The 115,942-nt window shown below is 45.7% G+C and overlaps 9 protein-coding genes and 1 long non-coding RNA gene across 24 annotated transcripts in view; 5 read left to right on the top strand and 5 right to left on the bottom strand.

Annotated features, from left to right (window-relative positions):
- Positions 1-7,643: 7,643 nt before the first annotated feature.
- LOC146276467 (putative violet-sensitive opsin) lies at positions 7,644-9,661 on the top strand. Its single transcript, XM_084701099.1, has 5 exons — positions 7,644-7,983; positions 8,105-8,273; positions 8,726-8,891; positions 9,186-9,425; positions 9,563-9,661. The coding sequence occupies exons 1-5, from the start codon at positions 7,644-7,646 to the stop codon at positions 9,659-9,661; spliced, it is 1,014 nt and encodes a 337-aa protein (XP_084557225.1).
- Positions 9,662-11,126: 1,465 nt separating this feature from the next.
- LOC146276466 (putative violet-sensitive opsin) lies at positions 11,127-13,038 on the top strand. Its single transcript, XM_084701101.1, has 5 exons — positions 11,127-11,466; positions 11,593-11,761; positions 12,000-12,165; positions 12,603-12,842; positions 12,940-13,038. The coding sequence occupies exons 1-5, from the start codon at positions 11,127-11,129 to the stop codon at positions 13,036-13,038; spliced, it is 1,014 nt and encodes a 337-aa protein (XP_084557227.1).
- Positions 13,039-16,093: 3,055 nt separating this feature from the next.
- On the top strand, positions 16,094-17,841 carry LOC146276465 (ultraviolet-sensitive opsin-like). Its single transcript, XM_084701100.1, has 5 exons — positions 16,094-16,433; positions 16,544-16,712; positions 16,975-17,140; positions 17,415-17,654; positions 17,743-17,841. Exons 1-5 carry the CDS (start codon positions 16,094-16,096, stop codon positions 17,839-17,841), a joined length of 1,014 nt encoding a protein of 337 aa, XP_084557226.1.
- Positions 17,842-18,269: 428 nt separating this feature from the next.
- Positions 18,270-25,066, bottom strand: calua (calumenin a). 2 transcript variants are annotated; one of them, XM_084701231.1, is made up of 7 exons: positions 25,048-25,066; positions 20,919-21,139; positions 20,603-20,796; positions 20,330-20,496; positions 20,170-20,230; positions 19,806-20,005; positions 18,270-19,714 (listed from the first exon to the last, which is right to left on the bottom strand). In XM_084701231.1, exons 2-7 carry the CDS (start codon positions 21,134-21,136, stop codon positions 19,610-19,612), a joined length of 945 nt encoding a protein of 314 aa, XP_084557357.1. In that variant the 5' UTR covers positions 21,137-21,139; positions 25,048-25,066; the 3' UTR covers positions 18,270-19,609. The 2 variants fall into 2 exon arrangements, with proteins under 2 accessions (XP_084557357.1, XP_084557356.1); XM_084701230.1 differs by lacking the exon at positions 25,048-25,066 and adding an exon at positions 21,744-21,871.
- Positions 24,293-39,204, top strand: upf2 (UPF2 regulator of nonsense mediated mRNA decay). 8 transcript variants are annotated; one of them, XM_084701227.1, is made up of 24 exons: positions 24,293-24,432; positions 25,504-25,878; positions 26,042-26,821; positions 26,910-27,070; positions 27,199-27,390; positions 27,489-27,629; positions 27,861-27,914; positions 28,119-28,222; positions 28,322-28,407; positions 28,526-28,634; positions 28,754-28,867; positions 28,961-29,077; positions 29,779-29,964; positions 30,167-30,370; positions 30,762-31,037; positions 31,153-31,336; positions 31,744-31,896; positions 32,522-32,673; positions 33,521-33,625; positions 33,704-33,802; positions 33,899-34,069; positions 36,383-36,524; positions 36,884-37,004; positions 37,969-39,204. In XM_084701227.1, exons 2-24 carry the CDS (start codon positions 25,505-25,507, stop codon positions 37,973-37,975), a joined length of 4,032 nt encoding a protein of 1,343 aa, XP_084557353.1. In that variant the 5' UTR covers positions 24,293-24,432; position 25,504; the 3' UTR covers positions 37,976-39,204. The 8 variants fall into 8 exon arrangements, 7 of the variants coding, with proteins under 7 accessions (XP_084557353.1, XP_084557351.1, XP_084557352.1 ...); XM_084701225.1 differs by having other exon boundaries at positions 37,966-39,204; XM_084701226.1 differs by having other exon boundaries at positions 37,879-39,204.
- Positions 39,205-40,473: 1,269 nt separating this feature from the next.
- proser2 (proline and serine rich 2) lies at positions 40,474-46,582 on the bottom strand. 2 transcript variants are annotated; one of them, XM_084701242.1, is made up of 4 exons: positions 45,855-46,582; positions 44,997-45,226; positions 43,394-43,712; positions 40,474-43,277 (listed from the first exon to the last, which is right to left on the bottom strand). In XM_084701242.1, the coding sequence occupies exons 2-4, from the start codon at positions 45,126-45,128 to the stop codon at positions 41,902-41,904; spliced, it is 1,827 nt and encodes a 608-aa protein (XP_084557368.1). In that variant the 5' UTR covers positions 45,129-45,226; positions 45,855-46,582; the 3' UTR covers positions 40,474-41,901. The 2 variants fall into 2 exon arrangements, with proteins under 2 accessions (XP_084557368.1, XP_084557369.1); XM_084701243.1 differs by lacking the exon at positions 45,855-46,582 and adding an exon at positions 45,496-45,588.
- Positions 46,583-46,632: 50 nt separating this feature from the next.
- echdc3 (enoyl CoA hydratase domain containing 3) lies at positions 46,633-48,960 on the top strand. 2 transcript variants are annotated; one of them, XM_084701244.1, is made up of 6 exons: positions 46,633-46,805; positions 47,038-47,159; positions 47,299-47,396; positions 47,482-47,682; positions 47,810-47,988; positions 48,403-48,960. In XM_084701244.1, exons 1-6 carry the CDS (start codon positions 46,669-46,671, stop codon positions 48,554-48,556), a joined length of 891 nt encoding a protein of 296 aa, XP_084557370.1. In that variant the 5' UTR covers positions 46,633-46,668; the 3' UTR covers positions 48,557-48,960. The 2 variants fall into 2 exon arrangements, with proteins under 2 accessions (XP_084557370.1, XP_084557371.1); XM_084701245.1 differs by having other exon boundaries at positions 46,635-46,714.
- A 1,105-nt stretch (positions 48,961-50,065) lies between these two features.
- Positions 50,066-90,230, bottom strand: usp6nl (USP6 N-terminal like). 3 transcript variants are annotated; one of them, XM_084701241.1, is made up of 15 exons: positions 90,106-90,230; positions 85,781-85,882; positions 65,664-65,737; positions 63,502-63,584; positions 61,793-61,832; positions 61,390-61,473; positions 58,436-58,543; positions 57,764-57,873; positions 57,291-57,339; positions 56,942-57,062; positions 56,264-56,358; positions 55,833-55,898; positions 55,597-55,696; positions 55,284-55,436; positions 50,066-52,974 (listed from the first exon to the last, which is right to left on the bottom strand). In XM_084701241.1, exons 2-15 carry the CDS (start codon positions 85,782-85,784, stop codon positions 51,365-51,367), a joined length of 2,697 nt encoding a protein of 898 aa, XP_084557367.1. In that variant the 5' UTR covers positions 85,785-85,882; positions 90,106-90,230; the 3' UTR covers positions 50,066-51,364. The 3 variants fall into 3 exon arrangements, with proteins under 3 accessions (XP_084557367.1, XP_084557365.1, XP_084557366.1); XM_084701239.1 differs by lacking the exons at positions 85,781-85,882; positions 90,106-90,230 and adding an exon at positions 75,404-75,767; XM_084701240.1 differs by lacking the exons at positions 85,781-85,882; positions 90,106-90,230 and adding an exon at positions 69,333-69,614.
- On the bottom strand, positions 71,070-71,556 carry LOC146276460 (uncharacterized). The gene is made up of 2 exons (XR_014762409.1): positions 71,398-71,556; positions 71,070-71,191 (listed from the first exon to the last, which is right to left on the bottom strand). It is a non-coding gene; the product is annotated as an uncharacterized LOC146276460 (long non-coding RNA).
- A 9,463-nt stretch (positions 90,231-99,693) lies between the features above and the next one.
- Positions 99,694-115,942, bottom strand: part of celf2 (cugbp, Elav-like family member 2) — a 106,454-nt gene continuing 90,205 nt past the window's right edge. Inside the window, exons 7-15 of one of the 3 annotated variants that reach the window (XM_084701222.1) lie at positions 115,886-115,942; positions 111,536-111,697; positions 110,136-110,199; positions 106,751-106,885; positions 104,737-104,850; positions 102,447-102,626; positions 101,962-102,105; positions 101,660-101,833; positions 99,694-99,953 (exon numbers count right to left, since the gene is read on the bottom strand). The exon at positions 115,886-115,942 is cut by the window's right edge and continues 23 nt beyond it. In XM_084701222.1, coding sequence (XP_084557348.1) covers positions 101,706-101,833; positions 101,962-102,105; positions 102,447-102,626; positions 104,737-104,850; positions 106,751-106,885; positions 110,136-110,199; positions 111,536-111,697; positions 115,886-115,942 — 984 coding nt within the window. In that variant the 3' untranslated portion in view covers positions 99,694-99,953; positions 101,660-101,705. Of the gene's footprint in view, positions 99,954-101,659; positions 101,834-101,961; positions 102,106-102,434; positions 102,627-104,736; positions 104,851-106,750; positions 106,886-110,135; positions 110,200-111,466; positions 111,698-115,885 lie in introns of all 3 variants that reach the window. The other 2 variants (XM_084701220.1, XM_084701221.1) reach the window with 2 other exon arrangements.

Genomic DNA, 115,942 nt, shown 5'->3' with positions numbered 1-115,942 from the left:
AACTTTCTTAGTAACCTACTCGTTCACTTATTTACTCATAATGCGTGTGTAACGTTGGAATGACCAGACAACATCTTTAATTGTATGTTATACAATTACTGTAGATTTCTGAGTGTTAATACTCTCTCAAGGTCACCTTTGACTATCTGAGTGAAGGGGTTCCAGTGACTAAGAGGCAGTTGAATCCCAGGTAGCAAACACGTTTTTTTAGAGCTACATACATGTTTTAAATGCTATGGAGTCTTGGGGAATACTCTTACAGTAAGTCATTGGGTAACATTGTGAAGCCTTTTTTTTTTTTTTTAAGATACCACAAATGCCAGCTAAGAAAGCACATTTTATTTATTTTGTTTACATGGTACAACATGCAATTAGCTTTCATCAACACACTCAAGTTACAAATAAATAATTTCAAAATTTCAGAAATTTGTCTTCAACTCTTTATTTTCCATCTGCTGTTCAAAGTCATATATGTACCATAATGGCAGATAGGTGCAAATGTTGTTTGGTTGAGGCGCTGTTGCAGACCACCCCCAAATCCAGGTCGTAACATACCCATGCATTTGAAACATACAGCTTGGTTATGATACAACCCCGGGTCTGGGGATGACATCTCTTATAGCTGTTCACTCGCTTTCCTTGCGTTATTACCTAGATTCAAGCAAAGTAGAGCAAGCAGAATGTAACAAGATACACATACATATGCAATTTTGGTTAGATTAATGTTTTTTGTAACCGCAAAAACACTTGAAAGTTTGATGTTTCCCTTCCAATAAATATAAACAACTGATGTTTTGTAAATGTTATACCATTGCGCAAATCAAAGAAATTAACCAGAGTGACCATTGACGGGTAGAAGAACAGTCCTAAAATAATATTCAATTTTTTATTTCAATATAAACAGTCAGTTTGAAAATAAAAGATATCCCTCAATATTATTTAAATCAAAAAGGTTTTTACAGTACACAATTAAAGACAACTACACTTGGAACGTTCCATTTACAAATGGTGAAATAAAAAAATGAAACATACCTGTGTGTTAGAAGAGCCTTTGCCTCATGTGACATATGATTCATCAAAGCAACTGAACCAGCACCTTACCTGACACACCTTTTACTCTGTACTGACCTAACAACACAGAGGCAGAGAAAGAGATAGGGAAAGGGAGAGAGAGATAGAGACAAAAGTAGACAGAAAGTGAAGAGTTACCAAAGAAAAGAGAAGGGACAGAGGGGAGGTATATAAAAGGAGGGTGTTATGGTAAGTAGTAGAGGAGGAGATTTAACTCTTTGTCCCATCCTGAGATTAGCTAACCTGACACAGAATCTAAATTTACAGTAATGGGATAAACCTGTAGTTTGGTGCTTATCCCAGGATTTGTAGGGATTAGGAGGATTGGCCAGGTATACTTCAGGTTAAACCATATTAAAGGCTGATCCCTGAGCTTGTGGCATCCTAAGACTCTAGTGTCCTGTTTGTGACATGGCCTGATAGACATGGTGTCCAGGTGGAGGGCTTCACATGGCAGGACACTAAGAGGGAAGAGAATGATGACAAACCTAGGCCACTTACCTGGAGAACACCTGTCATAACTACTGTCCTATGAATTTCAGGGAGTAATTCCACTATGTAATGCCATGATGTATTAAATACCCTGATGCTGGTGAAATATTTTATTGGGAGCAGGCATGCTTTCAAGGATTGTTTCCAAAATATTCTTTCTTTGTTTTCTATATCTGTTATATATCATTTTTAGTGCCTGTAGGGGAAGCATCTGGACAGAAACACTGTTAATTTTATGAAAAGGGGAACATGTTATCAGTGACATGGCTTTACAGAGTGCATATGTTGCCATGAGTGTTTGCATATTTCAAACATAAACTATGAAAACATTTACCTTTCCATATTGTTTGCTTTCCATACCTATTAATATCCTTAGAATGTATAGTGTACCACACTACACGTATACAGACAGCGAGATACAGTATTTTCAGAAAGGAAACAATGGTTTCAGCAAGCGTTTCATCACCTGAAATTAAAACCCTTATGTCACCCAGATGAGGAGCACCTAAAAACATTTTTTGTATAGCACTGAACATCATATACAGATAATGCTAAATAACTTTATTGGTTTTAGAAATTACAGGTAGATGCATGTGCCACTTCAGCATAGGCTTTGTCGTACATTTCATGCCGTACCAAAAGCTATCTTGCTCCTTTCAGTCACACAACGCAATCCATGTGTCCAATCTCAAAAGAAGATCATTCTCATTTCACAAAAAAGACAGAAAGCAGCCCATCAACATTCCCCTCATACTATATATACGTTCATATTTCTCTAAAAGTGATCTCAAGCATGCCGTGTATTCCAAATGATCCACAATCGATACTTCACACACTGTACCCCCGCTCTACATCCAGGTCATGGTCTCAGGTGGAGCTTAACTGCTGTGTGATGCTGTACGTTTTATCCGGACAATCCGTTTTTTTTTCTTTGTCCGTCATGATCTTTAAGAGGTTTATGAAAGCTTTAAGACACTTTATAAAGCAGTAGCCACTGTAACATCATTTGTTTTACAGTCGAGAGTAGCAGAGCTGACAGACAGGAGAGAAGATGTAGGAGAACATCTCTAAAGTGGATCCATTTGAGCAATACCAACACTTGGTTATGGGTCTTCTAAATGGAAGCTGTCATTATGGGTTTTGTTGTAGTGGCTACTGGGTTTATTCTGGTTATGAGTGCAAACAAGTCTCTCTGAGATTAAAGGGAATTGTAGAAGGGGATGAATTTACCTACTTATGAGAACACTGAGCACTGTGTGCTGAGCTCATAGTGCTTCTGTGGTATTGATTACACATTGAACAAGGGTAATACCGCATGTAAACTCCCCTCAACCAACCAATTCAATTCAGGGTATGAAAAGCATCATCCTACAGGTTTATATTTATTTGGAACAACCAAGGCCAAGGTTTTGAAACCACAGAGCTCCCTGGGTAGTGTCTAACATGGTGGGGTATCTTCTAAGGTATTGTCTAAATTCAATTCAATATATTTATTTGTCATTGTCATAGAAAACAACACAATTATGTTTACAGCATTCAAACACTGCATAGTTTGACATAAAAAAGTGCAATACAAAGTGCAATATTCCTCCAATACAGTTCCCCTTTGTAAACCTTAGCACAATCAAGACACGTAACAGTACAATAACAATATTCAGTATCAGCAGCATCGTGAAGGGCTTTAAAAACACGGATGACCTAACAGAAGCATAACAAGGGCGGAACAGTCAAGATATGTGGAGTATTTTGTTATTTGTGCAACAATGCAAAGTCCAGTTCTTTGTTATTGTAATTTGTGGGTGTGGTTACTGTCCATAAGAGGGTGGCAGAAAAGGGGGGGGGGGCACTGTTCAGAACCCTCACAGCCTGTGGGTACAGACTGTTGGTCAGTCTTGATGTTCTGGCCCGTATGGACCTGTACCTTCTACCTGAGGGCAGCAGGAGGAACAGATGGTGAGCTGGGTGGTGACGGTCCTGCAGGATGTTATGCACTCTCCTCAGACAGCGGGTGGCGTAGATGGTGCTGATCTCGGGGGGCGTCGTCCCAATGATTCTCCCCGCAGTTTTTACCATCCGTTGGAGTGTCTGCTGTTCAGCCTTAGTGCAGCTGGAAAACCACACTAAGGAACCATACGTTAAAACGCTGCTGATGGCACAGTTGTAAAAGTTTGCCATCAGTGGTTTTGGGATGTTGGCGCTCCTCAGTTTCCTTAGATAGTAGAGGTGTTGTTGGGCCTTTCCCACAGCTAAGGCAGTGTGAGTACCCCAGGACAAGTCTTCAGTCATGGTCACCCCCAGGAACTTAAAGTTGGGCACCCTCTCTACCTCCTCTGCGCCAATGGAGAGTGTCTGATGGTTATTTTGTCTGCATTTGCAGAAATCAACAATGATCTCTTTGGTCTTCTTGATGTTCAAGACCAGGTTATTGCAGTGGCACCATGACTCCAGGTGTTGCACCTCATCCCTGTCAGCAGTCTCATTGTTGCTGTTAATGAGACCGAGCACTGTGGTGTCGTCGGCAAATTTGACAATGAGATTGGAGGAGGAAGAGGCAAGGCAGTCATGCGTCTACAAAGTATAGAGCAGGGGGCTCAGCACACACCCTTGGGGGGGCCCCGGTGATAATGAAAAAGGTGGAGGAGGTGTTCTTGTCCACTCTGACCCTCTGCGTGCGATTAGTTAGCAATCCAGTTGCACGGTATGGTGTCTAATCCAAGATCATTTAACTTGGCCCGGAGTTTGAATGGCCGGATGGTGTTTAAAGTTGAACAGTAGTCCACAAAGAGGAGCCGTGCATAGGTGTTCCAGTAGTGTGTGGAGCACAATGGCAATTGCATCCTCAGTTGATCTGTTATATTTACATTTACATTTATGCATTTAGTATACGCTTTTATCCAAAGCGACTTACAAGAGAGAGCTTTACAAAAGAGCATAGGTCACTGATCATAACAACGAGGTAGTCCCAAACATTGCAAGCAGCCAAAACATGAAGCATACATTGTGAAAAAACTAAACAAGTGCCAAAGGGAAGAACCATAAGAGCATGCAGTTATACACATTATAAATTAAAACAACATGAACCACCAAAGGTGCAAGACTGTACCTGTAGAAGAACAATCAACAGTAAAATATTTCACAGCGAGTACAAGAGTTAACTTTGTAATAACTAACCTACAAGAGCAACAAGTCACTCAATAAGAGTCATTGTGATCCTGGAGGAAACTAACATCAGGTCCAATCAAGCATTCCTAAGTGCCGTTGTACTCCCGTTCTCCCTGAATGCAAATTGATATGGATCAAGTGATGGTTGAGATATCTGCTTTAATATGTTTGATGACTAGTCTCTCCAGGCATTTTGCTGGAATGCAGGTGAGTGCCACCGGTCTGTAGTCATTTAGACATGTGACCTTAGACTGTTTGGGTATGGGGACTATTAAAGCGGCCTTGAAGCAGGCAGGGACCCATGATGGAGCCAGCGACATTGTCACGGCCACAGCCGTGCCCCCCCTATTGTTTTTGGTTTTGCCCTGTCCTAGTGTTTCCCTGTCATTGTCGTCACCTGTGTCTCGTTCAGTTCTCGTCAGTTTCATTGTGTTCACTTGTGTCTTGTTTGTTTCTGTGTATTTAGGTTCCTGTTTGGTGTCCAGTCTTTGTCTTAGCGTACCCTTTGTCATGTGAGTACCTTTCTGTGTCCCGTTTCTGAGAATAAACCTGTGTTCCTCGCAATGCCTCGGTACTCTCGTGCATTTGGGTCTTACCCCACCTCACTACCTGACAGACATGTTATATATGCCGGAAAAGACGTCCACCAGCTCCGCTGCACAGTCTCTTAGGACCCGGCCCAGCGCTTCGTCTAGTCCGGGTGCTTTCCTGATGTTGATTCTGCGGAAGACACATCTCACCTCATGCGTGCTCAGGACCGGGGCGGAGTCAATGGGGAGTAGGGTGGGCAGGACAGGGTCGGTGTTTTCCCTGTTAAAACGGGCATAAAAGAGATTTAGGTCCTCAGCTAAGGTGGGACAGTCAGCTGAGTGAGGTGGAGTTTTCCTCATGGCCCTGATACCCTCCCAGAACTGCCTAGGATTTGTGGCAGTGTGGAATCTGGCTCCAATACGCCTTCAATACAAAAATATAGTCTAAAACTAACTAAATTGATAGAATTTGGTATCTTGCTCATACCATACACCACTGAGACAAGCTGCACTATGTGGGTGGAATAATTGCATGATTGGATAGTTTGTCTGGTTCCTACATTCAATTGAGGTTGTGTGATAAGAAGACAGTTCAACTCGTATGCCTATGACTTACAAGAAAACTCAGCTGAGTTAAGCGCAGAGAGCCTAATCGAGTTCCAGAAGCCGAAAGTGTGTTAAAGGAACAACTTGTCCTGGGAGCACAGTGACATCTTTTACACATCTTTTTTTGACACATCTTTTGACAGTGTACATCTTTTACACTAGCACAGTGTAAAAGATGTACCCCTGCAAAGGATGTCTTTCCAAGAATCCAAGCTCCGATGACTTGCAGCAATGTCACTGCTCCTTTAGAAGTGCTGGCAATAGACGATACCCAGCTGGAGATGTTTGGGAGGGATGCGTGCATTCCATTAGATGTCTTGGGTGGATATGTGTCGGAGGAAAGTGATGCAGAAAACTTGGATGATTGGGTGAAGAGTCATCATAGCCAACTAAAGACTCCCGTCAAAGTCGCAAATAGGGTCGCAGAGGAAGCCTCTAAGAGATGGAAAAGAGTCCCGCAAGTCCTCTGGAGCGCTTGTAAGGCTTGGTGACCGTGTGTTGCTACGTAATCAAAAACATAGAGGCAGAAATAAGATTCAAGATAAGTGGGAACACACACCTTACAATGTAGTAAAGCAGAAAACTATTCAGATATACCTGTAGTTAGTGTCAAACTCAAGGGAGGGTTTAATACAGGAACTGGAGACTGTAGTACAAGATGTGATCGTGGAAATAGAGTGGGGAGTACAGGAAGCTTTTGATGATGCTGACATTTCAGATGTTCACAGTGAAATTCTCAGCAACATTCTCACTCAAATTTCAAGACTTTTGTGACCCAAATCAAAATTCTGATGTGACAGATCAATTGGGAATCGCTTTCTCTCTTAAAGGCTGTCCTCCTTGACCTTTAAAAAAAAAAAAGTGACAATTTGTATTATCCGTGTGGTCCTTTTGCCATTATAAATGCCATCCTTTCCTGGTTTTCTGCAACCACATTGCGGGCATCCCGAATGTTTACAAACAGAGTGCACAGGACTTCCGACTGAGGCAAAGATTCACCTTTAAGCATGACGACCCAAAGCTCACAACCCCAAGGGAAAATCAGTAGACAGGCACACTTGTTTTCTATTTATTCTGATTTAATAAAACATCTGCAAGAAATAATTGGGAAACATGTACAATGCAGGTAGAAGTATGTCGGAAATGATACAACAATGTACTGGCTGCCAAAGAGCTTCTACAAAGCATGACTCTGTCTAGTCATGTAAATCTTTTAGACAAAAAGTATTACATTTTCTCCCCTAACTAGAGGAGCAGAAAACACCTTAACTTTAGTTTGTTTCAAACAAGATCTAAGAAATCCAATTAATTTAATCTGTAATTCCTTAACAACGTAAAACAGCTAATGACCGTCCCCAAAACACTACGTCAGTTGATTAATTGAGATAATGCTGAAAGGCAATTTCATGGTGTATAGACTAGCTTACTTTCACAATTTATTATTAATTCACCATATTGATATACTAGACCGAGATAAGTGAAATATCAATACAACCTCAATGCCTACTGCATAGTCACATATTAACCAAATGTCCTCTTCATGAATCCCTCATTCTGACTAAATGGAACAAACAGGGTTAAAACAGGGGTAAAGTTGGCTGACTTTTTGTCAGCGCACCACCATGTCAGATGTATCTTAAGCCGATTACTTTTAGGAAATTTAATACATTAGGGTAATTCATCTTATAATTTGTGATTGTTTTGTGACAGTATAAAACCAACCTCTCCAGATTCACACACAGCATCTCAGTCAGAGGGTCTTGTCAGACAGGAGGACTCAAAATGGGGAAGGTTTTCTATTTGTATGAGAACATTTCCAAGATCAGCCCTTTTGAGGGGCCACAGTACCACTTGGCACCTGTGTGGGTTTTCTATCTGCAAGCTGCCTTCATGGGCACTGTCTTCTTTGTTGGAACACCTCTAAACTTTGTTGTTCTACTGGTGACAGTGAAATACAAGAAACTGAGGCAGCCCTTAAACTACATCCTGGTCAATATTTCTTTTGCTGGTTTCTTAGCTTTGTTAATCTCAGTGTTTCAAGTGTTCCTTGCCAGTTGCAAAGGATACTTTTTTATGGGCCACATGGCCTGTTCATTAGAAACATGGATGGGATCCGTAGCAGGTAAAAAGAGTATACAATGAGAATAACTTTTGAATCAAATGCACAAATCTCAGGATCATTAGATCTAAATGTATGTGAACTTCTGTTATTACTTTATGTTCCTTCAATTCCTTTTCATCAGGATTGGTGACAGGATGGTCCTTGGCTGTCCTTGCCTTTGAAAGATATGTGGTCATATGCAAACCCTTTGGCCAGTTCAAGTTTGGGAGCAGCCAGGCTGCGGCAGCTGTGGCCTTCACCTGGTTCATGGGCCTGGGGTGTTCCTCCCCACCATTCTTTGGCTGGAGCAGGTAACTGAGCTTGATTTGCCATCTGACTTACATTTACATTTTACATTTAGGCATTTAGCAGACGCTCTTATCCACAGCGACTTACAGTAAGTACAGGGACATTCCCCCGAGGCAAGTAAAGTGAAGTGCCTTCCCCAAAGACACAACATAATTTGGCATGGCTGGGAATCGAATGGCAACCTTCTGATCGGTAAACCGATTCCCTAACCGCTCAGCCATCTGACCCCCTTGTACCTTAGAATATCACCATTTGCTGCACCACAAGAGCTGGATAATGGTAACCACACAGTTGATCTTGTTCAGGATATTGTTCAGAAAACAACTGTGATCACGCATTCTGAAAAATGCAATGGGGGGGGGGTGGCAAGTTCTCAAAACTGTACACCTCTCAATATGTCAATGCATATGTCAATGTGTCAATATATGTACATTGCTGTTCTTTGGTTTTCCAGGTTCATTCCTGAAGGTCTGGGTTGCTCCTGTGGACCTGACTGGTACACTCACAATGAAGAGTTCCACTGCACAAGCTACACCTGGTTCCTGATGGTGACCTGCTTTGTCATGCCCATTACCATCATTATCTTCTCTTATGCCCAACTTCTGGGTGCACTGCGAGCTGTAAGTTCAACGCTTTAATACATCCATAAAAAACACTATTGAATTTATTGCATTATCGAACTGGTGTGATGAAATGACATAACAAAGTTTGACTTTTCACTGAAACGTGATTTGTATGAACATTTTAATGAAGGAATAACAGTTGCACAATGAGGATGAAGACAGTCACTCTGTGATTGTTGGTGTATAATCAAGCCATACTGTTTGACAGAGACTGTGCTTTGTGTCACTTTGCAGACTCTGAACTACCTATTTCTTGATGCACAGTGTTGGCTTTGTCATGTGTTTCTGTAGGTGGCAGCTCAGCAGGCTGAATCAGCCTCCACTCAGAAGGCTGAGAAGGAAGTCTCCAGGATGATTATTGTGATGGTGGGCTCATTTGTAGTGTGCTACTTCCCCTATGCCCTAGCAGCCCTTTACTTTGCATTCTCAACCAGCGAAGACAAAGACTACCGCTTGGTCACCATCCCAGCATTCTTTACTAAGAGCTCCTGTGTTTACAATCCCCTCATCTATGCTTTCATGAACAAACAGGTAGGAAAGACTGGCATGCACACACACACACACACACATGCACTCTTGTATGCATATGCAGGTGTGCACACTCAAACACACACACACACACACATATACGTGTTCTACAACAGTGCCTCCGTTCCTCCACTCCTCAGTTCAATGCGTGCATCATGGAGACAGTGTTTGGGAAGAAGATGGAGGAGTCATCTGAGGTGTCCTCCAAGACTGAGACCTCCACAGTCTCCACTGCATAAGGCCTGCCAGCTGAGTTACTGTGTACTAGGTTTGATCAGGCAGCAGACATGCTCATTCCCATCATATACTTCTTCTACATACCTTTTTTTTGGATAGGTATGACGAGTACTGCATATCCTTGTAAATACCTCTATTTTACCAGAAATGCTATAATCAGGGGGATAATATTCCCTGGTTTTCTCAGTTACTTTTACGGCATTGTCTGTATTGCAAATGTGCAAAGCAAAATAAAGAACAAACACAATAGAAACAATTATTTTGATAGCATTTTTACTAATAAGCAGTCCCAAAGAAAGACCAAAAAACTGTTATTTTATGTTTCTAAAAAGTTCAGCAGGTGTACAACTGACTTTCTCTGCTTGTAAATTATATACTAATTTAAACCATCCTCCAGGACCTCAGAATGTTGTGAAAACATCTTATTTTAAACAACTTATCTTCACCTTATGCTAAAACCTTGTGTTGGATATATCTTCAACAATACAGTATTTTTTTACAGGCTGAAAACCATATGATACCCAGCCTAAACCAGGTCAACATACCCAGTCCCAGTCCCATCTTGAAGTTATACATCTGTATGTGAGTCCCCTAACCCTGTGACTGCTAGGCTTTGAACGCTTGATGGAAATGGCAGGTCATGTTTCCAAGGCAACTTTGTCGTAGACATGACATAAAAAAACAAATGACGCAATGAATGACATGACTGATCATATCATCCAGTGTTCAAATTTAAAATGGATTTCAGTCAGCCGTATCATAGGTAACATTGTACCAAAACTGTTCCATGTAATGTATTGTATAATATTTAACCAGAATAAATAGCTTCATTGCACTTTGTCCATGTGTGGATTTTCCTTCTATATAGAATTGAATTTAAGAGAGTTGTTCAGTTTTTTGACAAAACACTGCCCCACCAACTTTTACTCTGCCCCCCCCCCCCCCCCAATACTACACAAGCAGGTGCACCTTAAGGTCAAGGTATATTTCTAACAAGATTTACTAATTATTTTAGTTTGTAATTGGTTCATGGGTAAGACAATTAATTCCTTGTGAAAGAAGCCAAAAGATTGCGTACACTGAGTCATTCACATGGAACGTGAACTCCCTTCTACATTTACAACTTTAATAAGTTTTCATCCATCCAGGACATGGATGTGTTTAAGAATAATATATATGCAATAATACCAACAAACCTTATATACCTACCGCATAGGCTCAAATGAAAACATCCATTGTTTTGAAAAACACCAATTCACCAATTACAATTAATGAGATTACACAGTTGGACAGGGTGCAGGTGCTTGCGTCATGGTACCTTTATCCATTGTCTAGGAAATTGGGCAAATTAATCTTGTTGGTCATGCTTTTAGTGGTAATTGGTATGTGAAAGTATAAAAACATCCTCTCTAGATTCAAAAGCACACCGTCTTAGTCAGAGAATCTTGTCAGACAGGAGGATTCAAGATGGGGAAGTACTTCCACTTGTATGAGAACATCTCCAACATCAGCCCTTTCGAGGGACCACAGTACTACTTGGCACCTTTGTGGGCTTTCTATCTGCAAGCTGCCTTCATGGGCACTGTCTTCTTTGTTGGAACACCTCTAAACTTTGTTGTTCTACTGGTGACAGTGAAATACAAGAAACTGAGACAGCCTTTGAACTACATCCTGGTCAATATTTCTTTTGCTGGCTTCTTGGCCTTGATATTCTCCGTTTTTCAAGTGTTCATTGCCAGTTGCAGAGGATACTTTTTTCAGGGCCCTTTTGCCTGTGGTATAGAAACATGGATTGGATCTGTAGCAGGTAAAACCAAAAACGTTTTTTAAATTATTATTTACTGCTCAGATTATTTTAAGGACCATGAAATCTAAGTTCATGTGAACTTCTGTTATTTCTTAATTTTATGTTTTAAAACTTCCTTTTCATCAGGATTAGTGACAGGATGGTCCTTGGCTGTCCTTGCCTTGGAGAGATATGTGGTCATCTGCAAACCCTTTGGCCAGTTCAAGTTTGGGAGCAGCCAGGCTGCGGCAGCAGTGGCTTTCACCTGGTTCATGGGAATTTCATGTTCCACCCCACCATTCTTTGGCTGGAGCAGGTAACCAAGCTTCATTTGCCATCTGACCTTGTTCCTTAGTCTGGATACATTTAGGATGTAATTCAGTTGAACTGTGGTGTAGGTGTAGTCCAGGCTGTACAAGAGCTATGATGATAGCCTTAAACCATACAACTGACTATCTTTATTATGATAACAATTATTTACACAAATTATTTTCAATAGCCTGAACTATGCGGTGTGTGTCAATTTCTATAAGTTGTACCTATTGGTTTTCCAGGTTTATTCCTGAGGGTCTGGGTTGCTCCTGTGGACCTGACTGGTACACTCATAATGAAGAGTACCACTGTACAAGCTACACTTACTTCCTGATTGTGACCTGCTTCATAATGCCTATGGTCATCATTATCTTCTCTTATGCCCAACTTCTGGGTGCACTGCGAGCTGTAAGTACAATCACTATCCATGTATGATACTACCATACTGGTGTGATGACATGACATTGATTTAAATTAAACTAAAATGTGATGTAACTATTTATTAGTATTACTATGCATGCAACATGCTTATTCTAGTACTTTGATAAAATACTGTGGACAGAAACTATTTTTTATAATTGTATTTTTAAAGACATTATGTTGTCAGGTAGCTTAATTATTTGGTTTTCCTGTAGTGTATCCAATATCAGACAATAAAAGTCTTAAATAAATGTTCAATCTCTTTAGCATTTTCCTTCATTCAACTTTTGTGCAAGTGAGGAATATGGGTCGCTAGTCTAAATCTGATGATTGACTGTAATTTGCAGTCAAGTGCAATCCCTTTGCAGGCTCTGAACTACCTATTTCTTGATGCACAGTGTTGGTTTTGTCATGTGTTTCTGTAGGTGGCAGCTCAGCAGGCTGAATCAGCCTCCACTCAGAAGGCTGAGAAGGAAGTCTCCAGGATGGTCATTGTGATGGTGGGCTCATTTGTAGTGTGCTATGCCCCCTATGCCATTACAGCAATGTGGTTTGGCATTGCTGATGATAAAAACAAAGATTATCGCATGGTCACCATCCCAGCATTCTTTACGAAGAGCTCCTGTGTATATAATCCTCTAATCTATGCCTTCATGAACAAACAGGTATGTATTACTGTCACACACATACACACACATTTGCACTCATGATTGCATGCACCAACACACATGCACATAAGGCGTGTATTTCCGCCCCCTTCAGTTCAATGCGTGCATCATGGAGACAGTATTTGGGAAGAAGATGGAGGAGTCATCTGAGGTGTCCTCCAAGACTGAGACCTCCACAGTCTCCACTGCATAAGGCCTGCCAGCTGAGTTACTGTGTAAAACAGGCAACAGGCAGATCCTTCCCAGCATGCAGTTCTCCCACACACTCAATGTCTGATATGAGTCTACAGTATATCCTTATACATGCCTCGTTTTCCCACAAATGCTGCATTCAAGATGATAATATTGCTTGATATTTTCTGTTACTTTCAAAGCTTAGTATACATTGCAAATGTTAATAAGGTCAAAAAGCAAAAGGTCAAAATTAAATAAATGAAAAGAAGAATTATGTTTCAATAACTTTTACTTTCACAGAACAGAGCAGTCCATGAGAAACACCAAGAAAAATCATATTGTGGAAACTTAGTCTGTGAAACCTTTTGTCATCGCCTTATGCAAAAATAAATGTTGTCTGTGTATGTACATTGTCGGTCCATTTGAAACTGAAGGCCAATATCTTTAAAAAAAGTTTTTCTTTACAGGTTAAAAACTGATAAGCTTTGTGATACATAGCATACGCCAGGTCAGTTTACCCAGTTCCATCATTAAGATGTAAATCCCTTGTGAGTCTCTAAAACGTTTATCTGCCAGGCTTTAAATACATGGCACTTAATGGGAAATGGTAGGTCATCCAATGTTCATATTTAATGAATGATTGAATCATTAATGAATAAATAGTTTCATTGCACTTTCTCCATTTGTGGACATCTCCTTTGTAACCTACATATCTTTCATAATTCAATATTTCTTTAATTTATAGTATCATCATGAACTTCAAATGTCAAATGAAACTATGAAAAAGTGAACACAAGACATATGCAGATTTCATTCATCAGACTGGATTATAAAAAACCCTGATTTATTATCTAGTATAGTAGATAACAGAATAGAGTAGAGTGCAGTGGACTAGAGTTTAGCGAAAAGTTTTGGATCGCAGGAGGGAATGCCGGACACAATCCTGTTAAGTGCAAAACATGCCCAGCTGTGTGCAACACGATGGTATCTGTAAAGTGTCCACAATAGATAACAGATTTTAGTCCATGGTATCTGTAAAGTGTCCACAATAGAAAACAGATTTGAGTCCATGGTATCTTTAAAGTGTCCACAGTAGATAAAAGATTTGAGTCCATGGTATCTGTAAAGTGTCCACAGTAGATAACAGATTTGAGTCCATGGTATCTTTAAAGTGTCCACAGTAGATAACAGTTTTGAGTCCATAGTATCTGTAAAGTGTCCACAATAGATTACAGATTTGAGTCCATGGTATCTTTAAAGTGTCCACAGTAGATAACAGATTTGAGTCCATGGTATCTGTAAAGTGTCCACAATAAATAACAGATTTGAGTCCATGGTATCTGTAAAGTGTCCACAGTAGATAACAGATTTAAGTCCATGGTACCCAGACAGTCATGGGATGGATGAGGAATGTTTTTGTCCGACTATTCATTAACGGAGCGACTAAATCCAGTTAAAAGTTCTGGATTATTTTCCATCTGCCGATTTGGAGAGAAAACAAGACCTAAATTACAACACGACACCCGTCTTAGGTCTCAATCATGTCTCTCTCAGCTCTGAATGTCATAGGGGGGTGATTATAGTGAATGAGGGAAAACAAAGATAACACACAGCCCATAGCTGTTTTTTATCATAGGCAGGTGGATACTACATCATAGAACTGTGACTGTCATCAGAACACAGTACATTACAGTAGGAACACACATGAATGGATAATGAGACAGAATATTAAACAGATGATAAATGACTAGCTGATTGTGATTAACATAAGCACATAAGAAATTAAATTTCTTCCACAGGATGCGTTGAATAGTTTGATAGCAAACTGGTAAGAACCTCCGGAACAACTCAGTTAAGCCCAGCCACACATGAAGGTTGTAGCTGCAGTGCTCTATACCCTGCCTAGGGTGACAGGAGAGATGCTGTCCATGATGACCACCACCTCTTGCACTGTGTCCAAACTGAACCCCAGATAAGACAATAACACAATATATGTATTAAACAAACCCTGTTACTATGTGAAGAGTCAGTAATGATGACCACCTTATGTATTACGTCTAAACAAGTGTAAGTCCCTGTAAGATTAGGCAGGAATTAGACTGGTCAATGGTAAGACCATAAGCCCTAAATTAAGCATGTTATACTTAGAAGATTATTTTCACCATAACTGTTAAACCTCTCATACAATACTTTTCAATACATGGCACTTTTGCATTTGCAACAATAAATTCCACATAATTGATTTATAATTATGAAATAATGTTTTAATATGAATATGTGGAATAGACAAAGTCTGAAATTATTACACTGAATTTAAATTAGTATTATTAGCATAATAATAGTAAATAATAACCTTCTTGTCTGTTAAATATTCAAGCACTGATTTTCCTTTGAAACTAAACAGCACAACCTTAGGATATAGCACAGGAGTGAAATAAACACAACTTTGCCTGCTGGTTCAACTACAGTACTATTCTGTAGTCAGTACATTGAGTACATTCAGTTTTATTTTTTATTCTATATTATTTCATTTGTATTCTATATTATTTTATTCTATTTCATTTTATTTTATATTGTATAGCTCTGCCAGTATTTCTTTGTACATTTGATCTTGATTATTATGTTTACTGTATGCACCTGCCCACCAAAGTAAATTCCTTGTTTGTGACCACTTACTTGGCGATTAAACACTATTCTGTTTCAGATTCAGATTCGGTAATCTTTCCCAAACCGATCTTGACTGCTCCCCCTCTCCATATTCTGTATGTCACCAATTAGCAAAACGTCATTAAAACCTAGATACAATATAGCTCCTTAATCATACAAAAAGTGAAACTTTGTTTTACTCTGCTCTTCCCGTCATGGCTCCTCTAAATGCGGATTACACGTGGTGGAGTAATGTGCACCTTAATCCTCCGATTTACTCTCAGCCAGATCAAGAAAATCGTCTCCGGAGGCTCCGGAGGCTTGATCTTTATCATATGTAATTGGTTTATGATCTTATAAAAAGGATTGTCCCAGTATCCCAGACATGGCACTCTCAGACGGACACTCTGTGGAGACAAAGAGTAAAGATGGGGAAGCACTTCCATTTGTATGAGAACATCTCCAAGATCGACCCCTTTGAGGGACCACAGTACTACTTGGCGCCGCCGTGGGTTTTCTATCTGCAAGCTGCCTTCATGGGCTTTGTGTTCTTTGTTGGAACACCTTTAAACTTTGTTATTCTATTGGTGACAGCGAAATACAAGAAACTAAGGCAGCCTCTGAATTACATTCTGGTCAACATCTCAGTAGGAGGCTTTATTTTTGCTACGTTTTCTGTGAGTCAAGTGTTTCTCGCAAGTCTAAAAGGATACTTTTTCCTGGGCCATACATTATGTGCATTGGAATCATGTATGGGATCAATAGCAGGTAAAATACACAGTAGATCCAGCTAGATTATCAAACATTTCATTTTGAAAATCTTGTTTATGCTTTTAATTTGTTTCCTGATGTTTCTAAACAATGTCTTTCCTTCTTAGGGTTGGTGACAGGTTGGTCGCTGGCTGTCCTTGCCTTTGAGAGATACGTGGTCATCTGTAAACCCTTTGGCTCGTTCAAGTTTGGGAGCACTCAGGCTCTGGCAGCAGTGGGCTTCACCTGGTTTATGGGAATTGGATGTGCCACCCCACCATTCTTTGGCTGGAGCAGGTAACTAAGAATCAGATTCTATCATTGTACCACAGTTTGGAACCATTCCTTACACAATTAAATCATTACATTTCCAGAAATTACACCTGGATATATTTTAAGGTTTTAAATCAGGCTCAGATATATGGTATAATAAGATTGCCTAGAACAACTTTTGAAACCTTTTTAAGATAATTGTTGTTAAACTTTCTTGTTTAAGTTTGAACATTTGAACCCCCCCCCCCCCAATCCCAGCATGAGTCAACCAGTCTTGGTTTTCCAGGTACATTCCTGAAGGTCTGGGTTGCTCCTGTGGACCTGACTGGTACACTCACAATGAAGAGTACAACTGCACAAGCTACACCTACTTCCTGATGGTGACCTGCTTTGTCATGCCCATTACCATCATTATCTTCTCTTATTCACAACTTCTGGGTGCACTGCGAGCTGTAAGTGAAATTACTCACATACAATATTGCATTCATGATATTATCATACTGGTGCAAGGACATGACATGAAACTAGTTTAAATTAAACTGAAATGTCATTAAACTATTTATTAGGGTTACCGTGCAAATCCAATGTGTTTGTTCTAGTACAAATAAAACTGTCAGCGTGAACATTTGTAAAGGTGCAAATTGGGGATTTTAGGCAATTACTTTGCAGGCTCTGAACTACCTATTTCTTGATGCACAGTGTTGGTTTTGTCATGTGTTTCTGTAGGTGGCAGCTCAGCAGGCTGAATCAGCCTCCACTCAGAAGGCTGAGAAGGAAGTCTCCAGGATGGTCATTGTGATGGTGGGCTCCTTTATAGTGTGCTATGCCCCCTATGCCCTAGCAGCCCTTTACTTTGCATTCTCAACCAACGAGAACAAAGACTACCGCTTGGTCACCATCCCAGCATTTTTCTCTAAGAGCTCTTGTGTCTACAACCCTCTCATCTACGCGTTCATGAACAAACAGGTGAATACATCCATCAATCAATTCATCTCTCAATCTGACTATTGACGGAACCACCATTAGAATAATCAATGTTGTCTCTTTTTCTCAGTTCAATGCGTGCATCATGGAGACAGTGTTTGGGAAGAAGATTGATGAGTCATCTGAGGTGTCCTCCAAGACTGAGACCTCCTCAGTCTCCACTGCATAAGGCCTACGAACAATGGGGTATACAGGCATTTGAAAACCATGCGACTGGGCTCTCCGTTTCCAGTATTGGCCATCAATTGGCCATCAATCTCCAGTTGTTTATGACTCCCAAAACATGTAATTTTCCCAAAATATGTAATTTTGCTATCTTTCTGAATGTACATTTTCAATGATATTTTGATCTGATTGGGATCAATTAATGAATCACTTAGATTATTTGTTAAGTGTGACTTGAGTGTGAGAATTTGAATAGGTTTATTGACTCTACTTCTTTATGTATTCTGAGGAATCACTACATATCAAATTAAATAAAGGTGTATATATTGAAGCAGCATGCACATTGTGGTGGACATTCATGATTTGAACATTTAATGCACATATTCACAAGGATGTATGCACAAGATGTACAGTACAATTGCAGCCACAAAGTAAATTTGCCAATTTAATTTTTTATTAAGAAACAGGCTGTGTACTCAGATAATACAGCATTTTGACAAAAACATAAACTGTACATTCTGTGCATGGAAAAATGATGTGCTGTTTATGTGAAATAACAGTTTTAAATGACAGCGCAAGAAACATAACATGTAGTGGCAGTTCTGCAAGGCATTGATAGATGAGAAATAATTTACTTGAGAAAACTGAATTAAAACAAAACTAGTCTAATTAGGGTTTATGCTTAACTCGTGAAGTAATAGCCCATATATTTTCAAAATTCTTATGTAAGACAAACATGTTTTGGTCTGAAAGGGGTTACACCATTTTAATTGTGAAAAGAAATAGTGGCTGTAAGGCGGTAGCAGTCTTCATTGACCCTTGCACAAGGCTCTCCTGGCTGGTGGTTTTGTGCATATTGTGGGTGGCCTGATGGAACTCATGGTTGTATAAATGCTGGTTGTGTATGTAGTTTTACTTTTCCATATGGATGTTGCTAATCAGCTAATGCCCTAGTAAAAGGAGATGGACAAACTCATAATGTGCCATGAACACAATATGTTTCACCATCCATTTATTTTAAACATTTTGCTATCAATAATATCCTAACTATTTATTTAAGGTTGCGATAACACTATGATAGGAACTGAACATTAATGTGTGTATAAATAGGATTTGCTTCTATTTTAGGGCAGCCTCTTTGTGCCAATAGGTGTAGCCAGAGAGCCATGGAGAGAAATGTATTTCCATGGCTCTGGACATCACATACTAGCATGCTTAGGCCAACACACGACTCCCATTGACAACGTATGTGGGTGTAATATCACCAGCCAAATTTTGCTTCTGAAAAAGGCCAGTGGATACCACCCTAAAGGAATTCTGAGGTGATCTGATGTTTCAGTCACATGTATATGTTGAAAGGCACACAATGGGTTGTTCTTTACTAAATAGGGGTCAAATGTAAACCTGTAAAAACAACACATGCTTTCCTCAAACATATTAATAGTTTCAGGGGGAAAACAGTCCAAGATACTTCTAAAATGAATATTCAGTGTTTCTGAGTGTATTATGTCAAATCTCAAAGTCAACAATAAAGAACATCAAGACTTTTACCAATATGTAATCTCATAAAACTAGAAAATGTAACACATTCCCAATTAGAAAAGGCATAAATGGAAGCCATACAATGTAAACACACCAGACTATGGTATCAAATGCCATCATGGACAGACAATCTATAGAAATTGTAGTGTTAAGATAGGTTTCATACAAAATAAATTATATTACTTATCAAATTAAGTTTAAAATTGGTTTGTCTAACTACACAAAATGACCTAAAACTCATCATGCCGTACTAGCGCCTCTCCAAAGTCAGTTGCTTGACTACCGACAAACAGGTCATACTTGTTCAGGATTTCCTCCTTGGTTAGCTTTCCATCCTAAAGAATGAAGGAAGTCAAACGACTCTGATTACACTGTTAACAGAGACGCATGCAACACATACTGTAATGGGTGAGAGAGCAAACTCACCTTGTCGGAGTCTGACTCGTAAACTAGGTGTTTGGCCTCGGCTTCTGCGTGGTCGTAGTCTGATGGTAGGATCCAGTCCATGGTCTCCTCCCTATCCATCTTTCCATCTTTGTTCTTGTCCCGGAACTCTGAGAACTGCTCGCGCTCAGTTGCCACCCACTCCGGCTCCTCCATTTCATCCTCATGGTTGTACATGTCACCTAGGAGAGGAGGAGGATGGAAAATGGACATGGAAACGTGTTGTATGCGCCAGACATGAATAATGTGTGTTGTGTTATTACAGGCTTACTGTATGCTCGTTTTCAATGTTGTGTATTGCTTTTTCACAGTGCTACAGTTGTAAATTCAACTGTTCTGGTCTTACCAATGTACTCATCCAGGTCAATAAAGCCGTCACCATTCTTATCAATATCCTCCATGGTTTCCTTTCATTGAAGCAGGAAGGAGAGAAATTATTTAGAACAAGGTGGTCTAGTTTTACTGCATTTTAAAAACTTTTCTGCAAGTAGGATGTTCAAACTTACCAGCACCACAATATCTTTCATATGGTCATAGTCCTCAGGGTGAAGGAAAGCTGTAAACTCCTCTTTGTCAGCTATCTGGTCTTCATTTTTGTCTGCCATTTTGAACCGCCTTTCATCTCTAGCCATCATCCTCTGATAGTCGTAGCTATCGTCTGGCTCCGGGTCATCTGGTTGACAGGAAGTTGTCAAGTCAGTCAATCATTGGAAGAAAAACATATAATGCACCAATGAGTTCATCTACTGGGCCAGTATTTGTGTAGTGGCGCTGCTTACCCAGATAGGTGCCATAAGTGACATTCCTGTACTCCTCCCATGAGATCATCCCATCGTTGTTCATGTCAAAGTCCTTCCACTGACGGTCCACATTGTCATATATATACTTCTTTTGAGCTTTCTTGATCCAAGCTTTCAACTCAGCCTCAGTCACAAAACCATCCCCATCACCATCAATCTTACCCACAATTATCCTGGAGGAAGTGATCATGTCAATATCATTAATGTACAAAATACACAGCGCTGGTACAATCCCTGGTGCCCTTTGGTTCAAACAGAATTGTGCATTTTAACTGAGTGCATTTTCTTTCCTCACCCCAGTCTGCGTTTGCTCTCCTCCGGAGTGAGGTCATCAAAGGTCTTGGCCTGCTCCTTGCCCAGGAAAGCTTCATGGTCGTACTCGAAGCCTTCAGCGTCGACATGCTCCCGGCTGCTCAGCGGAGCCTCATGGTGAGTGCGCTCCTTCTTCTCTGTGGGCTTGCTGGTGGCGTAGACCACACAGAGGGCAAAGCACATCAGCAGTGGCCTGATCATTTTCTTAACAAGAGAGAGGAGAAGATTGTTAAGAGAGACAACAAACCTACAACAGTACTGTTTACCATACAACACTGTTTGAGGGTCTAACAGGATGTAAACAGAAGCCTCTCATCTGAACTCATCTAAATGAGGACCCAAAGTGCATACTAAGAAGTTCGTTTTGGAGACTAACATTGCTGGGATGTTATCCACACATACTTGAGATTTTGAAATATGCATGATGACGAAATATTAATCAACATGAGTTGGTCATTTGAATTGCCTCAATGTTACAAGCATTTAACTTCCCACAAGGACAGTCAGTAACCGAACATGGAAAGAAATATATATGAATATAACTCAACTATTGCGTTTGCTGCATTTTGCATGATTCCATAATAGAAAATGTAACGTTTTAGGTTCGGTAAAACAAACAAATTGTATTCACATTTTAAACTATATTTAAAGTAGCTATCCTTGACACCAATGTCTGCCCGCAAGCTCACAGATCAGCTGGTGTCAAGGAATGCGACAAGTAGCGCACCAAGGGAAAAATAGTTAAGCTAAAAATATAACACAGGCTGTCAAAGTGCTGTTCATACATCATTATAACAGATCTACCTACCTTACTGATTATTCCACAATAATGATAAGACCACTTTTTAAGCCTTTACACGTTTGATGTCCACCGACTCCAGAACCAAGCATCAATCCGTTTCCTACAGTCAGTTTCCAGATATAAACCAATGAGGTTGCTCATGCAGACCACCTCGAACATTGATTGGTCCACTTCAGCAGAAAATTTTTTGGCAGATGAGTTTATGGTACATAGCTCATCGCACTCGCAAGTGGTTGGCTAACAACAACAAATAGTAGTATTTGCCCCAATCTAAAATTTGAAACAGAATTTGTGGTGAAAACGCAACAGCTCATCATGGTTATCCGATTGGCTGCTACTTGCCACGTAGACAGCTGATAGTTAAGGCCATTTTAGCTTGATGGACACGAGTGCGTTTGTTTATTAGCCTATAGAACTAAATTGAACAAATAATTGATCACAATCCTTCAACTGAATATTAAATATTCTCAGCAGAATTTGTTTTGATTTCCATTAGAATTGAGAATAAAGCGAGCATTATGGCAAGCTAAATTAGCTTCACATTTAGGGTGTGTTTTGCTGTTTCATTAATGGCATCTTACCTCATCCATATAAAACACGTTTTACTTAAGCGATTTGTTATAACATCTTTCATTCAAAGAAACTAACCCTATAATCCTGTTCATAGGCGATTTTACCGCGGGTACAGGGAGTACCTTAACACATTTTAAAATCTACTATAAATTTTGGGCATGTTTTTTTGTAAGCAAATTTGCACTATAATGCAACTGGGGATGCAAAACCTGGAATCGCCATGATCTCCCAGGACTTTAAATGGGAATCTAAATAGCCCATTTTTAGTCCGTGTGGTTATCTAAACTAAAGCTACAAGATGTGTGGACTGACATATCCATCATGATTACCTCTGCCCTCTATGCTTGCGTGTAAAAAGGGCTATGCAAATACATTTGATTTGATAATCTTCACGATAAGACAGACGTTTTTAGTTGTTGTTGATAAGACAGACATATTTACAGAAATATAATCATTACGTTTTCCCAAGGCACCACATTCGCAATGAACAATTTTTTTTCTTCCCGCAGTGACATACACAGGCTATAGATAGCCTACATACTGTGAAGGAATGATAATTATACTGCTAATCGATGCTGCTATACCAATCACTACCTCAAGTATATACAATGTGTAATGCGTTATACTAAAACATATATCCAATTGTGATCAATTGATTTATTAAGGAACAGATGGGATCAGACAACAGGATGTGTCTGTGTAAACTAAGGTCCTGCTGAAATGTATCAGTATAGTAAGATCGTGCTAGAATGTAACTTTGGTGTATGGGCAAGAATGCCGATGTCAGGCAAACTGTCAGGGGAGGCAAGTTTGTGATGCTCAGAGACCACCGTGAGCACAATACGGGGCCACTCAGTTCATGGGAAGAATGTCAACTTGGGAGAAAAGGTAATGCTGGGACTATAACTCTGCTTCAGGATGAATTAGACCCGCCGGTCTGACTACCTTTGGATGTACAACCCCTGTTCTATGCCCCCCCCCCCCCCTTGGAGACCCTGCCCCCACCTGCCCCGATACATCACCAAACCCCTGGTCTGACCCCCCTTTTCCTTGGAGACCCTGTCCTCACCTGCTCCTATGCATCATCAGACCATGGACTGGTCTGCCCCCACTTTCTCTTGGAGACACAGCCCCCTTTCCTTGGAGACACAGCCCCCTTTCCCTGGAAACACAGCTCCCACCACCCTGCACATCATCTGGACCTTGGGATGATCTACTCCCTACCCTGGAGAACCCCCCCCCCCTCTCTCTCTGCCCCCCTCTCTCTCTGAACGTCACCAGATCCTTGGACTGCCCACCATGTGCCACCACGAACGCCCTGGACATTTAATTGGATAACCACATTCCCACCCCATGGTCTTCTGACCAATCAACTATCAAAGTTCTCCCTCTCTGGGGGGTACAAGACCTGTCTCAGGGAGACAGAACTTGGACTGGGCAGAACTCTGATCTTTGTCAGGACCACTTTCTCAACAAAGGCCTTCGTTTGATCTATTCTGTGACTCTGTTTCTGTGAAGCTGCATTGTCATCGATTGATTCATTGTAATAGACTAAGAACATCCTGATGTGTTGTTTTCATTGTGTATTCTTGTGATTGCATCATTTCTTCTTATTAAACTACAAATAACTTGGTCCGGTATTTAACCTTGTATCATTCTCCACTACCCAGTTAAAAAATACATACATAATATCTAATGATGGATATATTTATAGTAAAACAGTGACATTGATATAAACATACGTATATTTGTTTGCTACAACCAATAAAAGCCCAAAACTATCAGCGCAAGTTCACACACCTCCATTTTCGCCTGGCTAGTTCTGATCCTGAAGACACACTCCCTCGTGTCAATTGTAACTTTGCCTGTTCAAATGTCTATGACCCGTATTTTTATACATTCAAATTTTCTTAAATGCATTAGTAGTATATCACAGTGCAGATTTTAGAACATTAAACAACGTTTAATTCGCACGAGCAGACTAGAACCGAAAATAATTACATAAACTTGTATCAGGCAAAATTCTCGAGACCTAATTGTTATGGTCCTTTAGTCCAAATGATCACAGGGGGATATTTTACCCGTCGCTCAAGCCCTATGTTTATGTTGTCAGAAATCGAAGGTAACAACACTATTGTAGTATATTTTTGTCATTGAACACTTGTATAATTCACAGAAATATTGCAGATGCTGTTTTGTCAATGTGTGGCGTATCAGCGCCACTGTGATAAAAGCTCGTGCGCTGTTCAGTTATTTGTTTACCTCAACTGCTTCATGAAGAGGCCTACTAGCGTTTACCTAGCATAACAGCTTCTGTATTTTCATCAACCCAATGCTAAATTTCATATCTGATGTAGTCAGCCGAAATCATTGCAAAAGAACAATATCAGAGTTTCACTGTCATCATTCGCAATTTAATTTATATGTATGGAAACCAGTGTCGAGCTCAGTAGGGACGGGTTAGCTGTAGCCACCTAGTTAGCTGCAGTACTAGTTAGATAGAGCTACCTCGACGTCGTTAGCACACAGAACCAAAGCTACACAGCTCTACAGTATCCAACTTTTGACTTTAAGGGTGCGGTGAGATGACAATCCCTGGGCGGCTATATAATCACATCAATATTGCAGTTGCGTTTACTTAGCTAATCAGCCAAGTATGTTTTTAAAAATAAATATTAACGTATCCATATTTAATAAATACATTTTTAAAGCTAGCCTAGCTATCAAGCTAACAAACCTTACGTTGGCTATCTTCCTTAGCCACATTGCTAAGTTACAATGGTGAACGCGCCAACTCATTTGACATAGATAGCTAGCTAAGCTAATTCCTTGTTTCTTCTCTGGAATGTTGGTTAACATCTCTCGAGACCTTTTCTCATCAACGGCTAATCACTGTATATACATATTCATATGCATTGTTCATAATGCTTAGATAATTGGTGCTATTTGAACATGACAAGTTGCTTATGCGTTTCTTAACAGCGAGCAGACTTTCCGTAATTATACGAGCGTATACAAGATTGCACAAAAGTAGCTAAAGGAGTAGTCTATAGCTAGGCTATTAGCTAGAGCTAGAGCTAGATAACTGTCATCCGTAAATGGATGATAGCTTGGCTACAGATAGCACAGTAACTGTGATCATAGTTGCCTTTTAGGTGAAATGTATATGAACTAAGAATCTATTCCCGTCTAGGATGCCTGCTGAACGCAAGCGATCGGTAAACATGGATGAGAAAGAAGTTTGCTCATTCACTAATAAGGAGAAGGAAAAAGAGAGAGAAGGTGAAAGGCGGCCTCCTTCTTCCCGGGATAAATCAAAAGATGAAACCAAAATGAGTGGTAAGAAGGACAGCAGTAAAGCTGTTGAAGAGAAGAGGAGGCGGTTGGAAGAAGAAAAGAAAAAGAAAGAGGAGAAGGAGCGGAAAAAGAAAGAGGAGGAGAAACTTAAGGCAGAAGAAGAGCAAAAGAAGAAAGAGGAAGAAGAAAAACAACAGCAGGAAGAAGAAGAGAAGAAGCTTCAGGAGGAAGAAGCCCGAAAGCAACGAGAAGAGGAGGCTGCACAACTCAAGTAAGAGATCATACACAGAGTTCACGAGTGTGAGAAAAAGTTTAGCTGATGTTCACAAACGTGCATAGGTCAATTGTGGTTCATTTTCATGATACACGCAACACCTCACAGTAGCAGACCCTTGTGAATAAACCTTCATGCTATGACTTTTTTCCCCACACAGAGAGAAAGAGGAGAGCCACCAGCTGCATCAGGAGGCCTGGAAAAGTCACCAGTCCAGGAAGGAGCTGCGCGGTAAGAACCAGAATGTTCACGAGGGTCGACCTGAAGAGTCCTTTTTCAGCCGGCTGGACTCCAGCCTGAAAAAGAACACGGCCTTCGTCAAGAAGCTGCGTACCCTCACCGAGCAACAGCGGGACTCTCTTTCCAACGACTTTGGCTCACTCAACCTCAGCAAGTACATCGGCGAGGCTGTGAGTTCTGTGGTGGAGGCCAAGTTGAAGATCTCGGACGTGGGCTGTGCTGTGCACCTGTGCTCTCTCTTCCACCAGCGCTATGCGGAGTTCGCCCCACTGCTTCTGCAGGCCTGGAAGAAGCACTTTGAGGCACGGAAAGAGGAGAAGGCCCCCAACGTGAGCAAGCTGCGCACAGACCTCCGGTTCATTGCTGAGCTCACCATTGTGGGCCTCTTCACCGACAAAGAGGGCCTATCTCTCATCTACGAGCAGCTGAAGAATATTATCGGAACAGACCGGGAGACACACACACATGTGTCAGTGGTCATCAGCTTTTGTAAGCACTGCGGGGATGACATCGCTGGCCTGGTACCTCGCAAGATGAAGCTGGCAGCAGAGAAATTTGGTCTGGCTTTCCCTCCCAGTGAGATCATCAACACGGAGAAGCAGCAACCTTTCCAGAACCTTCTGAGGGAGTACTTCACCTCGCTTACCAAGCACCTGAAGAAGGACCACCGGGAGCTCCAGAACATCGAGCGGCAGAACAGGTGAGGGGAGCAGAATGAGATGTTTTTTGAGTCTGAATGTGTCTCTCCACGCGCTGACTGGGACGACCTCTGTGTGTCTCTCCTCCAGACGTATTCTCCACTCCAAAGGAGAGCTGAGTGAGGACAGACACAAGCAATATGAGGAGTTTGCTACCTCCTACCAGAAGCTTCTGGCAAATACCCAGTCACTGGCGGACCTGCTTGATGAGAACATGCCAGAACTCCCCCAGGATAAAACTGTGCAGGAGGGTAAGGGCTTTCATATAGACAAAGTAACAACATTTCTATAAGGCACTGTTGGGTCAGTGTCTTAGTGGGTGTCTGTGGGTGAGAGTGAGTGTCACGTGACACTTTCCCCCCCCCCCTCTGGATGGTAGAGCATGGTCCCGGCATTGACATCTTCACCCCTGGGAAGCCTGGGGAGTATGACCTGGAGGGGGGCATCTGGGAGGACGAAGACGCCCGCAACTTCTACGAGAACATGGTGGACCTCAAGGCTTTCGTCCCCGCCATCTTGTTCAAGGACAACGAAAAGAGCAACCAGGCTAAAGACAAAGAGGAGGCCAAAGGTACGTGGTCCAACAGGCACACACGCTCATTTCCCCCGTCGCGCTGTGTCCGCGATCGATGCCCGTGGACTAACTCCCACACGGCGTCCTGTCCTCAGATGCTGGGAAGGAGGCGGCCAGCACAGAGGAGCTGGAGCTGGAGCTGGAGGCCCTGGACATCGCTGACGACCCTCTGGAGCTGGAGGGAACCGACGAGGCGGAGAACGAAGAGCTGGCCAAGAAGCTGCTGGACGATCAAGGTAGAGACGGATCCACGCGGACCAGCGTGGTTCAAACTACTCCCAGTGAGCTATCAACGTGTGAGGATAAAGATGATAGAGTGAGAGAGTGAGAGAGTGAGAGAGTGAGAGAGTGAGAGAGTGAGAGAGAGAGAGAGAGAGAGAGAGAGAGAGAGAGAGAGAGAGAGAGAGAGAGAGAGAGAGTCGAATGGCTGTTCTTGAAGTGTGTGATGCGCGTGCTGTCTTTTGCAGGGTTCAGGTTAGGGTCAGGGAAAGGTCAGGGAAAGACGGCAATGGGCCGCTCAGGTATGTTTGAAAGGTGGACACACGTGTTTCATTGAGAACGCCATACAATAATCCACACGGGATGTCTTTTAAATCATTTTTTATTCCATGTCTATGTACCATGTCAACTAAATATTGAATCCGCAGGCTTCTTTTTGTGCTCTTCACCAGGTTTTTGGACTTGCACATGCAGCAGCTAACTGTTTGTCATGTCTGTATTTGCAGAACAAGAGGATGAGGAAGCCAGCACCGGCTCCCATCTTAAGCTTATAGTTGACGCATTCATCCAGCAACTCCCTAACTGTGTCAACAGAGACCTCATAGACAAGGCAAGACAACTCTTCCATACTGAAGGAGTATGGCCTTCCATTAGCGCCATATTGACATATTCTTATCTTCTAACAACATTGACTGTATGTGTGTGACAGGCTGCCATGGACTTCTGCATGAACATGAACACCAAGTCCAACAGGAGGAAGCTGGTCCGAGCGCTCTTCACAGTCCCCAGACAGAGGTCTGTCTCCCCCTGGCTGATGATCATTGTATTGTGTGTGTGTCTCCAGCAGAGGGCGCTCCTGTCCCTCATTTGAAGAGTGTTGTCCGTGGCTCTCACTGTGCCTGTTCTGTTGCAGGTTGGATCTTCTGCCCTTTTACTCCCGCCTGGTGGCCACCCTCCACCCCTGCATGTCAGACGTGGCTGAGGACCTGTGCTCCATGCTTAAAGGGGACTTCAGGTTCCATGTAGGTTCCTTTTGTTATTGCACCTAGCAATGCTAACTCTCTCTGTCACTTCTAAACCGATTCATTTGATACCAGGTCTGTGCTTAGCCTTCAAAATACATTCCTTTTGTGTCCCATAGATTCGGAAGAAAGACCAGATCAATATTGAGACGAAAAATAAAACCGTTAGGTTCATTGGAGAGCTGGCCAAATTCAAGATGTTTACCAAAACAGACACGCTTCATTGTCTGAAGGTAAGTGGTGTATGACGTGGAGGTCGTGGAGGTGTGGGCTGCTGCCCTGACTTCACGTCAGTGTGTGTTTGACCCGTCTGAGCGTCCCTGCAGATGCTGCTCTCTGACTTCTCCCACCACCACATCGAGATGGCCTGCACCCTGCTGGAGACCTGTGGACGCTTCCTGTTCAGATCCCCCGACTCCCATCTACGCACCAGCGTCCTCCTGGTACACACACACACTCACACACACTCAAGTTCAAGTCTTTTATTTGTCAGGTACACAGAACAACACAAGGTCAGACTGGGCACTGAAATTCTTAAGACAAGACAACGCAAGCACCTGGCATAACATAACATAAAAGTACACACACACACACAGGCACGCGCACACACTAAAACACACCCATGCACCCCTACAAGCATATGCGCATCCAGCCATGAAATTCCCTAAATTAGATGTCATCGTGTAACTCCCCCAGAACTCCCTGTGCCCAGAATCGTGCAGAGATGTCTGGTTTTAGAACTTCCGGAGGCCAATCCTGCTCTAATCTGGCTATTAATCTGGAATTAATGGTCCTAAACGGCTTTGGGACTAGGCTATTCAGGTCTTCAGAGCCACTGACTCAGGAGCTATTCATGGCTAAGTGTCTAACTGGGAGAAGCGAGACGTCACCATTTGTCTTGAATCTAGGTTTTAAGGCTCAGACAAAAGGTGAAGAGTATTATCTTCCACAGCCACCACTCACAGATCGAATATTTCTAGGCCTAAAATAAACTCAACCCACACTGATCAAAGGGATTTTCCATAAATGTTTTTCACACCTGATTTATCATTTAAATTCCACAGATAGTGTGTCGCCATATTTGGTTCAACCGTTATCGTGAGTGAGGACTCACAAAGTGTCATATCTCATGTGCGTGTTTCAGGAACAAATGATGCGTAAGAAGCAGGCTCAGCACCTGGACGCCCGCTACGTGACCATGGTGGAGAACGCCTACTACTACTGCAACCCCCCGCCCATGGAGAAGACCGTGCGCAAGAAGAGACCCCCCCTGCAGGAGTACATCCGCAAGCTGCTCTACAAGGACCTGTCCAAGGTCACCACGGAGAAGGTTAGACACGCATTACACGTGAGACCATCACCCAGCATCCTGGCCTGGACGAGAGCCAGCCTTTTAAACATGTGTCAATCCGCTCCCGGTGAGGAGTGTCTGCAGCGTGTTTGCTGTAGAAGCTTGTCCACGTGATCAGTCCCATGATCTGTGGTTCCTCTTGGTTACACCCTGGATGTGTTCTTCCTCCTCCTCCCTCCAGGTGTTGAGGCAGATGAGGAAGCTGCCCTGGCAGGACCCCGAGAGCAAAAGCTACCTGATCTGCTGCATGGTCAACATCTGGAACGTCAAGTACAACAGCATCCACTGTGTGGCTAACCTGCTGGCCGGCCTGGTGGCCTACCAGGAGGATGTGGGCATCCATGTGGTGGATGGTGTTCTGGAGGACATCCGCCTGGGCATGGAGGTAGGCAGGACACTGGGGAAAACAAGCCCGGAATGGGGAGCTATCCCTAGGCATGGAGGTAGGCAGGACACTGGGGAAAACAAGCCCGGAATGGGGAGCTATCCCTAGGCATGGAGGTAGGCAGGACACTGGGGAAAACAAGCCCGGAATGGGGAGCTATCCCTAGGCATGGAGGTAGGCAGGACACTGGGGAAAACAAGCCCGGAATGGGGAGCTATCCCTGGGCATGGAGGTAGGCAGGACACTGGGGAAAACAAGCCCAGGATTAGGAAAGACGGCTGTGGAATGAGGATGGATGAGGGTGGGCCAGCATGACATCAAGGTAGATAAATGGGACACTTTAGAGGACAGCTCCCCCTCACCTCTGCACATCCCTCTCTCCACCTTGCAGGTGAACCAGCCCAAGTTCAACCAGCGCAGGATCAGCAGTGCCAAGTTCCTGGGGGAGCTCTACAACTACCGCATGGTGGAGTCTGCCGTTGTCTTCCGCACCCTGTTCTCCTTCATCTCGTTCGGGGTGAACCCCGACGGCATCCCCAGCCCCCTGGACCCCCCCGAGCACCTGTTCCGCATCCGCATGGTGTGCACCCTGCTGGACACCTGCGGCCAGTACTTTGACCGAGGCTCCAGCAAGAGGAAGCTGGACTGCTTCCTGATCTACTTTCAGGTATGGCTGCTCAAATAACTTGCTCTTATAAGCTTAGCTCTGTCAGGTTCACTGGCACTCTCCTTCCCACAGTTATAATGTGAACAGCTCGTCAAGGTGTGTGTGTGTTCTCCAGCGGTACATCTGGTGGAAGAAGAGTGTAGAGTTGTGGAGTGCCGACCATCCCTTCCCCATAGACATTGACTACATGATCAGTGACACCCTGGAGATGCTCCGGCCCAAGATGAGGCTCAGCTGCTCCCTGGAAGAGGCCATCAAACAGGTGGCTGAGCTGGAGAGGGAAGTCCTGGTCAAACTAGGTACGACGCGTGCACAGCCACACAGCCGCATGCAGAGAGGGTGGAGCAGCTCCTCTGGTTGGCCCACTCCTGCTCTCTGTTGTCCCTGATGAGCGGCATTCCTCCGTGTGTGGGAGGATTCACCTTTGTTGCCCTTTGTCTCTCTGTCAGACGAGTTTCTTCACTCTCTACACACACACACACACACACACACATAGAGTAGCCAAACCAGCTCACAGCCATAAACTGGTACTGAAACCCGCATGCCTAAAATACTTCTGTCATTTTTGGCAGCGGTGTAGTGTGGCTTGAGCAATCGGGTTTCAGCCTGCACCACAATCTACACTTTGTGAAACATTGCCAGCATACGCTATCTCAGCATGTACACTGATTCCCCTCGACTAACGCCAGTGAGTTTGCTGCAGTAGAATTGGAAATCAAAGTGCTGGAGAGGCAGATGAGGACAGGGAGACAGAGCAGGGAGAAAGCAGAGGAAGAAAAGAGGGGAACTGCCTGCGCTAGGGAAGAGAAAGAGGCGGAAGAGGAGAACCAGGAGATAAAGACGGGGATTCCTGTGGCAGGTGTAATGAGTCACTGTGTAAATATACAGGCCCTTGTAAATGCACAGACACAAAGCATTGTTCTGGGTTTCAAGGTGTTGATCGGAAACATGCGGGACTGCTCCTAATAGCCCTACCTTGTGTGTGCGTGTCGGATCTCTGTGTGTGTGTGTGTGTGTGTATCTGATGAAGAAGAGGGAAGAGTGATTGATGAGGGTGACTGTGGGCCCTGGCTGAACACTGGCCCGTTGTTGTACCTTTCATCCGATCACCGGGATAAGGCATTCCTCAGTCCTCTGCTGAACCGAGGCCTGCTGTTTCCAGCCAGGGCCTCGTCCCCTCTCCTGAGCCCTACCCCAGCACTGTCAGACCAGCCGGAAGGCCAGAGAGACCTGCTCTCTAGGTTCTGTGTACAAACCACCCCAACTGTTCCAGTTAGGCTCAATTAGGCCCCTGTAGCTTAAGCTTGAAGAACATAAAAGTTTTTTTTTTGTCTGGGATATAATCTGTCATTATATTCCTGGCCTGCTTGTAATCATACTATTCAGAATCTGGGAGCAGCAAAGCCAGCTCAGTCTGTGTGTGTGTGTGTGTGTGTGTAACTGTGTGTGTGTGTGTAACTGTGTGTGTCCCCGCCCCCCCGCAGGTCTGGCCATGGAGAAGGACGGCCGGTGCTCCAGCGCCTTGGGAGAAGGAGAGGCTCTGGATGAGGAGGACGACGATGATGATGAGGAGGGAGGGGCGGAGACCGAGGAACAGTCCGGCAACGAGAGCGAGATGAACGAGCCAGAGGAGGAGGTGAGTCCATCGCTCCCCTCCAGACACAGCCTCCAGTGCTGCCTGCCTGCCTGCTTCAGCTGAACCAGGCACAGCCTCCAGTGCTGCCTGCCTGCCTGCTTCAGCTGAACCAGGCACAGCCTCCAGTGCTGCCTGCCTGCCTGCTTCAGCTGAACCAGGCACAGCCTCCAGTGCTGCCTGCCTGCCTGCTTCAGCTGAACCAGGCACAGCCTCCAGTGCTGCCTGCCTGCCTGCTTCAGCTGAACCAGGCACAGCCTCCAGTGCTGCCTGCCTGCCTGCTTCAGCTGAACCAGGCACAGCCTCCAGTGCTGCCTGCCTGCCTGCTTCAGCTGAACCAGGCACAGCCTCCAGTGCTGCCTGCCTGCCTGCTTCAGCTGAACCAGGCACAGCCTCCAGTGCTGCCTGCCTGCCTGCTTCAGCTGAACCAGGCACAGCCTCCAGTGCTGCCTGCCTGCCTGCTTCAGCTGAACCAGGCACAGCCTCCAGTGCTGCCTGCCTGCCTGCTTCAGCTGAACCAGGCACAGCCTCCAGTGCTGCCTGCCTGCCTGCTTCAGCTGAACCAGGCACAGCCTCCAGTGCTGCCTGCCTGCCTGCTTCAGCTGAACCAGGCACAGCCTCCAGTGCTGCCTGCCTGCCTGCTTCAGCTGAACCAGGCACAGCCTCCAGTGCTGCCTGCCTGCCTGCCTGCTTCAGCTGAACCAGGCACAGCCTCCAGTGCTGCCTGCCTGCCTGCCTGCTTCAGCTGAACCAGGCACAGCCTCCAGTGCTGCCTGCCTGCCTGCTTCAGCTGACACGTCTGTTTGGTAAAGACATGAACCACAACACACAAATCCCCTGTGTGTTCCAGGAAGGGTCAGAGAACGAGGAGGAAGAGAGGGAGGAAGAGGAGGAGGAGAACACGGACTACCTGACCGACTCCAACAAGGAGAACGAAACTGACGACGACAGCAATGTAAGACGCTGGGTTTATCTGTCTGTAGCGTGTGTGTGTGTGCTATGTTCCTAAACACCCGGTGCTGACCCCTGGCAGGAGGTGACCATCCGCGGTGGGGGGCTGAAGCACGTGGCCTGTGCTGAGGACGAGGACTTCATCCAGGCTCTGGATAAGATGATGCTGGAGAACCTTCAGGTAACCCACTCCTGCTCCTCCCGCCCCTGGCTTCTGCCCAGGCCGTCCCCCCCCCCACCCTCAGGAGGTCTCACCGTGTGTGTGTCCATTGTTTAGCAGCGCAGCGGCGAGGCGGTCAAGGTGCACCAGCTGGACGTAGCCATCCCCCTGCAGCTGAAGAGCCAGCTGAAGAAGGGGCCCGGACCAGCATGCACTGGGGAGGGCGACGCAGACGGCTCCGACACCATGCAGTTTGTCATGCTCACGCGCAAGGGCAACAAGCAGCAGGTACACACACACACACACACGTATATGCCCTATTTTCCTCCACACTGGGTCAGTTAGCTCTCTCCACAGATTGGGCAGTGTTAGACAGCCTCTGCAATAATATTGACTCATGTGTTGCAGCCGTGTGTGTGTTTAGGCACCCTCCACGGTGGAATGTGTGGTTTGGGGGCAGAGACCAGCTCACGGACTGTAGGGTGTGTCCAGTTTTTATCCAGAGAGTTTTGGAAAAGTAGTCGACACTCGACACACAAGTTTTAGACAGAACATTACTGAATGAGGACCTCTATGCAAACAGCATTATTGTTATTTCCTCAGAGACGGACTCCGTCAAGGACTGGGACACATCCCGTCATTGTTAATATTTCGAGGCATTTATGAAGGAGGGATGACGTTTTAGTTGTAAGCACAGCTTGGAAGCCTGCAGTGGGCTGAGTGAATCCTGGGGTGGGCCCTGGAGAAAGGGCTCCTGTCTGAGTTCAGGAACACGTCTGTTACATGATGTACCTGGATCCCAGCTAGAATGAACCCACCCATCTCTCACACTCTCACTCTCTCACACACACGCACATTCCGATGGGAGTGCCCTGCTTTCTCCAGAGGGCTCCTCAGAAAAACACACTTCAAAGCCTAGAATGGAATCATTAAATGAATGGAATGGTTTTTGCGAAATAGTGTTTGGCCCTCTACATTTATGTGGCTTCGACTCCCAGCTGTCGTACTGGCAACTCTGAACGTTCCTCCCTCTCTCCCCCTCCTGCAGTATAAGATCTTGAATGTTCTTCTCTCCCTCCCCCTTCTGCTGTATAAAATCTGGAACATTCCTCTCTCTCTCCCCCTTCTGCTGTATAAGATCTTGAACGTTCCTCCCTCTCTCCCCCTCCTGTATTATAAGATATTGAACATTCCTCCCTCTCTCCCCCTCCTGCAGTATAAGATCTTGAACGTTCCTCCCTCTGTCCCCCTCCTGCAGTATAAGATATTGAACGTTCCTTCCTCTGTCCCCCTCCTGCAGTATTAGATCTAGAACGTTCCTCCCTCTGTCCCCCTCCTGCAGTATAAGATCTTGAACATTCCTCCCTCTGTCCCCCTCCTGCAGTATAAGATCTTGAACGTTCCTTCCTCTGTCCCCCTCCTGCAGTATAAGATCTTGAACGTTCCTTCCTCTGTCCCCCTCCTGCAGTATAAGATCTTGAACATTCCTCCCTCTGTCCCCCTCCTGCAGTATAAGATCTTGAACATTCCTCCCTCTGTCCCCCTCCTGCAGTATAAGATCTTGAACATTCCTCCCTCTGTCCCCCTCCTGCAGTATAAGATCTTGAACGTTCCTCCCTCTGTCCCCCTCCTGCAGTATAAGATCTAGAACGTTCCTCCCTCTGTCCCCTCCTGCAGTATAAAATCTTGAACGTTCCTCCCTCTGTCCCCCTCCTGCAGTATAAGATCTTGAACGTTCCTCCCTCTGTCCCCCTCGTGCAGTATAAGATCTTGAACATTCCTCCCTCTGTCCCCCTCCTGCAGTATAAGATCTTGAACGTTCCTCCCTCTGTCCCCCTCCTGCAGTATAAGATCTAGAACGTTCCTCCCTCTGTCCCCCTCCTGCAGTATAAGATCTTGAACGTTCCTCCCTCTGTCCCCCTCCTGCAGTATAAGATCTTGAACGTTCCTCCCTCTGTCCCCCTCCTGCAGTATAAGATCTTGAACATTCCTCCCTCTGTCCCCCTCCTGCAGTATAAGATCTTGAACGTTCCTCCCTCTGTCCCCCTCCTGCAGTATAAGATCTTGAACATTCCTCCCTCTGTCCCCCTCCTGCAGTATAAGATCTTGAACGTTCCTCCCTCTGTCCCCCTCCTGCAGTATAAGATCTTGAACATTCCTCCCTCTGTCCCCCTCCTGCAGTATAAGATCTTGAACGTTCCTCCCTCTGTCCCCCTCCTGCAGTATAAGATCTTGAACATTCCTCCCTCTGTCCCCCTCCTGCAGTATAAGATCTTGAACATTCCTCCCTCTGTCCCCCTCCTGCAGTATAAGATCTTGAACATTCCTCCCTCTGTCCCCCTCCTGCAGTATAAGATCTAGAACGTTCCTCCCTCTGTCCCCCTCCTGCAGTATAAGATCTTGAACATTCCTCCCTCTGTCCCCCTCCTGCAGTATAAGATCTTGAACATTCCTCCCTCTGTCCCCCTCCTGCAGTATAAGATCTAGAACGTTCCTCCCTCTGTCCCCCTCCTGCAGTATAAGATCTTGAACATTCCTCCCTCTGTCCCCCTCCTGCAGTATAAGATCTTGAACGTTCCTCCCTCTGTCCCCCTCCTGCAGTATAAGATCTTGAACGTGCCGCTGTCTTCTCACCTGGCGGCCAATCACTTCAACCAGCAGCAGGCTGAGCAGGAGGAGCGCATGCGCATGAAGAAGCTCACCCTGGACATCAACGAGAGACAGGAGCAGGAGGACTACCAGGGTAGGACACACACCACAGAGACGCACACCACAGGGACACACACCACGGAGACACACACACATTTACATTTAGTCATTTAGCAGATGCTCTTTTCCAGAGCGATTTACAGTAAATACAGGGACATTCCCCCCCGAGGCAAGTAGGGTGAAGTTGCCCAAGGACACAACGTCATTTGGCACGACGGGGAATTGATCCGGCACCCTTCTGATTACGAGCCCAACTCCCTCACCGCTCAGCCATCTGACTCCCCCGCGTGTGTGTCCCCACACCACGGGGACACACACGGAGTGAGGACATGAGGGGCTTTTGTGTGGTTGTGTTAACCCTGTGTGTGTGTGTGTGTGTGTGTGTGCGTGCAGAGATGATGCAGTCCCTGGCCCAGCGTCCGGCTCCGGCCAACACCAACCGAGAGCGTCGGCCACGCTACCAGCACCCTAAAGGTGCTCCCAACGCCGACCTCATCTTCAAGACTGGAGGAAGGTGAGACTCCATCCTAACTGGAGAACACACACACACACACTAGCTCTAGAACACACACACCATACAGTGTTAACAGCTGGGGGTTTAAAGTGGACATTAGAGTGGATCTCGTGTAATGTGCCGGTCACTTAACTGATCTCTACACCTGAACAGAAGGCTTGAGAAATGAGGGAGACAAGAAAGGCAAGACAGACAGAAGGAGCAAGAGAGCAGCGAGATATGAGGTCCAGGAGCAAGAGAGCAGCGAGATATGAGGTCCAGGAGCAAGAGAGCAGCGTGATATGAGGTCCAGGAGTCTAGAGGCAGCCAGATAAGCCGGCTGTGCCTCCGAGAGCTGCTCCCACCAGTTGATATGAGGACCTTAGGTTGTTTAGTTAAGTTGTCTGAAGCAGATGTCCCTCCTGAACTCTGCCCTTTGTGTTTAATTCCAAATGCTGTGTTTCTCACGCATTTATTCTCTTATTTATTCTTGTGTAAAAATGAGGAAAAAGTTTAAAATAAAGATTGCTTTAAAAAAATAAATTTCACAACTACATCAGCTTGTTTCTTGTGTGTCCTTTGATGAAGGAATTAGTGTGACAAAAGCAGAGTGGATATTTAAACGCCATACTCTCACATTAGCCTCACCGGAATGTATGCATAATACCAAGCAGGCAGGCTCAGAACTGTGGTTTGAGAAATCTGTATGTAACAATTCTTTTTGATCATGGTTGGGGTTAATCTGTTCATTACGATATCCTGTTCAATAGCAACACATGGTTTTTAAGTCTGGGGCAGAGAGGTGGGAGGGCTGGAGGGATGAACAAGTAACTGAAAGTTTAAGACAGGACAGTGAATTAAAAAAAAATGGTGAACAAGTTGTGTTGTTGTCTAGGAGGTGATGGAGAGATGGAGGCGTAGAGGAGGCTGCTGTGGAAGGCAGCTGCTACAGTAACCTGCCGCTCTCCGCTCTCTCCTCCAGGAGACGCTGATGGAGTCTGGCCAAGGGAGCAAACAAGCGAGTGAGAGAGCGAGCGCAAACGAGAGAAAGAGAGAGAGAGAGAGACGTGTGGAGGACCGGTCTTGCTTGACCAGGGAGCAAGGCCGCCAGCCGCCCCCACTGACGCAAGCGCCTGACACCCAACCCTGCCGCTGCAGGAGGAAGAGGGAGGGAGGATGGGTGGGCAGGGTTCACCCCTTTCACCCAGTCTAGGGGGCCCAGGCCACCCCTTCCTTTCTGTCTGCCACCGGGCACGTCACCAGCACACAACCAACCACTTGTCTGAAGGAAGAAGCTCAAACAGTGGGGGAAAAAGACCTTGAAACGAATGACCAGCTGACTGGACGGATGGACAGACATGATCCCAGATAGACAGCCAGTCAGGCATCCAGACAGGGCCGCAGGCTTCCCTCAAAGACATGGATAGGGCTCTCACACACGCGCCAGAGAAGCGGAGAGAATATTCTGAATGTGTGTGTGTGTGTGAGAGAGAGAGAGGGAGAAAATGAAATGCTGGGTGGGTGGGGAGGGGGATTTTGAGATTGACTGTGCTTCTCTTTCTGGAAACATCTGTTATTCAGTGTTTTTTTCCTCCCCTCTGTCTACCTACATCACACACTGTATGTCACAAGACTGAGAGAAATAAGGGAGTGGGGAGGGAAGAGGGGATGGAGTCACCAAGCTACTGATGAGATGCTGTAACAGGCAGTCGAGGGAGGAGCCCAGAGGTGTACAGAGGGAGGACAGTGTGTGTGTTCCTGAGGACGACTGTGTTTCCCCCTGTTTAACGCTATCCCCGTTGGAATAACTTGTTGCGTTATGTTGCCGTGGTGATGACCCAGACAGGGGGTCTTAGCAAGAGACCAGCGATGACTGACCAGCGTTTCATCATCAGAAATAAGAATATATAAATGAGTATATATAGTCTTTATTTTTCCAGCATTTTGCATTCTAGGTGTTCCATTTTAGTTTCCCATGGAGTTATTTTTGATGATATTTGACTTTGTGTTGATTTGGGTTTCTGTGCTGTATTGTGGTAAAGCTTTTGGACAAATAGATAAGATACTATAAGCTGCCTCTGGAGTGTGAAACTCACTTACTATATCTTGTTTGATTCTTACTGTCTGTAGGTAATCTGTATTATACTGCATGGGCCATTCTGCACCAGCTTTGTACGCCATTCTGCCTAGTGTTATTAATAAAACGTTTGTTAATGATTAATTTTTGCCTTGCTTCCTTTTACTGTGTTGAGGATTTGTCTGACCTACGGCCTAATAGGAATTCTATTGTGTGTTAGTTTGATAGGGAGATGGGACTCTTGAGTGGGTGTGTCTGTCTGTTTCTAATTATGTGGCCCCAAACATGCTCATTTCCTCACTTCCTGTCTGCAGAACAACCTCTTACACATGCTCATATAAGCACAAATAATACACACCCTGAAAACTCCAGCGTCAGTTGCCTTCATTCACACTCCCAAAGTATAGATTCCAGAAGCTCTCTCTTTTTGCTGAAACACACACACACACACACACACATTACTTCACACACTCTTCGGGAGAGAGGTTCTCTGAGGAATCTGGGTGAAATGCTATGCAGCCAGAAAGCTCTCCCACTATGAACCGTCCAAGAAGTGTTACACCCACAGCTGTCTCAGCAGAATGGATTGAGGTTGAAACTACCAAATATAGCCTACAACTGCAGATACCAGTCTAAGATGAGATATAGTACTCAAAGGCAGCTTGTTTGCATCCTGTGTTCTTTCTCTAATCTCATCCATCTACTAGCTGATCCACTGGAGGTGAGAGCCATGGTGAATAATTCTCCACATGGTCAATCATTATAAGCCATCTAATGGTGCTATACATTCCATTGTAAAAGACCTCTGACGTATAACTCAAATATCTCATTAGACTGAGTTCATGTATATTAGTCTCTTTATTTAGTTAAAAATGTGCATTAAGTGTGCATGTGTGCATATCATACTGAACAAAACAACAGACATTTCAGAGTTAAGAAAGAAGTATAGAAAGGAAAGCTGTTGCATCTACCATGATAGCAGCAACATTGGATGATAAAGCACTCAAAAGACAATATAGAACTGTTCATTTGGACTCGTAGCCTATGCACCTTGAATTTTCAGAGCCTGCAAACTGTCTCCTGCACATCCCCTGTGTGTGTGTTTGTGTTTTTGTGTGTATGCAAAAACAATGTAAGTAGCACAATGTGCTACATCGGATCCTTCGATAATTATTGTAGATTATACTACAAAACCGGAGTCTTGAAAACAATAAAACATACAAACGTCCTTGTAACTCTGTTACTCAGGATACTTCAAAATGACTGTAGATTAACTACAAAAACCGGAGTCTTATGAGAAATATAGACAGCATGGAAATGGGCAGCTTTCACTCCCATATACATCAACAAAACCATACATCTATCTTTCTGTCTCTTTCACACCAACACATGCACGCCAACAAACACACAGGCTTTAACACACACACACACACACACACACACACACACACACACACACACACACACACACACACACACACACACACACACACACACACACACAGGGGAACATCATCAACAACAAAGCAGCAAAACAACAAGCAAGTATTATTCTCTAAGTATTTATGGATTTTATGGCTAAAGAATATTATTTTTCTTTCCCAACAACTAAGTAGTAAAAGTCAGCCCACATTTCATGGTCTGGTTTGGTGTGGGATGCAAGAGGGAATCAAAATACCCCTCAGCCAACTGGGGAGCTACCACAGTCATGTCCTTCACTGCTCAAAGAAACTCAAGTATTGTGTCTTCTCAGTGACATACTGTCACTAAAATGGCATTTGAGTTAATTTAATACATTTCTGTAAAAATGTCCAATATTTCATTATCCCCTCTATATAACCCAGCACAATAGGATTACTTCATATGAGATGTATTTGGTACACCAAAAGCATAATTGCAACATGATAAAATCATCATTCTTATTACTGATTACCTGTCTCTGAAACTCTCAATTACAGCACAGGAAGTATGATATTACATGTAGTCATTTCACATGTAGTCATTTAGCAGACGCTCTTATGCAGAGCGATGATCTGGGTGAGTAAATTACTTGGATCTATTCACCACAGAAATAGTTATCATATACTGTCCTGATAGTTATAGTAAACCTTCAAACACTAGCAAAGTGCTTGAAAGTCCATTCTTGCTCGTGTTCTTATATGTTGCAAAGCGGCAAACTGCCCAAGTCAGTAAGCAAACCAATGCAAACATGGCCCTCAGTTATGAGGAGACAAACAAGGGCTAAGACACTGCCAACCTTAACTGCACAGCATGATGTCACTTTCATACAGAGCAAACCTCTTCATATCATGCTTTCTTTGGAGAGTGAGAGTACTGTAAGCATTCCTAGACATCCAGGTGATAATATGTTCTTGCCAAATGTGCCCACACACTTTAGGTAAGCCCTCTATTGCTTGATGAACTTGAATGCTCCACCATCAAGAGTCAGTTTGGTTCAAATGATCTTAGAGGCATTCAGTGTGTTATGAATAAAAGGAAAAGGAAATGTCAAGAACAATAAAGACCTGTATGACAGCCAAGACCAGGTGAATAGAGTGATTTGTGTAAGCTTGTGTGTTTGCTGTGTGTGTGTGTGTGTGTGTGAGCATGTGTCTGGAACCGCACCATGTGAGACTGTTAAACTTGTTTGTCAGCATTCCCAATGGCCAGGAACTGAAAGCCAGCTGTTCAGGTTACAGTACATACAAGATCCTGTTTCATTCACTCTATGGATAAAGTAGGTCTCATGCCACGTGTCACAAGACAGAAACCTTTCGAAAACTCCAGTCCATCAAACAGTGGGACTCCAAGAAGGACTAACATGGAGGTGAAGGTCCAGAGTTAGGAAGTTTCCTTCAGCAGTCCTAGTTTCCGGAGGGCTTCCCTGCGTGACTCGTCCGTCGCTCCCCGTCCAGAGAACTGCACGGTGATCCCTTGGGAACGGAACGAGGGGGGCTTGGAGATGGACCTCCTCCGGGGCTCTGGAGAGGAGGGAAGCGACAGCTTTCTCTGAGGGCAAGGGGGAGCTTGGCTGCGGGTAGGCCTGGGGGCCGGGGAAGGGGCTGGTGCTCTGGAGGTCTTCACGGGATGTGTGGACACATCTGGGGTGGAGTGTGCTGCAGAGGATGGGGTCATGGTTCTACTCTTGCCCCCGTAGCTGTTGAGCTCATAAGGCAGGGCTTCTGGCTTGGCTGGGGCTAGGGCTGGAGCTGAGGCTGGGGCTGGGGCTAGCACAGCGTTGTGGGAACTCAAGATATCTGGGAGGTCACTCCTGACCTCAGGCCCAGGGGTCATGACCTTGCTCTTCCCACCATAGCTGTTGAAGTCACTAGGTGTGGCCAGCAACGCTGGCTGGATCTTAGTATCATGGCTGTTGGACACAGTAACATCACTCCTAGGGGCTGTAGAAGGGTGGACCACAATGCTTTTCCCGCCATAGCTGTTAAAGTCCAGCGAGATGATTTCAGATGGAGGGGAGACAGACTTGGGCTCATGGTGGACTGGCTCAGAGCTGAATGTTGCAGGAGGCGAGGGGTTTGCAGGTGCTGGGGAAGGCGAAGGGTGGGAGGTGAGGACAGGGACTTTGGTTCTGGCCTCAGTGCTGCGGTCTCCAGACATAGCTCTGTTTCGGGTCAGGCCCAGCTTGGACAGTGCCTCCATCCTGGACTTATCTGGGGTGGGGTCCCTGAAGGAGACACTACGGGTGGGAACATTGCGGGCAGTCGGCTGGGACGTCAAATGGTGCTGCTCCGTCTCCAGAGGGTGCGCCGTCCCTGATAGGTTAGCCAGCATCTGGGCCCTCCTGTCATGGAGGTTCAAGCTGGTCAGTGATTGGCCATGGTGCTCTTTGCTGCCCATTATAATGCTAATGTTGCCAGGAAAGCGGCTGGGCTTGGCGGATGTGGGCGGACCATGTTTGACATGGTGGTCGGGGGAGGTGGGCATTCTCTCGGAGTCCAGACTTCTACGACGGAGAAGGGAGGGGTCAATATTAGTGGCTCCGCCTCCTTGATTCTCTGCGATCTTCTGAGCAATAAGGACAGGGGTGGGGATGGAGCCCACAGGGTGGTACTGGGAGTGGCCATAGTTATCTGCAGACCCTGATTGGCTGCCGCTGGGCAGGGGAGGGTTGTACTCTGCAAGGAAGTTGTCTATTGGCTCACGTCGTGGCTTCATCTCAATATGGCTCTGAGGATTCACAGCCATGCTCTGGAAATCTGGAAGGCAGAAAGATGGATAAGTTAACATAAATAAATTTGCTCTGTAAATTCCAAAATGGGTGGTTCAATACCTTTTCTGAGGATTATCTCTAGATTGAGGCAGACTAGTGTACCTGGCATAGCTGGGTTGAACATCTTCTCTTTGGGCTGGGCTGGCCCTGGTTCTGGCCGGACCAGGTCTATAATGTCCTGGTCTTTGGGGTTGGAGTACATGGTGTCGTGGCTGAAGAGGGGCAAGCTGCTGGGGTGGGACCTGGGGGTGGATGCTAAAGTGGGGGGTCCATCACACCTGTCCACAGGGCTACCTGCCTCCTCTAGCCTCTTGTGGGCTTCCCCCTCCTCAAACTCCTCCTCCAGTGAGTCAATGGTCTCCTCAAAGAATAGGATGCACTCCTGCTCCTCCTGGCTCAAGAACTGCAGTGCCTGGTCCTTCTGTGTGTGTGTGTGGGGGGGGGGGATACAGTACAGGTCAACAACTATCAGTGAATGACAAAGTCTCTTTGCCAATGTCTGCTGTCTATGTAATATCTACTGCAATGACAAACATATTCTCATACCATGCCACATAGACCAGAAGACCCTGCTTTGTGTAGCCCTGGCCTCTCTCTTCATTATAAATTCACCCTCCTGGCTGCTGTCTTTCACAGGTGTGTCCGTGTGTCTGTGTGTGTGTATGTTAGAGCCACGCACGTCAGTGAAAACACAGGGCTTCTTGTTCCCTCTCTCCCCTCTTCCACTTGGCTCAAAGACCCCCGCCCATAGGGAGGGGACTGAGCACCCCCCACTCCCCCTCCCGACCAAATCCCCTGTCCCACCCCCTTTCAACCTACATCTCTACCTGGCCCACTTAACAGAGCACAGCCCCTGAACACAACACAATGGGGTATCCAGTAACAGTACTGCCTTAGCTGCTGGGTGACTATTGATTTTTCCACTGCACCCTGGGGTCTGTTTCAGTCAAGATAATACGCAGTCAAAAGGCCCAAAATGTTGCAGCAGTCAGTTTAAATTCAGACCTGATGGTTTCAGGAAATAGGCATTTACCCTCACAGCATACACAACGAGGCCCCAGATAGTTGGATGATAGCTTTATATAGATCCCAGGACTGCCATTGTGAACAGGGTTGCCTTGGTAGCTGGAAGCTTTACCACTAGTGTAGTGACGTAGTGACAAAAAAAACCTGTTTTTCTCAATACCTATCAGCACACACAAAAATCAACCCACCCATCCAGATATTCAAACACAGACCCACCCACATACTCACTGTTGCGAAAACACCCTATGGAAACCAAACTGACTTGGAGATCTCTGTGCAATGAGTGATGACTTTCAGGTAGAAAACTGCAGCTTAACCGGTTTGACTCTTAAGACTATGAGAATGTCACCCCTGAGGCATGCGACTGGATTCAGCACTTAACCCAGTGTCAAATATGAAGCAGGAAGACATTAGTTTGTTGTATAAACAGAACCTAGTATACCTGTCAGGGCTTGTGTACAGCGACAGAAATACAGTGCAAAAAGATTCAGTTCTGAACTTGATACACAAGGAAAGTGAACGCTTCATTGTCAGGTCTTACATGGGTTAGGGTTTAACTAACAGCTGTCAACCACACACAACCTGAGAGCACAATTCAAGGGAAAAAAACAAGGTGCAAAGTTACACTACAGTAATTGCATCGAGTACGTTTTCTACTAACATGATCTCCTATACTCACACTCCTAGTCCGGCTCTGAGACTTTCTACGGTCACCATCATGACCTCCGTTGACCTCGAATTGGAGATGAGGATTGGCTTTAAGGTGGAAGTCCATGGTTACTGGCTGAGACTTGGTGCCACTTGTGGGCATCTCATGGAGGGTCTGGCTTTCTCCAAAGGTCCGGAAATGTTTCCGGTCTCTATCTGAAGAATCATCTACTCATCCCCTACTGTGTCTGTCAACAAGGTCTGGGAAGAGAGGAAGAAAAATGCTCAGAACGCTCTGATAAAAATCACCCTATTTCACGAGACTACATTCACAATCTGTCCTAGATCTGAATGAAAAGCAAATAATAAGTAAATAACTTCAACTAGTCTAAATTTAAAGAAGGTGATAAAATAGAACACTAGGAAACTAAGCAAAATGACAGCTCTATAACATACCCTTTCAATCAACCAATATGCCTAATGTCAATTCCAACAAATTCACCAAAGTCATATGGTACCAAGTTACATACCTCTCTCCAAAACTGAGCAGCACCTACCAGTAAAGACTGCTTGTTCTTCGAGTAAGCTACACCTGTACTAAACTATCACTGTCACAACCCTACACTCTAATGACAAGGCTTTGCGAGATGTCGCTGCGGGTAGTCAATGGCACAGCATCACGACAGCTCCTAAGCTGATAGACGAGTTATTCTGGATCAGGTCTGGTACTAAACAAGCTCCGTTAGACAATCCCTCCTTGTTGAAGAGTGGCCTTTAAATATATCAGCGTAATTTGTCCAATGATTTACGGACTATCTGAAGACTTAAATGTAACTTTGTAATAAAGTTACTGTTTTAAAACAATAAATGTCTTAAAAAAATAACTTACCTGTAGCGTAAACAACCGCATTATGCACACGTAGGCCTACACAAAAAGTTCTTCATCAAATTGCCCACACCAAAAATGACAGAAATACAGTCAAAATTAAGTTGTTGACAAAAAAACGTTATGGACTAAAAATCTGAAGAAAAAAAATCCCAGTAGGCTACAAGCAGCGTGAGCACAGCCTACTTGGCAAACCCCTTGTGCGTAATGTGGCACGTACATCTACTCCAGGCGAGATGAGCGTACAGAACTCCACCCATACATAAACTATAGTATATGCGTTATGGAGGTATATTGAGGCTTCCCTCTGCCCCAGTTTATAAATTCAAAATCATAATACAAGCAGCTGAATTAACAAAGTTAGCTCTCAAGAGAGGTTAGTACAGGTATATTGAGGCTTCCCTTTGCCCCAGTTTATAAATTAAAAATCATAATACAAGCAGCTGAATTAACAAAGTTAGCTCTCAAGAGAGGTTAGTACAAGTATATTGAGGCTTCCCTCTGCCCCAGTTTATATGTAAAAATCATAGTACAAGCAGCTGAATTAACAAAGTTAGCTCTCAATAGAGGTTAGTACAACTAGACTACCACTCACGTAATCCCATGCCATACATTTTGCACGAGATACCCTTACTTTAGATAAGTCAGTACCTTGCACGCCTCCTGCAATTATCGGTCTGTAAGAAATATGGTGTCTTTAAAGGGCAGAATTGTGTGCACACAGACCTGTGCAAAACCTTTATTGTGAAAGCCGCAGCTAGGAAGTCAATGCTGTCCATAACAATTTCTGGTATGACAGTGGACCGTCCGTCTAAACATGGCTAGAAACCTCTTATACCGAGCTGCTGATGTCGTCCAGCTCTGTAGGTTGACACTTCTGACTGGGGCACGTCCCTTAAGCACACAAACCCAAATGGATCCGCTTACTGTCAGGCTCCAAACAAATGGAATAAGGTTAGGAGGAAGATTTAATTGCGCTGACCGAAAGTTAAGTCATGCCATGTTGGTAGCTATAGTTTGCCAGTTCGTTAATGATTTACTCGTGAGTTTGCCTGCTCGAGTCGTATGTAAACTAGCTTAACCATTGCATTGCATTATCGGGAATCATAGTTTTGGATACTGGCCATTCTATGATCCACTAATGATGGGATCAGTCAAGTTTCACTAAAGAGTCTATTTTCTCTAGGAATATTACGTTGAACAATCCCAGAAAGCGGAACGCTTTATCTCTTGCCATGTTGGAATCCCTGCGAGAGGACATTCTAGCTGACATCGACAGCGAAGACCTCAGAGTCATCATCATTTCTGGTATGACCGCATATAAAGCCGTTCCATTAGGAGCAGGGTAGTATGAACGTTGCAGAAAAAACTTTATCCCTCAGCTGGTTCTCTTTACTGGACGGGCTTTATTGGAAGTGAGTGTTGTGGGTCTATGTTCCTCTTGCAGCAAAGGGCCCTGTGTTTTCTTCTGGACATGACCTGAAGGAACTGACGTCAGCACAGGGAAGAGAATACCACAACAACGTGTTCCAGACCTGCTCAGAGGTGAGGCCTAGTCTCTCTCTGTGTGTGTGTGTGTGTCACAAGACTACAAACGCTACAAACACACCGTCTCCCTTTGTGGTTTCAGGTTATGACTTTAATTCAGGAGATCCCTGTACCTGTTATTGCGATGGTAAATGGGGTTGCCACAGCAGCAGGTTGCCAACTTGTTGCAAGTTGTGACATTGCCGTGGTAACAGATAAGTCCACCTTTGCTACTCCAGGAGTCAACGTGGGTCTGTTCTGCTCTACACCAGCTGTGGCCATAGGGAGGGCTGTACCCCGGAAGGTAAACTAGAGAGTACACTTACACACGCTAAGACTCACAACAATGTTACACTTTCATTTCCTTTGGAATCAAGGAAATTAATTTCTCATTGGTCTCTAAAGACACTGTACATTTGTGTCTGCTTCAGGTCGCAATGGAGATGCTGTTCACAGGAAGTCCAATCTCGGCCCAGGATGCTTTGCTGCATGGGCTGGTCAGTAAGGTGGTTCCCGAGGAGCGTCTGGAGGAGGTGACAATGGAGATGGCCAGACGTGTGTGTCAGACCAGCCGTCCTGTCGTAGCGCTTGGCAAGGCTACTTTCTATAGGTGTGTTGATGTATGCCTTTCAGTCTTCTAATGTTCTCTCTTAAATCTTATCAAACCTTGCTAACAACAGAGATGGCAAAAGTACACTCATCCTTCACTCAAGTAGAAGTACAGATACTGTACTTAAAAATGTCCTGGTACTTGAAGTACTGACACACTTTTTTACTTAAGTTAAAGTAATGAAGTGCGCTGACCAAAAAGTAGTCATTACTACTACCTGTTTTAGTCTTTTGGTAAAAAGTTGTCAGAACGTTTTTGTTTAAAAAGTACTGATACCAGAACAATCTACTGAAGTACAATAACAAAGTATTTGTATTTTTTTCCAAAATATTTTTTAACACACACACAACATGACACATGCCCATGCTCCATACACTATGGTCGTTCATGATCTTGCTTGTGTTGCTGGAACAGACAGATGGCCCAGGGTCGAAAGGCTGCCTATGCCACCGCCTCCAGGGTCATGGTGGATAACCTGTCTCTGAGAGACGGGCAGGAGGGCATACGCGCCTTCTTCGAGAAACGCAAACCCGTGTGGACGAACAGCATGGAGAAGGCTCACGAGTGATGGTGTCGGAGCGGGTTCTAGAATTCTCCATCATTGGGTCCACCAACAGAGGGAGACTGCCAGGTGCAGCATGGTAGCCATGGATACACCACATTTCTGTTTGAAGGGTTTGGTTTTGACAGACAGGACATGGGGACAGATGATGTCAACACTCAGTTGTACATATGTAAAAGGTTTTGTTCCTGTGGTCTTATTGAATCATCATTTACTGTTGTGGAGTAAACCATCAGTTCACTGGCTCAAGATGTTTTAAGATGGGATCTGTTTTGATTCAATTGCTGCTGATTACTGTTGTACCAAGGGTGTTGCTGCATTTTCTGTAATGTGTGAGTAGAAGGAAGGGAATACATCTTTGAGAAGGTAACGGAGTGCATCATTAAATCATTCAAAGGAAAACAAATCTGCATTTGAGTAAGAGTTGCATTCTATTACATTTCATTGAAATAGGAAACATAGCAATGGCCTACTTGTTAGGGGTGGGGGAAAAAATCAATTCACATGAATTACATTTCAGTCTTCTAGCGATTCACAACTACAAAATAAATACAAAATATGTAAGCATATATTGAATCGAAATGTCATAAGGGCAATTACAGTGTCTTGTATATAGTAACTTTGCAGGAACCCTCTGGCTCAGTGGGTAAGTATGTGTACCATCAAGTCTACAGACAAATACAGTAACCTTGGTTCAAATCTCGCTCAAACCAATTGATAATTAATTTAACTGATATCAGTTTAGTAATTAAATATATATATATATATATATATGTTTATTTTACATACCTGTCCCCTTAGTATATGTTAGTATTAGTTCATTAGACTGAACCTTTTATATAGTATAGTTAGACTTGTTTAAACTTACACCATTTATTTAAGATTTACTTCTATATGTTGAATGTATGCACCTTCCTGCCAAAGTAAATTCCTTGTCTGTGCAAACTTTAATGGCGCTAAAAACCCTTTCTGAAAAGATTCCCACCCCTACTACTGGTACTGCCAAAGATAAATGAACAGTGTTTAGTGCCTGTTTATTTAAAGGTTGTTACCTAAACCATAGTTTCATGGTTAAGTGAACTTATACCATATTGCTTATTAGATGTTGTGCATGGAATGATTGCCTAGAGGTCGTGGGAACCCGGTCACTACGCCGCAAGTTTCACTTAACCGCCACGTGGTGGCAATATTATAATAAATACTATATGACAAGGGTGAAGAAACGCAAGCACAGTGTTCTTCGGGAAACATGACTTCCGAATCCTTCCAGATTTCAAAATAAAAGAACAAATCCTCTCTGCGACTTTCGATGAGAGAGTAGACTCACCCCTAGAGGGAGGACTGTCCTAAAAGATGGAGAATGGAAGGCTACACAGCAATGTGAGAGAAAGGGACTACTACTAAATAACCATAATACATGTGTTGGCATCAAAAGACCAAAAATTGAACATTCAGTATGTAAAATAACCACCACAGCCCTGCTACCACACATACATTGACACACAGACAATCAGAAGCTCTCACCCCATACGTTTTATTAAGTAAAGTTTCTGAAGAATGACCTGACAATCATCTTGCAATTAGATCTTTAACAAAAAAAGGAATGCCTCAGGGAATGCATGTTTAAATAATAAAACAGTATCACTACTGTTTCTGTATGGAGTGTATCAAAAAAGTACAGCCAAACAGGTAGTAGCTGTTTAAGAATTGAATTATGTGACTACACACAAATGCGCAAAGGTATGTATATATGGAATGACTTTATATAAGAGTGAAAGTGCCACTGACCTGTTGTGAATGATAAAAGTATGTCAATCTGATAAGTACAAGTCATAGTAGTGCTTTAATATCAGCACAAACCCCATCTATCCAATAATGCTGGCTGCCACTTCCAATGGGCTGAAAGATTGGAAAATACTGTCAACTACCGAAATATTTAAATCAATGTTTTTGTAAACCTTTACAGAAGAGAACTAGATTGAAAAGGGAACAATGGTGGAATTCAGGAGCAACAAACAAGGTCACTGTTGTTGGGACTTTATCCCTTAACATAGGATTTAGACAAGCCTAAACTGACCACTAGGACTCAAACATATGTTTTTCACGAGGGACACAGAAACAAGTTGCAGTGATCTGTAATTTCTGTCATCGTCATAGTTCTGTCATCGACTGCAAAATAATCTCAACAAAAATATAAATTCCAAAATTTAAAAACTCACTGTTGTACAGTTGAGCGGCTTCAAAATTGAATTGAAGTGAACATTATTTTTTATATATTACAGTGATTTAATTTTCACTGTCACATAATTCCATTATTTGACATAGCTTTGTTTCTTCTCTTTGAAAAATAAGATATTCACAAGCATATAGAGTAAATTGATCTCTAAAGTAGATATTTAGATCTAATGCATAAAAAAATAAAGGTGGATCAAAGAAAATTACATTACTGAGTATATCTCGCCAGGAGAAGAGTCCCCCGCTAATGATAGTTTAAATAACTCAGAATATAAACAAAAACATATTTAACTGTACATTTTAGACTCTAAGAAGATATATTCTGCAATGCCTGTTGTTAATCATTTAACATTCAAAACAAATAATAATCAGTTTTTAAAAGTGATCAGTAAAAATGTCAGAAGCTGGTGTCCTGCAACTTGGATGCAGTATGACTGTTAGTCAATACGTACGTCACACAGAAAGCACAAACAAAAACAAAACAAATACCTTATAACGCTAGGACTGCTGCTTGTCTTTGCCACAGTGTCAGTGACTACACTTTCAGTGTCTCTCTCCCCCTCTTCCTCTGCCTTTCTCTCACAGCAACATAGATTCCTGCATGGCAAACGCCTCCTGTGCGTGCCTGTAGTGTGGTCCTCCGAACCTCGGGGGGAGCTGCTGCCTTATGGCGGGCTGCTGCTCCTGGAACTGTGTCCTGTAGTGAAGCAGGCCATCGGGGCCAGTCGGGAAGGTGAACTCCTGGACGGGCGACATCTGGGCTCTCTGGAAGCTGGGTGAGCGGGGCATACCTCCAGGGGAACGAGTGGGTGAGTCAACCTGTTGCCCCCAGGATGGCCCCTCTACAGCCCTGCCTGGTCCCTCTGGCAGGTAGGGTTGGGTGTGCTCTCCTCTCCTTCGCCCCTCGTACCGGTAGTCAACTGGGGGGTACACCGGGGAGGCGAGGTGGGTGGGCTGGCGCAGGTAGAGGGGGGCAGTGCTCCCGGGGCTATCCTGTTGGAAGCTGTGCTCCAGGGGGACGGTGGTCCGGGGAGGCTGGGCGGAGCCTGGGGCCTGTCGGCGGTACGTGGCATAAGAGTTGTTCATGAGGACCTTTTCTGGGGAGAGGTTGGGGGGGGCCCGTCCGGTGGTGCCATAGGGCCGTTCCCCATACACCAGGCCCTGGGCCGGGGGGCCTCTGGAGGGGGGTCTGTAGAGCCTCTCCTCCCCCCGGGGCTCCAGGTTGAGGCTGTAGGGGGGGTGGAAGAGGGGCATCATGGCAGACCGGCTGGGGGAGTACTGCTGGGGGGGGGTGTGGTACTGGCCCTGGCCGTAGTTAGTCTTGACCCCAGCGGGGCTGTCGATGGACAAGGGTGGGGGTAGGGGATGCTTGACCATCCTGGGTCCTGTTGCCATGGAGACAACGCTGCCTGCCAGGCTTGGAGTGCGTGTGGGGCTGCCCTGGCGGAGGGGCGGAAGGCTGAAGGGAGTCTCGCTGCGCGGGCCCCTCATCCTCGACGGCGGCCGCTCCAACTCCAGCACCTCTACAAAGTCCTGCTCGGCCACCCCGGGAACGTTGTCGTACTGGGAGGCATTGGAGCCGCGGTCCGAGCCCGGGACCAAGCCCCTGGAGCGGGGCCGTCGTTGAGCCAGCAGGGCCTCCTCTGGGCTGGAGGGGGCCGGGGAAGCCCCCCTGCTCAACTGGACCTCCCGCGCCGCCGCTGCCTTGGCCGCCTCCAGCTTGGTCTCCGAGGGCTTCACCCAGCGCGGGGCAATGTCCCTGCGCGAGCTGGACGCGGCGTTGGAGTTGTGGTTTGCCGTGGCATGGCTCTGGGGCTTCCCTCCATCCACCACCGAGGGGTGCGGGTGCGGCGACGGCGTGGGTGCGGGGGAGGGCGCGGCCCCTCTCTCGGGGGTGGCGAGGTTGGAGGCGGAGGGAGGCTTGCGGGGGTCGGAGGGGATCTCTCCCGACCCTCGGGAACGAGCCTCCCTCTTGTCAGACTTGTGCTGCCGGGCCTGTTTCTCCAGGGAGTCCCTGCGCGAGCGGCTGGGGGGCCGACTGTCCTTCTGGCGTTCCTGGGTGGGACTCGATGGCCTGGCCGGCTCGGCGGGTTGGGCGTGGCTCTGACCGTTTGCCATGTGGCTCACCACCCCTGCTGGCTCAGGCGGAAGCTGGCCCAGGGGCTTCTTAGGAAGCTCATCCTCTTTACCTGCCAAGGTCAAATACAAAAGGAGAAACATCTGAGTGGAAGACAGAGACTTCGAAAACAACGTGTGTCTGGAAACGCTTTGTTCTTCAAAACAGACGGACATTAAAAGGGGTAACACTGACTCATGCAACACCACTGCCATAGGGGGGGGGGGGAAATTAAAGAGAGAATAACATTCATGACAACACCCAACCACATTTCCACAGGCGAGACAACCAAGGACAGAAAAAAAAAAAAAAAAACATCTGAAATTGTGTTTGATATTATGTCCCAGAGTGCTTGAGGCATCCAATTAGGAAATGCCACTCAAAAGAGTACAATTTGAAATTCTGAGTTCCCCTTGCTTTCATTAAAGTGTACTTATCTGCTGTGGACTCAGACTTTAAAAGGTCATCCAGAAATACTACTTGACTAATGAATTTGATTTAAAAAAAATCTCCATCACCTACAGTACAACCAGCATGTAAGAGTTAAAAGTTGAAAATGAGTTGATGTTAAAGACATGGGTCATAGTTACATTATACCATAGTAAAATCTATAATATATCTTAAATCATTAAAGGAAATGAAGAGTACAGGTGACACATATACAGACAGTGAAGGTGATGTAAGGGGGTCTGGAGGAGATGTGTATCCACGACCACCATAGACCACAAGGAGAGACCAGCTGGAGAGGAGGAAGTGGGGTTGACTCAAGAAGTACTTTACAAAGGAACCAGGAAGTGTGGACACTGGTACTGAACCCACAAACTGAAGTGTCTTTTCACAAAGAACGTCTGTTTCTCCACAGCGTTTCTCTGTCCTCAGACTGAACGAGTGAGAGCAATATGGAGAGTCTTATTCTCCTTCCCTCGTGTCCTTTCCTCAGCCTATACGTGGGAACCCCTGGACAGGACAGGGTCCTGAAGGAAAGGAGACGAGGGCGCCGCAGAGGAACGCCGGGAACAGTGTGGGGAGGGGGGGGGTCACAGTTCACCGAGTTCAACTCCTTCTACACCAGCTCTACCCCATCCAGCCTTCTGAATGAGGAGGACACAGGAGGCCACTTCATTGGGGATTCATCCAGGTGACGCGTGTCCATGGACACAGGAAGTGACTTAGGGTACCAGGTTAGGGGACAGATGCCACCTCAAAAGTATACAGAAGTACATTCCTGTACCCAAACTCTCACCATTTTCAGAAGCTATAATATTAAAAGTGGTTTTCATACAGTAGATAACGAAAAACCTCCTGTGGGGGAAGGAACTGCTTATTATCATGTCATCACCCGGGAGACCAAACTAAACTCTACTGTTTGGTTTGTAAGTAGGCTCAGAGGGATGCTATTGTAGCCTTGATTTAAAAATATTCTATTATTTTCATTTACGTGGTCTATAATCGCTCATGCACACAGTGAGAGGTAAATGACTATCTACACAGCATCGCTACAATCTGTGTCCCATTAGAGAAAGGAAGAGAGTGGGAGTGTGAAGGAGAAAGAAACAAAGAGAGAATCCAGCCATTATCACAGCTCCAACTTAACGTCAAATCAAATCAGCCGGTTTGAGATAAAGCCGTTTCTGGAAGGTTGTGAGAGTGCTTGTGAAAGAACACTGGGGGGGGGGGGGGGGGGGGGCTGTGGGACAGACAGGCGACAGACAGACGGACTGACGGAGCCAGGGACAGATGGACAGAAAATGAACAGGGAACACCAGTCAGGTTAGCCCACCGGTTACTGCTGTAGGAGGGGATGTGGGGCCCACTCACACCCACACTTTTGTAGGCTGGGCGCAGTGATTGGAAGAAGAGGGAGAAAAGGCAGATTAGGCCAGAGAGATAAAGCAAGATTAGATACAGGGCCACTGTTACCATTACTATCAATACCACTACTGTAGTGCCACTACTAGACAGTCACGAGAAAGCAGGGCTTTGTCTGTGTGTGTGTGGAAGCAAATCAGTGACATCATGTTTTGAATTTTAAAAGGCATTGAATACTTAATATTGACATTTAAACACCACTGATTGCATTTTTGGGATCTGCATTTAACTGTTCGAATTTGAGCAACCCGAATTTCCAAAAAAAAAAATTATTCAAAACACGATGTCATTGATTTGCTTCCATGTGTGTGTTTGTTGTGTACTGTGTTTTTGTCCACATGCAGTCTGTGATTGTGTGACCTTATGCACAGAAGTCTGCATGAGAACGTGTAATAGTGTGTGCTTGTGTGAACATGTGTAACAGTGTGTGTTTGTCGGAACACGTGTGACAGTGTGTGTTTGTCGGAACACGTGTGATAGTGTGTGTGTGTGTGTCACATGCCGGGGCGGTACCTGGTGGCGGTAGCTCCAGTTTGGACCTTCTGAGCTCCGTCATGGAGTTCTGCAGCTGCTCGATCACAAAGTCATCCTCGAAGAAGAAGTCCTTGGACAGAGCCACTTGCAGAAACTCCACCAGCTCCTCCATAGACAACTTCAGCAGGTGCTCTGGAAACACACAAACGAGTGTCAAGAAGAAAAAAGGCTAAACCAAGTCAAAGATGGTGAAACTCTTCTGAACAACGGAAGGATTTCTTGCAGGTTAATTTATTCTAACTCTACAAAGGGAAAATGACGAGCGATGACCCAGTATGGTGAGATGTCTTACTCTTGTGGAGTTTGAGGACAGTGTAGGACATGGCGGTGAGAACTCTCTCCCCCTCCAGGATATAGATGTCCCAGATACGAAGGGTCAGGGTGAAGGGGGTCTACCAGACACAAAAACAGAGAGAAACAGACACTAAGGATCTTTAATACTGTAATCCCTATTTGGAACAACCTTTGACCCACATTAGGGGAACCAAGGCTGACAGCAGACAGAGCTACATTCACAAGGTCACTCACTCTGTCCAGGAAGCACTGAAAGAACCACTTCATGGTGTACAGGCTGGTGAACACCTCCTGGGTGTCCTGGCAACAGAGGCAAATCATTTGTGAGTGTGTCATCGGTTTAAAGGTGGTGAATCAGACAGTAAGCCAGTGGTTTAACATTCAAGTAGAATAAAGTCGAGTCAGTAGCTGGCTGTGTGTTTGTGTGTGTGTGTGTGTGCGCTACATGACATTTCTCTCTCTCACTCCATTCCCCTTTAATCTCTCCACATCAAAGGCTGCTGTCTGCTCTTCAGCCAGACCCCCATACCAGCAGGCTTAGGGCTGTCATTTATTTACCAACCCCCTGCACAGATTTACTGGTTTGTATGTGTGTGTGTGCCTGTGTGTGTGCTTGTGTGTGTGCCCGTGTGTGTGCCTGTGTGTGTGTACTCTGTATTGCCCACCAGGTGCTGCTTCAGTTTGGGCATCATCTTCTTAAGGATGCGGTCATGGTGCTCCTGAAAGCGCATCAACTTGGGAAAACCAGGGACAAAGAACCCTGGAGGAGGAGAGGAGGACGAGGGGGTGGAGTGGAGATGGGGGGATAGGAGAGTGGGGGGGGGGGAAGAGAGAGAGAGAGAGAGAGAGAGAGAGAGAGAGAGAGAGAGAGAGAGAGAGAGAGAAGGGAGGGAGGAGGAGGAGAGACGTTGGGAGAAAGACAGAAAGAGGGGGAAGGAGGAGAAGAAAGGAACAGATGAAAAGTGAATATTTCAGTCTGCCCACATTGGTTTGGAGAGATCATAAAGCATTTAATGAATGTGAGAGTGAAGGAGCAGCTTAGGCCTGACTGATGTGTTTCTGCTTATAGTACAGGACACTTTGTAGGGTTTGTTCTCCTTAAATGGCATTTTTTCCCTTCTTCTCTGGGCCAAAACATGAATCCTTCAAGGTGTGAGTACTGTACTTTGTGTGTGTGTTTATACTCTATATAGAACACTGCAGTGTCAGTGGTACTTATAGGAGGGTTTGGACAGTTTTGTTTATGTTCTGTAACCCAGTTTAACATTGGCTGTGTCACATGTATAGTACAATGACTTCCTAAAGGAATTTTAGTGTGTGTGTCGTATTGAATGTGTGTGTACCATGCATGGAGTGCTTCTGTCCAGACAGTAGTTTGACCAGGGCCCAGAAAGCGTCCTCCTCATTCATGTAGATGAGCAGAAGAGCTGTGATCTGGCTCATACCCTGGCAGTACCCAACCTCCTAAAACACACACACACATTCACATACACACACAAATGAGCCACACACACACAATGGCTAGAAAGATCAGAGAGGCTGTTAGTGTGGATGGAAGGCAGACAAGAAGGATTCTGCAGAGTGATGAGGAGAGAGGGAGGGAGTAAAAGTGAAGGAGAGTGAGAGAGAGAGGAGGTGAGAGGGAGAGCAAAGAGGGGATAAAGAGGAAGAGGAGGGGGAAGTGAGTCTCACCGTGTTGTACATGGAGTAGGCTGTCAACACGTGGAACAGAGCCTGCTGCCTGTGAACACACATACACACACAAATCAATATTCACACTCAACGCAACAAGCTTTACAAGCCTTAATAAAGCCTTACGAAATAAAACAGCCCTCCACTCCTAGTTGGACAGTAGTTTCTCTTTGGCTCGCATGTGCGTCACAAAGATACATTTGAATACAGAGGCAGTTGATTTGGTTTCTGGTCAGTCCGTGTGAACTCTAGCTGCTCTCTGGCACACTGAGGGTTAACACGGACCTCCCAGGTTCCTGCTGTCGACACAACCTCACTAAGCAGAAGTAATAACCTTAAAAAGGGGACATGTTCTCTCTCACTTCCAGCTAGGGAAATGTTAGCCGGTGATCCATACAGACTCCTAGATCTCTCGGGGCTGGTCAGTTGTGGGGGGGGGGGGGGATGTGTGTGCAGTGTAAAGCGGTACTTACTTGACGTCATAGCGATGCATGAACATGATGTGGTCCCTGTAGGTGCGGTTCACATCCAGGTCAATCTGACGGATGTCAGGTGACATGCTTTTGGCTCGCAGTTTCAGCTTCTAACGACAGGGGAGACCAAGGGGTTTGTGAGTGTGTGAGAGAGAGAGAGCTGTCCACTGAGGAATGAGACTACACACTCATCCATCCGGACAACCTTTTATTGAGTTCTAATAAAGCTCAGCTGTGCCCAGGAAGTCCTCTTGTGCCATCTTCCTCTCTCTCTCAGTCACACACACACACACACACACACACACACACACACACACACACACACACACACACACACACACACACACACACACACACACACACACACACACACACACACACACACACACACACACACACCCTCCAATAATAATGATTGAGCTCTCTGCAAAATCAAATAAAGGCGGTGCTTGCTCACTTGGTTATGAATCTTTATGAGGCCCGTGCTTTAATGAAGGTGGCTATGCTGCATTGAGATTTTATAAATTGAAGAGGGGGAACAGGAGTGTAAACTACAGGGGTGTGCGTGTGCCTGTGTGTGTGTGTGTTTGAGTTCAACATGACACGGATAGTGGAGGGAAGAAGAGGGGAGGGGTGGGTAGAGCAGGACTGCAGGGGTGTTTCTCTCCAAACCTCGTAGAAGTCTTTCTTCTCTTCCTTTATTTTGGGAATGTCGAGGAGCAGACACCACACCTCTCCTCGGAGCTGCAGGGGGATTCCCTTGTAGACTCTCCGAGACAGCTGCAGTGACAGGGGCAACAGGACACATTCCCGGGAATCACATCAAAGAGTCCCGCTCTCTTCCAACAGCACACCCTTGATCCCCCGAGCACAGGGAACCTGCAGCTTGGGGGTCACAGTTCAGACTCTCTCTTCATATCGTATTCAAGCAGCAAAGTACATAGTGAAAGAATACATGAGGAGAACACGGTAACCGAAACTTGTGTTGATAAAGTCGAGAAATAGGGATGTGGTATCTTCTGCATGTCTCTCAGTGTGTGTGTGTGTGTGTGTGTGTGTGTGTGTGTGTGTGTGTGTGTGTGTGTGTGTGTCGTGTTCTGTAGGGCAGATATAAAGGGTAAAATAAAAAAGATAAATATAATATAAAAGAGTTTTAGAGGTTGAGCCCTGCCCCTCTGTCTAAGATTTCTGAGTAGAGCCAGACATGCTTCCATTCTCTGTGTGAGCAGGTGGATGTGTACACAGGGAGACTAAGCAGGGGGGGGGGATTGCTCCCATTGGCACAAGATCGGAAACATGTTGGGTGAAGTTTGCAAAGTAAAGTACATTTTAAAAGCCAAATTGAAGGAACAGCAAAGTGAATCAGTGCAGTAAGTAGTCCTTCTACTGCTATTAAAATCAGCCTGCCGGAACATGTTACTATGCAGTGAAAAGCAGACGGGAGTTAAGGAGGGACATGTTGGACCAGATGTGTCTTTGTGTGTGTGTGAGTATGAATGTGTGTTTGTGTGTCATGATACTCCTGTACCATATGCAGCTCTGTGTCTCTCTCTCTCTGTGTCTCTCTCTCTCTGTGTCTCTCTCTCTCAGTGTCTCTCAGTGTCTCTCAGTGTCTCTCAGTGTCTCTCTCAGTGTCTCTCAGTGTCTCTCAGTGTCTCTCTCTGTGTCTCTCTCTGTGTCTCTCTCTGTGTCTCTCTCTGTGTCTCTCTCTGTGTCTCTCTGTGTCTCTCTGTGTCTCTCTGTGTCTCTCTGTGTCTCTCTGTGTCTCTCTGTGTCTCTCTGTGACTCTCTGTGACTCTCTGTGACTCTCTGTGACTCTCTGTGACTCTCTGTGACTCTCTGTGACTCTCTGTGTCTCTCTGTGTCTCTCTGTGTCTCTCTGTGACTCTCTGTGACTCTCTGTGACTCTCTGTGACTCTCTGTGACTCTCTGTGACTCTCTGTGTCTCTCTGTGTCTCTCTGTGTCTCTCTGTGTCTCTCTGTGTCTCTCTGTGTCTCTCTGTGTCTCTCTCACAGTTGATCTATGGCCACGACATGTTTTAATGTATCTGCCTGACTTATCAAGTCAACACAGATGGAGAGAGGGAGGAGAGAGAGGGAGAAACAAAGGGATGGGTTTGAAAGGAGAGGTAGCAAATGACCGGCGAAGGGTAATAATGAGGTCATGAATCACATCACGAGTTACATCATGTAGATATGCTGCATGTGAGTGCATGAGAGTGCATGATGTTGTGTGTGTGTGTGTGTGTTAAAGCAGTCTTCCCTTGCCCAGCCTGAGCATGTAATGGGTTATTGTCCCTATAGCAGATAAAACACTGGGGGCTCATAGTGACTACTGGGCGACAGCCTTGTAATTAGGCTCTGATGGGGAAGTCAATGACTACAATCTGTTTGACTAATCATCCTTCACTGTGTGTGTGTGTGTGTCTAATCTCCCCGCCAGTGAAGAGGTCCTCTCTGCCCACTGCACTCCACAGTCCTCTCCATCTGGTCCATTGATTGGCTGTCTCAAGGCCACCTCGGCCCAGGACCCAGAGCTCAGAGCTGGTCAGCTTGGCTGCTCCCCTCCCCTGCTCCACTCTCCTCCCCCACACAGACCTAGATCAGTCCCGCCCTGCTTCACACTTAATAGACTCCTAATAGACACTAAGAACCTTTGATAACCTTAGCAACACACACCAATAACTCCATATAACCTTGCACATTATCGTAAAAAGATGCTCTCAAAGTAGTAACCTTTACCAAGGTGCTATGACTTGATAATGCTAAACATAACGAATGGCTCCAACTTGCCGTTCACAAGGACTGGTCATCTCTCATGTCCTAGCTAATAACAACCATGCTGGTGACAGCTATTTCTCCACTACAGCTGGAGTCAGAGGACGTCCTGTCGAGTGGCTGCATTGCAGCTGTTTCTCCAGGATAGCTGTCTTGCTCTGCTCAGGAGAGATGCAGCGAACCACAACTTGATTACTACCTGAGACACCACTGTTCCCTCTGTCAACACGAGAGAGAGAGAGAGAGAGAGAGAGAGAGAGAGATGGGGAGAGAGGGAGAGAAAGAGAGAGGAGGGAGGAGGAGAGACGTTGGGAGAAAGACAGAAAGAGGGGGATGAAAGAGATGGCAAAGAGGGATGAAGAAAAGGGAGGGAGGGAGCCAGAGGGAGATAGCAAGTGAGAAAGAGAAAGAGGAGAGGGATGCGTGGATGTCACACACTTCTTTAAACGGATGAGAGGAAAATGAGAGAAAGCAAGGCTGTCACGCTCCCTTAGCTATGACATCACAAGCTCCCCTTGCGTCCCCTTCTAACACCAGGAGAACACAACACAAGCCCCCTGCCCAGCCCCTACAACACTGCAGATGTACCTCCATCAAGCACCAATGAGGACAGCTAGAAAAGAGAGAGAGACAGACAGAGAGAGAGACTTCTTCTAAATGCCCTTGAGGGTGGGACTCCCTTACATGTGTTACTATCAGAGGAGAGAAGCAAGGGAGAAAGGACGGGAGAAAGGACGACAGGAATGTGGAATGTAAAATTCGACAGCTGAAGTGGTGATAGATTTTCCTACAAGATGTGAAGTCAACAGAGTGAGGTGATGAAGAGAGAGAGAGAGAGAGGCTCTCACCTTGTCACTGTTCTTGTATTTATCCCAGCTCTTGAGCATCTTCAACCATTTTGTTGTCCTCTCCAGCTCCTGGGAGGTTTTTTGCTGTGGGAGCCACAGGAAGTGACACGTTAATATTTCTTCATTACTGTGACATTGTTGATGAACACTGACAATAGACAACAAGGCACCATCAGCATGGGAGATTGCAGAGAACTCACGACTGTCCACAGATTATACAGACAGCATGATTACTAAGCAACCACACTCCCACAATAGTAATCAGGGATCATTGTCCTTGTGTGAATCAGACTCTTTGCTTGTTCTCAGCTGTGAAGGACATGTGCATGGAGGGGAATGTAGAGGGACAGACATGTCTTGCAGGGCAGTAGGAGCTGGGGGGGTTTCAGTTGGTGTCACTCACCCTCACTTCAACCGAGTCATCGGACGGTAGTTCATTCTCACTGGAGAAAGACAGGGAGGCAATAGAGACAGAGGCAATAGAGACAGAGGCAATAGAGAGAGAGAGAGAAACATTAGATGTTAGAACTAAAAGGGTGTTACATGTCTAGAATCCCACATTTTATTTTTAGACATCTGCCTCTTCTCAACATATGCAAATCACACATCATTATTTGACTATGAGCTTAACGAGATAGACTAATCCTCAACAATTTACATGTGATACATTTAACTTTGAGAGGTGGGTGGCAGCTCTCATAAGCCTGTCTTTCTGTCAAGGTAAAAGTATTCTTTCTCTTGATAAGATGCAATGTTTTCCTCATCGTAAACCATGCCTCATGTCATAAACAAGACAGGTTATGGTTAATTAATTCTGAGTTGAATATTTTCCTAACAGGATGAGGACTGATGGAACATATAAACTGTGTCCTGACCATTGCTTGTGTAACTCGTTGACTTAAATCAAAGAGGAGGAACGTGAAACTTGTAAGCAGCCACACAAACAGGAAGTCACAGATTATAGCCTTCCTCCTCTCTGACTGCCTCAAACGCTTCTATTGCCGACAGTTCATATTGTGAGGATGCCAACAAAGTCTTCCTTATTTAAATATCAAATCTGACATGGCTGTCTAGGTAGGATATCTGTTCTCTGCTTCTGCCTCGACATTGTCCATCTCTTCTTGTGTTAGCCAGCAAACAGTCACATCACCAAGGAGCTCTGTCCAAATACTTTCACACGTCCTTTTTTCTTTCCCTGTCTCATTGCTCCGTTTAGAGTCTAACAGACCTACATGTGATAGGACAGTGGGAAAAAGGGTCTCCACGACCGGTCCAACATATATTAGATCTGAGGTTTACTAAAGGAAGGAAGACGGCAGTCACAGTCTCTACTTCCTGTGTGGTCACCCTGGGACTGCCGTGACCACTCCTGACCTCTGGCCTACACAGGAAACACAGAGAAGCTGGAGTTGGTCGGTCTCCATCGCTCAATGAGCCCTCGTCATTTAGGAACAGAAACACCTACCTCTATGTCTTCCCAAGGTTGAGGCTTCCCTTTGGGACTCTCCAACACCCTCCACCCCCTTATTCTCCACGACCATGGCATTAACCTTGGGCCCCTCTCTTACTCTCCACCTAGCCAGCTGGGGCTCTGGTCAGGCTCCCCCAGACAGGGGCTCTGTTCCTGGGCTGCAGCTACTGAACTGGTACCCTGTCATTGTGGCTAACCCAACAGCTTCCTGGCTCATGTGCCAGCCTATATATATATATATATATATCTCTCTGTTTTGACACTGCTGTTTAAGAGCCATGCAACACCACCTCTATCACTGCCAAAACCACTGCCACACATGCACACACAGCCTTACACAAACACATTCTTGCAGGCATACACACTGGCATACACACACTTACCTTCACACACTCAGACAAGCCACAAGACACACTTGCAGACTCAACACACCCTTGTCTTTGTAGATATCGGTTTTTCAAAGAAGCACCATTGTTTACTCAGTGTGCTTTGAAGCGAACTTTGAAGCCAACTTGAGCTCATTTAGACTGTACATCAGAACTGATAGTGATGGAGCTTGTCCTTAGGTGGATGTGTATGCACAGTATGTTTGCGTGTGTTTGTGTGTGTGTGTGTGTGTGTGTGTGTGTGTTTAATCTTACTGTAGGAACCCGAAGCGGTCGATGACTTTGTACAGGTCGAAGTTTGCATCCTCCCAGGGTTCCACTGTGGCTCCCTCCTTCCCCTGCAATCAGAGTGCATCGTGGGTAACGCCAGGAATACCAATCAGACAGCAGATCTAGGTGCACTTAAAGGTCATTCTATGGGGAAGAGAATACCCTCTTAATGCAGCACAAATGAGACTGAATACAGACAAATGATGTCTGGATGTGTGCATTCAGCACTGGAGCAACACTGCGGCTCAACAGACGCAGGGCTGCAATGCCCTCCTGCCCCGTGGCACCACACCATCATGGACGATCAACCTTTTCATGAACGGCATGTCTGTCGGAGGCGGTCTACGGTGCCCTTGAGAGTCGTGATTGTGTGTGTGTGTGTTTGAGAGTGTGCGCATGTGTCTGTACAGCTAACAGGTGTGAAATTAGGAGTCAGACACCGCCTGGCCGAGGGGAAGGAGGGAGGGAGGACGACATGCAAACGAAAGTGTGAGAGAATAAAATTGTGATGGTGCAAGAGGGAAGGAGCTGGAACTGGGAGGTAAGGACGGACACATACACACCATATGAACCTCCAGTGTTAGGATGTCCAGACACATACACACCATATGAACCTCCAGTGTTAGGATGTCCAGACACATACACACCATATGAACCTCCAGTGTTAGGATGTCCAGACACATACACACCATATGAACCTCCAGTGTTAGGATGTCCAGACACATCCACACCATATGAACCTCCAGTGTTAGGATGTCCAGACACATACACACCATATGAACCTCCAGTGTTAGGATGTCCAGACACATACACACCATATGAACCTCCAGTGTTAGGATGTCCAGACACATACACATCATATGAACCTCCAGTGTTAGGATGTCCAGACACATACACACCATATGAACCTCCAGTGTTAGGATGTCCAGACACATACACACCATATGAACCTCCAGTGTTAGGATGTCCAGACACATACACACCATATGAACCTCCAGTGTTAGGATGTCCAGACACATACACACCATATGAACCTCCAGTGTTAGGATGTCCAGCCTTTTGAGGTGGACTCTAAATACATGTCTTGTCTTCTCTGAAGCCACACTTCAGCAGAAGCCGGCTAAAATAAACACACATCTGGGATGAATAAGAGACTCTTCTCAGTCCTCAGGCAGAGGATGGGGACCCGAACATGAATGCACACACACACACACACACACACAGAAGCTTGAAGGACACGTCAGTTGAGAGAGAAACAGACAGTGTCTGATATCCACGTCATCTGGAAACGGCATACTCTTTTACACAAACACACACACACACACACACGAACACACACACGCACGCGCACGCACACGCACACGCACACGCACACACACATAAAGAAAACACTCTTGCAGCTCTAAATCAATGTCAGGACATGTGTGTCTGGTGTTCCCATGTGTGTCTGGTGTTCCAGCACAAATAAAAACACAGAAAGCGTTACAAAGTGAAACACCAGTGACACCGAAGTGTCTTCATGAATCCCAAACACCATCAACTTCAACACCACATCTATTAGCAGAGTTCTGTCTGTGTGCTCTGTTTTGATAACAGACCCCATTAAAGAACTCGGCGACAGTAATGGTGACACTGATATGGTTCTGATTGGACCCGCTCTGCCTCGCTGAACCCAGAAAATGGATTCTTCTTGTGATCAGGGTCAAACATCATAATATAATTAAACTCAGTGTCACAATGCCCACCCCCCCCCCCCCCTCATCTCCTCCCCTCCATCCCTCCATCTCTCCTTCCTTAATGAGCGTGCTTCATTATACATCCAGACAAAATTAAAATGGCTAATTTAGAAACCAGGGACAAAGGCTGTCTGTGGAGACACCAGGGTCGATGGGCAATTATATGGGAATCTCACACACACACACACACACACACACACACACACACACACACACACACACACACACACACACACACACACACACACACACACACACACACACACACACACACACACACACACACACACTATTGGCTGACCCAAAGCCAGCAGATAAGATGACAATATTCAAAGGACCTAAATGAGTGAGGAGACCAAGTGAAGGAAAAAACATCTGGTGGTTTAGGAGTGGGTTCCAGGATGTTCCTACCTTGTCATATTTGGCCACAATCTCAGCTCGCTCCTGCTCAAGCTTTACTGCAGCATCCTGCTCCTTATCAGACGCTGTGTGTGTGTGTGAGAGAGAGAGAGAGAGAGAGGGGGGAAGAGAGATAGAAACATTAGTAATACATTTTCTGTATTTTCTTAGAAAAATGTCTTCAAATTTTCTTTCTGGGGAAATAAAGGTGTAATAAAGAGACATTCTTATGTGAGGGGAGAGGGAGGGAGAGAGACACTGGCATCATTGGAGGGGAGAGGGAGGGAGAGAGACACTGGCATCATTGGAGGGGAGAGGGAGGGAGAGAGACACTGGCATCATTAGTAAGGAATTCATGCATGAGGCATAACCAACACAACCCCCCCCCCCCCCCCGCACACACACACACACAAATGTACGCAAACACACTTCCTGAATCCACCAGTTCCAAACACAGGAAACAGGTTAACAAAGCTGGCAGGGACTGTACTCTAAGTGTACGGCATGTTTACTCAGGGTTAGGGTGAGAGGCACGTAGGGCTGAGAGACTGCATCCCACTGATCTAGAGCCCTAGACACAGGGAGGAGCTACAGACAGCTTCTCTAACCTGATCTAGAGCCCTAGACACAGGGAGGAGCTACAGGCAGCTTCTCTAACCTGATCTAGAGCCCTAGACACAGGGAGGAGCTACAGGCAGCTTCTCTAACCTGATCTAGAGCCCTAGACACAGGGAGGAGCTACAGGCAGCTTCTCTGACCTGGCTTCAGCCTCTTAGAAAAAAATCCTACCAGTAGGTATTTAGGTATTTGGTTGGCACACAGCATAGCAGTGTGAAATGGGAATGGTCTGTGTGTGTGTGTGTTCACATTGGGAGATGATCCATGTTTCCAGGCAAGGACCCAAGCACTGGCATTTTTTTCTTCTTTGATATTCTCTGCTGATCGCTCGACTACACAAATGCATATCAGGCAGGTTGAGAGGGGGTGTTTTTGAGAGAATGCGTATATCTGTGTGTGCGCGTGAGGGGAATCCCTGGTGATATACACGATAAACAAATAACCCTAGATTTTAACTCAAGGGTTTGTGTAATATCACCAACCATAAATTGAATTACATTTACAATAGAACATTTATCAAAATCAAACCTAAGAAAATTATATAAAACATTGATCTAAGTATGTGGCCTTAGTCACTTCCTAAATCAAACCTAAACATTTTAATTTGAGGAATAATAATACAAAATGACACTTTCGGTGTAGCTGCCACAAATTAAGCAATGCCTCTAGTCTTGAATCTATATGGCATAGTTGAGTTGAAATAAATTGGACCCTGGGTCATAGTGACCCAAAGGTAATTGACAGAATAGTCTACAATAGGAGGGTTAAACAAGTACTTTATAGTACCTCACAGGAAATAAAGCATAATGGGATACGTGGTTTTTGCAGTTTTCTAATTCCGTTTTTACTTCAGTGGTGTTCGACAGGAAGTATTCCATTCCGTCTCTACTCCACTTCCTCCCTGGTCTCCTGGGTTCAACAGGGGGCGGCTGACCGGAATTCCAATACGTCCGAACAAACGTGCTCCTATTGAGCCAGCCAGAATTTTTATGACAGGATGGCGGGAATGTGTGTCACAGTGAAAGGCATGTCACCATGAGCTGCCAACAGCCCTCAGAGAGAGAGAGAGAGAGAGAGAGAGAGAGAGAGAGAGAGAGAGAGAGAGAGAGAGAGAGAGAGAGAGAGAGGCCACAGGCTGGGGACACTACAAAAAGACGCAGTCTGGAGTCACAGCAAATAAACAAATAATGTTGCTTTCCCACCCAAGGGGGCCGTGGTTCCCATGGCGCAATGCATTGGAATTCTGGGTAAACGGGCTTGAGTGTTTCTGTGGTAAAGTCTCGTCTTAGCAAGAACCCCCCATCAGACATTAGTATTCTGCATGGGCTGGACTTAGGCTCAACGCAATTAGAGTCTTTCATGCTCTGGAAATTGCGCTGGCATCCGTGACAATTTCTGTATGTTTTTTATGTGTGTGTGTGTGACAAGAGAGTATTCTAGCAGAGTTTGGGTGTAGGTTTCCGGTCAATGTGCCTTCCAGTGTTACCGTGTGTGCTCTTTGCAACCCCCCCCCTCCGATGAAGACCCAGGAGAACCATGGACGATCACACACAACTCCCTCACTCTCTGTCTACAACACGCTGCCCTGATGCTCATTCTCTCTCCTCCTCCGCCTATACTCTCGCCCTTTACCTGGTCAGACCCCCGACTCTGCTGCCCTTCTACCTCCTCCCACGCTCCCTCCATCCCTCTCCTCCTCTCCATCCTTTCGTGGCCTCCCTCCTACAAAGAGGGCGGTGTCGACTGCAAGTCACTTCCATCTCCAGCTGCGTTTAAAATGTCTCTGTAATGACTGAGTGGTTATTACCATGTAACCCCCCCACCCACCCGCACACAACCCTCGCTCTCCTGCACTTATCCACCTGTCACAGGGACCACCCAGCCACCCCCCGCACGCATCAAGCTCACTCAGAAAACAACATGTCAGACATCAGAGTTTAAATCTGTCACCACAAAACCTCTTAAGAGACAACTGGAATCAGTCACTGATAGATGACCAAAGAACAGAACCCTTTTTGGTCTAATCTTCCTACCTCAGTCAGTATGTTGTCTCTGTTAGCCTTCATGAGAAAAGTTTCATCCTCTGTTTATCAAGATTGCAGATGTAATGCCAACGTCTATGTTTTTCTATATTTGTTCGTATGTCTCTCTCTCAAACTATATGGTTGTACTCCTAAAGGCCGTTTCTGTTACTATGAACAACACAACAATGACAACAATGTGTAGTGACAGACCTCATGGCTCCGGTCTACTCCAGGAGCAGCACTTGGCTTTGTTTTCCATAATCAGGAGTCCTTGATGTTCTCCCCCACTCACAGACCCCCCCCCCCCTCCCCCTCCCTCCCATCTGCTCAGAGCACCAATAGTAATGATAATGGAATATGTGATTGGAGAAGAACTAATTTCCTGTCCTTTGTTCTTAGTTCACGCTTCACTTTGTTCATCCTCTGTCAACTTCCTTGTCTGCTGCCTTTGCTAAGCCAATCAGAACGCCCCAGGACTCGACCAGGCGCGCAGGCCCTGCTCACCTCAGTGACAACAAAAGCCTACACAGACACACACACACACAGACAGACATGAAGAAACAATCAGCTCCATCTTAATGTTCTGTATAGCATTGCAAGTCCCACTGTTTACATTGCTCTGAATAAAAGTATCTGCTGAATTATTAAATATGAACAGAAGTGTTCAGTATATGCTATATACACGTTTAGAGTTTGAATGTAATACAAGTACAATGTGTATGTGTGTATTCAGAGTCACACATCATAAGGTACAGTAGACAAACAGGATTGAGAACTAACAGAATCATCATTCAGATGAACTGGATGTGCTACACATTGACATGGTAAACATGTTCCAGTCTGTTCCAGACCATATCACACTGATTCCTAGAACACCAGTCACCATGACGTCATTCAGCATTCCTAGCGCTTCCACGACAACTCATTGACTGGCTGACATTGTGGGTCAATATTACACTTATTTTAGCAGTGTCTCGGTTATTATCTCAACCATTTAGTCTACCCACATACAAACAAACAATCTCAATTACAGACTTACCTCTTGAGACAGCCTCTATGGAATTTTCCAATTCTGTCAGAGCCTTCGTACGCATCACTAATGGTGGCCCAGTCTATACACACCCATCAGTTTTTCATCATCTACACACACACACACACAGAGACAACCAGCTCTGTCCATGCGAGCACCTGTTTCACTAAGGCAACCATCTACTGTACCAGCGAGAGAAAGAGGAACCAGAGGGAAAGAGAGAGAGAGGAGGAGTGAGATCAGTGGTTGAGTTAGAGGGCCTTTGTCACAATGCAGCTGTTTGTTTACTCATTGAGGGGGGAGTATGAGTGAGAGAACCACGGAGAGAGAGAGAGAGAGAGAGAGAGAGAGAGAGAGAGAGAGAGAGAGAGAGAGAGAGAGAGAGAGAGAGAGAGAGAGAGAGAGAGAGAGAGAGAGAGAGAGAGAGAGAGAGAGAGAGAGAGAGAGAGAGAGAGAGAGAGAGAGAGAGAGAGAGAGAGAGAGAGAGAGAGAGAGAGAGAGAGAGAGAGAGAGAGAGAGAGAGAGAGAGAGAGAGAGAGAGAGAGTCTGACTTCAGGAGCAAGTCTGTCCCACTCACAACATTCCACACCCCAACACAAACACAACAACAGGGTCTATTGAATACATCAGACAGACTAAAAAGCGAGGGGAGAGAGAGACAGAGAGAGAGACTGGGGTAGGAGAAACACACACTCATGAAGAAGGAGGATAAGGGGAGGGAGAGGGATTGACAGCATGTTGATAAAGTGTTTTCATTACAGTCTCATTACAAACTGATGATCTAACCCATTAGAGAGAGAGAGAGATAGAGAGACATAGAGAGAGAGAGAGAGAGAGAGAGAGAGAGAGAGAGAGAGAGAGAGAGAGAGAGAATTCCAAGGTAAAACAACGAGAGAAAGAGAGACTACTGCTGCCTCTGCCATATCTCTTCCATCATGGTTACAGGAAATAGCTGGGTCAGTGAGGGATTGGCTGAAGAGGCTAAAATGCTGTTATCACTTCTAAAGAACAGGGCCATCCTGTAAGGCAGCAGGGCTTTGAGGTGCTAGCTTCCTCTCTGGGTGGGACCAGGGAAGGACAACAACATTGCCTAGCTACTACTAGATTGCTACAGTCTAGCCTAGTCCAGCCAAATATTTCAGTATGGCCTTGGACACCACTGAGTATCCAGTGAATACATTTTGACAGAGCATTGCAGAGAGGAAGGACAAGTGAATCTGGGATGACACGTTTTTGTTAAACTGCCATTTGTTTCACTTTTTCCAGTGCTTCGATTACCCCCCCTCTGCCTCTCTCTGCCTCTCTCTGCCTCTCTCTCCCCCTCTCCTTCTCCCTCTCTCTGCCTCTCTCTGCCTCTCTCTCTCTCCCTCTCTCTCCCCTTCTCCTTCTCCCTCTCCTTCTCCCTCTCCCCATCTCTTTCTTAGTGAAACAAGTGCAGCAGGCCTTTCATGCTCATTATTACGTAGCTTCCCTGTCTGAGCTACGTTCATTGTGCCAAGTGTGTGCATTGTGTCTCTGTCTGTCTCTCGAGACTGGACTGCCTGCAACTGCAGAAGGAGTGGTAGGAACATTTGATGTACTAAATGTATGCTATACAACATGGGCATGAACACACACAAATAGCATGTGGTCAGCCAACAATCACTTCATTTGATCCTTAATCCCCGTGAGAAAGATATCAGTCAACAGTCAATTGAGAGAGCGGTTAACAGTTGGACTAAAGCATAATGATGACGATTAACAGCATCCATATAGATCTGCTTTATCTCCCCCATGAGATCACTCAGCGGTCGTCCACAGCTGTACGTGTAGGGGACTTCCTCTGCTCCACTGAATGAAAGACGAGGCCCAGGCCAAGAGAGGGAGCACTGATGGGAGACACACACACACACACACACACACACACACACACACACCCTCTTATTGTCCTGCTGACAAAGCTGACGTCACCTCGCACAGCGCTTGCGTGTGTGCACACGCATACACGTGTGCATACACACACGCACAGTGAAATCATGTCTGAGTAAAGCTTGTTTGACAAGCACAGTGTGAGAATGTGTTTGCCTTTTCCTACCCAACATCCCTTTTCCATCAGGTCCATTGTGACTTGCAGCTTTCATCTTTCATAAGAAAATCCACAACACTGGAACAAGTTTTTCAATCTAGACACACAGACAATGTTTGGCAGCAGAATTGAGGAGAACAGTAATCCTATTGGCCCATGACTATTCACTGTCACCAGTTAGTCATTACTCTGGCAGGACAGGACAGGGCACGGCAGGGCAGGACAGAACAAGTGGCATGTGTCATAGTAGAGACAGAACCACAAACAGCTCACCTAATAACAGTATTACACAAGACTTGGATGCACTCTGTGCCAACAGGAGAGCATGTTGTCTGTGTGGACGACAGGTTTACTGGAGAGGAGGAGAGGTTGGGGTTTTAGGGGTCAGTGAGTAGTGTTTCTTTTCGGGTGCATGTGTGTGTGTGACAGAGTGAGAGATGTGTGTGTGTGTGTGTGTGTGTGACAGAGTGAGAGATGTGTGTGTGTGTGTGTGTGTGACAGAGTGAGAGATGTGTGTGTGTGTGTGTGTGTGTGTGTGTGTGTGTGACAGAGGGAGAGATTGCATCTGTTAGGAACATATTGGATTAGAAATCCAATGGCACTATTTCTGTGTTGCAATTTTAAATCTCCTACTTTTGCCAAATCTAATAAAAGCACACAAATTGAAAGATACAAGTATAGCTCAGCCCACCACAGGGGAAACCAGTAAACTAGAAGACTTCCAATTATGCCTGCAGGCTATACTGTGAAGATTTTGTTTATAGGTGATAGCATGACAGAAAGTTAGCATCAAAGCTAAGTTTTGATGCTACAATCATGGTATTATCACCACGAGCAGCATGACGCTGAACGCTACCTCTATCCCTGTTCTCATGAAGCAACATACTGTCATCACCTTTTCAAAGTGCAATCACACCTACACATGAGAACATGCACGTATAACACACACACACACACACACACACACACAACGATCCGCACACACAAATATCCCCATCGCAACTTCATGTGCTACAGAAAATAAGTCTTCTTTTTTAAGCAGCTGGTACATCATTTGAATAATTGAGGCAGGCTCTTTCCCCTAGCTGTTAAAATGTAGCTGTTTAAAGACTGAGGGAAAGAGGGAATGAGAGAGGGATGGAGGGGGGAAGACGAAACCAACTCTTCATGAATTATTCAGAGTCAGAGATAGTAAGACGCCTATGCTGACCAGCGCGGGTGAGAATACTGCGGTTTGGCAAGAGAGAGGAGGCTGCATTTCACTGCTTATAAATCGAGCTCTGTGGACCATGGCTCTGTGTCCCCCCCCCCCCCCTCCCCCCATCTGTAAGAAACCATGCCATGCCAGGCTCAGACCAGACACATACCAATGCTCCAGCCAGGCAAATCTCCTGACTGAAAAGCTATAAAGTAATTGAATGTACAGTAAGTGCCTGCTGAACCATCACTTTGTGAGAGCAGGGTAAATGTGCATGGACACGCTGGCCTGAAGAACACACTCTCAGCCTCACAAGGCTGAACCTCAGGCAAAGCCCAGAACCTCAAATACATCAGTGTGTAACATGCCTAAGTAGTGTCTGAGGATGTTGTCACCCATGATGGCTACCTAACACACCAGCATGTTACCCCATGACAACCAGCTAACACACCAGCATGTTGCCCCATGACAACCAGCTAACACACCAGCATGTTACCCCATGACAACCAGCTAACACACCAGCATGTTACCCCATGACAACCAGCTAACACACCAGCATGTTGCCCCATGACAACCAGCTAACACACCAGCATGTTGCCCCATGACAACCAGCTAACACACCAGCATGTTGCCCCATGACAACCAGCTAACACACCAGCATGTTGCCCCATGACAACCAGCTAACACACCAGTAGCTACCCCATGACAACCAGCTAACACACCAGCATGTTACCCCATGACAACCAGCTAACACACCAGCATGTTGCCCCATGACAACCAGCTAACACACCAGTAGCTACCCCATGACAACCAGCTAACACACCAGCATGTTGCCCCATGACAACCAGCTAATGCACCAGTAGCTACCCCATGACAACCAGCTTACACACCAGCATGTTGCCCCATGACAACCAGCTAACACACCAGCATGTTGCCCCATGACAACCAGCTAATGCACCAGTAGCTACCCCATGACAACCAGCTAACACACCAGCATGTTACCCCATGACAACCAGCTAACACACCAGCATGTTGCCCCATGACAACCAGCTAACACACCAGTAGCTACCCCATGACAACCAGCTAACACACCAGCATGTTACCCCATGACAACCAGCTAACACACCAGCATGTTACCCCATGACAACCAGCTAATGCACCAGTAGCTACCCCATGACAACCAGCTAACACACCAGCATGTTACCCCATGACAACCAGCTAATACACCAGCATGTTACCCCATGACAACCAGCTAACACACCAGCATGTTGCCCCATGACAACCAGCTAACACACCAGTAGCTACCCCATGACAACCAGCTAACACACCAGCATGTTACCCCATGACAACCAGCTAACACACCAGCACGTTACCCCATGACAACCAGCCAACACACCAGTAGCTACCCCATGAAAACCAGCTAACACACCAGCATGTTACCCCATGACAACCAGCTAACACACCAGCATGTTACCCCATGACAACCAGCTAACACACCAGTAGCTACCCCATGACAACCAGCTAACACACCAGCATGTTACCCCATGACAACCAGCTAACACACCAGCATTTTACCCCATGACAACCAGCTAACACACCAGCATGTTGCCCCATGACAACCAGCTAACACACCAGTAGCTACCCCATGACAACCAGCTAACACACCAGCACGTTACCCCATGACAACCAGCTAACACACCAGCATGTTGCCCCATGACAACCAGCTAACACACCAGCATGTTACCCCATGACAACCAGCTAACACACCAGCACGACAATGAATATTTAGCCACCAAAACACTAACAGCCACTCTTAACTCCTGACTGAGACGACCATTTACACATAGAACATACAGTACGTTTGCACCAGTCTTGTGTGTGTGTGTGTGTTTGTTTCCTTGTTTGTTTTGTAATTATGCGCTTGTCCAATGCCATATCCAAGTCTGTCTTCATTGATCCTAACTTAAGAACAATGTTTCTAAAGAGAGATTCTCCGGTGGGTCGATGGCCAGAGATTAAAATGGCAGCAGTGTAGGAGAAGCAGGGTCCTCAACTCAATGTTCTCTTTGTGTTGAAGACCAGGGATCGATAAGGAAGTTCAGCCCTGTACAACGGCAGCTCTGTTGGAGAGTTTCTGCCTCGAGCAATGACCAAACCAACGGTCTCACCCTCACAGGAACCACACAGACACACATGCATTATACCATCTCTGAAGTGAGCATTAGGCTGAAGTGAGAATTCGTTGGTTCTCATGCCTCTAGTTTAGATACATCTTGTTTAGATCAACTTGATAATACAAATAAAAGCAGTTGATAAAAATGAGACACTGAGAATAAAGTGGACATCCAGAATAAAACAGGAAACATCTGCCTGGACCAATCAGGACAAAGGACACAGGGTCAGGGATCACAAAGTGTTCCATTACCCTGAAGCATTTTGCTCTATTATTTAGCCCTCATCAGCGACACAGGAAACACACACACACACACACACACACACACACACACCTGTCATCCCATAGCAACAGAGCTATTATGCCAGTACCAAGGGAATCTCCCTCTCAGATAGACACATACACAGATGGCTTCGGTCAGAAGTCAATGACTTATTCAGCATCAGAGATTCAACATGACACATTGTTTTATGCATTCAGAAATGGATACAGAATCGGACTTTAGAGTCACACATGTACCCACTCTGCTGTCAAACCTATGCAATGGTAACACGTGTATATATGCAGACAAACAAGCACACCCATACACAAAGTTACTCAGACACATGTGCAACATGCGCGCACACACACACACACACACACACCGTATCGGGCGGCTGCCCTGCGCCTGGAGGGAGACACCAGCTCCCGGACGATCTGGAGCACCTGCATGCTCAAAGACTGGCCCTGCTGACGTGTAGGGGGCTGCCGGCTCTCGCCCTCACGCCCCCCGCAACCTCCTCCCTCCCGCTGTCCATCACCATCCGCATCCACTAGTCCGAGCTCCCAGGCGGGTCCGCACAGTGAGGATGCTGCCCCACTCCAAATGCCCTCTCCTGGGGTCCAGGTACGTTGGCAGCCCCCTGATGCTCCAGGGCAAGCTTCAGGCTTCAGAGCCACGCAGCCAACACTGAGCTTCCACCCCTTCCGCTCACAGCTTTAATCTAGCTGCTCTCTCTCTCCCTCTCTCTCTCTTCCTCCAGTCGATCTCAGCTGCAGCTGCTCTCTCTCACACTCACATACACTTTCGCCTCTCTCTCTCATTCACATACTTTCTCCCCTCGCTTTCTCTCTCACACACACGCACACACACACTCTCTCTCTTGCTAGATGCAAGCAGCAACTGATGAACAGAGAACCGAGGGAGAGATGTATTATCAAGGGCAGCTTGCTGCCTTCTCCTCCTCCTGCATGTCTTGCTCCAAGCTCTTTCCTGCCTCCAGTTGATGGTGGGCACAGATGCTGGGTCGAGGCCTAAGCTGCTACTTTAAGTTCTGGTCAGCCTTTTTCGTGCTTTAGTATCAGCCCCAAGATGTGTATACATAAACACCCACAGGTCAGTGCTGTACCACCTCCTGGATCTCTACTGGTATACTCACTATCTCCTCCTAACCTGGGCGCTGGAAAGCAGACAAAGTAGGTTATGTGGCGTGTGTGTGTGTCTGTGTGTGTGTGTGTGTGTCATCTGTCGACATTTATTTGGTAGCAGGCAGGGGTGAAGGCTGGAATCTGGCACTGAAGAACACAGGAAGGTAACTGACAGATCTTCTTCAATCCTTTCTTTCCTTCCTCATGCTCCCTCTCTCTCCTTCTGTCTCTTTGCAGAATGATGGAGCAGCACACCTGGCGTGCAGAATTTTGAGAATTTAGATCAATACCAGTACAGCAGATTCCTCTCTTCTTGAGCTCAGTCAGAGTAGGACTCTCTCTTCCTCAGTGCCCCTGATGGTTTCCCTCTCTGTTCCTCAATTCCATCTCCATCCCTCACTTCTCTCTCTTCAGACGCTCTTGCTTTCGCTCTTTCCATCACACGCACACTCGTTTCATACGCTTGCTCCCCTTTCCTAGTCCTCCAAACTCAAATTAACGAGACCATCCTCAATCACGGTCAATATCATTGCCTCTCTCTCTCTCTCTCTCTCTCTCTCTCTCTCTCTCTCTCTCTCTCTCTCTCTGTCTCTGTCTCTCTCTGTCTCTCTCTGTCTCTCTCTGTCTCTCTCTGCCTGCATCCCTCTCCCCTCCCTCCCTCTCTCGCTTTCTTCCTCTCTCCCCCTCCATCCCCCTCTCCATCTGTCTACCCTTCTCTTTCTTTCTGCCACCCCTCTCTCCACCTTCCCCTATTACCCCCCCCCCCCCCCACCCCACTATTACACTGAAGCTTAGCACACCAGTGGAATGGGTAAATACCAGAGGAGCGTGTGTGTGTGTGTGTCCAAGCGATGATTTGTGCCCTACAGCATCAACACCACTGTCATCTTGAGGTCATGCCCTTTCGCATTTTCAATCAGTCACTCTCTCTCTCTGTCTGCTGCTGTCGCTCTCTTCCCGCCACATCCTCTCAGCTATCTCTCCCTCCATCTATCTCCATCATTCACTTCCTGCCTTCATCTTTCTGTTTATATCCTCTGGTGGCCATGCACTCTTCATCTCTTCCTCTCCTTCCCCCCCTCTCCCCCCTCAATGTCTATCATTCTCTGTGTCTCTCTCTGATCTCCCTCTCCCTCCACACTCTTTCCCCCTTAGTCTCCCCCTCTCCTTCATTCTCCTCCCTCCCTCCTGACATATCTCCTAAATGACTGTTTTTTTTAACAAGACTTGCCCCAGTGTGAATGCTCACCCTGACTACGCCATAAAACAATGGCAATGAGAAAGAATGTATTCTTCTCCACATCACACACTTGGCTTCTTTGACTGACCTTGCACTGCAGTGAGTCACATGCACATAAAAGGTACGCACCTGCGCACGACTAAGCACACGCGCACACACACACACACACACACACACACACACACACACACACACACACACACACACACACACACACACACACACACACACACACACACACACACACACACACACACACACACACACACACACACACACACACACACACACACACACACACAGACAGACACAGAGCCTCAAAGAGGATAGAGTAGCAAAGGGGTAGGAAGAGTAGCAGGTCCATTCTTTATCTTAATGGTGTTTCATCCCCACAGGGCAATGAAATACACAAACACACACACACACACACACTGTGCCCTTATAGGATGAACATATCAGTGAAGACATGCATGTAATACTTCAAAAACAACAAGCTAATTGGTTTTTTTAAGCAGCTATTCCATCACTGTGTTCCTGTGCTCTCAATACAAAAAAGTCAAAGCTCTGAAACAGTGGATCCAATTATGCCATTTTCTAGATAAACACAATGTTGCACTGTTGCTAAGGTTCAGTTGTACTGCTGCTAGGCTGTTTCCCCAGTATACAAAAGTCTGCATGAATGTGTGGCCCAGCCTCCAATACATTTCATCCAATTTCCCATCATATAGTCCCTGCACTATGGAAACATTTCTGCATGTTGAGAATAAATGTGATGATCTGTATTCCTTAAGATTATCAAGGCAGCATCAGTAAAGGAGGGGGTTACTGAAAGAGAGGAAAGGACCCTGGATTGATTCCCCTGTCAATGAAGGAGAGGTGGAGCGGGAGATATTGACAGACTCTTTCCTTTCTCCCTGACAGACAGGCCCACGACAGCGGTAATATGAAGGCCCTCAAACACATTTAGATCAATGGCCCCTAGAAGGCCTGTCCTCCAGCACACCTCGCTGATTGAAAATAGACAGATAAGCTCCTTCTAAGCCCCGAGAACATAACCTGTCCAATCTAGTGCTAGATAAGGGCTCAGCCTATCGACAGTCTTCAATCAACTGGTCTTCAGGAGCAACCTTCAACCCCCCACTGGTAAACACAGAGGGGGCCTTCATGTGCAGAGTGGGATGTGCAGAAGAGGTGAGGAGATGGGGTGGGGTGGGGGGGGGGGGGGTTGGAGTTAAAGCTAAAGGCAGACAGAGAAAGGCCTGTAGATAGACCGATGATGTTCGATAGGTACAGATGCATCATGTTGGGAGAGAGGAAGAGTTGGAGATGAAAGGAAACATGAAGGAGAAGTGGAGCGAGCGACAGAGAGAGTGAGCGAGACACAGACATCCTAATAAGCAGCAAAGAGGGCTGGAAACGCTTGTTTTCACATTCTCAAATCAGTCTGGAGTTGTCTCTAATTTTAGCACCAGACAATGCATGAATAGACCTCATTGAATGCTGCCTGATCAACAGGAGGATCTTTTACACACACTCTCTCTCTCCCTCTCTCTCCTCTTTTCCCTCAATCCTGTCCATCCTTCTCTCTCTCCATCCAGCTCGCTGGTCGATCTCAGGCTGAGCTGGCTGACAGACGGACTAATTCACAAACAAATCACGCAGACATAACACCGGTCAGAAGCTGCTCTCATGTGTTGTCTTAATGGCTGCTTTCTGTCCACTGTAGTATTGAATTAGACCGGGTGCTGATTGCACTGTGCATTGATTAATACTGCATGCAGGGAGCCAGTGAGTTCAGACCTACTGGGTCATCCTCTGGAATGTCAATGAGATGAAGAACACACACACACACACACACACATATGCACTTCCTATACAGTGCCATCTTCCTGTCCTCATTTAGGCTAAGAATGAAGTGACCAATGAAATCAGGTCAGGTGAGCTGAGGCCAATCAGACAAATCCAGATTCCACAAACAGCACAAGTTGGTTTTTTTTTCTTCTTCATATAATTAGATTATTATTTTATTTTTGAACAGCAGCATTTTATATTGACTACTGGTTTCCGGTTGCACTATTATGAAGGCCACTTGGGACTTTCCAAAGCCCCATCCATAGCCTGCTGTCTCTCTTTCACTCCCTCCCTCCTTCCTCGGGCGCCCTGGCACCGTGCCACAGTGAGCAAGGGAATGGAACAAGGAAAAGAAAACAGGCTGGAACAACATCACTGTGCTCTCTCACACTTCCTGTTTGCCCCCCCACCAGTGTCATATCCTGTCCCTGTGAGCAACTTTTGAACCAATCAGTGATGTGCCAGTATTCCACTATCCCTCTCCACATCATTGCCACTGTACAAACTTGTGCAACACAAACTCACACAAAGCACCTGACCCTCTCGACGTTCCTTCCTTCCCTCACCTCTTTTCCTTCTCACTAACAATTCAGACTTTAAAGTCCCTTCCCTTTTCCAGAACGAGGCCTGTGGCTGACCTCACACCCAGCAACACCTCCCTCTGCCTCAGCCAACCCCTTATCCAGCAGCCCTACCTCTGCCCTGTGGCCATGGCGACCAGAGCTCCCAGACATGCATTGGCTGCCTTCTGCTTCTCAAGGGAGTGAGATATTTGGAGGTCCAGAGGGAAACGAGGGCTTTCATAGAGAGAGCAGAGCCAGAGGTGTGTACATGTGGATGTGTGTTTGTGTGTGTGTGTGTGTGTGTGTGTTTATGTGTATGCATCTTTGGGGGGGCTTGTTTACAATACAGCTATAAAATCAGCAGCTGGTAAAACAGTAGAAAGCTGAGACTGTGTGTGTGTGAGAGAGTGTGAGTGAGTGAGTGAGTGAGAGAAAGTGAGAGAGCGTGTGTGTTAGACAGTAGCCATAGCCTGTAAGGGTCGAAGCGGGTGGAGAGAAGATGACCCCCCCCCCCCCCCCACCACCATGGGTGCACCAGAAGCGTGAGTCGACGCAGAACCCTTGATGGTCACGGTCATTCATACATCACTCTGCGCGGTCGATAGGGTGTATCGATAGGGTACGCGCAGTTTGTCATCCGTTGACAGGTCATGTGAAATCTGTCATTGGTCATGTGGGAACGAGTGAGTAGCAGGGAGTGTGTGTGTGTGGGTGTGGGTGTCTCAGTGGTTGTAAAGGGAGGGTGTTTGTCAATGGATAGTATGTGTGCTGTGGTTTTCATTGGTAAAGTGGATCACAGCGGTTTGTCATTGGTCATAGCGGGTGTGGGCCAAGCCATTGGTCATAAGGTATATTTGGTTTCTCATTGTCCAGGAGAAGTGTTAGCGATAGCACCACTAGATAGGAGACTCTTGAGGAAGAGAGAGACTGCAGTGACTGACTGCAGTGGGTGTTTATGAGTAGCTGTGTGTGTGTGCTGCATCATACTGTGTGTGTGTGTGTGTGTGTGTGTGTGTGTGTGTGTGTGTGTATGTATGATTTGCAGTATGCTTGATAGTATTCTCTACTGTCCCTGTGACGCAGGACCAGTGATCGTAAATCTGTTCCCAAACCACTTGCATTTGTGATGCAAATACAAGTGCATGTACATTCACCTTTACACATGCACACACACCAACACACACACACACACATTTGCATTCCAAATGTAGTAGCAGAGGGATAAATGTTCATCTAGATTTATGATCCCTAAATCTGCCTCAATGGAACAGCGTGTCGGAACCATAATCAGCGGTTAAATTGCATTCCATACATCTACATATGGTACATTTACAAGAGATTCAACTGAGGTCAGTCTAACAGAACACCTTAGAGCACAGACAGATGCACTCTCACACAGTGGGGACTACAGGGAAAACACTTCCTTCCCGGGTGTACCCGGCTTCTTTTCTGACTGAGCTAAACCTTGATGGAGCAGCAAACAATTCAATCAAATTTGATCTGGACAAAGATGCTTCCTGTCCCTAAAGACACCACCAGCACTTCCAAACACAGAGAGTAGGCCAACTTAAATCCTTAATCGTGACTCTATCCACAGTGCCTGATCCCATCCGTCAGCAGTCCTCACATTAAGAATGAGTGGTTATCCGTCTGTAGTCCTCACATTAAGAATGAGTGGTTATCCGTCAGTAGTCCTCACATTAAGAATGAGTGGTTATCCGTCAGTAGTCCTCACATTAAGAATGAGTGGTTATCCGTCAGTAGTCCTCACATTAAGAATGAGTGGTTATCCGTCAGTAGTCCTCACATTAAGAATGAGTGGTTATCCGTCAGTAGTCCTCACATTAAGAATGAGTGGTTATCCGTCAGTAGTCCTCACATTAAGAATGAGTGGTTATCCGTGAGTAGTCCTCACATTAAGAATGAGTGGTTATCCGTGAGTAGTCCTCGCATTGAGAGTGGATGATGGGCAAACTTGGAACAGCAGGGGTACAGCCAGCTAGGGTAGAGCTTCTCACCATGGCAACTTAATAGTGAGAGGCCACGATAGGCTCACTGCCTGCGGCAGTACAGCACACAATAACTAACACGGTTTTTGTGTGTGTGTGTGTGTGTAAGTGTGTGTGTAAGTGTGAGTCTGTGTCCTGTTTCACTGATGGCTGTATGATGTCCTGAGGATAGCTCAGGATCAATTTCCTCCTGCTGCAGTGTTTACTGGGAGATGTAATCCTATTCCTGCTTGGCTTCTTTCCTGTGGTCCTACACTCAGCCCTGCTCTTGACACAGCCCAGGACGAGAGCCATACCTGGCCAAAAAACACCTGTTGTGACTTCGCCATGGTCTAGATTCATCCATGGTCTAGGTACTGAGTCCTGACCTAAACGTATCCCAGGCCTAGATTCACCCCTGTCCTGGATACATCTGGTTTAGTCCCAGGTCTGGTCTAGACACAGCCCAGGCCTAGGCCCAGTCCTGGTAGAGCAGGGCCTGTCATCACAGGCTGGTGGAGGCTACACCAGTGGGTCACTCCTTCATCACTACAGTTCCAAACGGAGTGTGTTAGAGAGCTGCATTCCACAACAGAACAGGCTCACATTCCTCAGAACCCCGCCATGCTACAGGATTCTGTCTAGCAAGAAAGGACGCACACGCTCACGTGTGCAAATCTGTATCTCGGCAACGACTAAAAGGTAAGAGCAAGAGACAGAAAGGTTTCAACTTAGCACCTGTACCTATCTATTGATCTTTCACATTGTGAAAACAGAACCAAAGCAATGGCTTTATGTGCGCGTGTGTGTGTGGGGAGGGGGAGTAAGCGCAGAGGATATGAGAGAGGACTAAAACACACACACGCACTACCGTTCGGCAGGACATGCCATGACAGCTGTGCTTGTCTAATATATGTTGCACCACCATTTGTAGTGTTTAAATATTCAAAAGTGTCAAAAACATATTTAAGGTGGTTTATATGCTAATTAACTAAACAAACATCTACTACACAAATGGCCCTCATCCTTCAAGCAGTTTGGAAAGGAATAACTTGAAAGTGTTTTAATGAATTGCCCTCGTGTCAAAGACCTGTCGTCTCTCTCTGTGGTAAACAGATAACTTCCTCTCAGAGACAGAGTGATGTAGGCAGGCTAGCCCACCAAACACACGGCCTGTGCAAATGACAAAAGGTTGTATATTTAGAGTCTACAGTATAACAGATATAGAACTGCCTGTCTTCCGTAGCTAGGCTAACTAGAGGCTAGCTAGATCTTTCCGTCTGTATCAGTGCTCAGCAGATGGAGGCCAGATGAGGATTTGGAGAGGAGATAATGACCATGCACCACGCCTAGCCTCTGTGTGCCCAGCACGCTACCGAATGGCATCAGTTTACCTCTGACAGGGAGGGGGAAGAGCAATGAGGGTGGGCGGTGGGAGGTTTAACACACCCACGCTCAACCGTAGGTGGTGAGGTAGCCTGCTGCCGAGGACTTTAAAGACGTGACGGTCCACTTTGCAGCACTGAGGCCAGACTGACAGGGCTGTTTACACAACAGCAGTCAAATGTTACATGCCCAGCATGTTTCCCTCTCTCCCTCTCTCTCTCTCTCTCTCTCTTATCTATTATTACTTGCCTCCATCTTGTCGTCCCACATATGTGAGTGTCTGGATTGTTTATACACTGCTGGCCCATGGGGGAAGGAAGTGTGTGTGTGTGTGTGTGTGTGTACAGTGTGACTACTGTATTCAAATACAGCTAGGGGGCTCCTGTGATTTCTCTAAATAGATCTAGTTACAGTTAAACAAAGACCTGTTTAACCGTACACTGTACACTGTATTCTGACAGTCTGTAAACCAACGTTTTGATGATACTGGACCCAGTCCAATGTTTTCACCCCCTCCAACCTCTCCCTTAAAGCCTCCAGTGTCTCAATTATGACACTGGGGTAAAACTCTCAACCATCTCTCAATATTTCCTTCCTTCTCCTCCTCCTCCTCCTCCTCCTCCTCCTTCTCCAACTCACAGGAAATCAGCGGTCTGAGTGAGTCATACGTCTCATTAAATGAGTCCGTTAGAGAGATAAGACCCCCCGCCCACGCCACAGGCTGGAGAGGTGTGGGCAGGGGCAATTAAGGTAATTAGTCCAGGATACCAACTTCATCAACCAGAGGGGAAGAGAGAAAGAAGGAGAGAAAGAAAGGAGAATGAAAAAAGGACAGACAAAAATATACTATGGGGAGAAATAAATAGTAAACAAATCATTAGCCTGAGTCTCCCATAGCAGCAACTGATAGCAGGTCCTAAACAGCTATACCTGACCATGTTATTATAGCAGTCTGTGTGTTTGTATAGCAGTTGTTGTTGTGGTGCAGGCTAGCTCTGAGCTGACTATTTCTGTTCTGAGCAAAGTATGAGATCAAAGAATGAGGACCTTTTGTTGCTGCTGTTATTGTAACAGCACAGCTTTCCGATGCACAGGACCTTGGCTGAGAGAACATGGAGATACCGTGCACACACACACACACATTTTCAGACACAAAATGGCGACACCTCCTCTGATTTTCCAATGCATACACACATGTAAACAGTCATACACACGTTACATTTCCTTAGTTGGACTGAAAGTTTCCACTTCCTCTGTGCTGACTCGTAACAGCTTCATGGTTTGGATGGACAGCAGTCGTATACAAACCACCAAACTCCACATCAGTCATCAATCACACTTTAAATCCTTTTTTCTCTCCATCACTCAAAATAAATTTGAGCAGTCAATGACCACAGCGCACACACACACACAATCCCACGCTTCATTGCCTGTTTAGGGGTGCTAAAGCGTGCTGAGGAAAAGGCAGTAATCGGGTTAAATCTCTCAGCACTCCCCTCTCAATCATCTGGCTAATCCAATCACCTTACAGTAAACACCTCACATGCGCAGGGTTGCCCCGGTAACCTACTCCCAGCCCTCTGGCATAGAGACCTTAGGCCCACTCAGAGCTTAGCAGATAGAAATACACTGTATGGAACAGACCATTACCACACACTACTACATAGGAAAACATAAGACATATAGCAGGATCCATAGCCAAGACCCTATTTCTCCCTATGAGAAGCAGAGATGTGTACTGACACAATCTGATAACCCCACAAATAGTACAAATGTTCATTTTCATAAACAAAGCATTCACAGTTTGTATCTCTACCTTAGTTCACATACATCGTCACACACACCCAAAGCCCTTGATGACCACCTCTGAATGACAGGTCGAGCTTCACAAGGTATCTGATTCATAGTTCTACTGATGAAGGCCATCAACAGCAAAAAAAACACACACACACATTAGGGTAGGTGGGAGCAGAATCCAACATACACATGCTCTCTCTCTCTCTCTCTCTCTCTCTCTCTCTCTCTCTCTCTCTCTCTCTCTCTCTCTCTCTCTCTCTCTCTCTCTCTCTCTCTCTCTCTCTCTCTCTCTCTCTCTCTCTCTCTCTCTCTCTCTCTCTCTCTCTCTCTCTCTCTCTCTCTCTCTCTCTCTCTCTCTCTCTCTCTCTCTCTCTCTCTCTCTCTCTCTCTCTCTCTCTCTCTCTCTCTCTCTCTCTCTCTCGATCTCTCTCGATGGAGTGCACATTCTGCTACATCCCATTCCCCTTCCCATCATGCTTTGCAGTGCTGATTTATGGCCGATTGCGGTGGCGAGGGTGCAGCACTCTCTCCTCTGCCATATGTTCCCACCATGGGGGGAGTGTGTGTGTGTGTGTGTGTGGGGGGGGGGGGGTGGGGGGGGTGTTACAGATGTTAACACCTCTCCTCAGCCACATATAGACCACACATACGAATGCTAACACCTAAGATTAAACTGATTCTATCTTACTGGCTGCGTGTTGCTGGGAGGAAGTAGTATAGGTGCAGTAAGATTATGTGCTGTGTGTGTGTGTGTGGTTGTGGGGGTTGGGGAGGGGTTTGAGTACTCACTCATGGTGGGAGGCCGGGGGTGGGGAACAGGGTGGGGCCTGGGCGGGGGTCTGGACAGGTGAGGTTGTTCTCCACAGGGGCACTCCTAGAGGCACTCATGACCTGCAGAGGGAGGACCACACAAACAAGACACACAAACACACACACACTTAATTAGAGCAATTGGTACATCCATTAGCATCTTCATTGAGCTCGTAATAGTAGTGCTTTGTGCAAGTGGCTAGGCTTGGCAGTGAACGTGCATCCCTATCTCTAGCGTGCCTGAGTGCATGTGTGCCAACGCCACATGTCCATAAGGGCCTCGCTAAATAACGGTAATCTGGTGACGGCGTGGTGGGGTAATAACGCATCATTTGATCAGTCCGCAGATGTGTGGGCTAGGGAGGGGGACAGGGAGGGGGTGACGTCGAAATGAAACGAGTTCCTGTTGCCATGAGCAACCCGCAGAGTCAACACGAGAGAGAGGCTCCTCCCAGTGTCTCAGCTGGACGCCCAGCACAGGTCGGCATGACAGCTGGACAAACCCAACACCCTGAGGTGAGACTCGCTCGTACAGCTTTAATAGTTCTGCCCCACCCTTGGCTCTCAACCCAAGATATCTTAGAGCCTTTGAGGGAAATCAGAGAAGACAAAGGATGTGAGCGAGTGAACAGTTTGGAACTGGGCCTCCAGTACACATACAGGATATGACGATCCAGCAGCACTTGACTTCAGCTGACACTGCAGGTGGATTCCAATCCTTTAGCTGCATGTTCTTCTCCCTTTGACCTTGCTGAGTCATCCTTCTAAATGACTAGCCTACATGCAATACTACACACACACCACCACCACGGTGATACTACACACCACACCTAACTGTGGTTGTGGTGGTGTCCCGGACTCTATCCCAACCAGGTGAGTCATCAGGAGCCTGGAGAGAGAGCCAAGGAGGGAGAGGCAGAGGGAGTAGAGGCTGAGAGTCTTAGCTTTAAGGCTGTGACCTGGGATTAGTCAGACCATATGTCCACCTCTGGCCTGAGCCAGGACACAGCCAATCCACAGCCCTGTGACCGGAGCCAGGACACAGCCAATCCACAGCCCTGTGACCGGAGCCAGGACACAGCCAATCCACAGCCCTGTGACAGGAGGGACTCAAACAGTACCAGCATCAACACTGCTGTGACTGAGAGGCTGAAAAAGAACTATCACAGAAAGTTGGCTGTGAATGCAGGCATCGATTAGTACCTCTGTCCCCAGGCTGGGGAAAGGGGGTGGTGGGTCGTGAAAGGAGAAGAGTCTCTGGCCATTAGGAGTCTAATACACACATAAACAAAAGTGTGTGCACACACCTAGAATTGAGAAGAAAACTGCCAGACACACAGCATATAGCCAGCATGAACGAACACACACACACACACACACACACACACACACACAGCCACAACATCTGGTGTGCTGTGTGTGGCCTGGCTGCTCCAAGCCTAGGTTTAGAGAGAGTAGCAGTTCAGGGTGCCAGTGGGCACAAGAACCCACCAGAGACTGGTACCAGTGTTGCTATGCCAGCTCTTGGTCAGGAGTAGAGGAATGCAGTAATAACCTTTCAGAGTGAGTGTGTATGTTTGTTTAAGTGTGTGTGGGTGTGTGTGTACGTCAAGGTTATATGTAGGTGTGTGCATGCTTACTGTAAGTCTATTGTGCTATGTTATCTTTATCAGAGTTGATCTCTGCCTGATCTCATTCTCTTAAATATGCACACACACACACACACAGTTATCCTCACATAGAAAGGTTATCTCTACCCATCTGTTGTGTTGGAGTGGTGTGTTTTGAGAAGTGTGTGTGTGTGTGTTCATATGGGAATGGGTGAATATATTCAAATGAATATGCTTACTGTCCATAGCAGACTTGACTCGGCTCCAGAACTAATTAAAGGGGGGCGCACGTTTACAAAGCATGTATGAGAGTCAAAATAAGAGCAGAACGACATATTCTGCAGGAGAGTGTAGCCATCTTGATACTTAATTAATAGCCAATGCCAGTATTTCTTATTTAAAATTATTTTTGAGGTGGCACAGAATTCAATTTGGGTGGGCATTGGAGCTGACCCTGGTCCATAGCAGTATATTGTGTGTGTGTGTGTGTATGTGTCTGTGTGTGTGTGTGGAGGGGGGGGGGGGGCATAGCTAAGCCTCAGTTGCTACGCTACAGCAGTTTGGTGAAGAGCTCAAAAAGGAGGCTCTACGTATACAAGCTGCTGTCCAGCCTGACAAACAGACTGCTCTTTCAGTAAGAGCACACACATCTTGCTACTTCCTCCCTCTCTCTGGCCCAGCACAGGCTTCACTGGAGGCACGCTTTGCACCAACCGTGTTTCTAGGAAATTGTGTGAGACAAAGAGCTTGAAAGAAAAAGACAAAGAGAGAGAGGAGGTAATGGGAGATGAGACAGAGACAGAGAGAGAGAGAGAGAGAGACAGAGAGAGAGAGAGAGAGAGAGAGAGAGAGAAAGAGAGAGAGAGAGAGAGAGAGAGAGAGAGAGAGAGAGAGAGAGAGAGAGAGAGAGAGAGAGAGAGAGAGGAGTAGCTAATAGGGGAAGAGGAGATAATTTGTGGCTGCTGACCCTGGCTCCTGCTAGGTCTGGACCACTTCCTCTCTTTCAGGATGAGACCCTGAGAGAGATACATGCCACTGACCAATTAACCAGCAACTAGGACACGTACAGGGAAAAGGAACGATTAAAAAATGAATACATTTAAAGCCATTGATGGTATATTGTGCTTTGGGAAAGAAAAATATTAAAGTGTAGGATATGCAAAACCATGCCGATAACACACTTGTTGGTATCGGGCACGTCTTATGTGAACAGATTAGAATGTGTTTGTCATGAGTATTAAAACGACATCTTTGTCAGAAGTTGCTTGTGTTTGGGGTTTCCTTGGATGTCAAACAAATGACCTGATGATGACAAATGATTTGAATTCAGAGAGAGGAAGTGTTCATGGAAAAAGTGGGCCTCTTGACCCCTCAAATTGTGTGGCTGTCAGTATTTTCACCAGGGCAAGGCTTTAGCTCACCAGACACTACATTTAGGCTCCCTCGAGTCGTCATGTTATGCAATACCTTAACAAATGCATCATGGCACAATATTTCAAACCTGAACACAAAGGCTATTATTTTTAAACAGCTGTAAGAGGGCCATAGTGTCTTTTTGATGCAGAACGCTGTCAAGTATTCAATCCGCATCGGGCCATTTCGGCGGGCCGAGAACCTGGAGGGGAGGGCTGTGCACTGAGCAGCAGCCTCAGAGATGCGACTCAGCAACAACCAGGCCAGCACAGCAATGACACAATGGATCAAATAAAAAGCTGATAACGTGAATATTCTGACCCTGACATCACGCCACGGCATGTTATTTAAATACTAGTCGCCCCCTCAATTGCTTAGTGTCGCATCATCTGTTTACGGTAGCAGCTACGAGAGTAATACAGTAAACGATTTGTTGTCGACATGTGGTGCAGAGAGAAAACTTTCTCTACTTTGTGGTACCACAGGCTACAATGTGCCGTTTCACTTGCGTTAGAGTGTTTACAATGTAGCCTAGCATTGTTGTGTTGTGCTCTGCTTGGCTAAATATATCGGCAGTATTTCGAAACGTAAAGCGACGAATGTGTTAAGCCGCATTATCCCGAAGCGGGACAGAGGGATTGAGGCACTGCTACATAGGTAACTCTATCCCTTATCCCATTCAGCACACCACAAGCCCGCGCGACGCGGTGAACGAAGCAATGGATCCGACTAAATTAACAAATCACGTAGCCATCGTAACACTAAAATAGTGAATTATTTAATATCCTTTCAATAGAACATTTAATGATTCCATTGATCTCCTTAAATCAATTACAGGAGAATGCTGAAAGCTTCGCAAACGTAAAATGAGTGAAAGGGAGGAAAAGCCAATCAGAGTACAGGCAGCCAGGTCTTCAACCAATAGGATAGTGTGATTAGTGTTTCTGCAGTCTGTCAACATCGATTCTGGTGCGGGAGGCCGTCTGGGGGCTTGGCCATAGGCCTCGGTGAAATAGAAATAAGAATAAAGTTTGTGTTCATGAAACATTATTGCTGTGCACAAATAAAGCGCTTGAATTTCAGGTGTAACGGCATTTGCCGTAAAACACAACACCTCACAGACTCCTCACCAACTTGCATCGCTTCTGCCACTCTCATAGCAGGAGAGTGCATGTTAGCGTAGCCCTATACAGCCCGCAGTACAGCACTGGCACATGCATATCTTGAAATGGATGTGATATGTATCACAGAAAAATATGTGAATGGAAAGTATTCGTTTACCTTGCTCTTAATCCTACGGGTCCGCGTTTATCACATCGCTGCGAGTATTTCCTCTGCCAGACTAGAGTTGTTGCCCATTGTCCCGTACCAGGAAGTCAAAGCTCTTCCTACAGCCCAGCACTTCTCAAACTCTCTATGGAAACCCCTGCAGGGCGCTGTGCAATCGATCCTACTCCAGGTAGCAATGCGCCGCCTGACGGGCTTATCTTACCAGCCATGTTGGATTCGAAACGAGGTTGCGGCACTAGGTATAAATGGTAACATTACAGAGAATGAAATGCCGCCTATTAGTCCCACTTGATAGGATCACACTTAAATGTAGTCTTAGCATGATAGCAGAACTGGTGCGTAAAATATTAATTTACTTGCCATTGCCAATATTCTAAAGTGACAAAATATGAAACAACTTCCACTATTTACATTAACACATAACGTTCTTGTCCTTTTATTTACAATTATTTTAATTTGTAGGTCATATTATAATTGTTTTATATTACTTTAACATGAACACCTGCAGCTCCTCTTAACACAGTCAACACATTAAAACATCAACTCAAAAACAAAACTAGTTAATTAATTCCTGAATGACATGTTTTGCAGCTATTTTCATGACCAAGGCACCGTGAAAGCACTAAATATCCATGCCGTGCTTGTAGCAAGCTGAGTAACTGCTTACAGTGGGGACAGTCTAATATCCCAGTGCAAACATCAACTTTAAAGACAACAAACACATTTTCAGAGGGGCAAGTAAGGGGCTAGTGTCAGAGCCTCTCAAAAAAAAGTGTCATGCTTACTGATGTTGTAACTGTGCATGCAAGTGTGTGTCAGTGTGCAATGTGACCTCAAATGGTGTTAATCAGAGTGTACAGTTGGGAAAACTCCCCGGATCATGTTGACTCTGACTCCCAGTGGCAGGGCCTCCACTGACAGGAGCTTTTACAAACATCCAGGGTCTATAATGGAGAGGACAGTGGTGTGTTTTCAGAAGCCGGGAATACCCTGCAGACCATTAGATAGACTACTGGAAGAATTGTACTGTGTGATATCTGTGCCTGTGTAGATGACTTTGAATGATGATGTTATAATTATTTGTGGAGAGAACAAGATGGTGTACATTTTGTTTGATCTCAAACATCCAGATCCAATTTAATGACGTTAGTGGACATTCTCATGTATGCATTTAATAGTGACTTGTGTTCAGTTGTTGAGCATGGGTTTGAAGCTCTCAGCCTGTGAGCAAAATGAAATTAGACAAGGAGCCTTCTGTGGAACTCACCGACTAAAGAACACTGTGATACCAGCTTTGAGAATCAATAAGCCTTTACGATACGTAACATTTGTATTTGTAAGCAGTGGCAGACCCGAACAGTGAGAGGTGTTTGGAGTCACAGTCAGTAATCACTTGACAGCAGAGCGATCTCTTTTATGTTGCTCACGCTGGTAGCGACCTGTGTCACTTACCTTGTTAGTGCCACATGTTATGGCCCATTTGTCAGACTAATGTCACACCTGATGATGTTCCTGTGAAAGTGAGGGTACCCACTCCTACAGTTCCTCCGCTGTGTGTGTTGATTTCATGGCCTATTAGGCCTGTGATTGTGGCGGTGTTGTCTACAAACCATGCCAGTTACAGATCCATACGGTGTACACAACAGAAGTACACACAGTGATGAAGCCCAGACAGATGAAATTGGCTTTTCAAAGAATGACTTCATCTATTTTTCAGTTTGTGTACTCTTCAAGTAACCATGAAATAGACTGGGGAAATATAACTCCTCATCCCCTAGGTGGACCTGTGGTGGCAGAGAGAGAGAGAGAGGGAGAGAGAGAGAGAGAGAGAGAGAGAGAGAGAGAGAGAGAGAGAGACTGAGAGGGAGAGAGAGACTGAGAGGGAGAGAGAGACTGAGAGGGAGAGAGAGACTGAGAGGGAGAGAGAGACTGAGAGGGAGAGAGAGAGAGGACAGCAGGTAGGTCAGATTTCCTGCTCATAATTACCCTTCACCTTCTCTCTGGTGGACCCTCACACACAAACACACAGGGTGTCTCAGTGTGAGACAGAGATAAAGCAGTTCATGAGGAACACAGGGTGAGCTCCACAGCAGGAATGACAACAGGAAGAAGCACATGGGAAGTAAATGTCTGACGCATCCACTCTTCAATGGGAATATCAGGTTCACAATGAGGTTAGGTTTGATTTCTTTCCAATGCAGTTCACAACAATGCTTTCACACCATATTCCACATTGACATGCTAGGGACGTCCCATGGCCACAGTCTCTGTATGAATGAGAGAGACTGACTGATACTTGTTTCTCATCCAGGTGAGCTTTCAGTGAAAATGTAGCCTCAAGAGAGATGAAAATAAATAGAATTTCTTCTTGTTGCCACAAGATGTCAGCAGAGTACTGTGAAAGTGTGGATGTGAGATTAACTGGTCTGACTGTTGAATTGGTTTCTGAAGTTGATTTCACTTTTTCATTTCATGGCTTATGAAATTGTCTAGGTATCATGTCCTTTTACGAAATATAAATATATACGTTTTTTGTTTTGGTTGGTTTTCTCAGGGCTCTGAAAGCCAGAACCTCACACAGAATAATTTATACTTTGAGGTATGGCTAGCAGAAGGATCAACAACAAAGAGTTATTGAAAAGGGTACATTAGGAAGAGCTTCCCTGCTCTAGTATTTTGAGCAGAATACTGTTTTTTGTCTTTGACATTGGGAGTCATGATACGGAGTTACAATATGTTTACGAGAGCTTAAATGAAGCACATGGTAACCCCCCGATACATGTGACATGAAATGATTCATGTGGCAATAAAAATTGACTGATGATTTGAAACCGGTGTCCTAGCCAAACTTTTCTCCACGGCTTAGCAGCAATATTCATAATAGTGCACCAATAATAGTTAAACTACAAACTGCAGACTGTATCACGCACTTAGTAAGTTGAGGTTCTCTGTCTCACAGTGGAATGTAACGGTTTGTCGGTAGCATCCCTAAAGCATACACAATGATAGCTTGTTCCTCTGAGATTGCAGTGGCATCATTACACTGGCTTTCCTGCTTCTGTCTCACCAGAGGTGGGGGGGGCCCTGCACATGCCTCCCTAGGTAATTCATCTTCATTAGGCTCATCAAACAAATCTTCTTCCTTTCTCCGTCTATCATTTTCTTATCTCCTGTTTGTCCCTTGCCACTGCGGCTACACCTCCTCCTCCTCCTGCTCCTCTCCGCTCGGTGGAAGTGTCTGGAAAGCTGCCTCCCAGATCCAAGCAGGAAGCTGGGCTGACACTGTGGGGAGTCTGGTAGAGGGGAAGTGAGTGTAGCGGTTTGTGTGTTTGTAATGAGGTTTGGTGTGCATGTGCTTGCGTGTGTTTGTCTACCTCTCCAGAACATTTGAATAATGGATAAGGTCTTCGATATAAATACATCTGTGCTTGATAGTGTTCTCTGTCTCACACATTTGGCAGGGTAGTTTAAATATAGCACAGTGCTCAGCACCATCTTAGATGCAGTGTTGATACCACCCTTATTTCTCTGCACATCACACCCTCTGCAGCTACTGATGCCTAAATATGGTCAGTAGGATGTTGATTATGTATGACTTTAAATTGTCAGTAGGAAGTTAACTATTTATGCCTTTATATGGTGAGGAGGATTTTACATGTGTAGTCATGTAGCAGACGCTATCATCCAGAGTGACTTACAGCCATCTGACCCACCCCCCCAGGATGCCTATATACATGTGGTTATTAAGATGTGGATTACTGATGCTTATTTTTGTCAGTATGATGTAGACTACCAATGCCTTTGTATGGATAATATGATTTAGATTACAGATGCCTATATATGGTTACCTTGTTGTTATTTAGAATAAAATGTTACTTGATGGTGGTAGCAGAAGTGTAGTGCAGACTAAAGAAGGTGGTTTATATATAACCAGTGAGTTGGAATTGTCCTTCTGTCAGTGTTGCCTAAGAACTGGGTCCTCCCAGTGCCCATCAAGGCAATAGGTGGGCAGGACTATACTCCACACACCACAGTAGACCATCGACCCTGCCCTTCAAGTACAGCTCCAGGTGGCTCCAGGTGAGGTGGTAGTGTTGTCATGGCCGAGTGGACCTACCTGAGGCTCCCACGGTGACACGTCTGTCCTGGTGCTGGTGTGTTGGCAGAGTGGCTTCAGTTAAACCTTCTGTCTCAGCACCACTACAACACTGGTGGTTGTGTGAGGGGTGAGGAGCATATATGTCCTGTGTTTCATACTGGATTCATCCCTTTCAAGATCATACCTGTAACACTACAACTCCAAATGTGACAGAAAACCCCATATTTATCCTTTATCTACCATTACAATCTTGCAGTTTACAATAATGGTTATATGATCAATTATTAGTAAAACATTGTAAAGACTATACCAGCTATAGGCTTTTATTGTGTTTGCTGCCTGAATCCCACAATCAATATTTAATAATAAGCTTTGGTTCTTGTAACATTGAAGCTCTAGAAAGTCCACATCAAATCAAACTGTCCAAGTGTGACATTTATAGATAAGGTCACTTCTGGTACATCTGGAGGACACAAACAAGCTACCTACTGAACCTTCTCTGTGGGGAGACACCAGGTCAGACTTGGTTTTGGAGAAAAAAGTTTGATTTGGTATTTGTAGATAATCGAAAAACTTTATTTATTCCCTCTCTCGGGGGATGCAGTAGACAGAGAGTAGACAGAACAGAAGTGGAGTTCAACACAGACATAGTGGACAGATCACACCCAGAACAGTGTACATTACAGAGGACAGCACAGGCCAATCCCTGATGAGGGAACCGTCACACTGGCCAATAGCAGCCATTTCCTTATCAGGGACAGCAGAAAGGCCCTCTCAACATTTACACCAATCATTGTTAGCCAGAGTCATATTGAAGGGTGCTCATTGGCTGGTAAAGTAAACACTAAACTCAAATTGGGATTTGTGAATTATGCGAAGAATAAAAAAAAACAGATTAACAGTTTGTGTTTTTGAGACCAACAAAAACCTGTCAGAAAATGTCTGGGTATTGCTTTGTTTTCAGATGACAGGTTTCTGTGGTTCACGGCAACATGGGCTACATAGTAATATACATACACACCTCATGTATATTTACCATGTTCAGTGAGAACACCATAGTAAGTTGTCACTGGGGATGAAATATACTATACTATGTGTAGAACAAAAAACAAACACGAGAAAAGTAAAGGAAGAGAGAAAAAAAGAGAGAAAGAAAAAATGTGGGCAAAAGAGATAGTGATAGAGAGATAAAGACAGAAGAGACACGTTGGGGATTTTGAGAAACATTACAACACCAGACAAGCACTGAAACACAACAAGACACAGAGAGAGACAAGTATTAGGAAAAATGGTTTAATATCGGAGACAGAAGCAAAAAACTGCATCACACAAGAACATACGTTTACAAAAATAATTCTGACTGCTTCAGCTACACAGTTAGTTCACAGAGAAGGACAGAGAAACCAGAAAAATCTAAACAGCGAAAAGCAAAAACCTCTAATTAGTTTATCTCTTCATTAAACTAATACATTAATCCATTGAAGGTGACTAAATATTTCTATTCCTAATTGTCTTATCATGTAGACGACACAGTACAGAATGAAAGGAAACTTACCGCTCTTGTATAGACAAACTGCTCTAACTATTTATAAGCCAAAACAAACTGCCACTCGCCTCCCCTCTTCTAAAAGAAAGCAACAACAATCAAGTGAGGAAAAAGAAGTAAAGAAACCAAGCCAAAGATCTTCTAGAAAATCTTATATCAAAACCCAACTTTCTTGATGCCAGCTAGAAATGATACTCGAACCATTCAAGCTCAGGCCACACCACGAGGCCAGACAGGTGCTTTGTTTTTTCTAATATTTTTTTGATGTATCCTTTAATCTCCAGTATAAAAAGTTCCACTGGTACAAAATGCATAAGTACAATCAGGTGTAGAAATAGGAAAGCCTGCATTTTTTGTACTTTTTAAATCCCAACCAATGACAGATTTAGAAGTGTTGTCAAACAAACATACAGCACGCTTACATAATCCACTGAAATGCATTGACTTTGGCTTCTCTCAAGACAATATTTTTAAACTACTGAAATCCTTTAGAATCAAACGAAATTATATTAATCTACAGACAACAAGCTCTTTTACGGCACAGAAAGAGAGAAAACACACAAACATTTTCCCCAAAACTTGACATAATAAGCCAAAATGCAAAGAAACTACATGTTTTTTTTTTCTTCCTTTAAATTTCATTTGTTTGATAAATAGCACTTAAAGATAATTAAGAAAGAAGGAGAACAGAGAACTGAACAGTGACAAGATTTAAAGATTACAACAAGCATTGGTGATGACAGCCCCTGAGGTGAAGCACTCATCAGAAGCGCCTGTGGAGGGCTCTCTTGTGCTTAAACAGCTACTGCAAGCTGCTGCTTCCTACTCCAAGCTGTGCCAACTCATTAAGTGTCTGCATGTGTCATGAGATTTGACAATTTAGAGGATATTTGGACAGTTAAGTCCTGTAAGAACACAAAACCATGCATTTAATGTCTATCAAAACATGCAAAAATAACCTGTGGGGTATACACTGTTACTTTGGACCGTGAGTGAACGGTGTTTAAGTGTAATATGAGTGTAGAAATGTATGACGACATCTAGACGGACTTCATCAACACTAATATACAGATTCAGTTATCAAGCAGGTAGTTTTGACTATACTTATGGCACTGCACATACTGTACTGCATGATCAAAGTCTGCCTGCCTCCTCAATTTGATGTTCTATGAAATCCACTGACGTTTGGCATCGATTTGGTAATTTGACACAATAGTGAAGGTTAACTAGGCATCTTTTAGGTTGAGACGGTTATTTCTGTGAACTGGACTGAGCCGAACCTCCTCGCTGAAGTCAGTACCCTATCATTCTCCTCTGTTGGACCCTCACTTACACATTTCTATCTAACCCTGTATTTCAGATAAACCTGGTTAGCTCGAACACAACAATGAGTCTGATCCATCACAATACTACTCTTCCTCAGGAATCCTTCTCTGCCTCAGATCCACGGAGGAAGACTCTCAACGGACAAAATGGCGGATCTTCCCCAGCGATTAGGAGTGAGAATGTACAGTACAGAACAGGAAAACCTAGACTTGGCACATATCACTGACTGGGACGTCTACCACATCAGACAGTCCTATAATACTGATACGACACTCCCTGGTTAAGGCGACTGGTGAGTTGTATAAAATAGTGCTGCCTTTAGCAGACCGTAAACTATGTTTTCAGGGAGGGGAGATGGGGGCAGTTTCATAGAATACTGAGACTGACAACAATGTGCCATGTAAACGGACTGACCATGAAAATGTTGACAGAATACTTTGGCATCTCAACACTGTTTTGGTGGATTACACTACAACAACGACGTTAGCGGAACACTGTCCTTAGCCTGGGGCTCCAACACTAACTCTCCTCAGACCAACAGGACATCCTTGCAGTCTGAGGTCTGTTTAGGCTTACATGTCACAGATGTCCCCTACATTAATCCTGATGACTACCGTTAGACCAAGCGAAGATCCTTAACAACCGACCAACTGAAAATAGCCACACCATCACTCTGGATTTAGTCCTGCTGTTTGCTTTCCATAAAAGATTTGAGGCTTGTTTGTGAAAGTATAGGTCTTGCTCTTCTCTTGCATCACTGAAGCAAATGCGTTTGTGTTTTCAAGTGATTCATCTGTGGTGGTGCACACTAGCAGTGTCTAACGGACAGCCTGTGACAACTGCAACTGAAACCCATTTAAGTACATGTGAAGGAAGAGATCAGGCTGAAAATGGCTTTAAACTTAATAAGTTTCACTCTCAACTTTGTATTAAAGTGAATCTGTGGCGTGAAAGTGAGAACGCGTCATCAAGAAAAACAAATCATTTTGACAGTTTTTTTTTTTATCTTTGTGAGTTTATGTGTGTGTGGGAAGGCTTGTGATAAGGCTTTGAAGAACACTCTGTACAGCGCCTCATGATATTGTGTCTGTGTATGTGAGAGGGACAAAACACTTGTGTGTGTGTATGTGTGTGTGTGTAATGCCTGGAAAGAAAAGTACTGTACTGTTGAGGCTTTCACTCTCAGGGGCTCTCATGCACAATAACAAAGTAAAGTCAACTGTGAGGTCTGCACGAGTGTGTGTGTGTGTTAATGTGTGTCCTTGTGTGTGTATATATATGACACATGGGCACTTTTTTACATCCTTACAAAAAAGAAAAAGCAAACATGACATTTTCAGGCAACAAGACCACATAATAGCAAGTTAACAAACTCTTTTTAAATCTATATGTTTAAATATGAGGGATCCATACAAAACACTTAATAAAATACCCATGTTATCAAATAATTTCACAAGAAATACACTGACGCGCTAGGCAGGATGCACCTTCTGAATTTGGCACTAAACTCCACTGATCTGGACTTTTTTTCTTTAGAAGAAAAAATAAATCACATTTTGCTGAACAACAAAACACATCTAAATACTGTTTCCCACGATAGAAATAAAATAATAATGACATTGATGCTTCACAAGCTGACATGTTTTATATATATATATATATATATATATGTATTTATATTTATATATATTTTCAGGAATTTTATATAGCTAATTACCCAACATGAAATTTAGCAAATAGGGACTCCTCAAAAAAAACAAAACAAGTAACCATAGTTATATGAAAGGCGTTGTCTATTTTTCAAGTAAACTGATTTTTTTAGTCTTCTCTTAAAAAACATGAGACACTTAAGACCGTTAGACTTGTGATGAAACTAAAAACTAAACTAAAGTCACGAGAAGCACCAACGTTAACGCGGGTTACAGGTATTTTAGTATTATTTTTTTCCCCTCTATACATTTAAACAGTAGAAAATATAGGTCATTTCATCATGTGCATTTAAACCACGGATTGTCTATCTGTGAGTCAGTTCAGCAAAAGGTGACAAGTAGGTAGCATTTCTCCCCTCCAAACAGGGTCTTTTTTTGTTGAGTTTTTTGATACCTTAAACTACTCTAGAAAAAAGTGGTTCTATATATAGTATTTAATGAGAAACAGAGCCACTTAAAATGGCCTTATCAAAAAACTTTACACTGCCTGAAAAATGTAAAAACCATTACAGAGCTCTGAGAGAGTCTAATATTGATCAGACAGTTTTTATTCAAAACTGTTTGGAAGTAGTCTATTTTCATGGAAACCAACATGGTCTGCTCCGGGCCTCATATTGCTAATGATGCCAGAAGCGAGAGCGCATGCCAATCCCTGTACTGAACTTTCAAGTTTACTTTAAATGAAAGAAGAAACACAAAAGGAAACTCAACATAATGAAGGAAACAAAACTAAACAATAGAAATTAAATGGAAATAATTTTGACCACAGGTTTTGTGTATTTTGAAAGAACGTTTAGTTTCTGTCCATAGAAGTTCTCAGTCTTTTTGTGTTGAATGCAGCTATACATTTTCACATTGATTAATCTCCCCCCCCCCCCCCCCCACCTTTGCCACCCTTACCTCAACCCCTGATGCCCCTTTCCCTGCCCTCCCAAAAAACAGTTCTAAATGAGGTCACATGCAAAACAAATGTCTGTAAGGTCAAGCTAAGTTCAAAGTTCAAAAGGGTCAGTAGGCAGAGACCAGGTTATGATCAGGTGAGCTCAGAAAAGACATCAGAAAACAATGACGGACGATGAGACTTTTTTGTTTGTTTTTGTTTTGACGCCACGGAGACATGCTAGGCAAACGATGAGGCTAACAGGCATGGAGATGGGTTCTAGGGGAAGAAAACAGGGGAGAGGAGAGAGTTACACACAGAGAGCCAGGGTACCACACCGCTACAGCATTTAAATCAGGAGAACAACAAACAACATCAACAACGTCAACAACAACAACACCAACGTAAACCACCATAACAGCAACACCACTCACCACATTTCTGGCCATTATAATTTTTTTTTTAAATTTGTTTTTGTTTTGTGGAAAAGAATATATGTTTTGGATTAACATCAACAGCAACAATACAGACACGCGCTCGCACACACACACAAACACACACACACATTCTCTCTCACACTCTCTCTCACACACACACACACACACACACACACACACATACACACTCTCACACACACAGCACCCAAAGTTATATCCATCAGAATGATGGATGGCCTTTTGGGAGAAACTATTTATAGTTTACTGTACAAACAAACAGAAACATAACGTAACAAAACACTTTAACAAAACAGAACGCAAGGAAAGATTTAAGTCCCACTACAGATGGAGAGAGAGAGGGGAGTTACGAAAAAGAGAGAGAGAAGGAACGTCTCACAGACCGATGTGATGCACAGACATTGAGTGAGGAGGTGAGGGGCAGCGGCGGAGTGTGGTGTCAACATGGTTCTGCTATAGGAACATGAACTCTAGAGATCCGAATTCCACAAGACTTCTCAACAAGGTTCTACTCTAATGGAATCTGTACTTTAGGAGTCCAATAACTTAACAATAGGAAATAAATAAAATCCTTTTTTTTCTGAGGCAGTAAAAATTTTGTATAAAAATAGAACTGCTTTTTTACAAATAAAATTTACAGGCCTGTGGCTTTCTGTACTTTAATTTCTTTTTCTCTCAAGACTCAAGTATTTTCAGTTAACCCCTTGCCCATAAACATATTTTTTATAGCCTTCATCAATTTCAGGATGTTATTTTGTAAATGTTCTACACAATATTCCTTTCAACAAAGACCAATGTGATCTGACCCAGAAAAACGATTAAGTAATTAAGTAATAGTTTTTTGTCAGTGTGTGTGAAAAAAAAATTGTGTCCACATAAATAAATAAGACATTACTAGAGTGTTTAATAGGAGCGTGTATGCAGGCTGAAGTTGCCATTGACTACAGGTGAGAGGCCACTAAGTTTTTTTAACCCTTTGCTCCCTGGTGTCAGCAGGCATGGAGGGGTAAGAGAAGCAGCGGCAGCCTGTGACCAACACCAGGATGTGAAAGGTCGTGTGCATATCGGAGCCACATTTGAACCCTTACAGACTGCCTCCTCAGGCCTCAGGTTCATAACAAAAAAAAAATCCTGTTTTTTAACCACTAAGTTCTCAGTAGTATAAATAATCACGTAGAAAAAATTAAATCGTTTTTTTTTTTTACACAACAACAAAAAAAAGAAAAAGAAAAAAAGCTACCCATGATAGCTACTCGTCCATCGTAAAATCGTACAAAATAATGGCGGTAATGGAAGCGTTCATGTGAAAAAATATCAAACAAAACCATAGGATTAATAAATAATACTGCTAATCAAAAGGAAAAAAGCTAAAAAAATAAATAAAATAAAGTATTTTTACAAATAAATAGACAAGAGAAAATTTGGATCCCCCTTCAGGTGTTTATAGGTGGTCTCCCCTTCCCTCCCCCCCCCCCCTCCCCCTCCCTAGTCCCGGTGTAGAGGTCGTGGCTGGTCGGTCGGGGGACTTACCCTAGCTGTGCTAACATGGGAGCTGATGGGCCCTATAGTACTAAGATCAGTAGGGTTTGCTGTCGTTCTTGGAGCGCTTTAGCTGCACCTTCAGCCTCTTCATGCCTATCTGGAAGCCGTTCATGGCCTGGATGGCTGCCTGCGCCGACACCGGATTGTCATAGCTGACGAAGCCTGAGGGAGGGATTCACAGAGAGAGATTTAGAGAGAAAGAGTAGGAGAGAGAGAGAGTACATGTGCATGCCTGCTGCTTAGTTAATCTGTGTCATACATGTTAAGAGTGAGTGTCGATGCTGACGTACCGAAGCACTTGCTCAGGTTTGTCTGTTTGTCAATGAAGACTTTGGCAGAGACCACATTTCCAAAAGGCATGAACATCTGAAGGATGTCCTGGTCCCCAAACTCCTGGGGCAGGTGGTAGATGAACAGGTTGGCTCCCTCAGGACCTAGCACCACACAGGCAGGACATGACAGGGTCAACACACAATCACACCCAACTACCTGTACCTCCATCTTCATTTGATAGATACATAGAACACTTTTCCATGCCAGTTGATGACTCATGTCCTCCTGTCCATGCACTCCTGTCTCACACTGACCGTCTGTATGAATGTCCCTATGTACTGGAAAACACTCTATCCACTTTGCATGCCTCATGCCCTCTCCTCCCCCCACCCCCCACCCTTAATCCCTTCACCTCCCCCCACCCCCCACCCCCCACCCCCCACCCTTTATCCCCTCTACTTCCCCCACCCCTCCCCTCACCCCCTCCTACCCTGACACTGACCCTCCTTCTGGCTGCCCGCGGCCCCTTGCTGCTGGAGGAGGGACTGGCTGTAGAGGGTGGGCAGGGCTGCGGCGGCGTACTGCTGGATCCCTGAGTAGGCCTGCGTCAGCGCATCCATGGTGCCCGCTGTGCCGTTGGTCAGCCCCGCTCCGCCCAGGCCTCCGTTCAGGGCCGCCATACCTGAGAGCATTTGAGCAACTTTACATAAAACCCAACAATAAAAAAAGAAGAACGCACTTACTCATTAGCTCTCCTGTTTAAGGTTGTGTTTATCACACACACACATACACGCACAAGCACACGCACACAGACACAACCATGTACACAAACCTCACACAGACTCAAGGACAGAACAGTACGCAAAGAATACAAGGACAAGGTAAATACAATAATCACCAATGTCACTTAACATCATGTCACACGCACGCACACGCACACGCACGCACACACATCAAAACAGAAAACATTAAGGTGAATGAGTAGCCTGACCCGACCATGCACACTAAAACAGCACAGCAGAAGTAAGCAGTCAGCCGTCAAAAGATCACTATGACAACGCTCTTCCATGCCCCTCCCCCACGGACACAACACGCAAACACCACACGCAAAAGCTCCAACAGAGCCTAGCATCCACGCCACACAGCTGACGAGGTGATGCTCCAAGAGTTCAACACTGCCTTCTCCTCCACAGCATCACTCTCTCTGCCACTTTGTCTCTCTCTATCGCCCTCTATCACCTCCCAGGAACCCAGACAGATCACCAACATGACCAGCTATCAGAGCACTGCTACACTCACACAACATCAGGGCAGAGCCGGGAGAGGGGGGGTGTATAGAGGAAAAGGTCAAACATGGAGAAACACACTGGTTAAAGTGTCCTTCGATTGTAGGGCAGAGGGGCAGTGGGGGTGGGTGGTGGAGAGGGGGGGGGGTCTAATGAGGGTCGGAGCGACATTGGACACATCGTCATGGCGTGGGACGGACAAGCAGGGAAATAAATTATCAACAGGCCGCTCTGAAATTATAGGTCACTCATTTATTCAGGAATAATTGCACTGGCGACCTTTGCAATTCAATTAGAGAGCTAGATGTGCTTAAATGAGGAAGGGGGGGGGGTGGAGAGGGAGGAGGCAGAATGAGACGTGTGGCCTTCCTGTCGCGTGACAGTGTGTGTGTGTGTGTGTGTGTGTGTGTGTGGGGGGGGGGGGGGCGGTGATTTACGCTGCGGATCAGGCTGGTCTGGCCGCTGCTCCAGAAAAGGTCAGGAGAGAATAATGTGGAGATCTGGTCTCAGTGAGACTGCTGTCACAACAACACTGATGAAGACCACAGAGCCCCGGATACACACACACACACACACACACACTACAGTAAAACACAGCGAGACATCACACACATCTGCATGCATAACCCGTTACACAACCCGGCAGCAGATGGAGTGGGTGAGGTAGCGTGTGAGGGTGTGGATGAGGGTGTGGATGAGGGTGTGGGTGAGGGTGTGGGTGAGGGTATGGATGAGGGTGTGGATGGACGCCCAGACACAGGGAGATGTCTGACACCAGTGGTCTGTCTCTAGACATGCTGGGTGTGGTCTGTCTCTAGACATGCTGGGTGTGGTCTGTCTCTAGACATGTTGGGTGTGGTCTGTCTCTAGACATGCTGGGTGTGGTCTGTCTCTAGACATGCTGGGTGTGGTCTGTCTCTAGACATGCTGGGTGTGGTCTGTCTCTAGACATGCTGGGTGTGGTCTGTCTCTAGACATGCTGGGTGTGGTCTGTCTCTAGACATGCTGGGTGTGGTCTGTCTCTAGACATGCTGGGTGTGGTCTGTCTCTAGACATGCTGGGTGTGGTCTGTCTCTAGACATGCTGGGTGTGGTCTGTCTCTAGACATGCTGGGTGTGGTCTGTCTCTAGACATGCTGGGTGTGGTCTGTCTCTAGACATGCTGGGTGTGGTCTGTCTCTAGACATGCTGGGTGTGGTCTGTCTCTAGACATGCTGGGTGTGTTCAAGAAACCAGAACTTTGTGTTCTTGTGCCTCGTTACTTGTGTTACTCCCTCAGCAGGAGGGACATCTGTCTGCCGCTCAAGATATTGCAGGTTCTAATCTCCCCTGCGACAGTATGTCGCTTTGGATTCAATTGTCTACTAAGAATGATGTGTATGATGTATGTCAGTAAAAGTGATATCTCCATTTGTTTGAGTGTGTCTGGGTTAACAGTGTGGCTGGAGGGTGGTGGAGGAGACAGGGTGGGATGGGTGGAGCGGCCTGATGGAGGATGAATACTCACTGTTGACGCTACCTGCTAGTGCATTAATGTTGTTGAGCCCCACGGTGGCACCAGCCAGCCCCTGCAGTGTGCCCAGTGAGGTCAGAGAGTTCATGGCGCCCGCATTGGAGCCAGCTGCGGTGCCCGCTAGTGGGAAGAGGAAGAGGAGGGGGAGGGGGTGATGAGAGGGGGAGCAGAGGAGGAGGAGGGAGGGAGGATGGTAGAAGAGAAAAGATGGATGAAAGAGGGTGCGGAGAAGGCAAAGGCAAAGGCAAGAGAGGAGGAAACAGATTGACGGATGTGTAAGGATAGACGAGGAGAGAGAGGAAAAAGGAGAAAAGAGGAAATTGAGATGTGGGGGGGTAGGGGAGGGGGAGGGCGGGAGAGCGGGAGACAAAAAAAAAACCCAAACACGTTAGTTAGGAGAAGAAAACCCAAGATGGTTACTCGGAGCAACATGAGCTCTCTTCATACAGACACACAACCTTGCTCCCCACACATCTGAATCCCCCCATAGATCTGGCCTCATTCAGCCGCTGATTAAACTGACAGAAAGTGACGTCGTGATCTTGGTCACACAGACATATACCTATAAGTGGAGCGTGATGAAAAACACAGCAGTGAGGATACAGCTACCAAGATTAGGACTCGGATGTATTTTTTTCTGAAACAGGATCTCGTCAGCGTGGTGCTGGTGATGAAAGTGCAGCACCGGGGCAGTGAGAGGACGACCAAAGAGAGACCACCATCCAAAGCACACAGACAGGCAGGCAGCCAAGAGCACAAGCAAGAGGACCACACTGGACCACTACATGTTTCCCTGAGTATCTAGTCAAGACCGAACCATCTCAAAAAACACAAACAAACACGACCACACGAACGTACACTTATGACACACACACAAAAGACATGATACATATACCTCTGCGCATACAACAACATGCCAAAGTGCTGCAAAGTGTGTCATGTGCTATGCGGGTGGTTGTGTGTTGCCCTTCACAAAATACTTTGTGTCAGGGGAGTGGCCGTTTTGAAACCTCCATCCATCTCTCCCCTCTATAAAACCCAGAGCTAAAACAGCACCAGTAGAGAAGCAGAAGGGGAACAGGATTTACATATAAGGACAGATATTAACAGAGTCAATGAGATGGAAAAGGTATAACATTGCACGGTACAGACAGCCATTCCTAGGAGATGACAATGGCATTAGAAAAGAGAGCGAGTGTCACAGCATTCATTCACACTGAGCACGACTTGAACACGCACGATTCACGGAGCGAGTGAGTGACAAAGAGAGGGAGGGAGGGAGAGACGGTAAAATAGCCTGCCGACAGCAGAGACAAACAGTGTGGAGAAGCATTGTGGGTTTACAAGAGGAGAACACTAGAATGCTTTTATTCGTGCTGCGTTAGGAAACTGCTCCTAAACAGACAGCACTGTTTAAACAAGGCTGCAGGAACTGGGCTGGGAGGAACAGTGGAGACTGAAAGATAGGGCAGGCAAATAAGAAGAGAGGAGATGGAGGGGGTGTGGGGTTGGTAAGAAATAGACGTGTCAGGCTGAGGGAGAGATGAAAAAGGAAGTCTCTGTGTGACCTGGTTTTACTGACCTCCGTTACAAAAGCACAGAGGCAGCCCCCCCCCCCCCCCGCACAGCACAGTAAATCACACACAGCCCCCAACACAATTCCACCCTCCTTCACTTCCTGTTTCTCTCTGGGCTGGTGAAGTGAACACACGACACAAGTCAGGTTACGAAACAGCAACACACGCACGCACAAACAACACAGATGGGGTCTCCACGGAGATGAACGACGGGGAGCCAAAAAAAAACGCTGTCACAGGAGCAAAAGATGGCGGACGAACACACACCACGGAGCGGCCGCGACGCGCCGAAAATGACGACGGGGACCATGGAGATAGGAATGGCGGTATCTGGGTTGATGGCGGTGACGGTGATGATGAAGGGGGTGGTGGTGGTGGTAGGACAGGAGGCAGGCGTCCCCGCGTTTGACCCCCCTCTGTAGCGTCGTTACCTGGGCTGGCCAGCGCTCCGAGGGAGACAGCGCTGGAGGACAGGGGGTTTGCGTTGGAGGGGCTGGCTGAGCTTTGGGCTGCCGCCGCCGCAGCTGCTAAAGTGGCCAGGTTCTGCAACTGCAGAGCACTCATACCTGGAGAGAGGAGCCAGAGAGGGTGTGTCAAACCTGGGGAGCGAGGCTGGACCGCACCCTGATCGCGACACGACCCGCGTGAGGACCCGTGAGCTAACCGTGTGTCGAGCCTTCCTGAAGAGGGAGGCTTCAGATCCTCATCGGTTGGATCGCTGAGGGGTGCGAGAAGTGAGAAGTTCCTGTGTGTGTGTGTGCGCGTGTGCGTGCGTGTTTACAGTGACAAGCTGTCAGAGCTAGACCACAGCTCATCCTGATAATAGCATCCATGAACACCCACCCATCAGACATGCTGGTTATTGCTTTAGCGAGCAACTACCGCCTGCACAAGCATGTGCCATTATGATTCATCAGGAATTAGCTCTGTGGTATTAGCATATGGGGTCATCCTTAAGGATAATTAATGACAACATGCCACCATATGAGCGGTGGTGAAACTACAGCTATCAAACACCTTCTGTGTAAACCTTTCACCCAAGTATTGTGTGTGTGAATGTGTGTGTGTTTCGGGAGTGACAAAGACAAGAGGAACTATATGGCTCCTTAAGTGGCTCTCAGCCACTAACTACTATCAGCTTGTCCGTAGCTTCAATTGGATAACAGCCCACTAAAAGAGAGGTGCAAGGCCACTTGGTCAATGCGAGGTATGTGTTGTATATACAATCTGAATGTATATACAGTACCATGAACATAACACACAAACATACTGTACGTATACACACACAGCACACATACGAGACACCAGGCAGAAGAATCAGGATCATGTCTTGCTTGATACTTTGGAGAGTCGCTTCACGATTCTGGGCGGAGCCCAATAGGAGCAGCATCATTCGACCAGTTATCGCAAGAGCCTATCAGGGCATGGGTTTTGGAGCAACTGGGAGGTACTGTAGCTCTGAGGTCTGATTGGTTAGTTTTAAAGTGTAGGGAAACCATCTTCTTATTCTTCTTCTTCTTCTTCGTAATACCAGAGCAACCAGGCCAGAATGTTCCGTTCTGGGGTTGCCGTGACGACCTGCTTTGACAGGAGGTGTGTGTGTGTGTGTGAATCACAGAGATAGTGCTGAGGACAGCGTCTGTGCGGAGAGAACAACAAGTCTGCTTCCACCAGCTGTCTCTGGTTGTCTGCTCACAGCATGTGTGTTGCAGAGAACAGGAGGACAAGGGAGAGGCTGGGGGAGAGGCTGGGAAGGCTGGAGACCAGGAGAGGAGAGGAGGGGGATATAAGGAGGCTGGGCAGGAGAGGGAGTCAGGGGAGGAGAGGGGTGCAGGGAAAGTGAGGGAGGCAGGGCAGGAGAGGGAGGCAGGAGAGGGAGGCAGGAGAGGGAGGCAGGGGAGGAGAGGGAGTCTGGGGAGATGAACTCTTATCTGCATGAGACACCAGCCTCAACAAATCATTGAGAACTCTAGGTGTTGATCAAGATATTGGGAAAAACACACAAAGGCTACCTTGCTTGTATGAACCGATAGTGTAACTACACTTAATCTTCCCTTGACAACAGCACCACATACACCTGCATTAAACTGGAATGTTTGACTCAATCAGCATAACCTTAGTGGTTAGCTTAGCCTTAGACCCTGACACAAACACGCGCACACACACACACACAGTTTAACAAAGACAAAACCACAATGAGATATAAGGGGGGGGCTCGTTGTGTGTATTGTAGCCCTTTGGTTGCCTATTTACAGGGCTGCATAGTGTAGATCTATGGGTTTGTATTTACAGGGCTGTATAGTGCAGCCCTATGGTTGAGCAGCCCAGCCTTGGCTGCCTCTAATTGATGCTCATTGGGGTAATTGAGCCTCTCACGGCTCTGTGACTCCTCATGCTGAAGACTGGGACCAGATGTCACTCAGCTGCCTCACATCTCCTGCCAATCACCAACGCTCCCTCTCCCCCGCTCTCCCCCGCTCTCTCTTTTGCTTCCTGGCTCTCTCGCTCCCTGGCTCGCCCCGCCACAGATGGAGGGCCAACAGGATCCGGGAATGCACTCGCCATTCCTCGTTGGGTTCCAAGTCCCTAAACGCTTATCTGTGTATGTGTGTGTGTGTGAGAGAGAGAGAAAATGTTCAAACGGCCCTTTGCTGAGGTAAGAGAACCCTCAGAGGCCCACACTGAGCCAGAGATGGCACGCCTGGACAAAATGACACTCACTGGAGAAGCTCAGAAGCTCTCCATAACCGCTCCACCACTCTGGGAAGGAGAATCCAGCACCAGCCACCCCAGGCTCGCTGCTTTTAAGTATGTCATTTCCTCACCGCAACACAAGTCTTCTACTCAAAATCCGTTGAGTTTTGCACTTATTATTATAATACATTTCTTTCCTTCAGCAGCGCCAATTACTCCTGCGCTACTGTGACTATAAATATTCCCCTCTGCTTCTCCCTGTCAGCCAGCTAAACAGCCCACAATTAAGAGTTGACAGCTTACTGAGCACCCACAGAGAGAGAGAGAGAGAGAGAGAGAGAGAGAGAGAGAGAGAGAGAGAGAGAGAGAGAGAGAGAGAGAGAGAGAGAGAGAGAGAGAGAGAGAGAGAGAGAGAGAGAGAGAGAGAGAGAGAGAGAGAGAGAGAGAGAGAGAGAGAGAGAGAGAGAGAGAGAGAGAGAGAGAGAGAGAGAGAGAGAGAGAGAGAGAGAGAGAGAGAGAGAGAGAGAGAGAGAGAGAGAGAGAGAGAGAGAGAGGGAGTAGGGGTAGGATGCAAGGAAAAGAGGGAGGACGGGCGGTATAAGGGGCTGATTGGGAGAGACGAGGAGAGAAAGGGATGTGTGGGAGAAAGGGAGAAAGAGAGGAGAAAGGAAAGTCATTTAGAGAAACAAAGGGATGGAGGGGAGCGGGGTGGAGTTCTATTGAGTGCAGAAGAATGAGAGAGGACCAAACGAAATGCGTCTGTAGGTGGCGCCAGTGAGCAGCGTAGGCTTATCGGAGCCCAGACTCCATCGGTTCTCGATGTCATCTCTCCGTTCTACCTTTGTTCCCTCGACCTCCCTGCTTCTGTCCAAAGATCAACCTTATCCCCTGCCGCACGGATCCAATCTGCCCATGACATCTCCCGCCATCCTGCGGATGATCTCCTCAGGTCACAAGAAGCACTAGAACGACTGCGTTTCTCCAACCCCCTGCTTCCCCTTCAGAGCTGTGAGCACACCACCAGGGACAGGTCGAGGGCTGGGCCCCCTGGGCTGGATGTCGGGGAGGAGGCTTGTGGGGAGGACGGAGGTCTACTGCTGCAAGAAGGATGGTGTCACTCACCTGCCATCTGCTGAATCCCACTGAAGGCGCCCAGGTTACTGGAGGAGGTCGCCTGCTGCAGCAACTGATGGAGAGAGACATAGAGATAGACAGAGAGAAAGAGAGAGAAATAGAGAGAGAGATAGACAGAGAGAGATAGAGAGACAGAGAGAGACAGAGAGAGAGACACACAGAGAGAGAGACAGAGAGAGAGAGAGAGAGAGACACAGAGAGAGAGACAGAGAGAGAGAGAGAGAGAGAGAGACAGAGAGAGAGAGAGACAGAGAGAGAGAGAGAGAGAGAGAGAGAGAGAGAGAGAGAGAGAGAGAGAGAGAGAGAGAGAGAGAGAGAGAGAGAGAGAGAGAGAGAGAGAGAGAGAGAGAGAGAGAGAGAGAGAGAGATGGAGAGGGAGAGGGAGAGAGGAGAGGGAGAGACTCAGTGAATTGACTCAAAGACTCAAAATGCATTCTGCGTGTCTTAAACACAATGTTATCCAGGTCTCAGTGTTAGCTATTATCAAGAGCTTGACAATGTAACAACATGGGAACTAGATGTCCACAACCACAGTTATCTCTCCATGTAAGCAAATATGTGACCAATTAATTGTCTCTGGGAGAAGCTATGCATGGTGTCTTTAATCTGCTAATTAAAATTCCTGGACAAAAATAGAACACTGTGGGCATTCCTCAAAAAACTAATTTCTCAAAGGATTAAATCAACAGAAAATGTACATGTTTTAAAGTCTAAAATAAAAAGTATTGGTATTGTTGAAAGGGGCTTAGAGAGAGTGGTAGTTATTATAGATTGTGTTCTTAAAGGTTTACTAAGAGCAGGGGATAGAAGGGGAGAGGTTTAAGAGTGAGCAGAGAGTAGGGGATCAGGTCTTGTGGACTAGCAGAATGTTCCAAGAATGAGGTGAAAAGGGGAGGTTCAGAAATATTCTAGTATTGATGAGAGGTGGGGAATGAGGCCTCTGAACCCTTACAGGAAACACCTAAACATCAATCATTGATCTGACCCAATAGAGATCCTCCAACCACGAGTTTCTATTGGATCAGATGACTAGCCCCGCCCATAGAACTAGAACCCAGATTCCTGTCTGAGTCAAAGGCCTCATTATCCTCGTACAGCTACGCCCCCTGGGGAGGAGGAGAAAAAGAGGAAAGGGAGGGGGGCGAGCGAAGAAAAGATAAAACCATGACATTCTAAAAAAGGAGGGAAGGAAGGAGAATAAGAACGAAAGAGGGAAATGGGGGGTGTGGGTGTCTCCGGAGGAGTACATGGGCAGTAAGGGCGATCGTGGTGGTGAAAGTGGGGGGTGGGGGGAGGGGGGGCGGTGGGGGGCAACTGACTGCTGCGGCGGCGGCTGCGTTGGCTGCGGGGCTGCAGTAAGGGGTGGGCGACGCGGACGGTCCTCTTACAGCCAGATACTGCGGGGTCAGGCCCCCCAGGCCCGTCAGGCTCCCCCAGGTGGTGGCGCTGTTGAGCTGCTGCATCTGCTGGGCCAGCTGCTGCTGCAGACGCCTCTGCTCCTTGTCCTTCTGCGTGTCGGCGAACTTCACCACGATGGGGGACGAGCAGCCCTGCGAGGGGGGGGGGGGGGGGGGCGGAGGGGGAGGAGGGAGAGAGAGACCAGGGTTAACATCCTAAATGAGAAGGGTCTTATCCTATGGACTAATCTGAGGCACTCACAGAACAACTACTGTCCGTTATTACAGTGTGCCTTCGGAGATGCATGCACAATGCGCCAGACACCAGGACATGACAACACACCAGCCCCGTGGGCCTGCGCTCACCTCCGGCCTCAGCTATCTGACTGCCCACAAAGCTCTTTTTCCCCCCAGAAAGAGATTTCCTGAGTTCTAGAACTATTTCATCACCTCTTGGATATGGGGTGGGAGAGAGGGAGCAGTGGGGGGGGGGGGGGGGGGGGGGGGAGACTGTGGGAGAGAGAGAGAGAACAGAGAGATGGTCATAGAGAAGGGGAGATGAGACCAAGAGGAGGATGAGAAAGAGATTCTGAGAGATTTGAAGGAATAAAAAGATCAGATCGAAATTGTCACAAACTCTGTAGAAGTTGATGAGATAAATGTGTCTTGTGTGTGTGTGTGTGTGTGTGTGTTTGTCTGTATGTGTGAATGCTTTTGTACAGGAATAATACTCTGATGACAGGGCTGGCATATTCATAACAAACGTGAAGACACGCACACATCCGTGCATACAAGTACACACTCCTACACACACACACACGCACACACACACACACTAACACTCACACACACACGGACACATGCAGAGCCATAACATGAAAGACAAAGCACCACTGATTAACCACAGAGAAGGGCAACAGACAGTGAAGCTTAAACAGACATATTCTATCATATCAAACCCTTCCACTCAGTGTAATCAAAGCTTAACTAGGGGCTAAACCTTCAGAAACAAAGGCATTGTGCCACAGGAGAATAAAAAAACGTTTGATTGCTACATTTAGTTGGAGGCGAGTTTCAGAGTCAGTTAACTGGGGAGGGGATTTGGTTTGCTATCTGCCATCACTAGTCCTCAACACATCGCTATTCTAAATGTGTGTGTGTGTGTGTGTTTGTGTGTGTATGACGAGCCCCGACTGGCCTCTGTGGACTTGACTTCATCTGGTGGATGAGCATGTCTTTGGGCTGACAGCAGCTCAAGCATATTTACTCGATCTCCAGCAGTCGTTCTCTCTCTTTACTCTGACGAGACCCAGATAAAAAAGGAGAGAATTGCATTCGGAGGAAAGTGTCAGTCTGGGGCCCTGGCATTGGAGCCGATTCCCCTGGAGACGGACTCTCTCTCTCTCCGCTAAATATCTCATTACTCCAGCTGACACCCAGCAGGCCGGGGAAACGCAGCCCAGAATGAGAGCTCTGCCCTGGGAGAGGGGCGGAGGGGCAGGGGCCTTTCACTCCAGAGATGCTGGTGGTGGGTTTCCCTGCATACACGCTTCTCCTTTTCTCTGAGAGGGGAAGCAATCTCCGCTGCGTGAAACTCAGCGTGGAAGACGTGCCCTCCAGAAGGCCCGCGCGCCTCTTCGCTCCCTCTGAACACAGATAAACGACGAGCCAGACCAACTCCCCTAGACAACCGTGGACAGCAAATATACTCCACATCTCTCTCATTTAACTGGCACTGAGACCTCCTCTCTCACACAGAAATACGGAGGAAGAAAGACCCACACACCTGAAAATTGATCTGTCATACGCTAGTGTCGAGCATTTCACAGATACATTTAACCAGTGACATAAACACACAGCCTCTCTCTTACCATGGAGACCACGTGGCACGGCTCCTGTGTGTTTGAACCCCCTCCAGTATAATGCCCCATATACCATGATGTAGGAGTAGAACTTACTGCACACTAGTCACTTATACACTGTCCCTTTCTGCTACTGCACTATCAGTAACATTGCACTACTGTACCTCACTGTTCCTCGCCACCAGGCTCCTGTAACCTAACCTCTAACCCTAACCCTAACCCCATTGACATAGTCACTGATCTGCAATTTTGCACTATTGTACTATACTCCACGTAGGTTGAATAGGTTATAGGGTTGAAATAGGTTTTATGTGCATTTAGGGTTAGTATAGTTTATTATTTATTGTTATCTGTAATTTAGGAAGTTTTAGTATTAGGGTTAGTATAGTCGATTATTTATTGCTATCTGTATATTTAGGAAGTCTCACTTATTTAAGCTCAGCATAGATGTAAATTATGTTCTGTGTACTTATATGTTATGCCAGGTGCTTGCGTTGTCTTGTCTTAAGAATTTCAGTGCCCAGTCTGACCTTGTGTTGTTCTGTGTACCTGACAAACAAAAGACTTGAACTTGAACTCAGTATGGGGATTATTATCAGTACTGACAGACAGCTCTGTCTGTAGTCAGAGGTACCTGAAGATCCTACAGCATTATATGGTCCTGCAAACAACAACACACTCTGATTGATCAAACAAGCTTACTGTGAATACTTATTTCCCTCAGTTTATCTGTCCACCCATCTGCTCCTTTCTTATATCATAGTGTGCATTTGGTCAAGCACTGGAATCACTTCAACTCATATTGTGTTTGTACTGGTTTGTGCGTGAACCATCAGTCTCTCCAGCCGGAAGAAGAATGATTGGTGAGACACAGCACACAGGCACATGCAGTAAAGGGAGCTACAAATGAGCATTTATAGAGAGAATGAATAATATGAACACAGGTTCTCATCAGCTGGTACACAGCACAGGAACAACACCATATGACATAATGAGTCTGCCCTATTTCTCAACACTCTGACAACACTGTGTGCTTGTGTGTGTGTACACTTTCAAGTGAATTACCTGTCTAGGTCATATCCACTTTCATTATGCCCTGACATTCACAACAAGGGTGTGTGTGTGTCTGTGTGGAAGTGTCTGGGTGTGTGGGTGTTTGTGTGTGTGTGTGTGTTTTTGTGTGTGTGTGTGTACCTGAGTCCTGAATGTCAGAACATAATGAGAATGGATTTGACAGTGACAAGGCCATCAGTGAATAGGTCTCTTTCCCTGCCTCTCAAAACACACACACACACAAACACAATCCCCCCCTATCCAAGACATTGGGGACCAATAGAGACGAGACAATAACCAAACTCTATTTACCAACCTCTCTTTTGGACCCAAAGTAATTATTTGTAAATTGCAAACTGGGGAATATAAAAAAAAACCCGGATGTGGCAATTAATGTGTGCCCAGACACAGACAGCATGTTTTTCAGATGGAAATGAAGCACTTCCACCATTGTCCACAGTTATATTCTCTGCATCCTGTTTGGGTCTTTATGTATGCGTGATAAAATCTGGGGATAGCAGACAGATCTGCTCTGGTCATTGTGCTAAATGACTGCTTAGAGTGCGGATAACTCAAATAAACAGGAATTTAACACTCATGTTGCTGAAGGTGTACAGGATAATATGTGTGTCATAAAAAACGCACGCAGAAAAATGCACACATGCATGCACATAAACACGAAGACACACACACACACACACACACATTGAAGTCACAAACTACAGACAGCACTCTTCCCGTCAGGGTCAAAGCCCATCAATAAGGGATGATTATAATGATCATCTATAATGAGAGGGTCACTGGGGTGAATGTCAATGGTCCTCTGCCTTTGATACAGTATGTCATTATCACACACACACACGGGTCGTGTCATTTTTTCCCAATCCCAGTCCTGTCATCTCCAGCTCCATGTTGACAAGGGTAACAAAATGTTGGGAACATGACAATATGGAGGTCATAGGGTCACAGGGTGACTGATGGGGGTCCTGTCTAAATGTTGTAATGCTGCCTGTCATATTTAATGGAGCCACACTACTCCTTGGGATCTGGGATCCTTGAGATGTTGTGTGTGGCAGCCAGGGGTACCCATGTACCTGCCTGATAGACAGGGGCTTCAGTGATTCAGACAGGACTGGACTGTGAGGGAACTCTAGTTAAGGTTGTCTTCTTTTCAGTGTGTAAAAGTTGGGGGGTTGGGGGGTTGGGGTTTTTTTTTTTTTTTTTTCAGTCCTACTTTGCAATTTTGGATGAGGATGTTACAGCACTGATAACATCAGAGCAAGAGAATAAGAAAGAAAGCGAGAGAGAGAGAGAAACATGGAGAGAAATAGACGGAGAGAGACTGAGTGAGATGGAGAGAGTGATAGAGAGAATGGATAAAGAGATAGAGGGGGTATAGAACAGAGGAAGGGCGAGGGTACAGTACCTCCATAGTCTGAGACTGGTGCATGGCTTTGATTGCATTCTGTGCCATAGCCCTGGT

Source organism: Hypomesus nipponensis, chromosome 7, assembly GCF_054491055.1.
Source record: "Hypomesus nipponensis isolate SF chromosome 7, ASM5449105v1, whole genome shotgun sequence".
Lineage (NCBI taxonomy): Eukaryota > Metazoa > Chordata > Actinopteri > Osmeriformes > Osmeridae > Hypomesus > Hypomesus nipponensis.
This window is presented reverse-complemented; position numbering and strand designations above follow the sequence as displayed.

Coding starts and splice junctions, on each gene's coding strand:
- LOC146276467 (XM_084701099.1), top strand. CDS start 7,644: ATGGGGAAGGTTTTCTATTTGTATGAGAACATTTCCAAGATCAGCCCT. Junction 8,274..8,725: donor CCATTCTTTGGCTGGAGCAG/GTAACTGAGCTT, acceptor TTGGTTTTCCAG/GTTCATTCCTGAAGGTCTGG. Junction 9,426..9,562: donor ATGCTTTCATGAACAAACAG/GTAGGAAAGACT, acceptor TCCACTCCTCAG/TTCAATGCGTGCATCATGGA.
- LOC146276466 (XM_084701101.1), top strand. CDS start 11,127: ATGGGGAAGTACTTCCACTTGTATGAGAACATCTCCAACATCAGCCCT. Junction 11,467..11,592: donor ATGGATTGGATCTGTAGCAG/GTAAAACCAAAA, acceptor CCTTTTCATCAG/GATTAGTGACAGGATGGTCC. Junction 12,166..12,602: donor TTCTGGGTGCACTGCGAGCT/GTAAGTACAATC, acceptor GTGTTTCTGTAG/GTGGCAGCTCAGCAGGCTGA.
- LOC146276465 (XM_084701100.1), top strand. CDS start 16,094: ATGGGGAAGCACTTCCATTTGTATGAGAACATCTCCAAGATCGACCCC. Junction 16,434..16,543: donor ATGTATGGGATCAATAGCAG/GTAAAATACACA, acceptor TTTCCTTCTTAG/GGTTGGTGACAGGTTGGTCG. Junction 16,713..16,974: donor CCATTCTTTGGCTGGAGCAG/GTAACTAAGAAT, acceptor TTGGTTTTCCAG/GTACATTCCTGAAGGTCTGG.
- calua (XM_084701231.1), bottom strand. CDS start 21,136: ATGATCAGGCCACTGCTGATGTGCTTTGCCCTCTGTGTGGTCTACGCC. Junction 20,797..20,918: donor GAGAGCAAACGCAGACTGGG/GTGAGGAAAGAA, acceptor CACTTCCTCCAG/GATAATTGTGGGTAAGATTG. Junction 20,497..20,602: donor CACTTATGGCACCTATCTGG/GTAAGCAGCGCC, acceptor CCTGTCAACCAG/ATGACCCGGAGCCAGACGAT.
- upf2 (XM_084701223.1), top strand. CDS start 25,505: ATGCCTGCTGAACGCAAGCGATCGGTAAACATGGATGAGAAAGAAGTT. Junction 27,391..27,488: donor AGACAAAGAGGAGGCCAAAG/GTACGTGGTCCA, acceptor TCCTGTCCTCAG/ATGCTGGGAAGGAGGCGGCC. Junction 28,635..28,753: donor AAGGGGACTTCAGGTTCCAT/GTAGGTTCCTTT, acceptor TGTGTCCCATAG/ATTCGGAAGAAAGACCAGAT.
- proser2 (XM_084701242.1), bottom strand. CDS start 45,128: ATGCCCACAAGTGGCACCAAGTCTCAGCCAGTAACCATGGACTTCCAC. Junction 43,713..44,996: donor CTCAGAGCCGGACTAGGAGT/GTGAGTATAGGA, acceptor ACACACACACAG/AAGGACCAGGCACTGCAGTT. Junction 43,278..43,393: donor GTTCAACCCAGCTATGCCAG/GTACACTAGTCT, acceptor TCTGCCTTCCAG/ATTTCCAGAGCATGGCTGTG.
- echdc3 (XM_084701244.1), top strand. CDS start 46,669: ATGGCTAGAAACCTCTTATACCGAGCTGCTGATGTCGTCCAGCTCTGT. Junction 47,160..47,298: donor CAGAGTCATCATCATTTCTG/GTATGACCGCAT, acceptor TTCCTCTTGCAG/CAAAGGGCCCTGTGTTTTCT. Junction 47,397..47,481: donor TGTTCCAGACCTGCTCAGAG/GTGAGGCCTAGT, acceptor TTGTGGTTTCAG/GTTATGACTTTAATTCAGGA.
- usp6nl (XM_084701239.1), bottom strand. CDS start 75,470: ATGCAGGTGCTCCAGATCGTCCGGGAGCTGGTGTCTCCCTCCAGGCGC. Junction 65,738..75,403: donor CAGGGCAGCCGCCCGATACG/GTGTGTGTGTGT, acceptor ACACACACACAG/CGTCTGATAAGGAGCAGGAT. Junction 55,899..56,263: donor CCAAACTGAAGCAGCACCTG/GTGGGCAATACA, acceptor CTCTGTTGCCAG/GACACCCAGGAGGTGTTCAC.